The 127,827-nt window shown below is 34.0% G+C and overlaps 6 protein-coding genes, 1 long non-coding RNA gene and 2 pseudogenes across 10 annotated transcripts; 3 read left to right on the top strand and 6 right to left on the bottom strand.

Annotated features, from left to right (window-relative positions):
- Nucleotides 1–6,570: 6,570 nt before the first annotated feature.
- Nucleotides 6,571–7,855, bottom strand: LOC132049868 (24-methylenesterol C-methyltransferase 2-like). The gene has a single exon (XM_059440832.1). The coding sequence runs from the start codon at nucleotides 7,801–7,803 to the stop codon at nucleotides 6,730–6,732; it is 1,074 nt and encodes a 357-aa protein (XP_059296815.1). The 5' UTR covers nucleotides 7,804–7,855; the 3' UTR covers nucleotides 6,571–6,729.
- A 2,939-nt stretch (nucleotides 7,856–10,794) lies between these two features.
- On the bottom strand, nucleotides 10,795–17,302 carry LOC132049867 (uncharacterized). 3 transcript variants are annotated; one of them, XM_059440829.1, is made up of 5 exons: nucleotides 16,953–17,301; nucleotides 13,513–13,735; nucleotides 13,108–13,251; nucleotides 11,987–12,730; nucleotides 10,795–11,276 (listed from the first exon to the last, which is right to left on the bottom strand). In XM_059440829.1, exons 1-5 carry the CDS (start codon nucleotides 17,018–17,020, stop codon nucleotides 11,154–11,156), a joined length of 1,302 nt encoding a protein of 433 aa, XP_059296812.1. In that variant the 5' UTR covers nucleotides 17,021–17,301; the 3' UTR covers nucleotides 10,795–11,153. The 3 variants fall into 3 exon arrangements, with proteins under 3 accessions (XP_059296812.1, XP_059296811.1, XP_059296813.1); XM_059440828.1 differs by having other exon boundaries at nucleotides 13,513–13,764; nucleotides 16,953–17,300; XM_059440830.1 differs by lacking the exon at nucleotides 13,108–13,251 and having other exon boundaries at nucleotides 13,513–13,764; nucleotides 16,953–17,302.
- A 5,122-nt stretch (nucleotides 17,303–22,424) lies between these two features.
- LOC132049866 (pentatricopeptide repeat-containing protein At2g17033) lies at nucleotides 22,425–25,157 on the top strand. Its single transcript, XM_059440827.1, has 2 exons — nucleotides 22,425–22,750; nucleotides 23,347–25,157. Exons 1-2 carry the CDS (start codon nucleotides 22,487–22,489, stop codon nucleotides 24,439–24,441), a joined length of 1,359 nt encoding a protein of 452 aa, XP_059296810.1. The 5' UTR covers nucleotides 22,425–22,486; the 3' UTR covers nucleotides 24,442–25,157.
- A 726-nt stretch (nucleotides 25,158–25,883) lies between these two features.
- Nucleotides 25,884–31,044, bottom strand: LOC132049865 (mechanosensitive ion channel protein 6-like). Its single transcript, XM_059440826.1, has 5 exons — nucleotides 28,827–31,044; nucleotides 27,888–28,011; nucleotides 27,230–27,523; nucleotides 26,655–26,857; nucleotides 25,884–26,518 (listed from the first exon to the last, which is right to left on the bottom strand). Exons 1-5 carry the CDS (start codon nucleotides 30,863–30,865, stop codon nucleotides 26,230–26,232), a joined length of 2,949 nt encoding a protein of 982 aa, XP_059296809.1. The 5' UTR covers nucleotides 30,866–31,044; the 3' UTR covers nucleotides 25,884–26,229.
- Nucleotides 31,045–35,938: 4,894 nt separating this feature from the next.
- LOC132049864 (serine/threonine-protein kinase STY46-like) lies at nucleotides 35,939–46,933 on the bottom strand. Its single transcript, XM_059440825.1, has 16 exons — nucleotides 46,426–46,933; nucleotides 45,743–45,857; nucleotides 45,271–45,344; nucleotides 45,006–45,125; nucleotides 44,633–44,687; nucleotides 43,960–44,070; nucleotides 43,380–43,433; nucleotides 41,285–41,457; nucleotides 41,089–41,196; nucleotides 40,338–40,411; nucleotides 40,040–40,215; nucleotides 38,378–38,473; nucleotides 37,238–37,318; nucleotides 37,092–37,145; nucleotides 36,831–36,965; nucleotides 35,939–36,392 (listed from the first exon to the last, which is right to left on the bottom strand). The coding sequence occupies exons 1-16, from the start codon at nucleotides 46,617–46,619 to the stop codon at nucleotides 36,306–36,308; spliced, it is 1,707 nt and encodes a 568-aa protein (XP_059296808.1). The 5' UTR covers nucleotides 46,620–46,933; the 3' UTR covers nucleotides 35,939–36,305.
- Nucleotides 46,934–70,057: 23,124 nt separating this feature from the next.
- LOC132051271 (U4 spliceosomal RNA) lies at nucleotides 70,058–70,199 on the bottom strand (annotated as a pseudogene).
- A 2,254-nt stretch (nucleotides 70,200–72,453) lies between these two features.
- LOC132050978 (uncharacterized) lies at nucleotides 72,454–74,080 on the top strand (annotated as a pseudogene).
- Nucleotides 74,081–103,809: 29,729 nt separating this feature from the next.
- Nucleotides 103,810–111,030, bottom strand: LOC132049862 (lysine histidine transporter-like 8). Of its 2 annotated transcripts, none has more exons than XM_059440822.1 (5): nucleotides 110,648–111,030; nucleotides 107,079–107,212; nucleotides 104,913–105,352; nucleotides 104,681–104,812; nucleotides 103,810–104,368 (listed from the first exon to the last, which is right to left on the bottom strand). In XM_059440822.1, exons 1-5 carry the CDS (start codon nucleotides 110,905–110,907, stop codon nucleotides 103,886–103,888), a joined length of 1,449 nt encoding a protein of 482 aa, XP_059296805.1. In that variant the 5' UTR covers nucleotides 110,908–111,030; the 3' UTR covers nucleotides 103,810–103,885. The 2 variants fall into 2 exon arrangements, with proteins under 2 accessions (XP_059296805.1, XP_059296806.1); XM_059440823.1 differs by having other exon boundaries at nucleotides 104,913–105,097.
- LOC132049863 (uncharacterized) lies at nucleotides 105,359–106,795 on the top strand. Its single transcript, XR_009413164.1, has 2 exons — nucleotides 105,359–105,661; nucleotides 105,718–106,795. It is a non-coding gene; the product is annotated as an uncharacterized LOC132049863 (long non-coding RNA).
- Nucleotides 111,031–127,827: the final 16,797 nt, after the last annotated feature.

Genomic DNA, 127,827 nt, shown 5'->3' with positions numbered 1-127,827 from the left:
AAAAACATACTTATCATATGCCATACAATCACCTACGAGCATGTCGAGGAAATCCGAGCCTTTTTGTGAAAGATACGGACGTTCGTAGTTACGGAATTTTTTTAAAAACCAAACTTTTTATGCAAAAGTTGAACATCAAATATTTCAAGGGCATAAAGGCCAATATTTCCTCAAATCAACATACGAATTTCCAAGAACGAATAAAAGTCATAAACATGCTCGGATTAGAATAGAATTTTCTCGAGGCTCGTGTCATAGCCTATTTGTAACTAAGGCATGCCAAAAGAAGGAAGGGTTGCGCTTTACATACCTCGTACGCACTCAACGCTAATCCAAACTCAAGCTAAAGCCAATCTACGCCTCGGGCTCTCCAAGGTCTACAAACAAGTCATAATATGCCAACATTAGCTATAGGCATTTTGGGCATTTAATTCCAATTTCGCCCTTAATTCTACGAAATTTAAGCATTTTCCCTGTAAATAGGCCACCTCGAGAATTTAACTCGGTCAAAATCAACAACAACAACAACAACCACCACCCTAGCAATATTAATAATCAATCCGAAAAGCAATATAACACTAATAACTCTCTTTTACATTATTCAACAACTTTCAACATATTCGATTCAACGACTGAGGAAGGGGGGAAATTAATAAAAAATGAGGGGAAATTAAAGATGTGGCACGTGGGCGATGTGCGCGTGTGGACAACCGTAAATAATTTGAGGTTGTCATATTGATCGCCACATCAAGAAAAAAAAGGGCATTTTAATATTGAAAAAAATTGTCCAAGGGGTAATAGGACAAAGCAAAGGTGTGCCAGTAACAGATTTTGGTCAAACGTTGGGGAGTATTTTGACTATTATCTCTAATAATGCTTCTAACAATCATATCTTAAGTTCAAATTAAAATAACACAAATAAGACAAACATATATCTTATACGTATTAAAATAACACAAATAAAAAATAACAATTAAGATATATAAGACAAATAAATATTCTACATCTACTAGAAATATACAATTATGAGTTAGAAAAAATACCTTAATTTAGATAGCAATAAAAGATAAGGATGAACAAGTTACTCAAAAATTAGATCAGAATCGCAAGGTTTTAAAAGAAAATAAATGGAGGAGAAGGAAAAGCGAGAAGGAGATCAAAATTCTCGTAAGTCAAGATAGAGAAGAGCGGAAGGAGGCGGAAGAGAAAGATGATATTATTTAGGGCAACACCGAATGAAAGTCGGGGAGGGGTCCGCGTTATACAAATATATATTTGTAAAACGTGGATCCCTCCACGTTTTACGTAAAATTTTTTTTTTTTTTCGGCTTCAACATTCTGACAATTAAAAAAAAAAAAGTTGGGGTATAACGTGGATCAGCCCACGTTATACCCCTTTTGGTATGTAAATTTTTGGCCGCCCTCTTTTAGTTTATACCGTGTATTTTTATACCCTTTTGGCTCCGGACTCCAAAAATACCCCTCTACTTTGAGAAAAGGGCTAAAAATATCCTTCAAACTTATTTTGGGTCAAAAATACCCCTCTCATCCTTAAAGTTTTCAAATATACTCCTGTCTTGAAGGAAATTATCCCCCAAAATAACTCGAATTCATTTTATAAACCCGCTCCATCATTTAAACCCGACTCAACTAAACAATAACCCATAAGATCCCCTTATTCCCCCAATTCCCTCAAACTTCAAACCTACGTATTGGTAATAAATGAAGCAACAGGTAGTAGTAAAAACGGAGAATGAGATACTATGTGAATACTAAATAATACTACTAAATAAGAAGAAGATGACAAGAGGATACTAAATAAATATGTAAGGAGAATCCGTCCCAATTTAATAATACATTTATTATTAAATAAATATGTAAGGAGAATCCGTCCCAATTTAATAATACATTTATTATTAAATAAATATGTAGTTTAACGTAAGACACTTAAATTGTTTCTTTAGAAAGCTTGCATCATAACAAAATAAAAGGTCTCTGTGGAACAAAAGTTCATGCCAAGTAAGGTCATAAACTAAGAAAATAAGGTTATCTAGTAAGTGACTAGAGGTGAAGACGCTTACAATAGACTATGACTTATTCCTTTATTTTAGAAAAAAAGGTCAAATTTACTCTTTTACTTGAAAATATTAGTCACATTCATCCTTCGTTATACGTAGCCAAATTTACCCCACCATTAACAAAATTTTCAAAATTGCCCTCAAACTTAACGTATTCCTCCAATTCTCAATTTAATTACTCAATTCACTTCATTTATCAGTAACCATAACCTATTTAACCCAATTCTCAATTTAATTACACAATTTCACTTCAACCCGTAATCCATAACCTATTTAAATGGATTGTGGGTTACGAGTTTATGAATTAATAAAGTGAAATCTAATAAGTAAATTGAGAAATGGTTACAACTCTATTGCATTCTCTTTCCTTAAAGATAAAAAGATTAAAAAAACAAATAAAGTGGCCAATGGCGAGAACATTGACCAAAAGATTGGAGGAAAAGTTGAATTGAGAAATAATATCTCACATGGTCACTCAATTATGACTTATGAGTAGTTCTCTCATAAAAAAGAAAATTTAACATGAATAGTAATCAAACTACTCTTTAATATAATCCTCTCTACACAAGTTAGTAAGATAGAGTACCTTTATAAAAAAGTTCAGTAATGAAAACATTATTTTAAAAATCTTTGGTGCAATAAAATGGTTGGTGGGAATAATCATAAAAAATATCTACCAACTTATGGGTCTTCTTTTACAAAATATAAACTCGCTTGGGCATAATCTTAGCCAAGTTTTATATTTAAAAATGTTAAAACATCAGAGTTGAAACCCCAAATCACGCTTTTGGATGATTTGGGATTTAAACCAACGTGGTTTTAAAATCATGAGTTTTATATTTGAAATGCATGTTCAAATGCTGATTTCATCTCATGATTTCAAACCATAATTTCAAATTGCATGTCCAAATACTTACTAAGAGAACTACTCATAATTAAGTGATCATCTAAGATATTATCTTGTTGAATTGAGATCCCCACGCCTAAAGTAGCAGCACATAGATCACATGTAGTGCCTCTGATGGACCACTTCGAAACTATAGGACAGCTTTAATGTGATGGCAGAACTTTAGAGATCTTCTGAATATGAATTGGCTGTATCCTTTAGACATCAGATTTATGGCTAAAAGTCCACGTTAAATTAGCTTCGGACCCTCGATTTATCCAACCTGTTATACACAACACAACGTCTTTAAATGCGGTCCCTTCTCACCAAGACCTTTAAACTTTTAGAGAATCACAGATTCATGTGCATCTCTCTCTCTCATACGAAATCTTTGATGAATTAATGAGGTGTCATGCCCAAGTTCATGACACGTATTGTACGTTTTAGGCCTAGGCTTATATGAATTAGTTATCCGGGCTATGCCACGTCGAGCCCTAAAAACACACGTGTCATGTGAACTTGGTTCATGTCTTTTAAAACTCTTTACTTTCATTTCTTATTCTGATGTGATTCGAGTAAGGTGTCAGCGCACACCATGTTTAGAAACTTAGCCTAGAAGTCTGTCAGTCCTACTTGACTCGCCCTCATCAACCCGCCCTCCATCAGGGCGTCACATGAGGTCAGCCACAAAGCAATGTATTAGACGAGTCTTTCTATTGAAACTACTGATTTAAAAGCTACGAATTTGACTAAAAAAATATTTGAACTTGAGTCACGTTTTATAAAACTCTTTACTTTCTTCTTCCATTCCAATGGGATTTGCGCTAACGCGCACACACATGTTTAAGTTTCTTGCTTAGAAGTCTCCGTCGACCTCGCTTGACTCACCCTCATCAATCCGCCCCCCCCCCCCCCCCCCCCCCCCCTCCCTTTGTCAGGGCGTCACATGAGGTCAGCCACAAAGAAAATACTTTTAGTATTAGACAAGTCTTTCTATTGAAACTATACTGATTTAAAAGCTACGAATTTGACTAAAAAAATATTTAAATTGCCACAAACTAGAGGAAACATGAAAAGATCTGATTTTTAAGTCAATAGTTTAGTCTCCAGATCAAAAGAATCTCGTGCGTGCTACCCTAGTGGGAAAAGCACATGTACGACAAGACAACAAACCCTGCTACATTCTTACACAACCATTTCGAATAAACAACTGCATTAAATATTTGAGTGTCAGCAGATTGACAGTTCATTTGCGTTTTGATAACAAGTTCTTGAGAAGTTGTGCTGCATACTGCATATAAGCAGAGTATATACCAGGCAAGAAGGGATCTCTTTTGTCATGTAAAGTAAGTACTTTTTATGTTGCTCGAAGACAACATCAGCATCACCAAAGTGACATGCCCCCATCATGTATACTTTCTAGAATGTGTATCAGAAGAATCTGAGGCCTAATGAGGTATATACCAAAGTGACATGCCCCCATCATGTATACTTTCTTATTTCTGAGGCATAACAGTTCATGTGCTGCTAGGTGTCAATGCATTTCTAGAGTGCTGATTATGCATCGCCTGAATATGCACATGCCCCTCTGTTAGTTTATCTGTGAAAGGTATTCATCAGTAAAAATAATGATGCTGGAGGAACTAATTTACTTGATTAATTAAATGCACGCCTAACTGGATGGACTTGACCTATATGTCCAACAAAAACTAAGGGGCCGGCCCTCTGGTTTGAAATCGGGATATCCCAAGATTAAAGTTTTGAGATACAAATCAGGATTATAACCTGGATAATTTACCTTACCATTCAAATTATAGTCTCCTAATTTTAATATAGATTTTAATTAATACTTCAATCAAACATGAAATAAATTTAATTCCAAATTCTAAACTAGAATAACTCATCTAATCCCTTCGACCAAACATCAGTAACTCCATCCAGATCTGCAAAGACTAAGTTATTCCACAGATACAAAAGCACAGGGCACATGCCATGCACCCTTTATTGTGGTATATCTCGTTGCGACCAATATTTTAGTACTATATAATTACTTGTTCAAAGTGTGGTAAGCAATGATAATTCCATTACATAATTAAAAAATTGTTATACTAAGCATTACTAACGCACTTACCATACAAATACAAAGCCGTGAGACAGGCCTCTGCAAAAACAGATTAAAGAAGATAACAAAAAACCAACACGCATTCTATCGTTTTTTGCTGTCAACAAAGATTATTTAACCAACCACGGTCTCTTCAGGATCCTACATTTTTACCAAGTAGTACTATTTTCAAGGCAAACTAATTAATATTGTAAAAATCAAATTCTCCCAATTAACCTAGTATATCCCCTCCGACCACTCTCGATCCCATAATCTGCTTTTGATATTTAGTAGGCGTTTGGCCATAGAAACCAAAAAAAAATTTCACCTTTTTTGGAATTTTGGAGTTGGAGTTGTGTTTGGCCATAGTTTTTGAAATTGTATTTTTTTTGTTGAAAGTAGTTTTGGATGTGAAAAAGTGAAAATTTTGAAAAACAAGTTTTTCTTGTTTTTTGCAATTCCAGAATACAACTTCAAGTTGTATTTGGAATTCTTAGGGCCAAACACTGATTCCAGAAAAAAGTGAAATAAAATTTCCGAAAAAAAGTGAATAATTCTTGTGGCCAAACGGGCCCTAATTAGATAAAAAAAGAATATGTACTTCAATTCCATGTAAAATTTTCTGTCGTCGTAATATTTTTAAAAGACCCAAATGCGCTGTTAGTTGACTTACAAAATGCCTAATCTTTCTCAATTTTCATTGAATTGAAGGTGAGAACTGGCAAGGACAGCCAGTTTGCGATATTGTGCCAATTCCCGTTTTGAACTACCACTAACTGATTTCACAATTTTAACAAGACTGATAGATAAACTGTGCTAATAGCAGGAAAGGTAACCAACTTCTACTCCACTTAGATAGTAGCAATATCAGAATATGTGACTTTACCTTCTAAAGGGTATTTGGGGCATCAAAAGAGCAACCAAATCACTCAGCTAAAGAAAATCACGTGCAAATGTACTTACTACTACTAATGCAACAGTTCTAAAGCATCATAGAAAGAGCCAAAACCAGCATCAACCAAAAAAATCTCAGCCTCAAAACTGATCCGCCAGCTTAGCTGGCCAACACAAGATCCAAAAATTACTAGGAATACTAATCAAACAAGAGATCTTGCACATAAAAAATATCTAAACTACCCACAAAATAGTAAATATCACTGGAAACAGATTATCCATCCACTTGACATTCAATGCTGCATTGGCATCAAAGTTTCAATTTTTTGCCGAAAGTGTGCCATCAAAGTTTCAAAGATTCTTCATCCCCCCCCCCCCCGGCCCCAAAAAAACCACCTCCCCACACACACACAAAAAAAAAAAACAAATTAAAAACAATTTGACAGCAGAAATTAGTATCATCACCAAAAAACTGAGATTTCAAATAGAAGGTATACAGAATCAGCAGCATTTCGACCACAAACTTCAATTTGATTTACTAAAGATTGATTTTTACTACTTTAGTTAGGCCTTGAAATACTAACAATAAGTAACAAATAACCAAAGCTATATCTCCTACTACATCAGAAGCAAATATATTAATCTAGAAATTACAGAAAGAAACAGTCAAAGAGAAAAAATGCCATTAAATTAAATCCAATAAGCCCAAGAAAAAACCATAGGTAATCCAATAATTCCACATTAAATTAAAACACCTAATCTGACGATGCCTAATGTTCTTCAGGCTTTCTGCAAAGAATCATATGCATAGGACTAAAAATCTCTTTCTCACCACCTTTAGCCAAATAATCAGCTGTCACAAACAACATTTTGTGCACATCAACTGTACCCTTAGGTGCAATTCCAAGCCAAGAAAGCACTGTAACAACAATATGGTTCCTCCAATAAGCAATTCTCCCCATTTGCAACCTTGTCCACCATGGGTTTGCTGGTGGCTTTGCCAAATCTTTTTCGTCCACAACTTCAAACCCGACCTTCTTAGCAACCTTAGCAATGTCGCTGTAACTTCTCAGACCGGGTAACGCATCACCCCTTTCGATACCATGAATAATCTCAACATGTTCAGGATCATCAGCATTGTATAATTCAGTTGTAACCCATTCGTACGAAACGTACATCGATCCGGGTTTCAAGACCCGATAAATTTCTTGGTATACTTCTTCCAGTTTTGGTGCATGACATGTTGCTTCAATCGAATACGCTCCATCAAAACTGTTGTCACTAAAAGGCATTTCTAGGAAATTCCCACATACCACTTCACATAAGGAGTCAAGGCCTGCTTTCTTGTTATGGGCCTGGGCCCGTTTTACTTGGTACTCGTTGATAGTAATGCCAACAACATTAGCCTTTGAATGGGCCGCGATGGCCCGCATAGGCCCTCCAACCCCGCAGCCCGCATCAAGAATGCGGGCTCCAGGCTTTACGCCCAACAGATCCACAGCCCTCTCTTCGTGAATGCGCGTGCAATCACGGTGAGATTTTCCAGGGATAGAAGGGGAAAAGTGAAAAGACTGACCCCAACCCCATTCGTAAATATCCGTTACGAGATTATAAAAAGTGTCGACAAAAGCAGGGACATTTTCGGTAGTTTCGATTTCTTTAGGGCGACGAAAGAAAGACCAGTACTGTTTGTACTTGTCTTGAACTTTCTCTTTGGCAATAGAACCACCAGAAAGTTGAACGGCAGTTTTACCCTTCTGCTCGGCAGAACCAAGGATGCAAACGAACCAATAAAGGCCGCCCGCGACAAGGGAAAAGGTTGCCAAGAGAGTGAGAGAATCCATTGAGAAAAAGAGAAGAGAAAAGTGAGAACGAATTAGACAAGTGCAAGAAAAGGGGCAGCCTTTTTATTGTTTTCTTTTTAACAAAGGAAAAAGTGGTTTGGACTGATTGCACGATGTGGTTCGTGACAGTCACGTAACGACGCGTCCACATCATCTATTGCGTGTCAGAGGTACAGGTGGACACAAAAGAGTTACTTCCACTGTTTGAACTTATTTCTTTTTTAATCGTGTTAAAATTAATGACCTCTTTCCTAATTTGAAAATAAATTCACTTTATGAAATAATTTACAGTCACATAAATATTCAAGACTTATTTTAAACCATAAATTTCAAAAGTCTTTCCCTCTTTCTTAAATGTCGTGTCCAATCAAATGAGTTCACATAAATTGAAACAGAGGGAGTACTATAGGTTATTGGAAAGACTTATAAGTTACTTCCTCTGTCCCAAAAAGATTGTCCTCTTTTGATTTGGCACAAAGTTTAAGAAATAAAGGAAGACTTTTGAAATGTGTGGTCCAAAATAAGCGTTAGATATTTGTGTAGCTGTAAATCATCTCATAAAATTAAATTATTTATAAATATATAAAGGGGGTAATTTTTTTGAAACAGACTAAAAAGGAAAGGAGGATAATCTTTTTGGAACAAAGGGAGTATAAGTAATTGGACTATATTTGAGTTTGAATTTAAAAATTGAAATAAATTCTTGAACTTATCGTGAAAGTGTTTGTGAAAACTGAAAATTAAAAGCCACTATGAAACAAATATTTAAGGAATATTAGAATATTCCCCATTTTCCCTTTAAAAATTAAATAAACTTAATACTTTATCCTTCTATTAAGGTGTTGATTGAATACGAAATTTAAGAATTAGAAAAAGCTTTAATTTTTTTTTTTTCTGTTAGTAAGATAATGAACCTTTCTATCAAGTAGGTTCAAATAAATTATATTTTCAAAATGAAATTGAATGCTAATCTGAAAAGATAATTAGACAAACGAATACGGAAAATCTGTCCCGGAGAAAGTATTTAATATTTGAAATTAAAACATGATGTGAAGTTCAAATAGTAAACTGCAAAATTTATTTTTTAAGTGTACATAGAACAGATTTGCAAGCAAAATAGTAGAGATCGTTTTTTTTTTTTTTTTTGAGATTTCACTTCATAACACTAATCTCCCCTATAGTTTAAAATAGTAGAGATCATTTCCCCAGACTTATTTGCTTTGGCTTATTGCATTTTTGGAAGAATTATAGTTATGTCACTTGGTGCAAATAATAAAATAATTCAAATAAGGTAAGATCTTAATTAGATTTAAAGTCCTAACTGTTGAAACTTCCTACATAGTCCTAAATGTTAAAACTTCCTACATACTCCCTCCGTCTCATAATAAGTATCACCTTAGCCAAAAATACGCATATTAAGAAACCAATGATGAAGTGTAAAGTTTACCAAATTACCTTTATGTAAAAAAAAAATTCCTCTTGATGATTAAAGCACGCACAAGTAGTTCATCTTTTGACATTGGGAATCCAAACATAATTATTTAGAGTACAACTACTTCTTTTGCCTCTTACTAATCCTCTCTTCCATTGGCCAAAACTTTCATCGACATTGTGAATCCAACTTTTGGCCTTGAATAAAGAAACTTGTAATTTTTTGTCCAAGGGTAAAGATGGAAAAAACTAGTCAATATATGCATTGATATCCTAAGGTGACACTTATTATGAGACGGAGGGAGGAGTTCATAAAAAGAAATTATATTATAAGCAAAATTTTGGTTGATCTCAGCGAACTAAATATTACTCTCTTAGTTTCAAATTAGTTATCGTGTTTCGCTTTTCGAGAGTCAAACTATTTGAACTTTGACCAATATTTTAATATGCATTTTTCATCATATTGAAATGAGAAAAATTACAACTATAGTACTTCTCGTATACAGTGGTGGATCCAGGATTTTCACTCAGGGTGTTCGGAAAAAAAAAAAGCTAAATATACACTGTAATTTTTACCGAGGGTATTCAAAAGTTCATATATGCACATAAACACAGAAAATTTACCCTATATATACACTGTAATTTTTTGCCGACGGTGTTCGGGTGAACACCACAGCCCCGACGTAGATCCGCCCACCTTTCGTATAGTTTCGAAAATTTAATTTTTAATTGCAAATTATTGAGTTGATCTAATCCAGCTTAGCTTCATAAATTAGTCAAATTTACTTTTGAGAAGCCAAACATAACAACTAATTTGAGAGAGGGAATAGAAAATACTGATTAAATGACAAGTTTACTCAAGGTGAAATTTTAAAGGCTAAAAGAAATCAATCACCATTTAGCATAGAGATCTCGTGTTTTGCTAATGGTAATTACAGTTTTGAATGACGCTGGTATGAGATAAATTACTCAAGAGAAATTAAATAGAGGAACACGATTATTAAAGATTCATATAGCCGATCCCAACTTGTTTTTGATATGGAGTGTAGTTATTATAATTTGTCTTAGATTTCTTAACATCTCGTGGACAGCTGGTTGTGGCCATAATTAATTCACTGAAACCATCAAAGTATAGTGTATATATCTTCATACACACACACGCTGCAAATACACATAATGACATACGTATATACGTACTCACACACGTATATGTGTGTTATATACACGTTTGTGTTTACGCTTAATCGTGAAAAAAAAGATGGAAAGAATAGAAGCAAAGGACAACATGTTTGATCATGGTATCGCTGACGACTTTGGGAAATCTTGTAACTGGACTACTAGTTTGGAAAGAAAATTCCTACACCTCCATTTTAATGGATAATAATACTCAATTTACTTCAGCATGCAATAGACCTCCAAGTGAAAGATATGTTATAAGGGAAAGAAGTAACAATCTGAACTCGATAAATACTAATCTAATACGTAGTCAACAAGTATATGACGAGGATATTTTGTTTGTACTTTGTATGCATTTACGTTGCTGAATCCTCGTACAAGCTATTTTTGTCGCTTTAACTTTTTAAGTCGAACTGCATTTCACAAGCTCGATTTTTCTGTCATTTCGTTGATATTGTCAAAAACTATTTACAGCAAGTGCAGGAGGCTCACCCACCAAATATGTATACAAAACACCTACAGCCTCCCAAAGATCTAGCCAGCTATATACAGAATGTACACGCTATCTTACACCAAAAGTATTATAGAAGCAAAAGCCAACTCTGGACTCTCTGCTCCAACAAAAGTTCTCCTAATTCTTTCCATCCACAAAGCCCAAACAGCAGAAGTGGTGCCATCTTCCATAACTTAGTTTCCTTCATTTCAACTGCACTAAAGCTGTACTATAGTGTCAAGACATACGGTCAATTACCTTCCCAGTTTCTGAAGTTAAATTCTCTAACATCCAAGGGTTGGGAGAAAAAATACCACATCTCGTCCCAAGGAGAAGGAATTCGGCACCGTGGGTCGCTTAATTTAGGTCTCCGCTGGAAACAGAGAGTGCAAAATGGTCAGCATAGTTAAATGACATCATCATTTTCAATCAAACTAAGTAACTAACATCATCCTCTTTTAATCCGAGGGTCTATCGGAATCAGACTCTCTACCTCACACAAGGTAGGGGTAAGGTCGGCGTACACCCCACCCTCCCCAGACCCCACTTGTGGGATCACACAGGGTATGTTGCTGTTGCTCCTTATATTCCCCCGAGCATTTATGAATCTTTCACATCTACTATAGATAGATCATATGTGCTTCAACTTGCACAAAAACAATCAAGACTATGATAGTGCTACTATTTCTGGATATCTATTGAGTAAATAGGTCTCTACAAGAAAGCAAAAGCTACCAAGATGCAAATTTGAACTCATTTTGTCTCTGATTTTTGAATGGTTAATCCATCAGGTCAGCCGAAATCCGACTAAAAGCTTGTCCAATTATTAGTTGCACTTTATAAGCATGTTATCAGGATTCATTGGCAACGAGATTAAAAAAAAAAAAAAAAAAAAGAACATGCTGAGGTATGAATTAGTAAGCCCTTGGGTTATATAGGGAAAAAGACAAGAACATCAATGATATAAGACCAAATGATAAAATTTTGAGCTATTTAGAATTACTTCCATTTGGATGAACAAGCGAAAAGACCAACAACGAATAAGCTTGTACTATATGAAGAATGTTTTAGAATAACACATACCTTATTAATATTCGTAGGTAAAACAGCTCTATTTATGGCTTTTGGGGTCCATATCTTTATGTCAGACTCCATTCCACTGCTAGCAAGTACTGCGGTATGAGGATGAGATTCAACACAGTTTACTTCGCCTTTATCTGCTTCCATAACACGAACAACCTCTCCACTCTTTTTATTCCATATGTAAATTCGACCACAATCAGACCAACCCGCGATATATTCACATCTGGGCCCAAAAAAGGTAACACCTTTTAATTCTTCACGAAATTTGTGACCTATGTAGACTTGTGGACCAAATTTCATGCCAGCATCCAGGGGTGGAGATGCACCAGACTGATCATATGGGTCAATTTCCTCTCCACAACTGTCATACGATACTGGGGAACTGGGGGATGGATCAAGTCCCAGCCCCATATCTTTTGTAAAAAGATATATAATCTCCTCATAGTATGAAACAAGAAGCTCGCTGTGGTCGGAGAAAGCCAAACCTGTTATTCCCTCATGCTCGATACCAACTAAATGTTGAGGACAGAAATAGTCAACAGGCTGACCAAAATCAGCAGATCCATCCCACCTATATTTGCGGATATCAAAAATTCTTGCAAATTCATCTGCTCCAGCAACAGCAAAGAAATTGAGATTTCTTGGATCTACTGCAACTTCACTTAGACGTAAAGACGTATAATTTCTAGGCCAAAAAGGTCGGCAAGTAAAAAGCTGTGTAGCTGTGTCTGTTCTCAGATCTATCTGTAAGAACACATAGAATCATAGCATCAGCCATATAAAAGATAAGGAGGAAGGAAGAAGCCATTGGAAATATCAAGAGGTTTAGAGAATATAAAATAGGAAAAAGAGCACATTCTTCCTTTTGTCTGTGAGTTTTCAACACTTCATAAATACCATCAAATGGTTTCCATATTAATTCAGCCTCTTTGATAAAAAACAATAAGCTTTTTACTCTACATACTCTTTTATGACCATGTACACCACACATGCCGCCAGTGCTACTAAAAATGTACCATTTCAAAGAGGTGTAGTCGATGAGGATCATCAAAAATTGTTCGTTTACCATCCATAGCTTAACATAAAACTGGAACCAAGTTCAGAAATTAAGCATAACTCACGTGCTGAACTAATCCATCATCTCCACATGTGTAAAAGATATTGGGGCTTCCTGGTTCAATTGCCAGTTTGAGAGCTAGTCCTTGATGCTTTGCTAGCAACTTGGTCGCCACATATCCACGTTCTAGAATTTGCGCGTGTCTCACCTACAATGAGTAGTTTCATTTGCAACTTCTACGAATAGAATTACAGCCTTTCTTAGTGGGTGTTCTAACAGAGCTATTTAATCTATTCATAGCTTTCAAAAAGAATCTAAGAATCCTAAGAGGAAAAATATATCCCCTCCTTTTAGGAAGATTAAGGAAAGACAGTAATATGTAAGATGAAGAATCAGACAGTTTATAGGAAGGATATCATCGACATGCCAACATAGTCAAGAAGGTAAAGCAAAACTCTCAAGTAGTTACCTGCCCATCAGCAGCACAAGTAACAATGCTTCGGTTGTTAGTGTGGGGCATGATCTTTGCTACAAAAACATAGTCATCGTGACCTGAATGAAATGGGAGTAAAGTTTTCCCAGTTTCCCAGTCCCAGAGAATGACCTTCCTGTCATTAGAGCTCGATACGAGAATGTCGCCATCAGCACTAAAACTAACTGTATTCACCCAGCCTCTGTGTTTCTTCAGTTTCCTGAAGATATCAAGACGCAGCACCAAGTCCTGTTATAAAAACATTGTAATTATATGGAGGCTCCAGAATTTACAATTTTGACTTCAAGTTCAAAGTATAAGCTTGATCAACAAATTAACAGGTATATAACTTAAGCACAATCTACTGTTTCTATCTGTTCAGTGTCTTGAAAGAATACACAGAAGCCCTAGATATTTTTTGGCACTAAGAATATGCTTGTTATTCATAATCCCATATACAATATAGACGTTTGTTAACCAAAAGAAGAATGTAAGCAATAGCACAAAATGCAAGAGAGAACACATTAATGTCCTTTTTAAAGGATAAGAAATACACATAACAAATAAGCTAGCTTGAATTCGTAAAATTAACTACTACTGGGAACCAAAGTATTTACTACTATTCAACAAATCCACCGAGGAAAGAGCGCTAAATTTTCCATCTAGTTGAACACAACCAAAAACTGACAGTTCTCAGAATCGGACATTCCTAGTGATAGATAGCTGGACACACAATCCATTCTATATACTAGTTAGTACAGTATGTTAAGATTTGGAAAAGTACTTCTGAGCCGATTATCCCAAAAAAAGAAAGAAAAAACAAGGGTTCACCAAGCTTAGTTTAACACCTTTCATGGATCCTAGACACATCTGATAAACCAATGGAACGGTCATGACAAACTTTTCCATAAATGTACAGCTTACCATATTATATTGTAACCATTTAAATTTGGTCGAATTTAAATGCATAAGAAATTTGAACTTTGTCTTAAACCAAATGAACAATCTAAATAATAGCACAAAATGCAAGAGAAAACACATTAAAATCCTTTTTATAGGATGAGAAATACACATAACAAAAAAAGCTATCTTGATTTTGGCAAATTGAACTACTATGAGGAACCAAAGTATTGACTACTATTCAACAAATCCAATGAGGAATGAGCGCTAAATTTTCCATCTAAACTTGTCAATTCTTAGCAAACCACTGTTTCCTTAGAATAGTTACACGCTGAACACAACAAAAAACCGACAGTTTTCAGAATAGGACACTCCTAGTGATAGATAGCTGGACATACAATCCATTCTATTATTCTATATACTGGTTAATATAGAATGTTAAGGTTTGATAAAGTACTCCTGAGCCCTTACCCCAAAAAAAGAAGGGTTCAACAAGTTTAGTTTAACACCTTTCATGGATCCCTAAACACATCTGATAACCACTGCAACAGTCATGATGAACTTTTCCATAAACGTACAGCTGACTGTATCATAATGGAAAATTTTAAATTTGATAGAATTAAAATGCATAAGAAATTTGGATTATGTCTTAAATTCAATACATATTATTCCAAATCAATATTATGGGTTAATATAGTCTATCTAGTTGAGCTTCAATGATAAGCCTATTTATTAGCCCAAGGTCCAGTTGATCTCATCTCATCCTAGAGACCCAAATCCATGCCGCATCGCACACCATGTCAAATTATGTAGCCAATAACATCATGCCACATGTCAAATACTGTGGCATGCCAAGTCAAATTGATGGGCCAATAGGAACATGCTAAGCGTACAAGTGACATGTTATGGCCAATTAAATGTAGTTTTGTCACTGCTTCAGTAAGATTAGACGGTGGCTCAAGTAAACTAATCAGATCGAAGCAAAGGAGTTTCACCATAAGCCAAAGAACCATCCAAAATCACAATTAGAAGCAAGAGAAACCTTTGAAGATCAAGAACTTCAAAAATTGCTCTACAAGCAGCAAACATTCAAGCATTTCAATACAAGTTTCAAGCATTCGGAAAAATGAAGAACGAAGGAAAATCAAGAGTCAAGGTGTTCAAGATCAAGATTACTTGTTCGTGACATTTGATTCAAAGCCATTGTTTGTGCCGACAACTAAAGTGTTTATGACATATCCATCAAAATCAAGAACAAGCAATCAATCCTTGAGTCAACATTTAAAGAGAAAAACTAGAGATTCTTTTTTTGAACTTAGAGAAACTCTAGAGATAGTAACGCTCATTGTAATTGGAAACTAAGTACTACAATTCATTACAGAGGCGTATGTAGCATTATAGTTATGGGTTCAATTGAATCCCTAACTTTCAACGCGGAGCATAAATTTATGTGTAAAAGTTTACTAAAATTGCAATAATTAGTAGATATGAGCCCATAACTTTACAAAATATAATGGGTTCTATGCTAATAATCTTAAAAAATTGAACCCATTGAGTTTAAATCCTGGATCTGCCTCTGATGCCTCTGATTCATTACAGCATTTTCTAGTTTAATTCATGGACTAAATTTGTTCCACACATACCATTACAGCGGGAAAAAACAAGACAGACTTTCATACATTATTCATAGGAGATCAACTAAGAGGCCTAAAAATGCTCCATCTAGCCCACTTCATAATGTTTGGCATCATTCCACCAATAATGGTACGATATTCATATGGAAAAAAGCAACACGATTTTAAAAGCTTTAAAACTTAAACTATTTTAGATATTCGAATTTCGAACTATGTTTTACTCCCTCCGTCCCACTTTATGTGACACTTTTCGCTTATGGAGATTCAATTTGTCTAATCTTTGAAGCTAAATTATAGTACTTCAAGTCTTCAACTCAATATCTTATAAGTAATTAAAATTTAGATATTCAATAACTATATAAAAGTACTATAAGTTTCAATTCTTCTCACGTGAATACGATGAAAAAATACAATTTAAAATGTCAATCAAAGTTCACATAGTTTGAATATCGAGAACCAAATTATATTTATCAAACAAACTTTTCAACTGATACATCATCATTTTCCACCAGGATCACTAATGCAATACATAAGTCAAGCTAACATCTTAAGCCCGTGTACACAGGGACGGATTTAGAGGCTGCCCAGGGTATTCACCCGAACACCGTCGGCAAAAAATTACAGTGTATGTATAGGATAGATTTTTTGTGTTTATGTAAATATATTAAACAAATGGAAAAGGTTAGCTCAAGTGGTTCAAGGTGTTCAGAACTGAATCTAGCATCCTAGGTTCGATTCCCATTAACAACATTATTTTTTATATTTAGCTTTTGTTATTTTTTCCAAACTCCTAAGTCAAAATCCTGGACTCGCCACTGCGTGTACAGAGGAAGAATAGAGTTGTAAATACGTAAACAAGAGGGACAAAAAGTGATGACCCATAAAGTAAAGAGAGAGAGTAACCTTAGAGGCAGCGAGGGAGTGTGAAAAGTTTCTGGTAGAGATTTCTCCGACCTCTCGTTTACATACATTAAAAATAGCTGAATCCAGGCTAGTTCTCGCCCTTTTTCTCATACTCATGCTCAAAGCCCACTTAATTGAACAAGGTTGTATGTTGCCTTTGTTGTTAAAATTGGGAATAAAGCTGAATGTTGATTTGTGGCTTGTTTCTGTGTTTGTTTATCTGCGTCAAAATAGGCAGAGTGGGTTTTTGAAGTTGGAAGAAAAGAACGCATGGTTTGACGGGTGGCAGTGGGCAAAGAGAGGAGACACTGATGTAAGAAAGTTGTGGGTTCCACCCGTCTTACCATCACAAGTCACAACATTGTATGACAATCAAATACATAACTACCCCTTAAAGTTACTACTTATCAATTTTAATTCACTTGGATACCTGAAGTAAGACTTATAGCCTCTTTGGTTAAGCTTATTTTTTTCAATAAGTGTTTATTTTAAAAACAAGTGAGCTATTTGGTTAAATTTTTGGGAGAAAATAAGTACTATTGGAGAGTAGAAAAAATTATTTTTCAGAAGCTTTAAAAAAATTATTTTTGTCCAAAAGCACTTTTTTGAAAAATACTTTTGATTTAAAAAAAACACTTAGAAGCACTTTTTAAAAGTTTAACCAAACACTAATTGTTGCTTAAAAGTGGTTTTAAATTAATTGGCCAAACACAAACTGTTTTTCGATAAAAGTAATTTTTTGAAAAGTACTTTTGGAAAAGAAAAAAAAAACACAAAATAAGCTAATTTTAAAAGTTTGGCCAAACAAGCTATCATTTATGTTAGATTATGTCAATGATTTAAAGTTTGGGATACTGGAGTTAAATGTTTGAAGTTTGAACTTGGCAAGTAAATTTCAAATACATATCTTTTGTAAGTTTGATCTTGACAAGTCAAATTTCAGGCGTATATGTCGGAAGTTTTGGCTTTGGAAAGCTAAATTTCAGACGCATATGTTGGAAGTTTGGCCTTGACAGATAGGAGTGTTCTCGGACGGTTTGGTTGGATATTTGCATTTAACGGCCCGGCTTATTGGTTATCGATTTTAAAATATACTAATCCGCTAACCTAAGCAATAAGATATCGGTTGGTTTTGTTTGTACTTAATGGGTATCATTTGGCTTATTAATGAACAAGTCAATTAAGAGAAAAGGCAAAACCCAAAAAGCTCATCGTTGAATCTAGTTATGTGAATGTTACACCTCATACTTTTGTACATCAAGTTTTGTCATAAATTGATTGACGTAGACTTCGAGAATGAGGTTATCCTTAAGGTTATAAGTACTTAAGCGGTGTTTAATAAGTGTTAGGTAAGGATCGTAAAGGTTAGAGGTTAATCGAATCGGAGAGAATACGTTTCGTTGAAGTTCGGTGTGTTGAGGGATGGTTCTGATGCCTCGCAGATGAAGGCCGCATTTGAGCTGAGAAATTTTGCCTGGAAATGCGATAGGATCTGCGTCTGTAGATAGCTATCTGCGACGTAGACTCGAACGCAAATCTAGGTCGGTTTAAGTTGCTCTTGTTGTATATAATCTATGGCCCTTCCTTGTTATGTCATTTTCATCCTAACACAACTCGTATAAGCTCTCAAACCCTTTCCCCTAGTCCTCATACCAAATTAGAGAAAATCTAAAGTGAATCGAGGGGATTAACACACCAAGAAGCTAAGGAACCTTGTTGATGTTGAGTTGTTCTACTTGTGTTGAAGATTGAAGCTTTCTTTGTGGTGAAGTAATCTGAAGTTGGTGTTGTTCTTGCTTGTTTGAGGTAAGATTTCATCCTTTCTAGATGTACTTGAGCTTGTGTAACCTTTAGCCAACTTGTTTGATAAGAAAGCAGGAAAGATATACTATATTGCATTCTTGTTATTGTTAGAGTGTGGATTGTTCTTGATAGCTATCCAATGTTGTTGAAATGGTTGGATTAACAAGAGAAATAGGTGCAAATAGTTGTTGTTGTTGTTGTTGTTGATGATGATGATGTTGTTATACTCCATGGATATGAGAAGAAAACATGTATAGAAATGTAGTATATAAGTGTCTATTGGGTTGTTTAGTGTATACTCAGGTGTTGTGATTTGGATCTAAGGGAAGGTGAAAGAAGGTTGTAGTTGATGTTGTTGGTTGAGTTGTGAACTCTTATTAATTAGGGGAAATCTTTGCCTCGATTCTTTATCAAACGAGTTAACATTTGATATAAAGCGTATACTAGTATTCACTGAGTTAGCGAGCGTATTATCATTATTATAGGTTGAAGTGCTATTCGACGAGTTTCATTATGTAATGGCATTCCCTTTTTCCTTCATTGGTATGATCCCATGATTAGATGAGTTAGATGAATCATATGAGAGGAACACATATCGTAGATATCTTGTCTTTAGTGATGTTACAGCTTTTCGTGTGTTTACACTGTATCTTCTCGAGGGATTCCTATCTGCTCCATATCTTTCCTTGATGTTAGAAAGAGATAAAGGGATACTTCAGTGTCTTCATGCATTCTGTTATACACATGATATACACCATCATATACATATACTTTCTGTAGCCTGGCCACTTGGTCAGTGAGATATTGTTGTTGCCTGGCCTCAGGGTCGGTGAAAGATGTTATTGCCTGGCCACTTGGTCAGTGAGATGATACTATTGTCCGGCTCATGGTCGTGGAGAGTTTATACTTATCCGGCCTTCATCGGGAGATTTTACGTTGCCTAACCTCGTCGCCGAGAGATACACCGAGTGCTATATGTGGCAAGCTAGCTATGATATTACCATATTGCATTGTGTTGATTCAGCACAGGTGAGCATACCTCAGAGTATTCTTTGGCTTCCATATTACTATGTTTTTCAGTTCAGTTTTAGCTTTCAGTTATTCTATTGCCTTACATACTCGGTACATTATTTCGTACTGATGTTCTTTTTGCCGGGGGCGCTGCATTCATGCCTGCAGGTCCTGATAGACAACCGGATAGACCTCCCTAGTAGACAGAGCCAGACATCAGCTGATTGGTAAGCTTCACTCATCCGGAGTTGTCAGGCCTAGGCCTTGGAGTCCTTTTTGTGTATATAGACATGATGGGTAGGCCGGGGCCCTGTCCCGACCATGATACAGTTCTATGATCTCTAGAGGCTTGTAAACTAGTCCTGTATGTTTTGCATGTCAGTCTTTTGACCTTGCCGACCCTTTGTACATATTCATTTTGGTACTGTTGGTTGTAGACATTCATGGCGGCCTCGTCAACCAGCACAGTTATGTATATATGTTTTGGGTGTGTGTGCCCTTCAGATGTGATAGTTATTACTTACAGATGATTTAGGATACGATTTTGTCGGTGTTGGTTGGTATTGTCTGTTTGCAGATAGGTCTCGTCGGCCTAGGTTGAGGGTTATCTCCGGGGTAACAGTTACAGAGTGGTACGCTCGAGCCGAGTATGGCACCGGATGCGCCCACGCCTCTCCAGATTTGGAGCGTGACAGTGAAGAAATAGGGCCAAAGCATGACTTTCAAATTCGGTATTTTCTATGCCAGATAAGTACCAACATTATAATGTATGATCGAAAGGAAACAAACTAGTAACATACATAACTATACTCTCCAATCAAGCACACAACAATATTACTAAAGCACCATAACTAAAATACACACTTCAGAGAAAAGCTAAACATAAGATCAAAGAAGAGGCTTTTAAAGTGTTTCATGTTTTAAGGGTATAAATTTATATAAGCTTAATGGGTATAAATGTAACTTTAAATATTCTTAAAGTGTTAACAGTTTATCCAATAAGGAAATTGAGTAATTCGTATCCCGTACTGTTAAGTCATTAATTATAAATTTCAATCTGTTCACCAACAGTTAATCTGTTAACTCGATATCAATAACTCAATAAACCTATTTTGCGGTTGGGTTATCGATTATGGTTTGGTTTTGAATAACCGATTGACAGATATATCAGAAGTTTACTTGCACAAGTAATATACTTTCTCTGTCTCAAATTATTTGTCACTTTTTTGTTTTACACGCCCCTCAAGAAATACTCCCTCCGAATAAAAAAGAGTGTCCACTTAGCCATTTGCACACCCCTTAAGAAAATAATAACTCCTACAAAAACTAGGTAAGTTGACTAAACTACCCTTAATTAAATAGGTATTGAGATTTGATCACATAGCACTTATTAGGGGCAAATATGAAAAAATAAGGTTAATTATTGCTTGATTTGATAAGTGGACACTCTTTTTGACCCAAGAAAAAAAGGCTAAGTGGACACTCATTTTGATCCGGAGGGGATATTAATTAGAAGGGATGTTTGACTAACTTCACCCTTATTTATGTCTAAGTAATAATCTATCTCCATTAAATGTTTACTCTATTTATGTGTCATCTTCATTAATGACAAAATATTATCAAGGGTAAAATGAAAAAAAATAATTAATTGTGCATTAAACTTTTAAAATGATAAATAATTTGAGATAACTATTTTTAATAACTACTACCGATAATTTTGAGACGAAGAAGGTATCAAACTTCAAGTAAAAATTGTAACTTCGGAAGCGAAATTTTACAAAGTCAATCAATCGCCTATATTGAAACTTGTTTCCAAAGTAGCTAAATTTATTTTTAAAAAACTCCTTAATGTTGCGATTTGACCAGGTATAACCCCATTAAAAGAAATGTTAGCATATATATTCATGCCGTACATAAATTTTCAAATACACTCTTTTCGCTGATGAAATTTAGAAAAAAATCATTTAGTTTATTTTTAATTGAAAAAATGTCACATGATTTTTAAAAAATAAGTCTATTCATTTTTTTTACTAGACTTATTTTTTAAAGTCAGATGATTCTTTTTCCTGATGGGTTGAGTCTAGTTCATTTATAAAATGGGTAGATTTTTTTCCTTGAAGTAAAGGAGATATTTTTTAAAGCAAACCAGACCAAACCACTAGAAAAAAATTACCACGTACGCCTTATAAAAATAAGTCTACTATAAAATGGTACACTTTTTTTTTTAAGTCATGTGACATTTTTTAATTAAGAAATAGGCTATTTTTTAAAAAAATCTGTCAGCGAAAAAAATATATTTACACATTTTCAGTATATACACACCATTTTTTTTTAACGAGAGCAAGATGTTTTCTAAATAGGAAGAGTATATTTGCACCTTTATTTGCACCTTTGTCAATTTTTTTTAATAAATTTCGTCTATGAAATCGGCTATATGTCCACCTCTCCTCACTGATTCGAATTGGCAGGTACACCTTACTAAAAAAGAAATTCCTATCTGCAAGGATTTTTTCACTCCTAGTTAATTCGAATTCAAGACCTCATCAAGGACAGCAGACATATAAATAAAGATTTATATTAAGCGGCACTTCATGATTTTTTTTATTTTTTTTTTGGTTAAAAGCATGAAAATAAAAAAAGGAAAAATGCGTACAGGTGGATTCAATCCATTTTACAGATAGTCTCTATCACACAATAAATTCGATTATTCCTCGACGACGATGATCGGAAGTATGCTGTTAAGTCACCGGATAAGCCTATTTAACCGCCATCCACGGCCGCCAGTTCCTCGGTGCTCACTTAGCAAACAAGGCCAGCGCTTTATCTCCACCGTTATTGCTACCGACTCCGATAATATCTCCGCTACTCACCGCTTGCTCCGCAAATTCGTAGCTTCATCTTCCAAACACGTGGCTCTCAGTACTCTATCGCACCTTCTGTCTCCGAATAACTTGAACCATCGCCTCTCTTCTCTTGCCCTCCCCGTACGTCTCTCTCAGTTGTTAAATGAGTTATTGCCCAATTGTGTTAAATACTGAGAACATTTCTTATTTAGCGATAGTTCCGCCCCTAATTATGAAACACACTAATAGTTTGTATTCGCACGCAAGCGAAATACCTGTATCCACGTGCATAACGCGTACAATATCTCTGCCTAACTGAAATCACGTGGATACAAAATTACATACACTTTAATACACCTAACAATCATCCCCCAAAAACATCACACATACAAGTTATACAACTTGTGCATGCAACATACACTATGAAGTTAATTTTTTTAAGGTATCACTATTTCAGATAATTATATTAGAGTGACTTAGTTTGCTAAGTAACGTAATAATTGGTTATAATCCATTGATTCACAGTTTGTGCTTTTCACTGTGAAGCAGAATGTTTAGTTGCAGTTGTATAATTGTGTATTTCTGTTTGTCCTACAGCCTACTTATAGATCACCGCTAAGTATGACTTAATGCTAACCAGATTGTTTGTTTCCAGCTGTATTATTATGTCTTAATTTTTTATTTTTTTTTGGTTAATGATAAGTCTGATTAAATGCAAGGCAAAATGCTATTTGCAGTTGTATTTGGAAATCAGTGAAGCGTCATGGTTTGATTGGAACTCGAAACTAGTGGCGGATTTGGTTGCATTGCTTTACAAGCTAGAGAGATTTGATGAAGCTGAAATCCTAGTTACTGAAACAGTATCTAAATTGGGAAGCCGAGAACGAGATTTGTGTAGTTTCTACTGTCAATTAGTCCATTCACAATCTAAGCACAATTCGGAGAGAGGAGTTTTGGATTTTTGTACGAAATTGAAGCTGGTTCTCTTGTGTTCGTCGTCTGTTTATTTGAAGCAACGAGGGTATGCCTCAATGGTTGATGCATTTTGTTCTATTGGATTACCGCGTGAAGCTGAGGCATTGATGGAAGAGATGAAGGAATTAGGATTGAAATTGTCGAAGTTTGAATTTAGGGCTCTAGTTTATTCATATGGACAATCAGGATACTTTGGAGATATGAAAAGGATTGTAGTTGAAATGGAGAGTATGGGATTTCAATTAGATACAGTTAGCTCAAATATGGTGCTTAATTCATTTGGATCTCACAACGAGCTTTCAGAAGTGGTTTCTTGGCTCCAAAAAATTGAAGCTTCAGGTGTTCCATTTTCAATTAGGACTTACAATTCGGTGTTGAATTCGTGCCCCACGATTAGTTTAATGCTGCAAGATCCGAAGAGTGTCCCTCTTTCTCTGGAAGAGTTAATGGGCAATCTGGATGAGAATGAAGCAGCTTTGGTGAAGATATTGGTTGGATCATCGGTTTTGGAGGAGACAATGCAGTGGAAGCCTTCGGAGTTGAAGCTGGACTTGCATGGGATGCATTTGAGCTCTGCTTATGTGATAATATTACAATGGTTTCATCAGCTTCAATGCAAGCTTCTTGCTGAAAATCGTGTTATTCCAGCTGAAATCACAGTGGTGTGTGGAGCAGGAAAACACAGCGTTGTTAGAGGAGAATCCCCTGTGAAAGGGTTGATCAAGGAAATACTGCTGCGGGCTGGATGTCCACTCAGGATTGATAGGAAGAACGTTGGATGTTTCATTGCTAAGGGAAAAGGTTTCATGGAGTGGTTAGCAAATTATAATGCCACTATACATGAAAGGATATCCTGACAGCCACAAGTCTAGACGATTAATCAATGTTTAATGAAGAAAGATGATATCACGAGAGAGTACAAGAAGAAGCAGAAGATGTTGAATTGGATTGATCCCTGTCAATCCAGTTGATTATGATTGACAGTAGAAACATGATCATCGGGTATCCTCAAACATGCATTTTTCTGTTAGAATCAGTGAGAACGCTGATAAGAGAAAGGTAAATCTTCATTAATTGTTGAAGCATGCTGCTTTCTATTGAACAATCATCCTCAGCTATTGAAGCATCTAAAATTTTGCTGAATATCGTGAGCTGTTCTAGCATTTAATATTTGGTTATTGGCCTAATTAGCTGTGTTTCACAATTGCAAAACTCATGCATAGAAGTCCAACATACAAATCGAGCTGCATAAGCAGTTCAATGCAGCATAGAAGTAGGCAATAGCAGCGATTTGCACCCAAAATGGAGAACCAATTGTTGCAAGATATCCTGTGTAAGCAATATATGAAGTCATTACTCTTGCAGGCTTTATGAGCAAATTCTTAAAGATCAAGGTCCTTGTTTGGGTGATTATTCATAATAGTGGAAGACAAACATGAGGCAAAACTTATTTGCAGCATAGATTGCTCTACCTAACCAATCACATTACAATGTCTACTGCTCTGTGGAGAACATTGGGTAGCAAAAACATTGTCATTCTGTCTCGTAATGGTATTCAAAAAACTGTCAATAAAATGCAACATCCACCTTTCTGCAAAATTTGCTAGACCATCGGTGGACTAAGGAGTATTTACAAGTTCTTTGGGTCAAGAAGTAGGAACCTCTCCAACAAGTATAGTCAACGAGCTTTCCCTTCCACCTCAAGAGGCAATGATGTGTAGCTACAACACGAACAACAATCCTGTGCAATTGTGCTTCAAAATTTCTGATGTCCAGCCAGACTTTAGCAAGGTCAGCACAGAAGTTAGGCCCATTATTTTATCCGTGGTATATAAATGTTAGATCAATGATCAGTAGGTGGAAAGAATCCCTGTACTAAAAGATTCAGGCAACTGAATGCAATTCACTCAACTAACCACTTCCTTCTTGCGAAGACGATACTCATTGCAAGAAGAGGATTTGCTGGTTTACTATTACTTAAAAGAATCTCACTTCAAAGTAGCTTAGCAAAAGCCGCCTCCTATTAAATTTATCATTTACAAGAAATGTTGCACTTTATGGGCTCGTCTATAGGTGAATCCTCCAATATTACAATCCTACTTGATCCCAATCGATCCCGAATTGCTCATTGTTGTAATCCATTTTCATGCCACATTATAAAAAGGAAATTTTATAACCTTGTTTTCTCCTCTTGATCAATATATTCATCATTAGTAGGCAGGGATAGATGTGTATCTTCGTAGCCGGTATAATTGGCATGGATAGATGTGCTTCCTTGATAGCATATAGAGACACACTCATTACTTTTGCTTCAAACTATTTTATATAATTGCATGCTTTAAAACAAAAAATATTAGTAATATGTATTTATACTAGTTTTACTACCATTGTCACTATGTGGATGAAGTAGTGGTACTTTGTACCCCAAATCCTGAATCTGCCTATGTTAGAAGGGAAAAAATGCTAATTATTGGAACCTTATCTACTTTCAAAAGTGGAAAACAACGTATGCCGAGACCATCAAGGGTAAGACACCAAAAACCCCATGGCTTGATGTTCTATGCTAATAAATGAACACCAAAAATATAACTCTCGCCTCTGGAAATTGGAGCATCTGCGAGCCAATCCCTATTAGATTTTCTTGCTTAATTCCCAGCAGTAGGCCAAGTTGAGGGAAACCTGTTAGAGGTGATGGGAGGCATACCACGAATATTGATGTCAATGGGATACAGTCGGTACTCAATGTCGAGCTCTTTGAAAATTTTAACCATCTCCTCAACCAATTGAGCTCGTCTGAGCCATCTCTCTCCCATGTCCTGATGGTTGATTCTATGTCTGATCCATACGGACAGTTTCAACCTGTTTAGATCTTCTAGGTTCATCAATACAACCAAAGGAGAGGGATACCAGTGGTCCTTCTTGCTCTCAATATAACTGCAATAGCAAGCCACAAATATTATATTCAGTCATAACTCATACTTGTTTAAATCTTCCAGGTTCTACGTACTTGCTGCAAAGTACTCATAATGGTGATAAAGGATTATATTGGATAACAAGAAAAAATATATACCTGGTTATTCTTTGTTTCATGGCAGCAATTTTCTCTGCTGGTGTAGCAATGTGGACCGTAAAATCAACCGTGTCTCCCATATCAGGACTACGGTAATAATTGCCAATAGGTCGTGTTGAAAGAGTACTATTTGGATATATTATCTTTTGGTTGTCAAATCTCAGAAAGACAGTAGTTAAAATATTCATCTCTTCAACAATCATCTGAAAATCGAAATGTATAAATCAGGCCTTACTAAACACATGAATACACTAAAAAATAATATCCCACTCTATTCCATTTTATATAACACACAAGTCTGATCTAAGAAGAACGACACCATTTTATATTTGAAAAGTTTTTTATGTTAAACTTCCCCTTTTACCCTTAATGACATGCTTTATAACCATAGAATTGTCATGACATGGTTAAGACCACAAGCTCTAACAATGCTTTTGGTATGTGTCAAAAAGTCCATCTTTCTTAACTTATGTGACCTGCCAAAAACCGTCATATAAAATGAAAAGGACAGAGTATTACTATGGTTGAATAGACATAATAAAATAGAAAAAAGATTAAGAAAGTATGCTATATACCTGAACTCCATCCACCTCACATCGGTCGCCCACATCAAAGGGATGCATCACAAATAAGAAAATGATAGATTCAAATACGGTTTTGCATGTGTTGCCAAATACAAATGCCACCACAACGACTTGAGAGCTGACGAAGAGCAAGAACTTGCTGGTTGCGATCCCCAAAATCACAAGGCAGATGAGCAGAATGATGACGCTGACTAAAACATTCACCATCTGATGAAGTTTGTTCACTGCTGTTTTTGTATCATTTAGCGTCAAAGCAAGAGCTCTTCGTTCTCTAAATGCGTTCACCTGCAAAAATTAAGGATAGCTATTTGATACTCCTATTTGCTTCTGCAGTCTGGCATTTGAAGAGCACCCACCATCTTGGACATAGAGAATTATTTGATAAGACCACAAAAGTATGTGCCTCAACTTTATCAAGAACTAATGAGCGAAAAGGTAAAGTTAAACTCCTTGCGGATATATGTTGTATCCACTACCAGTTTATACAATCAGTGCAATTTAACTTCTTGTTGAAGGGTCCTTGTCTTATTTTCAGGTTATATTAGTTCCACTGATTGTGGGTAATTTCCTTTTAAGTGATTTGACAATGTATAAATTTTTATACTAGTGTGTAGAAGTTAAATTCAGTGCATCTATGTTCATTTCTTACCACCCAGTTCTTGAGTGATGCTCTACTGATCCTTTCTCTGTCCGGTGATCCTTCCACTAGGTTCATAGTCTTCAAAGCTTCTTCTTCTCGCAAGAAGCAACTTAAGTCCTTCAGATAGATGAACCTGTTAGAAGAACAAAGTTTGGGACTAAATTTACTGAAGCGATATGACCGGTTGACTGCTTTATAAGTATACGATCTCGTCTGACATACCAAATAGGTGTATCACAAGATAGAATAAAGGGCTCTCTTTTTAGCAAAACATATGGAAAGGTGTTTAACTGATCAAAACATTAAGAATTAAGATTAATAAAAGTCTCACTGCACCAGGTGGCTGGCTAAGACAAAGCTATATATCAGTATGCACTAAAAAAAAAAAAAAGGGCAGCCCGGTGCACTAAGCTCCCACTATGCATGGGGTCTAGGGAAGGGCCGGGCCACATGGGTCTATTGTAGTAGTCTATATCAGTATGCAGTAGTTATTTCAAAATTAGAAATGATTCAGGACTATGAAATGGTTCTCTCCATAAATTCGGTACTATTATTTTACAGGAATCAAACATGAAAGGATCACGAACTAATGAAAATTACAGATAAGTATCTCTTTTCTTTTATGTTATTTGTATTAGCATAATAGGGGGAAGAAGCAGGAGAACCTAGGAAACTTGATGATTATGGGATGCTGCAAATGATCTGTTTGTTTTACCTTTTTCTCTTCTTTTCTGTTATATTTCTCGTCATATTCATTTATCTTTCTTCAGCTTAAAAAAATTACTTATCACATCCTCACAGGAAAATAAACGAAGGTTTCGCCCTTGAAAATCTTCAAAAGCTAGTAAAATAATGTGCTCCCTGGTCCTCTGACCTTAATCTGGTTTTAGAAAAATGATTTGAATTAATTAGATGTTTGACAGACTGAGAGTTCATGAAATTACTTACTTGGACCTAGGCTTGGCAACATTTCTGAATATCTTCCTGGCAGCAACTTTGGCCTCATATTCACTTCTAATCTGTGTAGTAGAGTCGTCTTCTGTTTTGGTATCCAGTATTTGCTCATCCAACGTAGATATTACCCCATACCTTACTATTTTAATCAATCTCTTCATATTCCAAGCTGAAATATTCTTTGGATTCAACTTATGCAAATGATCAATGGATATCCCTTGGTTCTGTTCATCTGGATTCTTTGACAAGGGACCAGAAATACCAGAAATCGCAATACTTACTGTTCTTGATGGTTTTGGTGTCGGTGTTTGTCCACCATTAACACTTGCACCCTTACTACTGTATTGAGGAGCAACAGGGGGCCTAAGTTCTGGTGGCAACTGTGCCCCTGCAATATTCTGTAGCTTCCAAACTTCAGCCATTGTTCTGTCCTCTTCTTCTTGAGATCGATGAATCTCCAGCAGAGGCGGACCTGATAATGTCTCAATCACATACTGATTGAACAACGACTCTTGAATTCGATCGAAGAAAGTACTAACATGAAATGAAGATGCTAGGACTTTAACCATGAGAGTTTTCACCAACCATAACATTGTCCCAATTAACATACATATCATCAGTTTATTGACGTAGTCCAAAAACTTATTACCCTTGTCAACTTTCTGATCAAACATGAAATGCCAAGCAATTAAAACCAAGCCTAACCAAAGACAATTCTGAACAGCCTTTCTAACACCATATACGAAATAAAGTACCCTTTTCCGCAAGAGAAAATTCTTCTCAATAAAGAACACAACTAACCGAATCACCCATCCTGATAACAATCTCCCACATATTAAAACAAGAATCAAAACTTCCCATTTCCACAAATGAAGTCCTTTGTATACTTCTCTCTTCAATAAAGGGATAGTCAGTGTGCAGATTAAAGCTGTAACAATAAGAATAAGACTTATCCATTGTAACAGCGTCCAGCAATCAAGTTTGTCCTTTTTATATTCATCTGGAAGATCTTCATCGAATAATGGATCATCGTCTTCCTCCTCCATTGGCTTTAGCATCCCGGAAGCTCTTCCTAACAGTCCAGATCTTATCTGACCTGATTTCCCAATTTTTCCTGATTTCCTCTCAGGTATCTCGGGCGGGTCAATTAGTCTTGATTTTGTCTTTACTCTCCCTAACACGCTCGCTCTTCTTTGAAAGGAAGTGCACCTAAGCACCTGATCAGTATCACCAGCACCGTTTTTAGGAGTGTAATAAGTATTGTTGCTGTTATTAGTATCATCTGGAGGAGAATTATTCATGTTTATGGTCCTTCTTCGGCTAAGATACTTTTGCTCATCGGGTGTTGATTCGCTAGTTTCACCATCATCCTCTTCATCGGTCGAGCAATACTCATTTTCATTATTATAAGGTTGGTCAGGCTCGATGTCAACCACATTACTAGGTGGTGACGGAGCCTGAAATGAAACTCTAAGATCTTTTGATGTCGTATAATGATGATTATGTTCGTAATCAGGAGGAAACATTATGGGGCTGGATCCAGCAGCGCTATGATCATTTTCAGGTTTTGGATGATTCCTCAGCTCGTCCATTTCCAGGTCCATGTCCAATGTCATTTCACATCCAACAGCTCTTTGTTTATTCAAGAACTGTCCAATTAATCTTGAGGGGGGATCCTCAGGCATGTCCTTGCCACGTTGGAATGTCGGTGTCGGGCCACTGCTTTGGGGCCCGCTATTCGTATCTCCTCTCCAGAATTCGTAACTTGGCTCGTGCCATAACATGTTGCGTTCGTTTCCATTGGTTTTGTCTCCACCGTCGATCTTGACAATGACTTCCCGGCGGTCATTAAGATCAACAGAGGATCCTGTCGTCAACGAGGACGAGTTGACGGAGGAAGAAACAGACGGGGCTTCGGGGCTTTGGTGAGCGAGGATGGGTTGGTTTTCGATATCGTGGGCAACGGAAACCTTTTTCTTATAGGAACCATGAGGTACGAATGATTTCTTGAGAGATGAAGAAAGTTGATCCATGATTATGCCAGATGATTTCTATTCCTATGTTCTTGAGGTTTAATTTCCTCTATCCTTCAGCTTGAGAAACATGTTTGTGGATGAATGCTTCGGTTATGGGATATGCTGCAAATGGAAAACGTTATATTTTATGAAATTCCCATATGGAAGGAGTATAATTGTATGTGTGTGTGTGTGTGTTGAGAGATGCTAAAAATAAATTAAAGAGATGTAAAAACTTTGTTTTCTTGCAATCAATTAATTTTGGTAATTGCATGGAAGAAAAAAGGAACAGAATCACCGATGGGATATGTGACGATAAATGAGGAGGTATTAATATGGAGGGGTTTGCGGTAGTGTAGGTTTAGACTTTGTATTAGCCAAGTTTTTCATTCTTTACCATGAGATAGGTTTGCTTTTTTGGTTGCAGCACATGAAATTCTTGTTCAAGGTTTTCTAGATCACGTTCAATCTTAACCTAAAAGTTATGACATTAATGCACCGGATAGGTGGTACTTACTAGGGATTTCAATGGTTTTTCAAAAACAGACTGAACCGATCAAATCGATTTTCAGATTTTTTTTCCAAATGTATAACCTTACTCAATAATTAGGTTAGGTTTTTTTTATTTTTTAAAAAATATCGAACCGAATAATTTATTTTCTAAAAATATCAAAAACTGAACCGAAGAATTATACTTGTAGAAATTGAAGAATTATACTTGTAGAAATTATGTTGTATCTATCATGTTTATTATACATTACATACATTAAATTTAGAGAAAATTGCAATGTTTGTTAACTGGGACAATAATGCTACCAAAATTGACCCATTTTTTTAATTCTTACAAAAAATGACTCAAACTTTTCTCTCTCTCTGCCTTCTTATATATTTGTATATGTTGGTATAAGTGTCTGTATATGTTTGTATATTTTGGGCTATATTTTGTAATGTAAGTTTTGGGTTATTTTTTTGCACTGTAAGTGACCAACTTGTATATTTTTGAAAATTTCCCAATTTTTATTGACATTGGGCCTTGCCTTGGAATGAAGTTTAATGGAGAGGACTATAGTGCCTGTTTGGATGTAAAAAAAATAACTTATCCCCAACTTATTTTTTTTTGCTTATGTTCGTTTTATTTTTATAATTTCGTTTTTTTTTAGACAAAATTTGCCCAAAACGGCTCAATTATTTTTTTGAGCTTATTTTAAGCATAAAATGACTTTAAATTGGCCAGCCAAACACTCAAAAAAGCTGAAAACAGCTTATAAGCTGTTTTCAGCAACTTATAAGCCAATCTAAACGGGCTCTATAATACCTAAACCAATTCTACCTTCTTAAAACAAAATAAATAAAGTTAACATTGCTACACTTAACAAGGCAAATTGAAAATATCAACTGCTGCAGAAGGAGAAGTAAAAGGTTTGTTTGCTTCTCTTCTCCTTTTTCCTCCTCTACGTAAGCAGATTAAGAAAATTGCATAAGGTGAAACATAATTTGCTGCAAATTACTTCTCTCAAAATCTATAAAATATGAGTCTTGGGGCCTAAGAGTACTTGAAGCTGTCCAAACTTTATTGAGAATACTCATAGACCGGCATTCTTACTTGCCCTTCAATTAACGTCCCAAGATTCTACATGACAATTTAATTAGAACAATATATGAAGTTCTTTTATTGTAATTTTAAGGAGCTTTCATGACAGCTACTTTATTAACAGAGTCCAAAATCACCTTGCAAAGTATGAACTGGTGATTAAAAATGTACTTTTTAGTTCAAGTGAACACATAGAAAGAGATCAACTCAATATACAAATACGATTGATAATGTCTAAAACAATCTATGGTGTATAAAATCCTCAAAAGTAAAAACTACTATTGAATATCGTTTTTTTCTTTTTCCCCTTAAATAGACATGTTCATATATAAATAATAATCCGGTTCAGTACATATTAAAGTAGGATTCTTCTTGTGGAGACAAATCCTAAAGTCCAAACCAGAGGGGATTATTGTAAAAGATAGTGAAATATTGAAACAAATAGAGATCCCTTCGATCGTTTAAAAAGAAAAAACAACTAGCACAGTCTGACTGTAGCAAAAGACCAGTATACCTTCATTATTTTTTGGTACTAAGTAATAACCCGTGTATTAGACGTAAGTATTTATTTCATAGTGTAGTGTGCTCGTTATAAGAGAAAAAACACAACTAGCAAAGTCTGATTGTAGCAAAAGATCAGTACACCTTCTTTATATTTTGGTACTAAGGAATAACCTGGGTATTAGATGTAAGTATTTATTTCATAGTGTAGTGTATTCCTTATATCGTTAAATTTGTGAAGGTCATCAATAATATGCATTTTATTTATACATTTTTTTGTATTGCATTAGGCAATCTTTTTAAATATCAAAAATTAACCGAATCGTACCGAAACCGAAGCAAAACCGATTTGATTGGGATGGTTCAAAAAGTTTGATTTTGATTAGATATAGTAGATTAACCAAAAAATCGGTATGGTGTAAATTTTTCTAAATAACCGGCTGAACCGACACCCCTACGAGTACTACTATAGAGTAATATAGTAATTACCTAAATAAGTAGAATACTTTAAAATCCTTTAATTTCAGTATATATTACTGTCCTTAAAGCTATTTACAAAAAAAATTACATAAAAAGATGAACTGTGAAAATAGAATAGGGAGAAATCATAAAAGTTTTGGTCAATTCAAAGGTGTTTATAAGCTAGTATGAAACTATAAGTTTGGAATGATCAACTTATGGTTCTTAGCTAATTTTGACTTATAAGCACTTTGATATTTACCAAACGTGCAGATAAGTAAAAAAAATACTTAACTAATTACCAGTTTAAAAGCTTGGCTAAGCACCCTCTAAGTTATCTATTACAAGTTTAATACAAAGACTCGCGATGTCATTATTAGATACGTTATTGTTCTAACTATAGTCCATACAAGAAGAAACTATTGAGAAGTTTTCATGAGATTGATTTACGAATATTTTGACACAATGGACTATTTTGTTTCTCTTAATTTTATATTTAACCCCTTGAGGCACTCTTAGGCAATCAAAGGTACCAATTAGAAAAAGAGTAAAGATGATTTTTATGAATTAATTTACCGATGTTAAAATAAACATGACAGTTGTTTCCTTCTTTTTAAAGTGGGTTTGGTCCTCCATTACCCTAAACACCACTCCCCCCCCCCCCCCCCCCCCCCCCCCCCGGCAAAAAAAAAAAACCCCGGGTATTTTGAGATGTTAGTTAAACTGAATCAAACACATTTAACATTTTAAATTTTTTTACCATTTTTATTTAATTCTCTTTATAATTCAAACACATCTTTTAAATATTATTATATTATTTTCTAAAAAAAAATTTAATCATAAATACGGTGTGCACGCGCAATGTGCATACCCATACCTTATAGGAATATCTCCTTCTCAATTTCTCTTTAGAGATATATATCTTTAAATCATATTATTAGCTCAAATAGGATTTGTATTAATAATATACAGTCAAACCTCTCTATAACAGCATGGTTGGATCCGAAATTTTTTAAATTTGTTATAGAGAATGGTCATATACACCTATAACGAAAAGATTGATATTTAAATAATACTTACATTGTTATAGGCAAAAAAGATGCATAAAATCTAATTTTTATTTTTAATTGTCAAATTCTAAGCTTAATCACACTTTGTATAACGAAGGAAAATCGTTTAATGATGAAAATATATATATTCATATGATATTTTTTGACATAAATAGTGTATTAAATGATCAAATATTTGGTCAAAATTTCTACTCTTATTATTGGTAATCATAGATATTCTATTTTTATAAAGATAGTTAATTATTATATTACCAAAAAAGAAGATAGCTGTTATATGGGGGGTAATTTTACAAAGAGCGAACTGCTATAAAGTTGGTTGTTCTTTGTTATAGGTGAAATGTTGTTATAGAGAAGTAAAATATAACATAAAAAATCGGTTCCAAAAAATCTTGTTGTATATAGAGAGGTCTTCATTATATGCGGGTCTTAAGTTATAGAGAATCCTGATTTTGTATAAGATTTTACTATCATATGCGAATTTAAGTGGTTGATTTCAAATATCCTGTCAATCATTAACATGTTTTTAAAATCTCAAGAGTCAAGACGACTCTTTCATTGCTTTCCCTCTGATATATGTCTTTTCTTTTTTTCCCAGACAAACGCGCCCGGCCACGGAACATACTAAATTTAGTAATTGATGAATGTTGGTTAATCTTTCAGTCTCGGCAATAGGATCTCCAAATCCTTCACATACTGCATTTCATTTCGTTTAACATTCTGCAAAGTTCGTTTGGTTGAAACATCAATCATGGTGAACAAAAAGTATGGCAATCAAGATAGACATGGTTGAAAATTGGACATGCCCATTTTTAAGAACATGATGTGTTTTAACCGAATAAAATCAATACGAGCACACCATGGAAACTTCGTTTATATTCAGTAGACTAAAATCTTTATACATTTACACTTCTTGTCATCTTGAAGAAAACTGCGAAGGTTACTTGGGACGTTGCTTGTGAAGATATTTCTAACACGTCTTCATATCTAGATCATGTTGTGTTTGTATATATTCCTAGAAGGTTTAATGTTGTTGCTCATAACTTAGCTAAGCTTTCAATTTCATTGTTGCATGGATTTTTTTGGGAAAGAATATTCCCGAATTGGATCATCCATGATGTTGTACACTCCTTTGGACATATCATGTTCTTAATATATTAATAGATAGGTATGTACAAATAACGATAATACATGTTTACAGAGTATGTTTTACTCAATACGGTTCAATTAATTTTTGATATTTAAAAAGATTGCCTATTGCAATACAAAAAAAAGTATAAATAAAATATTAAACAGCCAGGCCTGTTAATGATGAACCATTAGTGCTAGGGTAGACACACTTAAGCCATGCCAGCCGGTGACAAAGCTAATTGCTAGGTAAGACCAACAGAGTAAATGGAACATAAAAATGCTTAGACTTCCATTTTCGCGACCCTAACACAAAGAGAACAGAAAACAAAAGACATACGACTGACAGAAAACTAGAAAAAGATTTGCTTATTGAGATATAAAAAGCAGAAAGTTCTTGTACAATCACCAAACATCATAGACCAAGGAAAATCTGGAGTGAACCGAACCATTATCCCTGGTAAACTTTGCTCGAGTCTACAAGCTCCACGCAAAACCCAAAAGCTTCTAGGTTAGCTTCTTGAACACAAGGAGGAAAATGATGAAAGAAAGAAGGGTGTCCATGTCCTCATCTCAAAAGAATTAGCAAAAAATTTCCATTGAAAATGACGACAACATTGATCAGGAAAAAATCTGTACAACGTGGATAAAGAAGCTAGAAGCGTGTTATAAGATTATAATTTTTATCAATATTCTCTATAAGTTTATCTACTTAGTTGTGTCCACGTCTGAGGACTGAAAAGAATCCTCCAGATGACTTCTTCTCCTCTTTGCGACGATCATCTTCCTCATCTGCAACCTGTCCCACAGAAAGTGTTAACAGAATGTTAATGTTTAACAAGTCTTCACATGAGGAGAAGTTGGGGGCTTTTGAAGTATTAAAAGCAAAAACAAAAGCAAAGCAGTAATAAATACTGCTATATGACAATTGCACAATTGTAACAACAAAGAAAAGAAAGAAAGTGATTCTGGAATTTGGATGCTGAAGATTGGATGAGAATAATCCCAACTTAATCACTCATTACAAATTCACATTATGGGTGTCAAACTTCGTGAAAAGTGACCATTCTTTTTGCAAACTTGTTGGAGCTTGACAAAAAGATGTATGTTTTCACTAGGCGAATCGATCCATGTCTACTCAATCAATCATTCGTGTTGTATGTATACGCATTAAATTTTTCATTGGAGCAACAGTAAAGACAGGATTGATCGAGTAATGTACAAGAAATAACTATACCTCTTTTGCTACTTGCTGCAATATCTCTATTATTTCAGGAAAATCAGGTCTTGAGGTTGGATCTCGTTGCCAGCATTTCTCAAGTAACTCAGCAAGTTTTGGATGAGTATGTTTGGGAATAGATGGTCGCAACCCCTGAAATCCATTAGAAAAGACGGTTACCATCATATATGCAGTTCTTAATTATGTCTCTGCATGCTTGTGTAGGCACAAGAAATATGCAAATCAATCATCATGGTCGCATTTGATAATATACCATACCTTCTGGACCACTCCAATTGCAGCTTGTAGTGGGGTCAAGTACTCATATGGAAGCTGATAGTCAAATAAAGAGATCAATACAACCAAACACAAACAACAAAAGGTAACTAAATACAAAAAGTTAACAACCACAGATAAATAAATACCTTTCCAGTCATCAATTCCCATAACAGAACTCCAAAACTGAAAACATCTGCTTTGTGATCATATGGCTTGTGTTCTATAACCTTCAAGAACAAAGAGCTGCTATAAGCAAATGCAGGTAAAGTAACTATTAAATGAGGGCAAACAAAATCTTCAGACTAGGAAAATAATAAAAGTAAATCACAAATTGCAATGAACATACAAAAGTCAACATAAAAGAGTTAAGTCGTCTTCTCCCTCCAATTTTATGCCTTCAGCATATTTTGGAACCCAAAATGGGGCTTAAATAGACAGATATGTTGGCCTCTGCTCTGAGATATGAAAGTCTCACCTCCCCATACAAGGCATCTAATTAATCCTTATCCAGAGCTCCAAAGAATAAACCTACATCTACTAAAGTATGGAGATTCTTTGGAAAAAGCTGTTCTGCCTTTACCCAGTATCTGTGCTTGTGGGAGGTAGCAAGAACTACGTGGACCTAGTCAAGGCGCGCGCAAACTAGACTGGACACCACAGTTATTAAAAACAAGCTATTCTGCATTAGAAGTCTATAGGCTGATAGAAGATACAGTATCGTATTTGATCTACTTCTCAAACAGATGTCATGCAGGGCATTTGGTACGACCCACTTTTGGCCTACTCGAACAAAAAGCTCATGCACGTACTTTCTTTTGGGTAGGATAAAGAAAATTACAAATTGCATGATAAAAATTCAGCGAAGCCGTAGTTAATGCTAAAACTAGAAGTCTAATTTGCAGCTCCCTTAAGAATCTGACCTTTCCCTTTTTCAGAGACTGAGAATCTGATCCTCTCCTTAGAAGCAAGTACCAGCCTAAAGCTAGACTAGAGGTGTTCGGTCATAATCCAACACACTATAGCTTCACCGTCGGCTTTTCAACCAAGTACAACGACCAATTGTGTGAACAAATAGTTCCTCTCTCTCGCTCTCTCCCTCCCTCCCTTTCCGCCTCTCTTCTTCTCAAATCACCTTTGGGTGTTGGATCTAATATGCACACTGTTAAATTAAAGAGCTGCATCAAAATCTGCCTTCTCACAGCTCACTTCTTACTGGCTCAGTGCTAGCTTAAGTAGTTGTAAGACCAAATAAACTGTGGGCATTAATGTTGACAACCAAAGCATACCTCAGGGGACATCCATCTATAAGTCCCAGTCTCCGCCGTCATGACGCCAGTCTGTGCCTTCACTCTAGCAACACCAAAGTCAGCCACTTTAACAACCTGAAATAATAGAGAATGGGTAAAAGTTGATATGAAACAGAATATGTTGTATTAGCATAGCGGCTTAGATGAAACTACAAGAAAAGAAAGAAAGAACTGATAATTTATGAAAGGACATTAGAAAATGAAAGCTGAAGAGAAGATTGATAGTTTGCTATTACATGGCTTTGGCAAGCTCATTTAGGTCCTTGAAGTGGGAAAAGGGACACGAGGCATAAAATTTCCAAGAAATTTAAAAAATTAAAGCAGATCTTTTTATGCTATAAGTAGGAGAATGGAAACAGACTGTCGAGTGCAAAACAACTGAAAATCTAACTTTTATGCTCAAAATTTACCGACTGATTTCAAAAGATTGAGAGGATGAACTAATTAAAAATCCAAGAAAAGGTACTAATGCTACAACCAACCAAGTCATGCCAAAAACATAGTATGTAGTTAGTCCAAGCAAATTCACCAAAGGGTTTAACTCTAATCGAACTGTACTCATAAAATTTGATGAAAACTCAAAATTTAGGAAATGAAAGGAGAATTAACACCCTGAATCCATTTCACACTTTCATCCACAGTCTAAGACTAGGACTCTATAGAAAGGTAGAGCTGTTGTACTTTCTCAGACAAAGAGATAGTTGAAAGTAAACATCACATCATAGCAAAGTAACTTCTTTGAACCTTCCAAAAAATTTTACTAAAGGAGGCTATCAGACAGTAATGATTTTGATTGCTTCGTCACAATCAGCTTTTCCATGTGTTGTATAGAGTATAGTATATTATGAGTTAGTAATTATCAGCCTTGAAGCATAAGTTCCTCTCCTTGTCTCATTTCAACTTAGGGAACCTGCTTATAGCTTACCTGCTAAATTCATAGGAAAATCAAGAGAAAAACGTATTTTCCCCTATCCGCCGAAGTGTTGGGAAGAGTTTAGGCCCTCCCCCTTGTCTTTCCCTTCCCATTCTTAAACAAGTTATAGCCTTAATATTTAACATGCAGGTCTGTTTCCGGCTATCCCGTCAAACTTGAAATTCATGATAATGCTCAAATTAAAGATGATTTTCTTGCTAAGTTTTCATATCTTATGTTTACAATGAAAGCATGAAATTTCCATGAAAACCCCAAAACCCAAACATGGTTATCTTTGTAGTATCTCTATTTTGGACACGTCCAGAGTTAGAGAAGTTCATCAATAAGATGAACATAACTTCACTTAGCAAAAGAGTAGAAAAGAAAACATATTAATAAAGCATAAGTAGAGATACTTTTCCCCTAAAAGTCTAATTAATCCTAGGATGACATATCCAATGGCTATCCGATATGCAATTGAAGAACTAATCCTTTGGACTATGAGGTTGTCTCCATGATACTAAGCAGTTGAATATAAGTTGCACAGAATAGAACTTACTAAAGCAAGATTCACTCTCATATTCACTTAGTCATGACAGAAATTGGACTGGTGCAGATTATGAGATTAATCAATCTTAATATACAACATTGACAGCTGAAAACATCTAGCAATACCATAGACAAGAAACATTTACTAAATTATTGTGCTTAATGAGATAGTATCTTACTTCATTTTCATCCATCAGTAGATTGGCAGCCTTCAAGTCTCTGTGTATGATGTTATTCTGATGCAGGTAATTCATTCCTTTTGATACATCAATTGCTACTTTGAGCAAAGTAGGAAATTTAAAACTGCCCTTTTGTTTGTGTAAATAGTCATATACGCTTCCTCCAGACATAAACTCTACAGTTAAGGGAAAAAAAGTAAAATCATAAGCAAGAAATTCATGTGGAGAAGACAACCACACCTTCAAACAAAATATGCTGTCTGAAGCTCAAGTGTCCCTGACTAAGCTATTCATATACCTGTCACTATACACAGGTTTGGAGGTTTAGTGCATGCCCCTATGAATTGCACAACATTCTTGTGACGAACTTTTCTACAAGCACAGACAAAATAAAGTGTCAGAGAAATTAAATCTTGATATTACATATAGTCCTGCCTACCCAACACACCTAGTTGCATCCAAGAATGGAAAATAGAATGAAGTGTTAGAGGAATTAAATCTTGAAATTATATATAGTCCTTGGCTACCCAACACACCCAATTGCATCCAAGAATGGAAAATAGAACAAATGGATAGAAAAGGAGAGAATATTGGCTGATTAATTAGGGATGATAGCAATGGCAATGTAAAGTATTATTGAAACACAGTGAATCATCCGATATGAGCAATTTTTGTTATTCCTTTAAGCTACTCTTTCCTAACGCAAAAGAAGGTAACATATACGACCTTTCTTAAAATATCAGCAAGGTGGGAACATATGCACGTCAGCATGTACACATGCAGCAGTAAAAGCAGTAGGAAACAATGGGTGCCTACTCTAGCCCAATATAGAAATAAAAGCAGTTCTCCCACAATTATTGCAATAACACAAATGTTGCTCCTTCACAAGATACAAAAGTAATCTCAGGACATAATAGAACTAGAGACGGAAAGGATATTGGCCACTAAGAATGAAGATGTCGGATCATAATAAGCTAAGCACAGAGAAAGAAGTCGAGGTTTATATAAAACAGCCATAACCTCCACAGGTACTATGCTACCCAACAAACCTCATGATATAAACTTCTTGGGCAAACTCCTTTTGCAATTCTGTGTTCAAGCGCTCAGATTTGAGGATCTTGATAGCTACTTCCTGACTACAGTATGTACCTTTGTATCTGAAAAAATCAGATAACTAAATAAGTTGCTTTGAAACCAAAAATGAATCATGAATCATGAATATGATTTAGTGCATGACAAACTTACAAGTCACCATATGAACCAGAAGCAATCTTGTTTCCGAACTTCAGAAGCTGATGATCAATTTCCCAGACATCAATACCATCACAAGGTATTGTCACGGGATCAAGTTCACATTTGACCACTGTTTTGGTCTCCTTTCTAAAAGATTCTGATGGACTTTGACTTGGTGAAGATTTCTGCATTGCACTACTCTGGTTAAACAATAATTAAATAAAACCAAGCAAAATAACTGGTGAAACTTATATTTCTTTTATTTGATAACCGTGGTGTCAGGGCCAGCTTGCGCGCACCTCGACTACTTCCACGGGGTGCCTGCTACCTCCCACTGGCATAGGCACCGGGTCGCTCTGTCCACCAAGGATTGGACAGATGGGAAGAAATCACCTAGTGTTTTTGCCTCCGCTGGGGTCTGAACCAGGACCTCATGGTTCTCAACCAACTTCATTGACCACTAGGCCACACACCGGTGAAACTTATATTTCTCAAAAAGTGGAAACATGTAAGCAAAATATACCTCTTAGTAACTGCAGAGTTTCATGTAGAGTAAAAACGAACAAATCCATTCATTTCGCAGGCAAGTGTTTCTATTGTAATTTCAGTTTCTCCAGGCATGTAAATTTATGCTTGGAAATTTTGGTGTTTCGGGAAATGGGTACCATATTTCAGAATTTTCATTTTAATAACGAAACCCAACAGCTACCATCGGACGAAATTAAATACAGATAGCAAAACAATGAGTCCTGAGAATGTGTGCAATATAGATACCCTAAAGTAGAGATCTGCAGGTTACAGAAGCATAACTGCACGGTGAAACATGATTCCTAGCAAACAACTGAACAAGAAGAGATTCCTCGCAAACAACTGAACGAGAGATAGCTAATAATTGTTAAGAAAATGGACCTTACCCTAACTAACCGCATGAGCTAGCTCAAGATATGAGGATTTCCTAAGACCATATGAGAACAACTCATACCCGCGAACAATGTGAGATACTTAATACCCCAGCACGCCGAGCCCTGGACAACTCAACCGTGGATAACATAACATGAGGGCTTAACATTTGAATAGGGATGCTCTAATATTTTGTTAAGAAAATGGATTTTGGGCCTAAGTCAACCCAAAAGCTAGCTCATGAGGCAAGAATTTACAAAAAGTAGATAAGGAGACAACAACCCACTCCTCAACCAATGTGGGACAATCTAAAGTTAAGAGCTGGTTTCCCCATTGACAAGATCTCAAGGGGCCACCCAGGAACTGAGAACTTGGACACAAACATAACAAACGTGAGGACACCATACGACACCAAACCATTTCAATTACTCAACGTTTTTTAAGTAGAAATCTCTTCAAAGATCAGTGGCATATCTAATAAATGAAATAGTATTATGTTCCAATCTTATCAACTCCAAATAGAGATAAGGGATTATAACTACTAACAAAAACAAGGAGAAGGGTGAGAAGCATGTATAGCAGCATCCAAGAATTTATCATGGATCCAAATGCAAATCAATTGTGGCTCTATGTTGAGGTTACATCTTTTGTCTAACCAAACCAGAATATGGAGGGAAGGGGAACAAATCTTCAGAGGATTACTTGTGTGAGGTATGTTGGAACCAAACTTACTGGCAACTATTATATGGACATTCAAAGAAGCTACACCTCAAGATGTATTAACAAAATATACAAGTGGATCCATGAGGAGCTTCATGTCAATGAATGGGAAGGGAAACCAATTTATTAGTTTATAGTATTTCCTACTGATGCAGGTGTCAACTTAAAAATATGAGCACATAAATTAGCATAGGACTTCAAAAACTTGTCCCAACAAAAGGACTGACAACAATAGAAGGCCACAGTAGCATGATATGCATAAATCAGCAGAAGTGGACCATACAGATAGAATCCATCGAGATTTCTGACCACCATTAGGAACAAATTTGACCATAGACTAAAAAAGAACCCCATTGAATTGTTAAATCTAGAAATTTGATGAAATCATTCCGATTGTCATATACATATTTTAGTTTTGAGACATTAGCACTAAGGATTTTCCTGAAAATTGGTAGGCTTAACTTGGGTAGGAAAAACTAGGAGATACCTCAATCATAATAAGAATTTCCCTTTTCAGTGCCATGCGAAGCTGCTCAATTTCCTGACAAGAAACCACCAGAAATGAGACCACAGGAAAAGAAGCATCCCTCAGCATCCTTACCTTTAATTGAGTGATAGAGTTGTCATCTTAAATAAGCATTAACCCCACTTATCCAAGAAAGGTAACAGTGGCCACTTATTCACTCTTTCTCAAGAGATAGGTACTAAATTATGCACACACATGGAAATACGACACTGAATATTTACTTAGTAAGCAACTACAGAAAGTGCCCCGTTCCATGAGCCAATGAAAAGCACTTTGTGAACCAGTACTTTCTTCTCCCTAGTTTAGAGATTGAAGATGAAAAGTTATCAAAAATCGTTTTTCCAAATAATAACATGAAACAACTGCATAACTTCTGTTAGAGAGTGGTATATTTACTACATACCCAAGAAAGGACAGAAGAAAAAGCTAAATAGAGGTAAAAGATGTTACATTATCTACCAGTTCTTCGTATTAGGTGAAAAGATGTAATAGGAGATATTGCAACAGTATAAAAGCAATGAGGTAATGGCTGAAAATATACCTCATAGGGCCAACCATCAACAACGAAAACATCTAGGGAGTAGCCATCAACAGAGGAAAATACATGTGCTTCCTGGATATTCAGCCCGAGCTCAGCAAGTAATGAAGTTAACTGTCACACATTGAACGGATTCGTTAATGCTTCACAGTTTTTTTAATCATATGTGAATTAATATAAGCTGCAAAATTTGTAGTTCGGAAAATACAGTCCTTCTAATAGTACCACATCACAATCCAAAAAGAACAGGCAGGCTTTTATGAATTATTGTGTCACCAAAAACAAGTTTGCTGTCATAAAACCACAATAGTCCGTACCTTCAGGTATGTTGGTCAAATAACTATCCATCCGCCACCCCACCCCACAACCCCCAACACCCGAAAAGGAACCATTAAGATTCAGACATAACAAAAACTATACGTGTGTTGGTAGACCACTAGACATTGGTTTTAATATTAGAAACATGAGCTGTCTTAACTGTCAAATCAAAGCTCAGTTTTGCTCCCACCTCTACACCAGCAAGGGTGTACATTTCTATCAAGCATAATAGTATATCAAACAATAAAGCACATCTGTACTTCTGTCCAGCTCTTTCTTGAAGTTGCCCCCCTCCTCACATCAATAATATTCTTTCAGTTACCTATCAAAAAATAACAATAAAAGCACATCCAACTACCTGGCTGAGGAGCTTTGGCTTGTCAACAGTTGAAAATGTAATTTCATGCATGGGCCTGTCATAATTATGTACCATGTTAGTAATGGTGCCAAAATATATGTAGAAATGGCATGCAGAAAAAGGGAACAGAGTTGAAATGCTTTCCACCTTGATGAAATTAATGTAATCACAATTTTCAAATGAGTGATGGTCATGCGTACGCATTATAGCGATGAGTTAAAAACACAAATTTCAGCATAACAATGAGAATGATTACAGCAACAAACTGGGGGACAGTTTATTCCAAGCTTTTTTCAGGCGTCATCATGTTAAAGGGATAGAGGAGTACAAAACATAAATTAAGATAACAAATTAAAATATCAAGATTGTATACCGTAACAAATTTCCACAAGTAACAGTAGCACTGTCCTCATCGTGAACTTCAGATTTGCTAGCTTCAAGAGCAAGTGCTTCGAGATTAGGGGAAGAACCAAAGGCAGGTAGAGGAAGGACACTGCACATTAAGATGGAGGGAACACTTTAGAATAATCAAATGACGGAAGTCATACTGATGGAATACTTTACAGATGCGACAAAGCACCAAAAAACAGTACCCAATGACAGTAAGATGTCCTATGGAGAAAAGTTTTTTAAGGTACCTTCGGCTAATTTCCTTCGTTGCAGAATTAAATGGAACAATATCTATTGAGTTTCCATCAGAAACTGGAGCAACCTGCATAATGCCACGTTTGATTCAACACGCAAGTACAAGTAGCTTGAGTCAGATAGAAGATAAAAAATGCATGCAATTAGCATTGTCATGAAGGATCCAGTTAAAATGAATGAAATGGAAATGAAATTACAGAAACTTGAGACGTCATTGGATGCAGATGAAACATAAATTGAAGGGGTTGAGGTGAAGGAAGCTGATGAAATCTAATTCAATGAAATGCGTCGTAAAGTATAACCTTTACAGATGCACATGTTTTACCTTACAAACTGAATTCCTTACCTATTCCAACACATCATGCATGCACTTATGATATTAATATGCCAATAGCTGAGCTACTAGTATTCCATTAGTCTAGAAACATGAACATTTTAGTGTTCTATCCTGCAAAAGTAACTAACCTGCACCAGCCGGACATCAAAGGCAGGTCTATTAGCTGGATCATGTGCGAGATATAGTAACCGCTTGTGCGTGAGTACATCTTCTGCACTCTCAACATTCACATCTAACGCGTACCTTAAATGCAGAAACAACTTAATCAGTAAATCAATTTGAAAAAACGCAGCAGCTTAATTCACTAAGGTTCGGCAATTTGCAACTTCCTGCATCCAAAGCACATATATTTAACACATCTATAAATGTACAAATTATCAACAAAAGCAACGATCTGAAACTTTTCACATTCACCAGTTGAAGGAAACGAGAATAAATAATATAAACTGTATAACGATGATAAGACTATTAAACGTGTAATATATTAAAACTGGAAAAAACGCAGCAGTTTATTTGAGAAGATATTGATAATTTGCAACTTCCTGCATCCAAAGCATTATATTAACACATCTATAAATGTATCTGCAATCCAGACGAATTACCAACAAAAGCAAATTGACATGCTTCATTTAACTCTTATTTCGATCTGAAACTTTTCACACTAGCAAAAGGAAACGAGTATATACAACCTAAAAACATTAACTGCGATAAGACAATGAAAGTGTCAAAAATAAAAAGGAACAAATCTAGGCATAATCAACCCAATTCGTCTATACATTAAGCAATCATATAAAATCTTAGTGAGAGTTACCTAGTAGGAAGGCGATTAAAGTGAGACCAAAGCTCATCATCAAAACCAGGCTGTTGAGCCTCAGTATTATCAGATTGTTTAAGTCTACGAAGAACCTCATTATAAACCTCCAACTTTTTCCTCTGTTGCCTGCTGTTCGTCGGTGCAGAATCCACTATTCTACTACCACAACTCTCGTTATCCTCCATTACCATTTCAATTCTCTCACTCTTCTACAGTCTTCTAGAATCTTAAGATGTATTAACAAACAATGTGCTGAGGTCTAAAAGCAGAAATAAGATATTTGCTTAGGGATTAGGTGTAAATATACAGAAGGAAAGAAGGAAATAAAGGCGGTTTTGAGGGAGCAATTCATTTGCTTTCCTCTCTCTCTCTCACGTTGTTTGTGTTGATTTCAATTTTCTTCGTGTTTAGATTACTGTACTTAATTAGCTTTCGCTTTCCTTTTAGCCTTTGGGTTTTATAGTTATATAAGTTTAGGTGGCTTAACTCGTGAGACATGACTGGATAAAACTAATCATTTAAAATTAGTAGAGTAAAAGAAAGAAGAAGATTTATGGATAATCTCGAGGAATTGGTAGCAGTGCTGAAGAGAAAGCGGATCAAGCTGCCGCATCACAAAAAGGTCACACCCCTTCAGTAATTGGCGCTTCTTATTTTCCACAAAACGGCCCCTTAGTTAGATTTACCAAAATACGACTACTCCTCGTTATTACTAGTGCTATCTATGTCCAGATCAATCTAAACAAATATATGTGACCTTATTTATCATTTGATTAATATATATTTTTATCACAATTTATAACTTTATTATACAGTAAAATTTTTCTATAATTACCATTCATTATAACAACATTTCACTATAACAGCCTGATTTTCTCCGAAACCGATTTTTATGTTATATTTTACTTCTCTATAACAACATTCTGCCTATAATAAAGAATGACATTCATTATAAATTATACACTCTTTGTAAAATTAACTCTCTATAACAGTCATACTCAAATAGCGTGTAATAATATTTTGTAAGAAATATATGATGTGACAATAAAAGTGTCGATGAAGAGCGCTCAAAAATGCTATCGTTACTTGGAGATAAGAAGATCAATCGTTAAGACTTAGACAACCTTTAAGGAAAGTTTATTGAATTTCCTTTTGTTGAAAGTTTGGACAAAATTCTTCGTCAGTTCAAGCGTTATATTATCATTAAGAGACTAGAATTTACGAAACAACCTACAATTGTAGAGTTCTTACGTCAAACTTGAAATATTTAAATTGTCAATTAATTTAAAATGCATATGTTTCATAAATTTTAATTTTCTATCTGTGTGGTACAACTAGTTATGGATTTAGTAGTAAATTAGTCTTTTAAATTTTTAGTTTATGAGATGTGAAAATCAATTGTGATTTTTAAATTTACAAGTATATTGTTTTCGTTTATAATATAAAACGTACAAAAAGTTAATTATTTGCGTACTTTTTATTTATAACAAATTTAAATGAGATTTAAATATCGAATATCAGTATACATGCATAACAACACCTCACTATAGCAGCCATGAAATTTTCGGACAAACGCTGCCACTATAGAGAGGTTTGACTGTAATACTATGTATAACTTAATTATAATAAATAGTAGTAATAGTTGATCCAAGCATCAAATGTGAATAATTTTGCCAATTGAATCCAAAATCCTTCGTCGGTTTAGGTCCAATAGATCCTCATTAGGGGCATATATTTAAATAGGATGATATGGATTAACGTGTACCTATAATCCACCTCTATAGACCATGCGGTCATGTGGTTCTCGGATTAAGTTATTTTGGGATTATAATCCTGAAATTTGAATATAATAAATTTAATATTTTAAAAAATTATTATAGTTAATAATAAGGGTAAATTGGAAACGAATAGACTGTTTGGCCAGGCTCCTAAAATCAACTTATTTTGAAAAATGCTTTTTCTAAAAGTGTTTTTCAAAAAAAGTATTTTTTGTAAGAAGCAGTTTGTGTTTGACCAATTAATTTAAAAAACAGTAACTAGTGTTTGGTCAAGCTTTTAAAAGGTGCTTTTAAGTGTATTATCTAATATGTGCTTTTCCTCTAAAAGCTTCTTTTTTATCTTCTGGAAAATAGTTTTTGTTGATCCCCATGAGCACTTATTTTGTCGATCACCATAAGCACTTATTTTGTCGCTTGGCCAAACACTTTACTTTTTAAAAATAAGCACATTTCGGAAAAAATACGTACTTTTGGCCTCCCAAAAGCTTGGCCAAACAAGCTATAAGTGATAAATTCTGTCTTGATTTTTTAAACTGAATAAATAAAAATGGATATCGATTTTTAATATAATAGACAGTAAAAATGGACGGATGGAGTAATCTGAATAGTGATACTTTGCTTGTTTTTTATCAAAAGTATTGGAGTAATTTCTTGCATCTTTGTAATTATTTCAGCTTTTCTGGAAAAATTGCATCGTTGCTTGGTAGCTAGCACGTCTAAATGAAGTTAGCAGGAGAGATGTGAAGTGCAGATATGAGTGTGTTTAGTTTCTGAGGTGGAGAAATTAACAGTGAATTTCATTCCCATATTTAAGTGTAAGTGTATGAAAAAGTAGAGAAACTATGTGGATATCATCACACTGCAAGGAAACCACATCTTTTTCTATGCCAAAAGGATTCTCTTGGGCTGTTTACTTGACATTTTTATTTCCTGTTGCATCAAGGTAATATTCTCAAGTCTCAACCCACACAAAAATCTTGTTTTCCTATAAAATTGGACAAGAATGCTGGTCAAAGACGTATTCAAAAATTTTAATTTATGAGTTTTGAATTATAATTTTTTTTTCATATTGGATGAACTATATGTACATATAATTTTAAACTATATGTACATATAATTTTAACACAAATACTAGTTTAGTGTCACAACTACTAATTCTGTCCAACCTATAAGTATAACGGTGGCTCCAACTCTGATGGTAACAAGTATTTTTAAAAACCTACTCGAAGACATTTTCTTTCAAAACGTGAAAGTCACAATTAAGATGTCAAATATAAAGGTAATTAATTAGGTTATCACAAAACACTTCAATATATATATATATATATATATATATATATATATATATATGAGCTAGAGAGCGACACTTTATATATATATATATATATATATATATATATATATATGAGCTAGAGAGCGACACTTTAATTTGACCCTTTGTTATTGTATTCACATTTGAATTTAAACTAATTAAGTTGATTAAATTGTAACTGAGGTCTCTTATAGTATTGATAAATTCTATTTTTTGTCTTCATAATATTTGACTAAACAAATTCATTTTTCTTATTTTCCATTCGGTGTCCGGTACTCGTATTAGAGCCTGACTAAAATTGGATTCGCGCTAGAAAGTCTCACATTGGGGGCCAAAACGCTCCCTATCAAAGGCGATTACGTACCCAAGAGTACTCGAATTCGAGGCTCTGATTAAGGATGAAGAAGTAATTACCACTCCATCTCAACCAACACAATTAATCTTAAATGATAAAATATGTGCTGCGTCAAAAAAAAAAACGATTGTCAATGATATGTATGTGTTTATACATATTTCATGTACTAAGGTACATGTACTTACGAACTCCTTCTTTTAAACATCAACTCAAGGCCTCCTTTTCTTACGTTGATGCCATTTAGGTATGCAAATAGCAATTAATACATAGGGGCTTTCTATAGTTTCTTTTCACTTTGAATATTTTTCAATGAAGGAAGAAATCTAAGCCAATCATTCAATAAAGAAAATAAGTAAAAAAAAAAAAAAAAAAAAAAAAAAAGGTGATGAGAATAAGCTCTCAACCCATGTGGTCTCTTTTTTTTTTTTTAAATTATTGCTCCTATCTACCGTTGGTGTTAATGGGTCTAGAGCCAACCCTAACAATAAATATTTTAAATTTCTTAAATATGTATAAATCTTTATGCATATAAATAACTGTGAAATCCTTCTCTATACAAGTTCTCGGACGAGGTTTTTGAAACTTTTAAAATATTACTAATCTACATGCGTATATAATTTAATTCCTATATCGCCTCGCTTTGAATATTTTGCCAATGACAAATCTAAGAATTCTAAACCAGCTTTTAGAAATGAAAATACTCAAAGAATAATATAAGCACAAGTGGAAGACTCAACAATGATTATATAAACAAATTTATCAAATTAGAGAGAAAATGTAAGACTTTCTTAATAACTCAAAATCCACGCTACAAATGATGAGAATATTGAGATCCCATTTGAAAATTCTAAAAAAATTATATTCGATTAATATGACTAGACAAATAAATCCTAACTAGATATGAATTAAATAAATAAAATAGCCAATCCTAAATAATTTTGGATTAGTAAGGAACATTAATTTAAGCTAAACCAAAAAACTTGACCATGAGAATCTCCTTAGTTTACGAACAACTTTTATTCCTCCAAAAACCATCACCAACTTGTTCTTCAATCTTGCAATGATCAACAAATCTCTCCTTATCTTGAACCAAAAAATGAAGTGATATTTAATGTATGTGTTTGTTGCATTTCCATTAAAAGATGGATTCTTTGTTAAAGTTGCTATCACAAAATTCTTTTGTAGGACTATCTTCTCGTATTGAAGAAATCCAAGCATCCTTCTCAACCATAATGCTGTGTAAAGACTACTTGTTGCAGCCATGTCCTCTCTGAACTATTGACAAAGCAACAACTTGTTGCTTTTTTGAAGACCAAGAAAATACACCAAACCCCAAATAAAATGCATATCCAAAAGTACTTTTTCTTTGCATCATATCACCAACCCAATCAATCCTATAAATCCAACAAGACTACTATCATTAGTCTTTGAATAAAATATGCCATTAGATTGCGTACCTTGAATATATCTCAAAATTGTCTTAGTTGATAGCAAGAGGGATTGACGAGGCGACTCCATAAATTTGTTAATTAATCCAACTCCATAAGTAATGTCAGGTATTGTAGAAGTTAAATACCTTAGACTCCCACCAATTTTCTAAAATGAGCATCAACAAAATTGCGGGGTGTTGTCTTTATTCTTTCTTCAATGTGATTCAAAGTTAATTTGACTTGCTCCATGTTAAACACCTTCAAAATATCATAAGCATAAAATAGGTGGTAGAGTATTATTTTCTATAATGGCTCAAAACTTTTTATATCCATATAATCAATTTTAATCCGGTTAGTAATTATTTTTGCTTCAATTTTGGGTAGATCATAAAACTTGCTTTTGATTAACTATTTTTGCTTATTTCAAAAAATCTTCAATACCTTAGCAATTTTTCTTGTGTGATAATGATATAAACTTCTATTCCTTTTCCAATACATTTAGACCAATCATGTCTATTACATATTTAAAACACTAAAGCCACATAGCATCGGTCCCAATCAAATTATAGCCTATAATAATATTTTAATGTTCTAATCAAACTATCCTTTTAGGTATCCCGAATAGTAAAAATAAATCATTGATAAATCAATTTGAACATTATTGAATTGCATTTGCAATCAAATACATCTATACCACAACAAAAATTACCTCTACCTTATCTTTTTTTTTCTCCAAAATTCCGAATTTCTTCATTTATTTCTGTGTGTACTTCTTTATCTTTTGGTTATCCTTTGTGGCAATGCCTCATCCACTGTGTTTTTACGATTCAATGACATCTTATATTATTCATCTTCTAGATCATTATACATATTAAGATCATGCCTTATAGTACGTTTTCTTAATGTGAATTTCTAATATATAAATATCTTTTCAACAACTTTAACTTTTGAAAAACTTCTCCATTGATTTTCATATCATTAACAAGGTCAATTCTTACAAAAAATTCTTTAACAAATTACGTTGGTTTAAGGTTGACAACTAAATTGTCTCCAAATTTTAAGTTTCTCTCTTGTGTAATGTATATGATTTCACCAAAATTGTCCAGATTATTGATGCATGCAAATATTTATAAAGATACATGACTAAATATAATGCCTTATAATTCAATCTTATATCATTCTAATTTTATCTTTTTAGGATGTGCACAAATTAAATGACTTAATCAAATATTAACAAATTTTTTAGGACTCAAAATTATTTTTTCCATCAAACACTAAAATGACAATATAAACTATTTAATATTCATATTCCTTTATATATGTGATCTAAGGCTTTGATTTATCTTGTGATACATTTGAAAAATAAAAATTAAATGATAAAAACTATTAACAATGACTATATATAAAAAGATTTATCAAATTGTATCTTTAGGTAAGAGACTTTACTTAATAACTCAAAATTTAAATACATTACACAAAATTTAAAATATTTATAATACTAGAAACCAACATTATGTGAAAACCATTTATGAGACAAATAAATCCTAAAGATTAGAATTAAATAATACCAAATACCAATCCTAATTTTTTGGATTAGTAGATTTTTCAAAATTCCAACATAAAAAATACTATGTTTTATTTTTTTCATTAATACTCCTGTTTGTGATAATGTGGTCTAAAGTTAGTCTAACAATAAATATTTTAAATTTCTTAAATATGTATAAATCTTTGTGCATATAAATGACTTGAGCCAAAGATAAGCACCTACAATTGTATCTTCGATATAATTTCATCCTGGTGCACTCTTTCTTCCCCCTATCTAACTTTTGCGTTTGGATATATTACCCTTTTAATTTTTGCATCCATAAAAAATGTAAGACTTTCAACCTGCACAAAATTCACGCTATCAAATTGGATGAGAATATTGAGTTTTGAAAAGTCAAAACTAATATCTAATATATATATATGGAATAATATTTGTACTATTCAAATTACTTATTGATTTTGTACCATAAACTATATCTAGTAACTTTATCCAATATTTTTTAAACATGGACATTAAAATATTATTTAATATTTATTAAATTTTGTTTAATTCTGACACATTTATTTTTAACTTATTTATTTTTACTTTTCAATGTTAAAGTTTAGTATAAAGTATATACATGACTAAATCATAAATTTATTTCCTATACTTTTATGTTCACTTTTGACTTTTTAAGTTCTTTAAGAATTAATAAATCCACAGATATATTATAAACGAATATTTACAGTATACCGTAAGCACTTCAATTTTAATTCTAGACACATATTTATTTAATCCGTGCACCTTTACTTGTTCATTAAAATATTATAATATAATATTTATTTTCTTATCATGTATACATAGAAAATTTTAATTATCGTGACAAGTTAGGGGGGACTTTTTACGTTCTTTAAGAAATAATAAATCGCGGGGATATAGGGGGTGTCAGAGAATAGGGTGTGCACTTCAATTTTAATTCTCCGACACATATTTAGCACCTGGGGACTTTTGACTTTTCGTAGTGGGGCTGGGAATATTTACAGTATAGTGTGTATGCATTTCAAATTTAATTATCCGACACATATTCAAAAACTGTTCACTTTTGACTTTTCACGTTATTTAAGAATTAATAAATGAAGTATTCCTCCGTCCCATATTTCTTAGCCACATTACTTGACTTTTCGAGTTCTTTAAGAATTAATAAATGAAGAATCTCTATGTCCCATATTACTTCGACTCACATTACTATCTCATTTTTTTCTTAAGAATAATTTGATTCACTTTTTGATCTTTTAGCCACATTACTAAAAAAAAAATATATGTCTATTTTTCTATTCTATATTTTTCTTCTTCTTCTTTTTCTTATATATAACCGAGTGGAAAACACAACAACAATAAGTTGTACAAAAAGCAAGAAATACTCAAGTAGTTGTATATATTTTAGAAGTTGAACATTAACGTATGTGTTTTTTTAAGACGCAGTCCGTCGTGTCTTAATTAATCATTTTCATAATTTCAATTTATATCTCTTCTTTTTGGTGACTTGTTAATAAAAAAAGTAACAATTTCATGTTTACATTGACAAATACTTCTTTGTGTTTACTTTTTTAAACCATTTTTTAATTAATATTCTGTAATTAAATTATTCGTGAACGTTTGACTACGTGGAGTTTAAGAAATAAAGATAAACTTTCAAATCTTGTTGGTTCTAAATTAAAAATGTGTATAATATAGTAAAATATCCTTTAAATTTTGTGATTATAAATTTGACATGTAGGATATTTGAATTTTAAAGAAATATAAAAAGTGAAGAATTTAACCAAAATAAGATAATTTTTTTAAAAATTTTTAAACAAAGGCACAGGAACACAACAATAATAAGTTGTACAAAAAACAACTAAAATTGTACTTGCAAGAATATATACTCAATTGGTAGGACATTTCGAAGTTTAACATTAATACCTCTCGTATTGTTTACTTTTTAAGTTATTTTAGTTATATATTGTTTTTATATGAGGTCATTTGGCATATAATCACTCTGTCTGGATTTAAGTGTACGTTTTCGGAGTTTAAGAAATAAAGAAATTACTTGTTCCTACTAAATTAAAAATGTGTATAATATAATAAAATATCATTTGAATCTTGTGATTATTTGTTATAGAATAACTTAATATAGACATAACTAAAATAAGATAAATTTTAACAACAATTGAGAAATTAAGGGGAAAAATAAGACGAAAAGAAAAAAAAATAGGAAACTAATGATTCTCAATCGTATAAAGGAATTAAATTGACTAAAATCAAAAAGTGGTTGTACAAACATGGTTTGCTAGTTCGATTAGGTATGCAAAGACACTTGAACCAAAACGTGAAAGTCACAATTAAAATAGCCCAAGTAGTAACATTAATTTAAGCTACCAAAAACTTCATGGGAAATTAGTTTTATTTTACTCCCCCAAACACGATTCGTGTCTTGCAAATTATTCCCAAGTGGAACCAAAAACCATTGACCCTTTGGCTTTTAGCATTTCGTTTTCAAGGGATGAGATGGACCTGTTAAGTTGACAGAATTGTAACCTAGATCTCTTAGACTAATTGACATATTCTATCACACTTGTGATATTTTAACCCAAAGAAAAAAAAAGGAGAATCAAGTAGTTGGTACGTACTACGTAGTACTAGACATTTATAATCAACTCATAATTTCTTCTTTCTTTTGGTGACTTGTTAATGTAACAATTTCTTACATTGACAAATACAAGTATAAACCATTTTTTAAAATATTCTGTAATTAAATTATTCGTGAACATGTTGCTAAAGTTCTTTTCTTGTTGGAGTGCGCTGACACTTTTTCCCCCATGACAACTTGCTGATATTCCCAATAAAGAAAGAAAACAGTGAAGAATTTTAGGAATTAAAGATCTAAATTAAACAAGGCACAGGGAAGGTGCATCAAAGCAAAATTGCAGGAATATATACTCAATTGGTGGGAGATTCCGATTTATAATCCGTTACAAATGTTATTTTAGTTATAGAATCTTTTTATATGAGGTCAATATCAAATAACACCGGAGATCATTTCCTCCTCAAAATTACTATTCCTGCTACTAATTATAGTTGTTTAGCAGGACAATTTATTTGTTAAGAATAAAATATAGGCTGTGAGGTATAATTTTTACTTTTTCCAGGAAACTAATGATTCTTAATCAAGAATTAAGATCTTGCCTAAAATAAAAGTGGTTGTATAAACATGGCTCTTTGTTTTTTAACTAAAAATTGACACTTGTGTAGGTATTTAAGGTATAGACAAAACTGTGAAAATGATTGCCATAACGGCCAGAATCACGTGTATTCCCTTCCCTTTCGTCTTGGATCAATTATATTCAAATATTTTTCTGCAGTCCTGATTCATGGGAATTTAGAAAACAATATATATACTATAGAAAAAGGAATTAGGTAGTAATTGATTGTCAATGGGACTGCAACGAAGACTGCTTTTCACGTGGCATGGCTACAAGGTTAATAAGGTTGACCGAGTTAGGTCAAACTTGCAATACGCATGACAAATGAAACTAAATCGGGTGATTTACAAAAATGACTTTCGAGGTATTAAATTTTTTTTTTAAACCAAAAATCATGGACAAAACTTAAAGATTGTTTCTTATTTTAAGTATGAACCTTCTTTTTGTGGTGTTTGAAAAATTTAAATAGCTCATTATAACAATCTCAATCTTAGGGAAAGAGAGATGTTGCATGATGCACCATTACTTTATTTGATGTCCTTTTTCATCACATGGGCTAATGCTTCTCATGACCGGTTGTTCACCAAAATTAGTGAATCATTCAGCCTCCGCTTTCAAAGGAGAACATTGTTTAATTAATACTAAGCTTTTTACTTTTGAATTGACTAAAACGATTTTCTAAAAATTTCTTCTGCCTCATTTTTAGCCTTTTTAAGTGTAAAAATAAAAATCATTTATTAAATGATTTAATTATTATTTTTGTAATGGAATACAAAACAAATTAATAGTAAAAAAAAAAAAAAAAAAGAAGAAGAAGGAGAACGAGGAGGAGGTGGAATGGTGTTATTGACGTGGAAAGTGCCCACTGCCCATTTTTGGGCTCTATATTTGAGAACTAATCATTGTTATGGAGTTTTAAATTTCATAGGTGAAACTTCATTATAATATTTTGAAATTTTATTTGTGAAACTTAAAATTTTATGACAATAACTATTTTTTAGTTATAGGATCTGAAAAATGACTGACTATTCGTGGGAAATGAATTTATTGATTTAGTGTTGTTTACCTTTTTGGTTAACATTATTATATTGCGAGTAAATAAAGACATCTAAAGTAATATTAAAAAAAAAAAAAATCTTAACTACATCAGCCATCGTCTTATTTCACGTAGCAACAAAGTCTTAATCACGAATTAAAGTAATATTTGAAATGATCAGTTGAAAAATAAATAGACCTGTGAACTAAAAATGATCAAACAGAATTTAAATTGAAAAAGTGGAATTTCGACAAGGCTTTGCTTAATCACATATTAGACCTGATCTACCAAATCGTCAGGAGATAATACGAGATTAGATGATGAGGTTAGGGCTAATTTACGTTCAAATTAAAAGATAGATAAGCAGATATCTAGATGAGGTGGCAAATACGTGGCAAAAATGGCCTTTCGTAATACCCCAAAGGTCACCCTTAGCAAACAACAAGGCCATGTTTATGGCCGTGGACTTGTGGTTATGGTACGGATAAACAAAAAATTATTTAAGAAATGGAGCTGTTAGGAAAAATTAACGGTTATCGAGAATTAATGGTTTTTTATAATTAAAAAAATGAAATTATGCAATACTAGGGGCGTAAGCGGCGATTGGTTGCCGGTGACTGGAATATTCTAGGGAATATGTCCTGTCTGAGCTTTCCCTGGTTCACTCCTCCCTAAAATACCACCAGTAAATTATTCATTATTGTATATTCTTTTAATCCTTGTATCCTTAAAAGAATATTATCTTTGTGTCCTTCCTCGTTCCATGTGTGGTACTAGATTCTTGTATTAATATTACCACCATGTAAGGCATCTCTAGAGTGTAGGTCAATGATTAAATTTATTTGTTATTATATGTACTATATGAATCGGTATAATGCTAGTTAGTAGACTTGTAGGTTTTTCCATAGCGGAGGCGGATTTGCAGCATTCACGACTCGTGTCACCGGTCGTCGGAATTCTCACAAAGCTGGATGAACTCCCTTTGTCCCATAACCTAGATATCCTTTAGGATGCAAAGTTGGATCATCTATTTTCTTACACGTGTATTTAAACATTATAGGTAAAGTTTAGGAGGAAGAAAAGTTAATGAACGAATGCACTAATTAACACCCCTTATGGATGGATCGACTCAATAACACTTTCCAACAATATGATTATTTAGTATTTAATACTTACTGATCTGACCAGTTAATTCAGATTCACCTTATATAGAATTCATAAAAAGGAGAAATATTTTTTATGAGAAATTTCTCTATGCTTATGACTTAATCGAAATCTCCGATTAAGGAGAATAAATCTCACTATACACCCTCGATGGAAAATTTTCAAAATATGGGCAGCAACTCACAAGAAGGAGAGATCTAGGCTGCTGGTATTGGATGGCTGTCTATCAAGTCTTGTTGTACAGAATGAGCTGGCTGTCAAATACTCGACAATATGGCCACATGTTAGATAGTTTCTAATATAAGAGGTCTTAAATTGCATAGACACATTTATTATTGAAAATGCATGATTATTTGAAAAGTCATCTCCCAAACTCCATAAATAGAAGGATACTCTTGAAGTAGCACATAAAAAAAATCTGCATGTATAATTTAAGCTTTGTTGTATCCTGAAGGGAATTGCTTATATTTTTCCCCAATGTATATACGGGCAATATCTCTTTAAAGAAAGTCGATTTATCCATGCTTCAAAGCCATTATCTTCTTCGTTTATATTTACCTATTTTTCTAACAATCTTAAAGAGATATTGTATTACGAAAAAGACACTGTGTAATCAAACCAATGAATTCAAAGCATTTACTTGAAGCAGCGGCTCACTGTATTTTGCTGTTACTGGAAATTAAGGCCGGACAAATTTCTTACAATTCATTAGGGTGATCATACGTCCCTCACTGGAAACGGAACGAAACAATATGTGGCATGTGCATGATGCATTTGAGAATGTAGTACGTTGTCTTTCTTTGAGAAAATGAAGTCACAAAAAAAAAAAAGGCATGAGAAAGAAAAGTAACATGATGGAAATTTTATCATCACCATTGATTAGTCAATTAACAGAATGATACAGGTGGATAATGAGTCAATGGCCTAGAATATTGATGGCTTGCACTTAGAGTTTGCGGATCAGTGGGTTAATAAGATTTATTCTTCGCCATAAGTAATTCCGAACGAAATTCTGAAGGACAACAAATTCTCACACAGAATGGTTTTGGTTGTGGGATCGTGAAAGTTCTTTTTTGCACTGGGGCAATAAACACTATAGTGAAACAGCCAAAGAGAATTTAAAGGTCATTCATATGACAAAGATGATCCATTAAAGCAATAAATCAGGAAGAAAGCGGCGAATATCGGGTTCTGCCTTCTTAACTTCTCTTATTATTTTATGAATTTCTACCCTTTATGATTTTTGTGAACTTTATTTTCACAAATATTAGGGTAGATGACCCACTCGTGATGATCATGAAATGCATTCTAAGTAAGTTTAAGAAAAACATATTTGATATGCTTATTATAAAGTTGTTATTCTGCACAAAGAATATTATCATGACATAACTATGTTGCATAAAGATCATATGAATTTTACTTTCAAGTTATTGGATGATATATATGAATTCCTTTATTTTGATGGATAATATTTATACTTGAAAGTTGTTAGAATAATTTAAAATATAGAGAAAAGGTACTTTATTTGTAGATCATTTTGGGTATACTAATGGTTGAAACGTTTTTGTAACAGTAACGTCTTCTCATTATAAAAAAATGAGTTTACAACGTTGAAATTGGCACCAAAATGATTTAAGAAGTAATTCTCTTTCATTTGGGTTGTGAAAAGGGTAATTAAAAGACATTTTATGTGAATTTGATGTCTTAGGACAAAATATTGATACTTTGTGCATTACCATTGACAACAAAATTGCCTAGAATATGTCATTTGAAATATTTAAAATGTGGGGGTGTTTGACTTATGATTAAAAGTCAATATTGGACTTAGTGTCTGTTACAATTTTGAAGAAACTTGAGATAGTTCTTCAACTCCCACAAAATCCTTGGTGGATATTGACATATGGCAGTGAATGAATTCATAATTTGGTCAGTTTTGGTGTCGACTAGTGGATCAAACAACTAATTTGAAAATTTGAATATGGTTGGACATATGTTTTTTCAGAAAAAAAAAATATTCTTTTATGAAAGGGTGTTACTTGAAATGTTATGTTCTCTTGTGTAAATATGTCACTTGAGAGGTTATGACTTTCATAGTAAAATTTCAAGTATTTAGTATTGTTTGGAAAGGACACTTAAAATGTTTAAAGTGTGGGGGTGCTTGGCTTATGATTGTTAGCCAATATTATTTAAAGAAGTTTAAGATAGAAAATTATTTTTTCAACTCCCACAAAATATGGTAGTTAGTGAATTTACAACTTCACAATTATGGTGATGATTAGTTGATGGAACTACCAATTTGATGGTTAGGTTATGAACCTTCCTATAGATGTTATGTTCTTTCATGAAATAGTGTCGCTTAAACAGTTGTGATTTCTTATGAAAATATGTGTATGTTAGACAACTCTTTGTATATAGAGATATGATGTTCATGAACAGAGGCCTCTTTTGGTCTATAAATTTAAGAATCATTTGATCAAATGATAAGAAGAAAAAGTCCACTTTAAGATGGATTTGTACCTTGAATGGAGGTACATTTTGTGCGTGAAGCCAAACTTTTGTTCCACAATATATGAAATATTGAGCATGTACATTTGCTAGAAAGAAGAGAAGTGATTAGGAAACGCATTTGTTATTAAGAGTTGTGGCAACAACTGGTGCAATCATTCTCTTATGTAATTTTATGTAATGAAGCTACGTTAAGAGTAGCCAATAATTGGATATGCAATGAAAAGTTTAGGCATACATGTCCCCGGCATGCCTATGTAAAAGATTTCTTTTCAGGTTGTCATGAAAATAATTTATGTTGATCTTGCAAGATTTATAAAGAAGAAATGCAGTACAAATAAATTGTCAAGGAATAAGGCTAAAATCCTTAAATTATAACATAAGTGATGGGAACCCAACTTTGAGTTAGTATACACTCTAACAATACAAGTTCAACGGGTAATAACAAGTCACTTGTGTTGCTAAAGCACAAGTCTCCTCGTTTTGAGCCTTGAATCCAATGTACTGCATACTGTTATATGAGGAGTTAAAGAATTGTTAAATGTCTGAAACAACAGGGGCATAGCGACAAACTCCATGGTGCAAACTGTTACGAGAAGAGGTTGAATTTATTCTTAGTGAAATTAGTAAATGTCTGCAGTAACAGGGACATAGTAGCTAAATTTCACCTATATGAATATCGAAGTGGTGCCGCTTCACGCAAGACTTAGAGGATTGGTCTTGTAAGTATTCATGGAATCAGGATGAGCACATGGCCATAAACATGCTAAAGCAAAATACGGGGTTTTCTAAGCTACTAAATAATATTATGTGTGTGATATTTTCGGTTTGGCATATGAAGTTGTGGTTCAAATCTTTAATGATACCAATAACTTCGTCAGAACTTTTAAAGTATTTACACTAACGGAAAGTTCAAATCTATTATAAGATACTCTCCAGTATACATAATATTATAAGAAATATTACAAACTAGTGGGGGATTGTTAGATAGTTTATAATATAAGAGGTCTTAAATTGAATAGACACATCTATTCATGAAAGGACATGACCATTTGAAAAGTCATCTCCCAAACTCTGTAAATAGAAGGACACTCTTGACGTAACACATAAAAAAATCTGCATGTATAATTCAGGCTTTGTTGTATCCTGAAAGAAATTGCTTGTATTTTTTCCCAATGTGTATATGGACAATATCTCTTTAAGGAAAATCGATTTATCCACACCTCAAAGCCATTATCTTCTTCGTTTATATTTACCTATTTTTCTAACACCACAATATTACCTATTTACTATTAACGTACTGTATAGTTAACGCAAAGCACCGACAAATATGTGTGTGCTGTGAAAAATAACATCGTCTAGTTTAATCATTTAACAACAACAAAACAAGTAGGACCATTTACTAGTAAATAAGTGGTCCTAGTTGTTTCAACGTGAGAGGCAACATATATATTTTTTCATTTTTCTTTCTCTAATTTCATACTGTTGAAAACTATAGAAGTTTGTAGATGATGAAGCAAATATAATAAAATGAAAAAAAAATACTATCTAATATAAATCTCCAATGTATACATGCATGGTAGAATTAAAGAAACCGCGTTAATCGTCAAAAATATTAATGACTCAAATTTATGTTGGAACAAGTTTTGTGATATACCAGAGAGTGAAATGATTTTTAAATGTAGGGTACAAGTACAACAAAGCGGATCGTTAGGAAATTTAATTTTGACAAAGTGACGGAGGTGGAGGACAGAGGGTCGTTGTCAATTTGTCAAATGTCTTTCCTAATATTGAAAGTTTACTAGGTAAAAAGACACGTTTTTTTTTTTTTTTTTTTTTTGTGGTAAAAACATATTGATGAATGACAACAAAGTTACATAATGCATTTCGTTTATTATAGACCAAAGGATTGTTTTTAGGTCTATCCACTCTCCAAACATGTGGGGAGCAGTGACTGTCTCACGGAAATTATCCTCACAATAAAAAATATATTTGGCGACTAAATAATTTTTTTTTATTCCCTCAAACTTCAAACCTATTATTGGGGGAATAAGGGGAAAGTATTTTTGGGCAACAAAAAAATTATTGCATAGACTTTTCCCCGTTTAATAGACCAAAGGATTGTTTTTAAGTCTATCCACTCTCCAAACATGTGGGGGAGTAGTGAACACTGAAAAAAATAACAATTTTTTTTTTTGTTGTTGCAACAAAAAAAAAAAACTTTTCCCAACTTTTGCAACAACAATAATCAATATTATGGCAACATAATTAAATTCTTTGGCAACAAAAAAGTTCATTTGCCAACAATAAAACTAAGTTTTGCCAAATATTAAATTTTTTATTGTCATTTCTATACTTTCTTGTAGTGCCTGCTACTAGTCTTCGTTGTTAAGGGGCCCTACTTCACGGGGTCTCAACAGAGTCAGAAATTAAACTTTACAATGAGTTCTAAATGTAGCGTTGTATTTAGCCAAAATTACTAAATAGTTAGGAGACTTACAGATTTTTCTTAGCGAAATCGAATCTGCAGCAATCATAACTTTACCGTACCGGCTGTTCAGAAATTCGAGAATCCTTACATTATTAATTAAAAAGACTCAATAAAGGTTCAACAATATCATTCAAAATAGTGAAACATCATTTTATGAACAAATCGATATACTTTTACTGAGCCATTTCCATATTGCTGCTTTGTTTTACATTTTTATTGGGTTCAGAACTGTTAGCTATATATGAGAGTACAATCAATCAATTAGAAGGAATGTTTAGAAATGGTCTAATCTAGTGCTCACAAGATAGGTAATCTAACTATCATTCATGACACCTATTGATTGAAAGAGATCAACTTTTATGTAATGTTGATTTTTAATTTAGTATAAATTACACTAACATGAAGCCAAGCTCTACTCTTTGCTAAGCTCCGCAAAGGCTAGCCACGCCAAGTCACTTTAAGCCCCGCGCTTTTAAGCTGCACTAAGCCTAGCCACGCCAACCCACTTTAAGCCCCGCTGCTAAGCTGTGCTAAGCCTAGCCACTCCAAGCAAGCCCCGTGTTGCTAAGCTGCGCTAAGCCTAGCCACTCCAAGCCCCGCCAAGCCATTTTAAGCACCCCTAAGCACTGCTAAGCCCATCTAAGCCTAGCCACTCCAAGCTTCGCTAAGCCCTGCTAAGCCATTTTAAGCTCCGATAAGCCTAGCCACGCCAAGCCACTTTAAGCCCCGCTAAGCCTAGCCATTGGTGTTTCTTGTTTCCACAGCCTAAAAGTCCTCTCTTGAAAGATGTAGAGAATTTTCTCTTTGTAAATCTAGCTGTTATATTAATATGAAAAAATCTATTTTGCCAACACCTCATAGTGGTGTGTTTATATGTGTACAGACGTAGGATTTAGGATGAGAACAAATTATGGGTTCATAGGCTAGTTAACATCTCTTATAGGTGGACTCGACCAAATAGCTATTTCCAACAATTAGTATAGTGATATTAGGTGTTAATAATTGAGCTCTCAATTTAATTTTGTACATATTTAGTGTTATAAATACATCGTTTGAACTAAAGTTACTGAGTTTGACATCACCCGTTGCTAATCTTCTCGCTCCTCCCCTGGTTCTAGATCTCTTTATTTTATCTTTAATTTGCCTTCAAGAAGTGAAGTTCCTTCTTATTCTTGGTTTGTAGTTCTGCAGGCCTCCTTATTTTCATTAGGCATTTTTTCCCCAACTTTTGAAGAGGCTTTGGTCCATTCATTGTTTTATGTATTTGCAAGGTCTGTAACAAATACAAAATGCGAGGGTAAATCATAAATGTCAGCGAGTGCAAACACTTTCACTGCCTTCTAATATGCGGTTGTAAATTGACATATGTTATCATGATAAGAAATTAGTCAGTACTATGACATTCATATCCATTGATTTATAATCTTGAATTTATCTCTACTTACACATCAAAGCACATATAATAATGCAGCTCCTATCAGAATAAGATGTGCTGCTTTATGAGAAATAATGTCAGTTATCGATAAAATTTAGGACCACCATAAACTCTTACCATATTGGTGGATAAATATAGAGGACCGTGATTGCTATAGACAGAACCAACTCAAAAGCATATAGGTTCACACATTAATATTATCTTGCTCTTATACAAAGACAAATCTTTTCATAAGTAACTAACGTTGTAGCCAGCTTGTATCGTGGTAACTAGTTGAGTACTTCCTCCTCATATTTGGTTTCATATGTGTTGCCCCTTCGGAAAAGCAGAATAGGAGTAACTTTTTTTGAAAACGAATCAACTTATGAAAAAAGAAAAGTTTGTAAATGAATTTAGCTTCATTGTACATGTCTCTTTTAATTGTATTGAATATTCTTCATGGGGTCCCATCATTTAAAGATATTCCGTTTCTCTGTAGCTTAAACTCCTAGGGGCGAAAATTACTCGCACTTATATTTTTTTTTTTTTTTATTCTTTATAATAGATTTCATCATAGGCCAACTCGCACTTATTCGTTTCACAAAACCAAGCTAATTTTAACTTTCTTAAAAGGAGCATCACACATCTAAGTGAGAATGGATATATATATATATATATATATATATATATATATATATATACACACACACATACACGATCTACCCATGGTTATTTATAAAAGAATATATGCAAAATGCAATCGTCAAGCATTTATTGATTGTACAAATACCTACTAGACACAAAATTTCCCACTCTCGATGTATTATATACCCTCTTTTTAGTGTTGTGATCAAAATCTAACTTGACTTATTTCTTGATCCATTTTATCGCTTAAGAAGATGTAATCTCATCTATGAACTCAACTTTTCTTGATCCATAGAGAAAAAGAAAAACCAAAGAGAACATATACTATAATTGTTATAAAACGACAATATATACAGTGGCGGACCTAGGATTTTTATCAATTGGGTTCAATATATAAGAAATATATAAATAACACTGCATATACATATATATTTTTTAAAAACAGATTAAATATACATGTATATAAAGTTTTATTTTTCAACGAAGTGGGTTCATATGAACCCACTTGAAACCACATAGGACCGCCCTTGAATATATATGTAAAATTCCAGTATTATCTTACTGATAATGTAAGAAAATGAGTAGTCCAAATAATTAAAAGATGTAGCATGCTAGAATGAAAATATATGGCAACAAGCCAACAACGTACAGCCATTACTAGTGCATGTTAATATGTTATCCCCACTGGCCACGAGACATGAACATTAAACTATACCAAGAAAAATGAATTTGATTATTTGAGTATAAATCACAAAACCTGGACAAGTTTTTTTCATTGATATTGGACGGAGCCGACTCTCTAGAGAAGTACTATTTGCATTTACATACTTTCATTAATTTAATTCAATACTATGATGACTGCATGTAAATAGAAATTTTAAACGTTGTGTTTTAAAATTGAGAAAAAATTAAATAAAAGGTCAACACAAAATCTCAGCGTGATAAGTAGAAATCTAAGTTACGTTCATAAAAATTTAAAATGAAGAGGTCAACGCAAAATCTTAAGTTTGATACGCACACTGCACACATTTATCGTCACAAAAATGAAAAGAAATCCAAAAAACGTAAGAGGTCCACCTGAGTGTTCACGAATTAGAAGGAAACAAATAAAAGGAAGAAAAAGAAGAAACAACAGCATGTGGAATGTGGATGTTTTGACATTTGACATATTAATACTGAAGTATACATCTTTGTGCTGAAGTTTTTTCTCTTTATTTTCTCAAAGCAGGTAATTAGTAGTCAGTAGTCACTTTTAGTTCACACGAAATCAAAAGTACTGTTGCTTATTAAAATAAAATAGTTAATAATAATATTAAGACGTACGTAATATGTACACTTCCCTTCTTAAAGAATATGTTAAATCCCTAGAGCAAGAAAATATTATGACGAGGAGTACAGTAAGGAAATAAACCACTGAGTGAAAGTAAAAAGTCTTTTGAACAATATTGAGACAAGAAAGACAAGGAGATAAGACCAAGAACGATGATACATGATGTGGACTAAAGATATTCTTGAGATATTTGTTTATCAATTTTTCCAAGTTATAAATTAAGCTAACTAAACAACACGTTGATTTGAAAACATTTAAAAAAATAAAATAAAAAAATAAAATAAAGTAAACAAGTGTGATGGTGATTGCTTTAATCAATATCGCTGGGCCGTCTCTTTTTCTTTTCCTTTTTGGAAAATATAGTCTTTCATTAGGACCATTACACAGAATGAAACAAAATGTCTCCTAGTGGGAAAGAAGAACAAACTTTCAGAATGATTTTCTGTTTAATGTTTATTTGGTGAATGAGGAAAAATAATTTTATTTTCATGTTCCATTTATTGGAGGATACTAACAGCGGATGCCAAATGTCGAAAGTAAATAAAGAAGTTTACTACAGAAAACTTAAACTACTAAATTAGTTACCCCATATAATCATTTATATTGATTTTTCATAAATAAGTTAGTTACCCCAAAAGAAGGATCCAACCTAAATACTTCAATTTAATCCTCTGTTATACTTTTGTACTCATTCATGCCCTTGTCAATTATCCTCGTTGTTACTTTTGTAGACTTATCTAGAGCCGTTAATACAGGCTTGACCTATTGGACATGCCCAACCAAGCTTGTGATTTAGTAGGGGGTTATATGCACGATTGTCCTTCAAAGGCACTAGTCCTTAATTTTTGTCCTTCGTTAAAAATTTCTTGATTTTAGGTTTGAACATCTGCTCAGTAAAAAATTAAAAAAAATCGTAAGATAGAGTTTGGATTCGTAACTCTATTCGTAAGGCAGAGTTTCATACTCTTCCTTTGAAGGACAATCCGTACAAAAAAATGTGGGCAATTCTTCTTTTGGGTGGTCTTTAAATTTTGCCCTTATATTTGAAATCTTTAAATTTTGCCCTTCGGCTAAAACCCATAGGTTCCGGGTTCGAACCCCGCTCGATTAAAAATTTTAAAAAAATTCGCAAGGCGACAGAGTTTAAATTTCGCTATGCCATTAAGCGTACATACATTAAGGAATTACCAAAGTTATCTTTTGGACCCGACATACTTATGCCTTATGGGCGGACTTGGCATAAGTATGCGGGTCCCACTATAACTTTGGTAATTCCCAGTCTTTTTTATGGGCAAACTTTTAATGGGCAAACTTTTAGTTAAGCCTTAACTAAAAGTCTTTTACGGATATGCCTTATGGGGCGGACTTTTAGTTAAAAAACTAAAAAGTATGCCGAGGCGCATAACTTTTCCTTAAGATATAGACTTTGTCTTATAAGGCAAATTTTTAGTTATGCGTAAGAGGAAAAGTTCCGCCTTATGGGGCATACTTTTTGTAGTTGTGCCTTAACCAAAAGTCCGCTCCATAAGGCATATTAGAAAAGACTTTTTTAGATTACACTTTCTTAAAGCCGCCCATTAAAAGTTTTGCCACGAGTATGTCGACCCGACATGCGCTTAAGGAGAATTGCAAAGTTATCTCGGTTTGCATACTTATGCCAAGTCCGACCATAAAGGCAGAGATGTCGGTCCGACATAACTTTAGTAATTCTAACAAGTGCCGGTCCGGCAGATACACGCGACCCAAACCTTACCTTGCAATTTTTTTTTTTAATTTATGCTTGGGCAGGGGTTCGAACCCAAAACCTCATGATTTCTGCGTGAACGCTTAGGGTTGCAACGCGAAGGGCAAAAATTAAAGATCAGCAATATAAGGGGCATAATTTAAAGACCACAAATATGAGGGACAAAATTTAAAGACCACCCCAAAAGAAGGGCAATCCGCGCAAAAAAATGGTAAAATGTTTAGTGGGGCTAGGCTAACTAATATGTTTGGAGCCCATTTAAGAATTGATAGTTCGGCCCAAATAAGCTCACCTGTCTATAAGGAAGTTGGAACTAAAATAACAAGAAGAAGAGCTCAAACTCAAAATCTACTTAGCCCATCATATTACAAAGCCTAAAGATTGAAGAGTTAAAATTTAAACACAAAGTTATGTTGAATAAAAACAAGCATATAACAGAATTCTAATTTCCTAACCCCAAAAAGAAAGAGCCGCTCTTTCCTCTCTGGCCCTCGTTTCTATTTTTTTATTATTGGGATAATTTAACTTGAGACTTGTAATAACATTATGTAATATTGTCTTTCTAAATAATAATGGTTTTACATTAGAAGTTATATTTTTAGTTTTTTAAATTATGACAAATATTTTTAAGATAGTGGGCTGGCCCAGCCACCGGCCCATTTAAATTTGGGTCGGGTTGAACATTTTAAGGGAGTTATTTGCACTTTTGTTCCTATTTCGTGCTGGTCTTTAATTTTTTTTTCCCTTCGAATGGGCTGGTCTTTAATTTTGTCCTTCAAAATCGAACTTATGTCTAGAGGTGCATAAATTACGCATTATAATATCTACAAGTTATGCCAGCGTCCTTAAAGAGCTTATGCCTCGTTAGGCATAAGTTCGATTTTGAAGTACAAAAGTTAAAGACCAGCCCATTTGAAAGGCAAACCCTGCAATTAATCCATCTTAAAAAGAAGTCTTGTAATGGATATTCTAGCTTGAGCCAAAGGAGGTTCTAGGATAAAACTAGTGGATCACTGTTATTCAAAACTCTTGAATTACCTTAAGTGTCCATAAATTTTAAATAAATGAGCCGTTCATAATAAAGTGTAGAAGTTGGTGAGCGAGTTTATGGCACGTTTGGAATCCATATCTATATTTGTTTATGTCCTTTAGTCATAGATCTATATAAGGAGATTTTTCTAAATAAATATGTCAACCCAATAAATGAAAATAGAGGAATGGAGCAGAGAGATTATTGTGGGAATTGAGTATCTTATACTACCTGTTACGCCTCTTCATTCTTTCGCTTCCAGTAACTTCATTTATAACCCAAACTACTTACACAATATTTTAGTAGAAGTTTAAAGCGCCCCTTTTTCCCGAAATGGTACTTTACACTATAACGAAATGCCTTTTAAGCTATTTTTGGGATCATACATCATACCAAAGTTCCCATATAATATCAATTCAGGTGCAAATACTTGCATTTCCATGGTTCAATATTATAAGAGCAATTACTATACATTAGAGCAATTTTTGGTTCTTTACATTTTGTACAATTCTTTATATAAAACTCAAACTCATTTGCCCGGCTTAAAAAACATTAAAAGTTTGCTACTTCAAGACAAAAAGTAAAATCATCACAAATATTGAACTAAGAATTGTAGGGCTTTACCCTTGGCAAGGGAGCCCTTCCAGAAATTCTCGACGGCCAAGGCAGAACCAAGGCCGAAGAGGGGGTTTGGAAATAGTTTTCAACCAGCAATTGACGCGCCTCGGTTAGTACCTCACTAGCTGCGTCATTGCCCCAAGCGCAAAGATACTTTGTATTGGCTATTGGCCTTGGCTTATATAGCCTTCACTCCAGCCACTTTCTTATACAATGCCGATATGGGACAAATAATGAGCAGTTTTAAAATCCAAATCACTTGCTAAATGGAGATTTAGCTAGTTGCAAAGGAAATTAAGTACGTACTACGACATATATTATTATCCTTTTCTAGTTTCTTAAGCAATTGCCAGCATTTCTATTCTTTGTCTTCAAGTTTTTGATTAACATCAATGTTCAACAACTAAAAGATCATCTGCCTGGATACCCACTAGCCGCTCATTGTCCCAAGCAAGGTATGTCATATGCATAGGTTGGCGTCAATAGTTTCGAAGTATTTCCTTAGCATCTTGAAGCTATATCAAACACTATCTTGTTAAATTATTCATAAGTACTTTTACCGAATCGGCGAAATTTGTATGTATTGTTTAATTGCTCACAAGTTTCGCTGGATTAACAAGAATTGATACTATCTTCACTCTACTTATCTTGAAATTTTTTATAAGTTTTGACGGATTTAAAAGTCTTGAATGTGTTAATTCAGTTAAATTAGTTCCTCAAAAAAAAAAAAATGTTTCCTCAAACGCAATGTTTCAAGTGGTGGTAGTTTCGGTTCTTGGCACATGTGAATTTCTTTAAAGCATGTATAGAGTCGTCATCATATCTCCTCGGCAGTGATGACACAATCAATATTCTGAGGCTTCACGCATCTCTTTGTTCTTTTTAAATCTTTCCTTTGTGACTTTTTTTTTTTTTGAAGGTGCATGCTAAGTTATGACAACATCTAGCATGGCGACGGTTTTAACCCAATTTCTTGTAAAAGCCAAACGTTTGCCTTGATTTTTGATTGTTAAAAGAAACAATCTGGAGAAGGAGGAGGAGGATGAGGGTAAAACTTGTCTGCGTTTTAGTAATTGTTTTTAAGGTTTGCAAGAATGGCAAGATTTTTCACTATCTTAATATATTTATCCTGTTAAATTGTTTAGAAATTTTACTGGATGAGCAAGTCTTGCTTGTGCTAGTAAGTTCAATAATAATTTCTGGCCGAAATGGATTCGTCATCTCAAAGTTCCATATTAAAGGTACTGTTGGTGCAATTGGTTCTCCGAACAAGTGAATTTCTATAAAAATATGTATAGAGTTGTCATTAGGTCTCCTTGATGACTACGACAAAGTCAATATTTGAGGCTCCACAAATCTCTGTGGTCTCTTTATACTTTTATGTGTGGCACCTAGATTGTGACGGGGCACCCAATGAATCACAACTCATTAGGCGGCCAACCCTCTAAGCTAGATCATGTGTATGACAAGGATCATAAGTGCTGCCTTATTATAGATGAAAACTGCGAAAATGTATAGAGAATAGAATCTACCCTAACAATCCAAAATGAGACTAAGACACGACACTACTGAATTTCAGTACAAGATACGAACAACAACTAGAAATAGGAAAAATGTTGAAGTCTACTAAATAGAAAAAGTTGCATTCATGGTCTAATGGTGGCTCCCCAATACTACGTATGATCGATCTGAAGCTGGAATCACTATATATGTATCTTTCATATAGCACTTATGTATCTGATTATAGTTTGTCGTCAACAAGATCAGCAAAGATTAAAAAAGGATTATAGAAATATCATTTGTATCTCTTGTGTATTTGCGTATATCTGTGTATACATGTGAGATCTATGTGACACAAAAAAAATTTCAAATCGATTTCAGCGACAAATTTTAACTCCAAACAAGTTCAAATCACTTCTAATCTTTCTTAAATTCTGTATATTGCCTCACCTATGTGTTTTCAACTAATTCTAACAATATCGAAAAATGCTTTTTTATCGTATATCATTAGTAACTATTTTTTTTTTTTAACCATAAATGACAAACGACCTTCCATGACTAATAAGTGACTGTAAACTTCTTATATTGTGATATATTCGCCTAAATTTCTCATTTTACAAAATAGATGACAGTAATAGGAAAGATCTGAGAAATCATGTAATTATAATGAGATTTGTACACTGTATAACCACCCACAAAAATAATAGCATGCAAATGTATATTCTGTGTATATTAATTATAATAATGTATATTTTTTATATATTAACTATGCAGCTGTAATTAATTTGGGCCGAACGACCAAATTTGCAAAAGCCCAATTATTATAATAATATTTGGCCCAAATCATCCGCATAACTTCCCAAAGGTAATTCCAAATACTGGAAAGCCCACATAGAAACGATTACCGGCGAACGGAGATTGATCAGAATTAACTCAATTGGTAAAAAAAATGCCGAAGAAAATGGGAGTAAGCAGTAAAGCCGAGGCAGCTAGGGCTCACAAAAGCACCGCAGAATTAGAACGCAAAGAACGAGAAAAAGAAGAACAATACTGGCGTGAAGCCAAAGGAGCCAAATCACCCGCCGCAAAGAAACGCGAAGAAGCGAGCCGAAGCAGCAGCGAAGAAAGCCGAGGCGCGTCGGCTTGCTGAGCTGGAAGAAAAAGAACTCGAAAAGTCAATGAAGAAACCTGACAAGAAAGCTAACAGAGTATCCATTCCTGTACCCAAGGTAACTGATAATTGAATATCGTAGGGTTAAGTAACTAACCGAGAATTCAATGAATTGAAATTAGAGGTGGCAATTAGAGAATTCTAACTAACTCTTGCTGACGTGGGACTAACTAATCCTAACTAACTCTTGCTGACGTGGCATCGACTACTAAAAATTCAACTACTAACTGGAACTATGTGTATCAGGTAACGGAGGTGGAGCTAAGGCGGAGGAAGGAGGAGGAGCAAGCGACGTTGGTAAAGAAGGCGGAGGAGGAGAAGCGAAGACAAAGCCGTATGGCGGCAGAGGATGAGTATGAAAAATTGGTGCTTGTGACGAATACGAATTGTGATGATTCAATTGTGGCTAGTACTGTGGAGGATGCTATTGCTTCATTGGTTGTTTATGATAATTTGCCTGTTGATAAGCATCCTGAGTAGAGACTCAAGGCATCATTTAAGGTGTTCTTCAATACATTTGCGGAATTTAGGTCTAATGATTGTTGAGGACTCTGCAAAATGCTAACTGAAGTTTATGTTGTGCCTAATCCCCCCCAAAAGAAAAACTATCCTCTTGTTTTGCATATGATGGGCTCGAATGTCGAATATACCGGAATCATCATAGAGGATTCATCTAACGGGTTCCGATTTGTTTAGGATTGAGGCATATTATTTGTTGATATTGATTGAATGATTGTTTTACTAGAGGCTGATTATAGTAGTTTCCAAGTAGGAGTTCGACTCTTAGTTATTGGAGATTATCTACTTAAAAGACCAACTTGCTATTCCCCTTGCGGTTTGTACTAGCATATGTTAATAATGTAGCACACTTACATTTTCGTTTGGTGATTGTTGTGGTACTTGTAGGCTTTTGAGGAAGCTGAGCTACGTAGGCTGAAGGAGGAGAAGCCAGGTTTGACACACTCAGTACAAGGACTTGATTTGGAAGCTATGGAAGAAATCTCGGGATAATCCTCTTAACCAGGTGCTTTGTGTTTAATGAAGTCTGACTAAATGGATAAGAGATGTGGTCTTTAATGTTGGAAAGTCTTTCTATTACTTCTATACGTCTAGAATCCTGAATGGTGTTTAAGCTCAATGTCCTCCGTATGTCTCGTGAGTACATGAGTTGTGCAATGTTTCTGTAATGAACAACTCTTGATGAATTATGTGATCCCATATTTTGCTTGCTAGATTACACATTCAGGAGGTCGGTGAATGTTAATATTAGGGAAAGAAAATCACGCGCTGTAGGATATTATATAGATGTGCTTTATTGCTTTTTCCAATGCAACATCAGTATTCATACTCGTTCCTCTCATTCCCTTTGTTGGTTCTATATTGTGTTTAAGTTCTCTGTACTTTGTGCTCGCCTATCCTGCTTTATATTTGTTTTGTAGGTTGCAATTGTCGTTAGGCCTATTATATATTCAGGGAGAAGCCCCGTTAAAGCCCGTCATAGAGGTGTAATTATTAGTTGTTGCCTCGACGATGATTTCCTTAGAAAGATGAACTTCGCAAGTAGGCAGGAGCGGAACATAATCTTTCAGACCTCTCTTACTATTTCTGATGTAAATTTAAATGTTTGCTGGTGAATATGGTGTTTTCCTTATTAAAAAAGACGTTTGCTAGTGAATGAAAACAGATCTTGTACCTGGTAAAAGTCGGTGTGTATATGGAGAAGTCTCAGGTATCTGGTAAGTAATTATGATCTACAACTACAGACCGAAATTTAGAAGAGGCATTTTAAGTATACATTTCTAGAGGTAGGTCATGTATATTTTTTTATTTTAATTTTGTCTTTTGATAATGATCGTTGTAACTTTTTAAATTTGTTTGAAGAAACAAGAAATCTTGACCGTAGGCGTTTACGCCTTTTGAGAAGGCGGGGACCGCAAGTTAACTTTCGTTTTGTCGAGTGTTCAAACTTTGTCGATCTTGACACTCAATTTAGTTTTTCTGCCTTGTTGAAGTGGTTGTGTTGGGGCTTAATAAGGCCATGCTAGGTGAATGTGGTCGGAGGCCTATTAGGTTCAAGTAACTAATGTTACTGTACAACTTAGGATTGTTAATAATTTAATAAAAATCATCATGCTCAATTTCCAATGTCTATCGCCAGAAGACTTTGTCAACATCAACCTAGGTCAAATGACGAATCACCAACATACTCCTCAAGCGAGACACTTGCATACCTATACACAGAAATGATCTTATGGTTTGTGTCCGCACGGAAGAATTGGTCAAGTTAGCTACCATAGGTAACAATTAGAAGAAGCAACGCATGAAGTTGAAACAAACGGAAGTTGAACTTGAGAAAATCCGACTCCTTAGACAATTAATGAATCCATAGCTCCCACTCCTTACATAGTCATACATACATTGCTTGCCGTTCCGACCATGATCACAAAATATTCATATTTTAGCAAAGCTCTTACGTATCCCTACAAGCATCTAAACCATACAAGCGCTTCTTGTAAAGACGAAGGCGACCAATTGCGGGGAAATAGAAGCCATGTTAAAAGAAGAAAGTGCTCAACTTGAGTCTTCTTTGAAAATACAGCTTCCCTATTGGTTTTCAAATATGAGAAGAAATAATAAAGACATTTCCATCTCCCAAAGATTTCTTTAGGAAACCAAAAGTGAGTTTAGGGGCACCATAGCCCTCAAACTTCTGAGTCAATGAGCCTTCAACTAAGTACCGTCTGAAGCATTACCCCCCTTGAACTTCTAAAGTTTGTTTTAGAGCCCATTTCACTAATTCAATTAGTCAATTAAGAGACAAACTAAAAGGAAAGAGTTAACCACTTCCCCTGGCAACTTGCCACATCTTATTCTTCTCAAATGGCACATTCATGAGGTGAATAAACTAGAAACATCTATGGTAACAAGTATCAACTTGGCCATTGTATATTTTTGTGCAATGATAAACTGGAAAGAGGAAACATAATCGTTATATATGCATATTTGGAGTATCTACATGAATCAACTATGGCGAGGATAAATCAAAGAGTAGAACTTTACTTTTAAAAGATCTTTTCTTTAAAAGGCCCCTTGTAAGAAAAATAAAAATAAACAAGCAAGTTGGTGTGAAAACAAAGAACACACCCAAGGCCGCATCGAGAAGTGCTCGCATCACTTGAAGTCATATTAAATTATTAACAATCCTAAGTTCTACAGTAACATTAGTTACTTGAACCTAATAGGCCTCCAACCACATTCACCTAGCATGGCCTTATTAAGCCCCAACACAACCACTTCAACAAGGCAGAAAAACTAAATTGAGTGTCAACAGAGACTGACAAAGTTTGAACACTCCTGACAAAGACGAAAGTTAACTTGCAGTGTCCCCACCTTCTCAAAAGACAGTAAACTGCCTACAGTCAAGATTTCTTGTTTCTTCAAACAAATTTAAAAAGTTACATTGATCATTATCAAAAGACAAAATTAAAATAAAAAAATATACATGACCTACCTCTAGAAATGTATACTTAAAATGCCTCTTCTAAATTTCGGTCTGTAGTTGTAGATCATAATTACTCACCAGTTACCTGAGACTTCTCCATATACACATCGACTTTTACCAGATACAAGATCTGCTTTCATTCACCAGCAAACATCTTTTTTAATAAGGAAAACACCATATTCACCAGCAAACATTTAAATTTACATCAGAAATTGTCAGAGAGGTCTGAAAGATTATGTTCTGTTCCTGCCTACTTGCGAAGTTCATCTTTCTAAGGAAATCGTCATCGAGGCAACAACTAATAATTACACATCTATGACAGGCTTTAACGGGGCTTCTCCCTGAATATATAATAGGCCTAAAGACAATTGCAACCTACAAAACAAATATAAAGCAGGATAGGCGAGCACATACAAAGTACAGAGAACTTAAACCCAATATAGAACCAACAAAGGGAATGAGAGGAACGAGTATGAATACTGATGTTGCATTGGAAAAATATCAAATAATTTTTTATTTTTTATTTGATATGTTATACATAGCCATAATAAAGAAAAATAATTATTTTATAAGATACTAGAAAATTACTCCCTCTGCCCCAATTTATGCTACACCATTTAATTAAGCACGGGGCTTAAAAAAAGAAAGAAAGTGTGAAATTTGTGAAACGATTCTTAGATATTTGTGTGATCGTAAGATGACATTCGAACAAAGTAAAAAGGAAGATGTACACATAAATTGGAAGAGGGAGTATAAAAGAACAAATAAAACCCACCCATTTGGCACCTCTAATTTCAATTCATTGAATTCTCGGTTAGTTACTTAACCATGCATATTCAGCTATCAGTTTTACCTTGGGTACTAGAATGGATACTCTGTTAGCTTTCTTATCGGGCTTATTCATTGACTTTTCCAGTTCTTTTTCTTCCAGCTCAGCAAACCGACGCGCCTCGGCTTTCTTCGCTGCTGCTTCTCGGCTTCTTCTTCGCGTTTCTTTGCGGCGCGTGATTTGGCTCCTTTGGCTTCACGGCAGTATTGTTCTTCCTTCTCTCGATTTTCACGTTCTGATTATGCGGTGCTATTGCGAGCCCTAGCTGCCTCGGCTTTACTGTTTACTCCCATTTGCTTGGGCATTTTTTTGCCAATTTTGAGTTGATTCCGATCAATCTACTCCGTTGCCGATAATCTCCCCGTTTCTATGTGGGCTTTGGAGTATTACCTTTGGGAAGTTATGTGGGTAATTCGCAGGAATGCCTTATTTTTTTGAGGTGGGCTTTAATTTTCGTCACTCAAATTTGAAATCTTTAACTTTTGGTTTTGGATTCGAACTCCCGTTCAAATCAAAAATTAAAAAAAAAAATCACAAGATAGAATTTGGATTCGCGGGCAAAGATTGCCTTAAAGGCGAGTTTTGCAAAACTCTATCTGCAGGCTTTGCTCTAAACCTCTGCCTTGCGATTTTTTTATTTCTTTAAATTTTGCCTGAACAGGGGTTCGAACCCATAACTTGGGATATTAGGTGAAGGGGAAAAGTTAAAGACCACCAATTTTAAAGGGCAAAAATTAAAGACCAGTGCGTTTGAAGGGCAATCCGTGTAAAAAAAAAAGGTCGCGTTGTTGGCATGACGCTCTAACAAACTGAGCTAATGGGCCTTGTTGCTTCATTCTCCATTATGACATTAAAGAAAGTTTACACAATCTTCTAACTTTACAGAGACATGTTCTGAAGCTCATCTCTCTGATTTTCTTTCCAATAAATCCTAGCTAGTTTTACCTTCTTTAGTCTACCATTGTTGTAGTGTTAATATTCATGTCATTAAAACAATTAAGCACTAGCCGAGTGGTAATTATATTTGTTAGTTCACCTTTCATTGCAATGTTGTTATTGATAATCAAGATTAAGGTATAATACGAAGGTGTTAGTCAAAATTCAAGTTTCTCTCATGATTAAGGTACTGTCACTAAAATTTCTTACTATAATAGTAAAGTTAATAGTATTACTATCTTCAGAATAACTGAACTACGTATGAATTGTACATAAATTAAATACAATACTGTAACGTCAAATTTCTCGTACTAGGTTATGACACTGTAAATTTCACGTCCAAAAAGCAAAAAATATCAATGTAAAAACTTTTGCTACCCGTAATGTTAAAAAATTACCTCATTCCAAACATAATTAATTTCTTTTTCCAAGTTATTGAGTCCAAGAATGTCTAAATAAAGCAAAGGCAGCGCCTACTCAGTACAGTCTAAATAAAGCAATATACATGGCGAGACCCCCTCCTTTTGTGAGATAATATCTCAGATGGTCACTCAACTATGGGTGTTTCAGTCAGAAAGTCACATAACTTTATTTTCTAACCAAAAAGTCACTCAACTATGAGCGTTTTACTAAAAAAACTCTCTTTGTTAAGAATGTAAATATAGTAATGCATGTTATGCTCTAACTACGAATGGAAACCACAATGTCCTACCTGACCTATATTGTTTGAAGATGTATGATACTACTGTTTTGGAAGAACAAGAGTTCCCACGGCATGCTTCAGTATGATGTACTAATGGTTTTGCTTTTTAACTAGGCGTATTGTATAATAATTGTGTTTTCTCCACAAAAAGAAAATCCAAGCATGTCTAGGCAGTATTCAGGAATGGTGATCCTCAGGAAGTTCTCGTGTTGCATCATGCTTTTCTTTTTCTTTTTGTCTTTTTATATTTATTTAATCCTCTTGAAAAATAATTTAAAGCTTGTGGCAAAAGAGATCCCCAAAAGAACAATAGAGCATGAGGTGACTCCCAAGTCCCAATTGTGACACTTTAGCATTCTTCGAATCCAATTCCGTATTTCGACCTACTTCGCCCATGACTAATGATTGTAATGAAGATGCAATAATAATGCATGTGATGTTCCTGTTTGGTTCCAAATTCCAATGATTGTAATGAAGGGATAATGCTTCTTAGAGGTAGAGGCAGACTAGAATTTAAAGTTTGTGGTGTGGGATTCTAATTTTTGTTTTAATTTTTTTTTTACGTTATTGAGTTCTAAATTAATAATTCACACATATTCAATAAATTTCTCAAGATAAATACATAACTTGAACCAAATTTATGAGTTTTTGCCAAATCCATAATGCGCACATTAGCTTTGCAGTTGATGCCCCCAATGCTGATATTGGCTTGAGCACATATACAGTCAAATCTTTTTATAATTGTCAATCATTATAACAACATTTCATGATAACATCTTGATTTTCTCTAGAATCATTTTTCATGTTATATTTTGCTTTTCTATAACAACATTCTATCTACAATTGCAGTGATATTCATTATAGCGGTACCTTCTTTGCAAAATTATCTCTCTATAACAGTCATAATCAAATATTGTGTAAAAATCTTTTGTAAGAAATAGTTAATATATAAAATAAAATATTAATATATTTATGGTAATCATCATTAATGTCATGCACATAGTAAATTTCAAGTATTGTCAACTGTTAAGCTTTTTGACTATCTTCAAGGGAAAGCTATTGAATTCCTTTTTGCTGAAAGTTTGGACAAAAATCTTCGCCAATTCCGGCGTTATATTATCACTAAGAGACTAAAATTTACGAAACAACATACATTTATTGAATTCTTATGTCAAACTTGAAATATTTAAATTCATATGTTCCTTAGATTTTAATTCTTTATTGGTATGGTACCACTAGTTATGGATTTATTAGTAATTTAGTAGTCTTTTGAATTTTTAATTAATGAAATATGAAAATCAATTGAAATTTTAAAATTGACAAGTATTTTATTTTCGTTCATAACATAAAACATACAGAGAAATAATTTTTTTGCCTACTTTCGTTTATAAAATTTTTTGCCTACTTTCGTTTATAAACAACTAAGGACCCGTTTGGCCATAAGAATTATTCACTTTTTTCCGATTTTTTTTTCACTTTTTTCCGGAATCAGCGTTTGGCCATTAAAATTCCAAATACAACTTGAAGTTGTATTTGAAATTTGAAAAACAACCAAAAACTTATTTTCACATTTTTCACTTTTTGGACCCTTACTTTTCTCTTTCATTTTTCATATTTTACCCTAGAAGTTTTTATTTTATAAAAAGCACCCCTATTCATTTTAGCCAACAACCAGGGTAAATAACCCAACTACTGTATTTGTCAACCTCCCCTCATAAAATCTCTTATCTTCAACAGAGAACTCACCATGTACTGCTTTTTATGCTTTCTCAATTCTTTTATGCTTCTTCGGGAAAATTGTGGGTCTTCAAGCAGAACCAACAATAGCAACGACCTTCTTTGACGGTAATTGTTAAAATTTATCACTATTATTTACATCTATGTAGATATTTGAGAATTGTTGTTTTCTATCTTGGGTGATACTGCTAGTTTTAAAAATTGGGGGGTATAAATCATGTTTCATGTTTATTGAAAAAAGTGCATTCAAAAAAGCAAATACTATTTGCAAAAACTATAACCAAACACAACTTCAACTTCAAAAATTCCAACTAAAGTGAAAAAAATATTTGGTTTCTATGGTCAAACGCCTACTAAATGAGATTTAAACATCAAATGTCGGTATACATACATAATAACACCTTACTGTAGCAGCTATGAAATTTTCACATAAATCTTTGCCGTTATAGAGAGGTTTGACTGCATGTAGATGCAACTATGTAATATAATGAAATGGTGGGAAGCTTAATACTTCGTATAAAAAGAATACAAGTACCCTAATGTAAGTTTTCCACTTGTAGTTCGAGATATAAGAATGTTCCATGTACATGACTGGTAGTCTGGTACGGAGGAATTTGATCCAAAGTAGCATTTAAAGCAAAAAAAAAAAAAAGTAAGTTCTTTCATGTTTCACACAGTAATATTAATATTATTGTAGTCCAAGCAAATACAACCTGGCAGAAGTCAGCAGACATTATATTGATCTCTCCAGCAAACAGTGATGTCTCGATTCTCATTAGTCGGTCTGCTATATATCCGAAACAAACCTTTGTCCAAGTAATCTTGAATCAGATTCCTGAAATTTACACAACTTTTTGTAGAGTGAGTCCATATCTCGTGCCACTTACAATAATGTTTTCCTTTTCTTTCTTCTTTTTTAGCTATCTGGACAGGAGCTAAGGTTAAGCTAGTGAGATAAAAAGTTTTACTTTCATCTCCCATCTAATGTAGGTTAAAAAATTATTCCTACCGCACAGAAAATAGTAGTAATACAAATTAAGGTGTCTAACCTTATTATTAAATACAAGTTTGTACTCCATGTATCTTAAAGACTTCCCATTTATGATGATTCTCCTTTATCAACCCACACTATAATTTCTATATATTCCTTCTATCATCTGAAGGGCATATATATTGTTAATTGCGAGACATTTACATATTGTCGCTAAACGATTATTTTTAAAAGACTGCCATATTTTAGGATTATTAGTGTCGTTATTTAACTTTGACCAGTTTTAAAAAATTGTGCAAAAATAAGCTCTCTATTAGAAGTTGGAGTCAATTCCTAGCAGATTGCCATAAGACATGCTTTATCAAAGTTCATGGTTGATCACAAAAATTTAATATAAAATATCCCGGAGACCACCGGGAATTCTTATGGATGGGCTTGCCATACGTTCTTGCGAATTAATAGAATTTTAGTGTAAATAATATTGTCGTAACTTTGGAATAAATTGTTCATAAATTCTAGTAGATAACCAGGATTTCCTAAATAATGGGCTTCAGATCAGACAAGTCTTTTTAAGAATATTAAGATAACAAAACCACGATTAAACATGATATTATGGCACAAAAATAATTTATATTATCAAGGATAGTTGTAATAATTGTTGTATTTCTATTTTACCTGGGCCGAAGGACTATCGAAAATAGTCTCTGTACCTGTCAAGGTAGGATAAGATCCGCTTACACTCTATCCTCTCCAGACTTCACTTGTAAAATTACACTGTGTTTGTTGTTGTTGCATCAAGGATAGTGGCTTACATTTTGGTCATACCGCATATTTAAAATGGACTATGTTATGCTTTCTATTGCCATTTCACAAGATGACAACATTGATAGGAGTAATTGCGATAGTGCATTTATATGGCTAGGGAGGGGACATAACTGCCCTTAATGAAACCTCCATGGACCTTCTCATTACAAGCCTCATCAGGTTAAGCCTACACTTAGCCACAATAAACCAACCAATTGCATGAAGTATACGAACTGTTCCAATTATTACACTTCTAATTGGGTTCATGTTAACGAACCCAAAACATATAATCCCTCTGTTTCAATTTATGTGAACCTATTATTATTTGGGGAGTCTACAAGGTAGTTCTTTGACCATGTTTTCCTTACATTTTTTGTAAATTATTTGAATTATAAATTATCATGATTTATAGTACTTTTTATGTAGGTTCTAAATATATAAAATTTTATGTTTACAAACTTGAAAAATCTATGTCAAAATTTAAGTTATAAAGTTTCATGTTAACGTTAACATAAATTGAAACGGAGGGATAATGTATAAAGAAAATATTTAAATAATATAGTTCTATCTTTCTTACTTAGCAATCACTGGGGTTTTAGTACAAATTTTGTCATAATTATGAAATAAATTATTCACAAATCATGGCGGATCATCAAAACTTTCTAAGAATTTTCATCAACAAATATTTGCTTCAAAATTGATCCAAAAATCTACTCCAAATTCGATATCCAACATTCTAATATTAATCCCAGGAACTCCCAACGGTTAGATTGAATGCAAACATTTGATAACCAATAGACCGCCTTTGTTTTTCTCAACTATCAAGCTCGACGAAGCCCAATAATGATGTCTTTCAGAAAATTTTGATCAAACCAATCACAAATAAATAACAGGTATTCAATTTTTATAAAACATATGAAGAAGACGAAGAATGAGGAAGAAGGAACACAAATTCTAGTGGTTATCTACATTTGCACTAATTTCTTTTAAGGGAAAAGGTGCAAATATTACCCCTCAACTTTGCGATTTAGAGCAGATGTATCCCTCGTTACAAAAGTGGTGTATATATACCTCTACCGTTACAACATGGTGCAAACATACGCTTGTTGTTACAAAATGGTGCAAATATACCCTTTTCGCTGACGATTTTTTTAAATATCATTTAGGTTATATTTTAATTAAAAAAAAATCCATGTGACTTAAAAAAAATTTAAAAAAGGGTTTACCTATGTTTTTAGTACACATATTTTCTACAGCCACATGATATTTAGTTTCTAGTGTGTCGAGTCTGGTTCGTTTAAAGAAATATCTCCGTGACTTTAAAAAAATAAATCTACCCATTTTTTTAAAAGAACCAGACCCGACACACCATAAAAAAATTACCGTGTGGCTGTAGAAAAATGTCTGCTAAAACAATAGGTAGACCTTTTTTAAGTCACGTGGCATTTTTTTAATTAAAAATAACCTAAATGGTTTCTTTATAAAAATTCCGCCAGCGAAAAGGGTATGTTTGCACCATTTTGTAACGGCAGGGGTATATTTGCACCATTTGCAACGACAGGGATATGTATTGTACACCACTTTTGTAACGAGGGGTATATCTACTCTAAATCGCGAAGTTGAGGGGTATATTTGCACCTTTGCCCTTCTTTTAATAGAGACTTAAGTTAAACACCGATTCTCGAGGAGGACAGCCAACGGTTTTCTTTTTGATTTAACCATTTGACATCACTGGCCCGGCTACCCTAAATTCGTGCAATGCAAAGCTCATTTTAGAGCGAAGGAGTCTATTATGAACTAGCGTACTCGTTCGCTCTTCGCGCGGTCATAAAAAAACTAAAATACAGTTGAATTCTAATGCTATTAGTTACTTTTATAAAAGGGAACCAATTTATATTAAACGCACATATTTCATAAATTTCATAAAAGAGAATCCATGAAAAATGTTTTAGGTTAAATATGAAACAACTTAAATAGGAATACAATATATATGAACTTGAAAAAGTAAAATATTAAAAAAAGAAAAAGAAAAAAAAGATGGTAATATTAAAATGTGGAATGTAAACTTGAGATTGATCGCTTTTTTCTTCTTCCACTGATGCCCTTTTCTTAATTATATTTTTTTAGTATGATTTCTCGACACTTATGCTTTCAAAGATTCACATTTTTTTTTATTTCTCTAAATAAAATAAAAAATAGACTAAAAGAAGGAAATAAAGTTAAATGTTGAAAAAAAATCAATTTAATATACCCATCTTTTGTGAACAAGTTGTGCATATAAGATGCATCCTCTCTAATTTGAGTTGCTTAGTTTTTCACATTATATTTTTTGGTTCCCGCTTCTTCCTCCTATTCGCTAATTTCACAATTTACTTTCTCGTTTTCTTCTATTCACCAATCTAAACGGTTGTCATATCAAGATCACCAAAAAGGAAATAAAATAATAATTAAAGTACGGAAACAAAAGACGCTAATCAATAAATGCATTTAAAAATAAAAATAAAAAGAGAGAAAATAGCTACAAGAGAAAGGATAGAAAGGGAAGGAGGTAATTAAACTTACAAAAACATTAAAGCGTACTTTCACATTCCAAATGAATTACTACATTAAATGTTCATAAAATTAAAAAAAAAAAAAAAAAAAGGAGTAAAATTAATTAAGAGGATACATCCCAAAACCAACCTCATGGGGTCAAAAATAGGCACAAAAGATCCATCTAGATTATATCTCAACGATTGTGTGAGGAAACTTGTGGCAATCCAGTTGAACCTTTACATTTTTCATCTATTATAACTCTTATTGCCTTCACAACTTCTCATTGGCTAATACCTATAAAATAATTGAAGACAAATAAACCAATCTATAAACAACTACGTATACTTTACCATACACAAAACACAATATCGAGAGAGAGAGAGAGAGATGTGAAAATTAGACTTTTAGGCATAAGTTGTAACTGAAGTATGTATCATATGACATATGAATGGACAATTTGAGTAGAATCAACGAATCTATATATATTATAAAGCTAAGCAAAAGAATAGTGATGTGGAACCTCTCTTTGACCAAGGATACTATTTATCATTTTTCTCATTTTTTTGACAATTTTTCCTACTTCTCTATTATATCTCTTATTGTACAAGAATAAATGTATTGATTTACTCCTCTATTTATTCATATCCTTAATGTAATAATTTAATGGTCTTTATTCCCATTACTCCCACAATTTTTCATTGCCATAACCCCTAAATAATCAATAGCCATGTTCATGGCATCTTTTGATATTCCATATTATGGTCCTATAAATTGAGACATTGTAAGACTTTAATTTGTTGCAAAAAGAAATGCTTACAATATATATTTGGTTGTTGCTAATTGCTTAGCTTATTCCTTTTTGTATGTTATTACAGCTACTATTCTATTTCATGTTTTGCCTCAATGCTAGACATTTGAGGGAAGGCATTATATAAGGTTCATGTTATTATGTATTTATGTTCAACGTAAACTAACCAAAAGGGATTAAACTATTTTACATGAAGATGAATGAAGACAAGAAGACTATCGTAGTTGTCATGGATCTGCTTGTACCAATGTTTGGCCTTTTGAATCTGCTGGCTTGCTGGAAGACACGGTGATGGTTCCGTGGGTATCTCCGTGCAATGTGCTCCTCTGATTTGAGACAAAGAGTGTGGCTCAATGTATATGGCTTGGGACCATGAGAATCCTCGGAGAAGAAGACTCCAAGTATTATAATATGTTTGCAGAAAACAAACACCTTTTTTTTTTTTTGGTGTTTGTGAGCTGATCTTATGTTGCCAATATGTAAAGTTTTGTATATAAGATGTCTTTATTATATAAACTTTTCATTTAGAAGGATGATTGTTTTGTCCTTTATTTCCATTTCCTATTAAATATTTGTTTTGTATATTAGAAATTTAGAATGTTTATGGTCTAATTTTATTTAATTTTTATTGTTATTCAAGTATTGTGGAAATCTTTTTTCGTGAAGCATGAACAATTTTGACACTTTTGCTTTAGCCGTTTTGATATTGTACTGTCGTGACTACATTCTTTTTATATTTACTTTCAGTTTTGTTTTTGAAATACGTATTACAAAATACCTTATCATTTGAGTTTTAAACTTGTTTGTTTAGATTATTTTTTGAAGAAAATTAGTAGTTTTAGTTGTTGCTAAAGTTATTTTGGTTATTTTTAATATTCAAATATTAAAAACATTTCATGAATGATATTGTAATAACCCGATATTTTTCGAGCGAACTTTAGAGTAAACCCCCATATTATGGCTTACTTAATTTTAACAATTCACCTACTGAAGTAGGTAGGTATATGTGTGTGTGTAAAGTTTAGATATTTATAGGTATAATAAGGTATGAGATGAATTAATATATTTTCTGTTTTATAATCAGTGAGTTAAAGAATTACTAGTTAGTTAGGTGCAATTGTTTAATTTAATTAATAAATAAATGGCATGAGTAGCGGGTCAAGACCATTATCCCCCTATTCACGTAAATTCCCTAGAAGTTAGATTGACATTTGACATTTTTTAGCATTACGGGTAGCAAAAGTTTTTACATGGACATTTTTTGCTTTTTGGACGTGAAATTTACAATGTCATAACCCAATACGAGAAATTTAACGTTACAGTATTGTATTTAATTTATGTACAATTCATACGTAGTTCAGTTATTTTGAAGATAGTAATACTATTAACTTTACTATTATAGTAAGAAATTTTAGTGACAGTACCTTAATCATGAGAGAAACTTGAATTTTGACTAAAACCTTCGTACTATACCTTAATCTTGATTATCAATAACAACATTGCAATGAAAGGTAAACTAACAAATGTAATTACCACTCGGCTAGTGCTTAATTGTTTTAATGAAATGAATATTAACACTACAACAATGGTAGACTAAAGAAGGTAAAACTAGCTAGGATTTATTGGAAAGAAAATCAGAGAGCTGAGCTTCAGAGCATGTCTCTGTAAAGTTAGAAGATTGTGTAAACTTTCTTTAATGTCATAATAGAGGATGAAGCAACCAGGCCCATTAGCTCAGTTGGTTAGAGCGTTGTGCTAGTAACGCGACTTTTTTTTTCCACGGATTGCCCTTCCAACGCACTGGTCTTTAATTTTTTTCCCTTTAAATTGGTGGTCTTTAACTTTTACCCTTCACCTAATATCCCAAGTTATGGGTTCGAACCCCTGCTCAGGCGAAACTTAAAAAAAAAAATTCGCAAGGCAGATGTTTAGAGCAAAGCCTGCAGGTAGAGTTTTGCAAAACTCTGCCTTAAGGCAATTCTGCCCGCGAATCCAAACTCTATCTTGTGATTTTTTAAAATTTTTTTGACTGAACGGGAGTTCGAATCCAAAGCCAAAAGTTAAAGATTTCAAATTTGAGTGACGAAAATTAAAGCCCACCTCAAAAAAATAAGGCATTCCTGCGAATTGCCCACATGACTTCCCAAATGTAATACTCCAAAGCCCACATAGAAACGGGGAGATTATCGGCAACGGAGTAGATTGATCGGAATCAACTCAAAATTGGCAAAAAAATGCCCAAGCAAATGGGAGTAAACAGTAAAGCTGAGGCAGCTACGGCTCGCAAAAGCACCACATAATCAGAACGTGAAAATCGAGAGAAAGAAGAACAATACTAGCGTGAAGCCGAAGGAGCCAAATCACGCGCCGCAAAGAAACACGAAGAAGAAGCCGAGAAGCAGCAACGAAGAAAGCCGAGGCGCATCGGTTTGCTGAGCTGAAAGAAAAAGAACTTGAGAAGTGAATGAAGAAACTTGACAAGAAAGCGAATAGCGTATCCATTCCTGTACCCAAGGTAACTGATAACTGAATATCGCAGGTTTAAGTGACTAATCGAGAATTCAATGAATTGAAATTAGAGGTGCCAAATGGGTGGTTTTATTTGTTCCTTTATACTCCCTCTTCCAATTTATGTGTACATCTTCCTTTTTACTTTGTTCGAATGTCATCTTACGATCACACAAATATCTAAGAATCGTTTTCACAAATTTCACAATTTCTTTCTTTTTTTAAGCCCCGCGCTTAATTAAATGGTGTAGCATAAATTGGGACAGAGGGAGTAATTTTCTAGTATCTTATAAAATAATTATTTTTCTTTATTATGGCTATGTATAACATATCAAATAAAAAAAATATTTTATTTGATATTTTTCCAATGCAACATCAGTATTCATACTCGTTCCTCTCATTCCCTTTGTTGGTTCTATATTGGGTTTAAGTTCTCTGTACTTTGTATGTGCTTGCCTATCCTGCTTTATATTTGTTTTGTAGGTTGCAATTGTCTTTAGGCCTATTATATATTCAGGGAGAAGCCCCGTTAAAGCCCGTCATAGATGTGTAATTATTAGTTGTTGCCTCGATGACGATTTCCTTAGAAAGATGAACTTCGCAAGTAGGCAGGAACGGAACATAATCTTTTAGACCTCTCTGACAATTTCTGATGTAAATTTAAATGTTTGCTGGTGAATATGGTTTTTTCCTTATTAAAAAAGATGTTTCTTTGGTGAATGAAAGCAGATCTTATATCTGGTAAAAGTCGGTGTATATATAGAGAAATCTCAGGTAACTGGTAAGTAATTATGATCTACAACTACAGACTGAAATTTAGAAGAGGCATTTTAAGTATACATTTCTAGAGGTAGGTCATGTATATTTTTTTATAAACAGGAAATCTTGACTGTAGGCAGTTTACTGTCTTTTGAGAAGGTGGGGACAGTGCAATTTAACTTTCGTCTTTGTCAGGAGTGTTCAAACCTTGTCAGTCTCTGTTGACACTCAATTTAGTTTTTCTGCCTTGTTGAAGTGGTTGTGTTGGGGCTTAATAAGGCCATGCTAGGTGAATGTGGTCGGAGGCCTATTAGGTTCAAGTGACTAATGTTACTGTACAATTTAGGATTGTTAATAATTTAATATAGGCTGGGAAAAATGGTAAATTTTTGGTCTTCAAGTGATGCGAGCACTTCTCGATGCAACCTTGGGTGTGTTCTTTGTTTTCACACCAATTTGCTTGTTTATTTTTTATTTTTCTTACAAGGGGCCTTTTAAAGAAAAAGATCTTTTAAAAGTACAGTTCTACTCTTTGATTTATCCTCACCATAGTTGATTCATATAGATCCTCCGCATATGCATATATAACTTGTATGTTTTCGTATTTCCAATTTATCATTACACAAAAATATACAATGGCCAAGTTGATACTTGTTACCATAGATGTTTCTAGTTTATTCACCTCATGAATGTGCCATTTGAGAAGAATAAGATGTGGCAAGTTTCCAGGGGAAGTGGTTAACTCTTTCCTTTTAGTTTTTTTTCTTAATTGACTAATTGAATTAGTGAAATGGGCTCTAAAACAAACTTTAGAAGTTCAAGAGGGGTAACGCTTCAGACAGTACTTAGCTGAAGGCTCATTGACTCAGAAGTTTGAGGGGCTATGGTGCTCCTAAGCTCACTTTTGGTTTCCTAAAGAAATGCTGGGAGATGGAAATGTCTTTATGCTGGTTGATTTCTTGCTGCATATTTGAAAACCTGTAGGGAACTGTAGGGGTTTTCAAAGAAGACTCAAGTTGAGAACTTTCTTCTTTTAACATTGCTTCTTTTTCCCCGCAATTGGCTGCCTTCGTCTTTACAAGAAGCGCTTGTATGGTTTAGATACTTGTAGGGATACTGCAAGAGCTTTGCTAAAATATGAATATTTTGTGATCATGGTCGGAACAACAAGCAATGTATGTATGACTATGTAAGGAGTGGGAGCTATGGATTCATTAATTGTCTAAGGAGTCGGATTTTTCTCAAGTTCAACTTCCTTTTGTTTCAACTTCATGCAGATTGCTTCTTCTAGTTGTTACCTATGGTAGCTAACTTGATTGTAATTCTTCTGTGCAGATCGCAGACAAACCATAAGATCATTTCCTGTATAGGTATGCAAGTGTCTGCTTGAGGAGTATGTTGGTGATTCGTCATTTGACCTGGGTTGATGTTGACAAAGTCTTCTGGCGACACCATGCTTACCTATGCCAAAAAGCAGATCCACAATCTTCCAAAGACAAAGAAACCATAGATGCTACTACTACAATATCTAAAGACGATGGGTGACACACCGTAAGCTACAACAAGAAATCATAAACCCATACCCAACCACAATCTGATCATACTAAACAACCAAACCAAACTACATCATCTAAGCACCCAACCCGGCCCCCACGCAAGCACCCAACCCAGCCCCCACACAAGCACGAACCACCCCAAGCACCAATGAATTGATCAGAACTGAAATTCTATGAATAACTCAAATAACACCTGAAATTGCAAATAGAAACATACTCATATGAACTAATCACAAAACAATTAAAAAAATACTAACCTAATGCTTCTTGTTCTTAGCTTTTTCATCTTCATCTCTCCCTTTGCCTCTCCCTCTCCCTCTCCCTCTCCCTCTTCGTCTTCGTCTTTCTTCTTCTTCTTCTTCTTCTTCTTCTTCTTCTTCTTCTTCTTCTTCTTCTTCTTCTTCTTCTTCTTCTTCTTCTTCTTCTTCTTCTTCTTCTTCCTCTTCTTCTTCCTCTTCTTCTTCCTCTTCTTCTTCTTCTTCTTCTTCTTCCCCCTCACGCGTGTATCAAGTAGTTCCTATTAGAAATTAAAATTTATTTTCAAAACAAAAAATTAACTCCCTTACCCTTTCGCCACGATGCAACCTCCTGCGATTATCAAGTAGTGCCTGTTCAACCTTGGCTAGGGAAAATTTATTGTAACGCCCTATGCACCAAGATTGGTGCCTTGCTAGTCCATGCGAGCTTGAAAAACCTTGCCCACACTTACATGCGTGGGTAAATTCCGGGTAAAATCTCTCTGTGTGCTTCTGAAGCCTCTTTCTTGTGACCATATTTAACTGACGATTGAGACACTCATATGCATACACAAGACAATTTGCTACATGTATGACCAGAGGCGGAGCTAGGATTTGAGGTCTGTGGGTTCGGAATTTTAAGACAGGATACCGACCTCAAGTTAATGTATAAGTACCATGGGAGTCTCAATAAAATAATGGCCTAAAGCCAAATTTTAATCTGAGACCTTAAATATATACACATACATAAAAATAATAATAATAAAAAAAAAAAATCTAGTCTTGCCTTATTTTATTTTTATTTTTTATAATAGTTGCATTTACATTACATAGTAACATTATTATTAATTTTTATAATAGTGAGGATTAATTAAAGTTAATAAGATGTTAGTCTTGTGTTTTAAATACATTACCTTAGATGTTGTTGTAAAAAATTTATTTAATACTATGAAGATTTTGAGTAATTTAGTTCAAAGTTCTAAAATATTTCTCTTAAAAAGTAGATAGTTTTTTCCCTTCTTTTATTATATAAATTTTGTACTTCTTTTTACAATCTTCAATATTGTCTAAGAAAAAAAAATCATAAAATTCATCCGTAAAAGTTTTGGGGCCTCAAAAGTTTTGGGGGGATAAAGGAAAGATTTTACTAGCTTTATCCTTGAGCTACCCCTGATAACAACCATCAAACTAATGAACAAGTATCAGTATTTAATATATTTTGAAAATCTAATTTTGGGTTTGGCTCTGTGAAAGAAAATGATGAAAAAGAATGGTAACAACAAGTATCGGGAGAATTCGATTTGCTTTTTGCTTATTGATTTGTCAAATTTATATTTTATTTTTAAGTGTTAAAAAGAATTTCTGTATAATATTATGTATGATAGCAAAAAGGGAAAAAGTTACGCCCAAAGGAAAAGAATTGCACAAGTTCAATTTATACGTTCTAATTTTAAAAAGTGAATTAAAAGAGAATCTTGCTTATTACAAAAAAAAAAAAAAAAAAACATAGGCACTGGTGGAGTTTCAAACCCACATCTTTGGAAAGAGAGAGCTTCTCTAGCCTCTCAGATTACCACTGAACCGTCCATTTATTTATGTATGTGGGTTCACAAGTAATAATATTTACCTTTACTATTTTTCTATAGTAAAAATATAGGGTCTGCGCAAAAGCTACTGGGTTCGCCCGAACCCCCCTTTAACACTGTAGTTCCGTCCCTGCCTGTATTCTTATTACCCTTCCTCGGCATCATTCTGAAAGAGTAAAATGTCACCATTGTAAGAGTAAAAGCGTTTTGTGAAGTGATAAATTTTTTCTTTTGTGAAGGATGAATTGGATTTGGAGGTACTTGCTTATAAGAAGCTGAGAAGTAATATCTTAGTGGACCCACTAGAATATTCCTTTACGTGGACTGCCCTTCTTTTGGGGTGGTTTGTAATTTTCCCCCCTCAAATTGTTGGTATTTAATTTTTTGTCCTTCGCCTATAATATTCTGAGGTGCTAAGTTTGAATCCCAGTTCGATTAAAAAAATAAAATTTACAAGGCATAATTTAGGAGCAAAATATGCCTATTTGGGCAAAAGTCTGCCTTGCAAAGTTAAAAAAAATGCCTTAAGGCAAAGTCGTCCCCCTCCGGCAGACTTTTGCATTAAGGCTAACCTCTGCCTTATAAGACAGAGTTTTGCCCGAATAGGCATACTTTTGCTACCAAACTCTGCCTTGCGATTTTTTTTAAAATTTTTGGTTGAGCAGGGTTTGAACCCGGAACCCATGAATTTTAGGTGAAGGAAAAAAAATTAAAAACCACCAATATAAGGGGAAAAAATTAAAGACCACCCCCAGCGTAGGGAAATCCTGCAAATTGCCCCTTTATTAATTTGTCCGCTCCTTTTTCTTTTGTGTTTGCTTGTCAACAACACTAAATTGTTCTTCTCATGCAAATTATGGAGTAAGTAGAAAATAATTAAATTAATTAAAAGAGTTATTTTTTGCTCTAACACAAGCGCCTTCTTATAGTAATTTTTACATAATTTCTAAATGTGTAAATTTTATTTTAAAAATTAAAATACTTTATGTTTAAACACAAGGTCAAAATTAAAAAATTTGACTCTCGAAAAGCGAAAGACGTCAAACAAATTGGGACGGAGAAGTATATATCACTACCATGTAAATATCAGTCACTATCATGTTTCCATTTTTAGTAGTTATTTTTGTCACTTTTATACCTAAAATTTGATTCGAGTTTTAGCCAAATTGAAATTATTATCACTTTAAGTGCCGTTATTGTAAACATGCTCAGAATCATGTACTCTCAATACTTGCCATGTTTCCTTTTTAAAAGTCAATTTAACTAATTTTCAAAGCTAAATTTAATTAGATTAAGTCAATATTTTACATTTAAAATTTAGATATTCGAAAAGAATATGAAATTATTATAAATTGCAATTCGCACGTAGCATGTTTAAGACCACAAAATTAAACAACCACTCTTCTTGCTCGATTACCAAAATAAAAATAATGGTCGTTAATTAGTACTCCCCCCGTCCCACAATAAGTGTCACCTTAGCCAATTTTTTTGTCCCATAATAAGTGTCACCTTAGGAAACCAATACACATATTGAAAAGTTTTTTGCAACTTTGTGTAACGACCCTTCCGTTCGTTATGGAAAATGTAGGATTACCCCACCAAATAGAACCTTCCCAAGGGTAGAAGGAGCTAATAGAAACTCGGTTGTATAAGTCTAAGAACTGAAAACTTGACTTGTTTGTGAATTTTGTGTAATTGTGTTGAACCATCGAGGGTGACGTAGGGAATTAGAAATCTGTTGGAAATTCCGAGGCCATGGGTGGATTCACATGATGTTTTTATGTCTATATGCATGTTTTGTTTGTGTTTGAATTGCCTCGGATGAAATGTTGGGTGATAGAGTGGAAAACTGAAAAAAATTCGAGATTACTGCTCAAATATGACCGCTGCGGAGGCACCGCTATGGCAGTGAGACCATCGCCGAGCGCGGTCAACCCTGAATGATGTGTTTGCCATGGCGGGCAATGGCCCGCTATGGCGATGCCATTGTAGCGGGAGGTAGTCCACCATGGCGGAGGTTGGACTTCTTTTTGTCCGCTATAGTGGGCACTTGACCGCTATAGCGAGAGCGTTGCGGCGGTTTAAATACTTAGTTCCGAATTTTTTATTCATAAAACTCCAACAGAGTTTCCCACAATCAATAGGGCGAAATTCTAAGCTAGGGCAAGAATATTCTTTAGAGGCAAGTCTCATCCATCCCTTTCAATCATTCCGTATCATTTTCATGATTATCATCCCTTTTATGGGTCTTTAATGGTGAAATTAGTAGTAGTAACCCTAGAACTTAGTAAACCTTCTTTACTTGATGGGTTATGATTGTTATCACTTATTTATCATCAAATGGCTTGGGTTAATCATGAATTGAACCTTTTGAAGAAAATAGCAACCGAAACAGATCGTTCTTTGTATTTTCGGTATTAAAACTCACTGATTACAATCTGATACAAGGAGGGATATATATACAACCAAAGTTGGAGTCATTAGGGAGTCCTACTGCTGGTAACGTATGTTATCCTAGCAGATGACAACTCTACCACTTAAGAGTTCTATAGGCTATAAGATTAATGAAGATTAAATCCTAATGGCTAAGCATGTTAGCTGTAGAGTCCTAATTCCAATCGAGTTGTCTTAATTTGGTGGGGTGTGCCACAACTTAGCTTGGTAATTGAAACCTGGAACTTGGACAACGGCTTGGTGAAAATATCGGCAATTTGAAGGAACAAATTTGGTTATTCGGGACGACCTTTTCTCGCACGAAATGACAATCAGCTAACATGCTTCGTGCGAGCATGTAACACCGGATTGGCCGCTAGATGAATTGCACTAATATTATAGCAAAGGTCTCAGGCGCAGAGAGATACCAATGTCCTTCAACAAGTATGTAATCCAAGTGAGGTCAGCAACCAATGAAGCCAAAATACTAATTATTGATCGAGCGACCGTAGAGTATACGGTTAGAGCCAAGAAAAACGCAAATGCTAGATGTGGAGCGCCTTGTAATTGGGCAACCAGCCCAATCGGCATCAGAAAATCCAACCAAATTGAGAGAGGACTGAGCGGTGATTCGCAGGCCAAAATGGACGGTACTAGCGATGTAGCGAAGCACGCGTTTGATGCCAGACCAGTGAACTGTGGTTGGACTCTGCATGAACTGGCATAAGAGATTCATAGCATGTTGGACGAGTTAGCATCAAATATTGCAATGCACCAACTAAGCCGTGATACCTAAAATTCGGAGGTGGTGCTTCGGGGAAAGTGGTGTTGGATGAGCTCGGGCGGCTAACATATTAGTGCGTTTAAGGATAGCGTAGCATACTTGTTCTGGCTAAGAAACAAACCATCTTTGCGGCGATGAACCTCTATGCCAAGAAAATAATGAAGAGGTCCTAATTCTTTGTAGCAAAATGAGATTGTAGCTTGCATATAAGCTTGGAAAAAATGGAAGAATGACTTCCTGTTAGGATAATATCATCAACATATAGCAGGAGCAATATGGTACGAAGAGTGGAGAAGTATAATCCGCTACATGAAAAACCAAGATGAAGAAGATATGAGCTAAACTTGTGGAACCATACTTTTGGAGCTTGTTTGAGGCCATAGAGTGCCTTTTTTAACGGACAAACATGATTTGGGAAGAGAGGATCTAGAAATCTGTGTGGTTGTTCCATGAAACCTCTTGAGATCGCCATGTAAGAAAGCGTTTTTGACATCTAGTTGCTTGATTTCCCAATTCAATGTGATGGCAATAGATAAAACGGTCCAAATGGTAGCAGCCTTGACAACGGGACTAAATGTATCCTCAAAATCAACACCCTCAATTTGATTATAGCCTTTAGCAACTAAGCGAGCTTTGAATCGTTCAACAGAGCCATCAGTATGGAACTTTGTTTTAAACACCCAACAGGAACCAACGACATTCATGGTAGGCTGCCGGGGAACCAATAGGTATCATTCGATCTCAAAGCTTGTAGTTCATTGCATTAAATAGCCAATGTGGCTTGGAAAGTGGTTTTAATGGTTTTAGGTTCAACTATGTTTGAGTACAAGTAGCAAGGGACATGGAAAAATTTGGGTTCGTAATGGAAGCTTGAGAGCATATGGTGTGTATTTTCAGAGGGTGGAGAAGGTGGCTGTGGGAGAGCGGGCAGAGGTGGTAGGTGAATAAATATATCAATACCTTGTATATCGGATATGCTATGGCTTGGCAAATTAGTTGACGAGGATGAGAGCTCAACGCCTGGAGAGGAGCAAGTGTCCGTTTGTCAGTGTACTTTGCGTGGGGGATCGGATGGAACATGATCATAAGTAGCGCGTTTCAGAGTACAAAATTAGTGTCGGCTTGTTCTTTGCTCTCCAAAGAAGCAAATGTCTCAGAGGGACCAATATTATCATTAGGTGTTGCTGCAAACGTCTCAAGGGGTAGAATATTATTATCATCAGCTGCTGCTTCTATAATATCATCTTTGTGAACTACCGTCTCATTTCCTTGTGGTTGTCTTTGAAAGAATTCTTGGAATGTAGTGAGCTGCGTGTTATTTGATTCTGTAGGAACAACAACACTACAAGATACATAAGGCAATTTGAGTTCATCAAAAATAACATGCCGTGAGATAAACACCTTTCTTGACGGAGGATGATAACATCTAAAGCCTTTGTGAAGAAGGCTATAGCCGATGAATACACAAGGATATGTTTTTGGTTGGAATTTATTTTTATTTTGGCCTTTGAGATAAGGAAAACAACGGCATCCAAAAACTTTCAAGCTATTGTAGTCGGGGTTTTGTCCATGTAACTTGAAAAATGGGGAGTGCATATTCAACATAGACGTAGGCATCCGGTTGATAAGAAACGCAGCAGTCATGAATGCTTCAACCCAAAGAAACATTGGCAAGTTCGCATTAAAGAGCAAGGTTAGACCCGTTTCAACAATGTGTCTATGCTTTCTTTCGCTTACTCCATTTTGCTCAGGGGTATGTGGACAAGAAATTTGTCATTTGATACCATTTTCAGCCAAGTAATTGATGAATTCTAAACTATTAAATTCTCCTCCTCCATCACACTGAAACATTTTAAGTTTCCTTGAAAATTGATTTTCTACCAATTTTTGAAAGACTCAAAAAGTAGGAAGAAATTCAGACTTTCTCTTTAGAGGATAAACCAGGTAAATCGTGTACAATCATCAACAAATATGACATAGTATTTTATTCCTTGAGAAGATGCAACGAGGGCAGGTCCCCATAAATCACTGTGCACTTTTGCTAATGGCTCAATTTCTTTTTTATTTGACACCTGAAAGGGTAACTTACAGCTTTTTCCCATTTGACAACTAGTACAAACAGAAAAGTCCTTATTCCATCTTTTGACATCAATCAATTTATTGCTATGTAAAAAATTAAGAATTCTTGAATGGGGGTGTCCTAATCTTTGATGCCATATTGTGTCTGAGTTCTTCTCTACTTTCGTAGTTGTCAAAGCCGTATGTAGATTTCCTTCCAAAGTGTAAAGGTCGTGCCTTCTATTCCCCCTTGCCAAAATTGCTCTTGTTCTCTTGTCCTTAACAACAAAACCCCCGTCAGTAAACTTAAGAGAGCAAGGGTTATCTGTAACAAGTTTACTAATAGAAATAAGGTTTTTCTTGAGTCGAGGCACTACGTAGACATCCTTTAAACATAGGTTTTTCCCAATATTTTTATCTCCTATGTGTGTGATGGGCAATTATCACCATTTCCAACCATAACAAGATCAGTTCCTTAAACGAAGAAGAATTCATAAGAATACCGGAGATTGCACCATATGATTAGTAGCACCCGAGTCTCACGAGAGATGATTGTCATGTTGATCGCTGTCGACATAGCTGCTAAAGCTTGTGTACATCTTGTTGTGCTCGATAGAGTAATCCCATCCGTAAAAACAAGAGAGGGCATGTGGTTGCTCCTTCCACAAATTTGACAAGGATTATTTTTTGAAATCTCCTTGTGTGACTTTCTCCGAGTTGTAGCAAAATTGCCTTTGATTAAAACCTCCTCTATTGCCTCTTCCTCTTTGATTTCTCGTCCTCTAAAACGAGTTACCACGACCTCTTCCTTGACTTTTCTGCCATAAAGGCCATGGTTGAGTCAATGCTAGTTTGTGCTACTTGCTCCTCTCCATCTTCCCTCATTTCAAAGTGGGCATTCACAAACGAGCAAAGGTGGGACGGTGGTTTTCCCCAACATTACGCACGAAGGGTCTTGTATTTGCTTCCAAGACCCTAGCAAAATTGATTACTTTGCTATCTTCGTCCAATGGTTTGCGAAATAAGACTATCACAAATCCCTTTAAACTCCTTTATATATTCATCAATAGACTTTGATTTTTTATTCATAAACTCCTTATCTTTGCCTTGAGGGTAGGTATCCTCAAGACAAGCTTCCACATCTCTTTTGCACAATCACCTATGATGAGGAACATTGATTCTTCGTCATTGTTCCTAGGGCAACAAGAACATCATGTTCTTCCCATTTAGTAAACTTTGGGTTTGGATTGGTTTTTGCCTCTCGTCTTCATCCAGCGTCCTCCCGACTTTGTCAATTTTCATTACATTATGAAGGATTTGTTTCTCCAAACAAGGTAATTAGATGGATTATGGGACAAATTGCAATAAATTGGTTGTAGAAGGTGAAAGAGCTAGGGTTGTGCTTTTACGCCATGGTTTTGAGAGAAAGAGAGCTTCGTGATGTAGCTTTTAATTGAGTAAGCCCGATACCATGAAGAAATAGCAACCGAATCGTTCTTTGTATTTTTAGTAAACCTTCTTTACTTGATACAAGGAGGGATATATATATGATTGTCATTATCACTAACGTATTATCCTATGACAACTCTACCACTTAAGAGTTCTATAGGCTATAAGATTAATGAAGATTAAATCCTAATGGCTAATCATGAGTCCTAATTCTAATCAAGTTGTCTTACACCTTTAGAATCATGAACTAAATGAATTGAGACTTAGGGTTTTATAAAAAATGGTAGCTTGACCATGGAAACCGCTTGAAATTGGAGTATTGATTAAATATTGTTTGGTATACTTGTGCACGGGTGTTTTTTATGCCCTTCATTAATCCCCTTATACTCGCCTGATAACTCCACCAAAGCTAGTGTCTGTCGCAACAACCTCGAATATCAAGAGATTAACGGGATTGGGAGTGGTTCCTTAGCTGAGCAAATGATTTTGGTGCAGAATCTGAAATAATGGCTCAGTTCACTACATTAAGTTAGCTAACTACAGGCCAAATATATTGCAATCCCCCAAAACTTTCGCAACAGTTCTCCATAAGCATGCAACTAGTGTTTTATAGCAATCTCACACAAGAGGGACACACCAAAAAATAAGAGTAGAAAAGGAAAAGGTGGACAACAAGAAAGATCTGTGGTCCAAACATATGAGTCACCGTTAAGAATAGAACTTCCTCCATCTTTGTATTTAAGTCTGTCCAATATCATTTTTTTTTATATTCAGTACTAGTTAACTTATCCCCTTCGCGCGCGGTTATACAAAATATATATAGTGAATTTAGAAATACTATTCTTATAATTTTAGTCAAGATAAAAAGAGATAAAATTTTACGACCTCTATACATATAAAATTAACTATATATAATAATACACATGTATATAATTATTTTAATTAGAATTAGAACATAGATGAACTATTATTAGGATACAACTGAATATTGAAGTTTTATTTTAACCTTTGTTAATTGCAAGATTTCTTTGTTGCATTGGGCTTGACAAATAGTTTTGTTAATCCATCCTATATCAAAACTAATTCACCCATTGAAAAATGATAATAGTAACAAACTATAGTTCATTTTACCTTTTTAAAAAAAATAAAATTAGGATCCATCTGCATAGATTAATTTAGACTAAATTCAGAAATGTCTTAACGCTTACTTTTGCTAATGCCCATAACGCTACCTAAGATTTCTATACGTGGGTAAGTGTCATGTATTGTCCAATTTAGTCCAACAGACGTCACGAAGTCATGGATTTATCTCTTGAGTAACGCTCTCATCGAGCTACAAGTGTGAATAAAAAAATGTGCACTTCTTCTTCAAAAACTTACTGGCTAGAAGTCTATTAGTCCTTCTCTTTTATCCACCTTCCGTCACTAGCATCACAATAAGCTAGAAGAATATTTTGATGCAAACTAATCAAATCTTGTATTTCCAGCGACGGTTAATCTTGCAAATACCTTAATTTGGTGATTTACATAGTCCGACAAAACAAACAGAAGGAGACTACAAAAGTAATGTGTTTATTATACTTACTCATGACCTCCACCAGTAACATCACGCACAACTGAAAATCACACCTATTTTCTATATGCACTTCTTTCCTTCCTAATCACGATCTTGTGATGATTCGTTGTTCCTCCCATGCTTTTGATTAGTCTTAATTGGTCATACAAACTCAATGAAGATTATCCATCGAAATTGAGTTAAGCCGAGAACTTCACCACTACAACAAATATGATATTTAGCTACGAAATTATTAGCTACGACACAAAATTCATCACTAGTTGTTCATTTTTGGTGACAAAAATTACATTTCGTAAGCAGAGGATGAGGACCAGAATATAACCAACCACCCCCATTTCATTCCTAATACTACTGCTGATAAAACTCGATTATACCAACCTTGGGCCTCTTCCATTATCATTAAACTAATTGGTAAACATATGGGGTATAATCAGCTTAGAAATAGAGTCCAAACGCTATGGGGAACTAACCTCAACCTTAATCTAGTGGACTTAGGGAATGATTTTTACCTAATTCGCCTACCACTGCTAGAAAAGCTTGAATTACATGGGGATTTCTACGGATTTTTTTTCATAGATAATTTCTACGGATTTTCATGCGAAAATCTAAAAATTCCTAAATTGTAGAGTATTTACCTACGGATATGATTTCCCTATGTAAATCGACAGGTAATTTTGGTGCAATTTAGCGCCAAAAATTTAACTGGGGATTTATTGGAGGAAAACAATCCCCATGTATGAGTTTCGTAGGTAATTCCGCAGGTAACCGATAAAAATATGAATTTTTTTTTTCTTTGCCTATTGATAGGAATTTACCCAGGTAACGGTACTGTTAGGGTTTTGCCCTGATTTTCTTACCATATTTGAGTTTTATGTTTCTTTTCAAGGAAAGTCAAAGTATTACCATAATTGCTTTACTTTTTCTGAAAGAAAAATATAATTCTCTTCCATATTTGGCTAGTCCTTTTCTTAGAGAAAAAGATTTTGGACCTCTATAAATTCAAGAATCCCTCTCATACAACATAACATACAATAGCATCCACAATGTAGCCCTCAAATGAAGTTTTGTTTATGGGGGAGATTTTTCTCTCAATAGTTTTTGTGATTTTCTTTTATATTAGTTTTCCATATGTAGGTCAATTGACCAACCCATATCATATTATCAAAGTCGTTTTTATAGTTTTTTAATTGTTGTTTGATTTATCGTCATTCAGGGTTTGCAATGATTAGATTCCGCATGACGCTTTGTTATTTCGATCCCAATAAGTGGTATCAGCGCCAATGGTTCAACGAGGTTGAAGACAGGTACAAGGTGGATTAGTACAAGATTTTTGTCTAAAAACAAAAATATATATCTGGAGCACTATTTGTGGAGGCAATTTTCAATCATATTTTCAACAATTCGGCTGCTGCATATTTTTTTTTAAAACAAAAACAACTTTTAACTCATGCTTACTTTAACGCATGAGCTCTAATTTTCAACTCATGCTTACTTTTAACGTATGAGCTCAAATTTTTAACCCTTCTTCATAATAAGCAAAGAAGGATGAAGATTATGTAAACGCTTCAAGGCTAAAAGGGAGATTTAATTTCAACCCATATTCACTTTTAACGGATGGGCTCCACTTTCAACCCGTGCTCATTTTTAACGCACAAGGCTCAAATTTTTAACCCATATCTACTTTTAACCATAATATTATCAAAGCGTTTTTATAGTTTTTTAATTGTTGTTTGATTTATGATGAAGATTATGTAAAGAAGACGGATCAATTTTTGTGAAGAAAATCTTGGCCAAAAGGGGAGATTTATAGGGTTTTTCCCTGATTTTCTTACCATATTTGAGTTTTATGTTTCTTTTGAAGGAAAGTCAAAGTAATAGCATAATTGCTTTATTTTTTCTGTTCTCTTCCATATTTGGCTAGTCCTTTTCTTGAAGGAAAAGATTTTGGACTTCTATAAATTCAAAAATCCCTCTCATACAACATAACATAAAGCAGTATCCACAATGTAGCCCTCAAATGAAGTCTTGTTTAGGGGGAGATTTTTCTCTCAATAGTTTTTATGAGTTTCTTTTATATTAGTTTTTCATATGTAGGTCAATTGACCAACCCATATCATATTATCAAAGTCGTTTTTATAGTTTTTTAATTGTTGTTTGATTTATTGTCATTCAAGATTTGCCATTATTAGCTTCCGCATGATGCCCTGTTATTTCGATCCCAAAAGGTACTTGCGGATTTATCTAGGGATTATTTCTTGAGGATTTACTTGAGGGTTATATACGTAAGAATTTACCTGGGAATTTACTTATTGCAATTTTACTTGGGGATTATTTCGTGGGAATTTACCTGGGGATTATATTTCCTAGGGAGTTACCTAAGGATTGTGTTGCTGCGATTTTACCTAGGGATAATTTCTTGGAGATTTACCTGGAAATTATATTACCTAGGGAATGAATGGAAACGATTTAAAACAACAATTTAGACATAATTATTAATAACATCATCATATTTGGTTAATTTATTTAGGGTGAAAATCTTTTATACCCCCAACTTTGCTTTAAAAGTCAAGTTTCTCCTTCAACTTTGAACTATAAACATTCTCCTCCTCACATGTCAATTAATTTTTTTTAATCCTTATTCTATAAAGTATCAACCTTAGTTTTTTTTTTCTTTTACTTCTTTAAAATCATGATTTTGTTTCTAAATCTATATAATCAAATTTACCTATAGAAAAAATAAACAATATTTTCTAGATGACAAAAGTGATTGGTTATAAGTTTATGATGTTCTGTAATGAAACAAATAAGCCAAATAAGAAAATTTTGTTTTATTAATAATATTCAAAGTTCTAATATCTATTTGGACAAGTGAAAATAACAAAGAGTGATAACTTTATAAAAATATTTCAATGCAGTACAAAAAATTATTAATAAAAATAAAGGTATATTCATAATAATTCCTAAAATATTATCTATTTATATAGTAAATAAATTTTGGATTATAATTTAGAAAATATTTCATTTATAACAATCAATATTCATTTATCCATATAAACTTTAGATAATAAGAGAGAAGTGAAACAGAAATATACACACACACATGCACGCACATAAATACAATACATAGACACATATTTAAAGCATGTTATATAAAAATAACAATAAATAAAAGTAGTGTTAGATTTTGTAACAATTCATAAAAGGATTATTCTATTTAATGTTAATGATTGGATGACCCAATAGTATAAAAAGTTACACTGATGATTTATATAACTTAAACTCAAGTTTTTTATACTAGTACGTTAAATCTCACTTATTGTGTCATAATTTCATTACACAGTCAGTGGATATAAGTTAGCAGTATTAAATCAAATCAACTAAGGACTAAAAAAATTGGCATCTAATTTATCAACCACCAGATTCCACAATGCACCAGCAACTTGCACAACACTGATCAATATGCCCAAACACCCAAGAAACATGTTGAGGCAATACATTAAGCTGTTTCTTTGAGGTTTCTTGATTGAAATCCACATGAAGCAAGGGTAAACCAGAGACAAAGGCAATGCTATACCACCCACAAAGGCAGCTAAACCTCCCAAGAATGGGAAAGCAACTGATATGTAATATGTCAATCCACCGAAGAAGAGCTTGATGCATGATCGGAGCCACCTTGGGCATGCCTTGTGCTGCCTGCTTACGTATATTCTTTCCAAGTTGTCGAATACAGGCATGGCGTAGATTTGGAATGCGCATATGCATTGGATCACTACCATCATGTATATTGTGCCTGTTAACCACTTTGGTGTGCTCGCTTGGTGGTACTTGGCAATTGCAGCCATAATTCCATTTGCAGGCATCTGCCAACATTTATAATATTGTTAGTCCATGAATCAGAGTAGTCCACTATTACGACAACAAGTTAGATATGCTATATGAATCCTTATTAACCATGTCATTCTATTTAACTCACTAAAGTAGTTCAGTCATTGAAATAAATTACATACGTTGTAACTACACAAAATGCATGTACTCTCAACTCAAGTCATAATATTTTTTTTGTTGTTTAGAATTGTTTGAAAAGATCATTATTGAAATGATACTGTTTATTCTGAAAATTGTGAGTGTGTGTCACCTATAATGTAAAACAGCTGAAAAAAATAGTTAATTACCAAATTTCCATAAGCCCAATATCCTCCAATTGCCAGGGGAAATATACACACTGCGACAAAAGAGTACGATGCTATCACTCCTCTCCACATACTAGTCCTTGTAGGATGTTTTGGATTTGTCGGTAATGTCCCCTGCATAAAATTCAATACAGAAACAAAACGAAAAAAAGCTTTAGAAGCATGCAATTTTTTCAAGAATGCAATAATGATAAAGTTAGACATTTAACATTACCTGTATCTCGAGAACAACATTGTGTCCTCTGAAAGCAATAGCAATGATAGCAACACCATTTAGTACAGCACGAAATCGGGCCATTGTGGTTGTTACATTATCAGCTGGGCTGTGAGAGACTCCACTAGGCCTTCCTTTGCCAATGGAGAGTGCCCAAAGCAGAGTGAAATAGGCCACACCCAAGACTGAACCAATAAAGGACACCCAAGCTAAGGAGTGCAAATTGGGAAAGAATTGGGCAATTAAGATGGCAAGGCATACAAACAACAAGAACCATTGTGCTCCACTCAAAGATTTGTCTAGACATTTGTGATCATTCCCACACATGGCATTGTAGAAAAGTTGTAGGGTGCCTCCCCCTACTATAATAGACATGACACAAGTGCCCACTGATAGGTACATTATTGGGAATAAAGAAAGACATTTACCCAATTTTTCTCCTGAAAATGAACGGTAAACAGTTAAACATTCCATTAGTTGAAGTATCAGGACAAAAAAAAAAAAAAAACAGTGGGGGTCGATTGACAATGCACTTCAACAAGTGGTAAAGTCAATTTGTAGATATCGACTGAGAATGAACTTATAAAGTGGAAATGTCAATTCGTTTATCTTCCTATTTGTGTCGCCAAGTTTCTACTTACTCAAAGGCAATATATAAAGATCTTATGGAATTTTTTTACATTATCTCTGTTTTTGTTTTTAAATCTGACCAGAATATTTTCAGACAATAAAAAGTAATGAAACTGTAGGTTTAACCAGAATATTTTCTTAAATTTTCAGACAACAAAAAGTAATGAAACTGTAGGTTTCGGGAAAAAACGATTAATAGAAATGTTCTCCAAAAACATTCTCAAAAGATGATCAACACACACTTCTCCCAATATTGTTTTACAGTACAGCCTAATTTCAAAAAATTTCAGTAAAAAAGAATCAAATGCTGCCTTAAACTATAAATTAAGACACATAAATCTATAAATATTTCTAGAAGAAATGCTTAAGGCTCTAATCCTATATATAAGATTTAATTAATTAAGGAGCTTGAACCTGTTTGGTTATTTTCTTCAGTGAAACAAATTAAAAAAAAAAAAAGATATGAGACACTGATAGAAAGTTACTGTTGTTTAGGAGTTCAGATTTATTTTATAGTACTAAATAAAATTATATTATATCAGAATTATCAAGGACGGCTGCAGTTAGCTTCCAAGTTGATGAGAAAACGTGTTCTACATTTATACTTTTGTCCAGTTACTTGAAACATAACACAATTAAAGTTTAGTTTAACCAACCTCAAAAGAATAGAGAAACCTAACAACTCTTCCATGTCTAATGTGCTTAATTTTTTAATTTAACTTTGACATAACTGTGAAAAGAGAAAGATTAGCCGCGTTCATAACCTTAGTTGACCCCACGCTGTTAGTCTCCCATCAGTTAAAGTAAAAAAGAAAAAAAGAAAAAAAATCTAAATCAGAATTATGTGAAAGCCAGCTAAATAACCCCTATAGACAATATTCTACCAGCTAATTGACACAATTGGTAAAGAACAACTGAATTGGAAAAACAAGAAGTGACAAAGTTACAGAATCTGCTTTTACTTTTTGAATTAAAGAGTTAAATTCGGATTCTTCAGTAAGCAAGAAAAAAAGTTAGCTACTTCGTCCCCGAAATAAATAAATAAATAAATAATAAAGCAATTTTTTCTCGATCGATAGATATTTTTGTGGAATTTACCGTATTAGATCTAGGCTATAATATAAAGAGAATTGAGATTTTCTCATTTCTCCCAAAATTGACCCATAGAGGTTTTAGTCTATTAACCCCCTATGTTTTCTGCACTTTGTTCTTTGTTTAATAAGAAAGTCATCTTTCTATTCTAATTTTTTTTTTTTTTTTAAAAGAAACATAAAGAGAGGGTGAGTGAATTATATACTTCCTCTGTTCTAGTTTTATGTTACACTATTCTTTTTAGGTCAGTTTAAAAAAGAAACATCTTTTTATATTTGAAAATAATTTTACTTTAAACTTCTTATTTTTATCTTTAATGACATAATTTTATAACCACACAAATATCATGGACGCATATTACATTTAGGAATACAAGTCGCATTTTTCTTTTACACATATTTTAAAATTATATATCCAATCGAAGGAGTATTCATTTGAACTAACCGAAAGCTGCAATAGAGAGTTGCAGGTATCTGCTATAACGAGTTCCATTTACCGATTCGTGAAGATGAATTAAGAGCCACATGGTGTAGAGACGCCATGCAAATATCACCGTAAGAACCACTATCCCCCATGTCCTGCAAGAATTAACAAACATGTAATATTATAATGAATTGGATGATTGCATAAACCCTATTTATATTATCTACTTACAGTTTTGTTTTATCACACAACATCTATGATCTAGACGTTTATTATATAGAAAATAAGACATTTTTTAAAACAAATAAAGATGATATAAGAAGGCATTAATTAGTAGTAGTATTATATTTTAACATGTAGGAATGCCCTCCCCCAGCTAGCACATAATAGCCATTGATTGTGCGTATATTTCTCATTAATTAAAGAAGGGATGATGCAAGGCATATAGTATAATTCATGAGATTATAATGATAATAGAATCAAAGCCCAAACTTTAAGTATGTTTAGTCCTAAAATATTCTTCATGTCGTAAAAGTTTATTCGCACATATATAGTGTTTACATCAAATCTTTTTTTTTTTCAATTACAATTTGATTAAAAAAAAAGATGCAAATATTTTTGAGCATGTGTTCCTTTAGTTAATATTAAATATATTTTAGGAATTATATACATAATATATCGAGTTTAGTCGGATGATCATGTGTTCACGTGACCCCTTTTTTACACCTGGATTCGCCCCTGTTTATATGGTATGTTATTTGTACGTAATGGCTTACATAATTATTGCCTTCTACCTAGGGATGGGCATGGTACGGTATATACCGATTACCATATCAAAATCGAAATTTTTTATACTATGGTTTTGGTATTATGGTATTTGGTATGATATTTGCTATGCGTTTTTAAAAATTTTGGTATTGGTATTCGGATTTATAAAAAATATACCGAAATACCGAATACCATACTGAAGTATATAGTTACATATACAATTCATATATATTAATATTAAAATGCTAACAACCATATAATCTAGTATTAGCACAAAATTAATTGTTTAGATGTTAGAATTTTGACTAATTAAAACTTGATTGAAATGCTCATTTTGTCTAATTGATTTACGAAAGGGATTGCTTGTGTTTTCTTTTGAATATTTTTACATGTATTTTTACGATATTATTTTAAATGTTAGTACGTAATGGCATTTTTAATATAAATTATTGCAAAATCATAATTTTCTATTATATGAGTATATATAAGCCGAAATCGAAAAAACTATGGTTACCGATTTACTATATCGTAAAATATCAAAACCGAACTTCAAAATACCTAACTAATTTGGTACGGTAATAATATAATATTTTTAAAAATTGAAAATCAAAATTACTATTTTAAATTTTTTAATATCGTACCAGGGCTCTCCTTCCACGAAAGCATTAATAAGGAGAAGCGAGAAAACAAAAGCAAAATCTAAAGAAATGTGAAAAACATAAATAAAAAGGACGACGAAGAAATTTACAGAAGAGGACAACTCGATAAAAAGAAAGAATTAAAAGTCTAGTCACGCCACCTGATGTCAGAGATGGTGTGTAATTGTTTAAGATCATATTTTTTTTAAATTTTAAGTTGATTTAAATTATGTCACCTAAATTAGAATTGACAGAGTATATATACTCTCTCTGTTTCAATTTATGTGAAACTATTTCCTTATTAGTTCGTGTAAAAAAAATGATCTCTTTCCATATTTAGAAGCACTTTACCTTCATGCAATGATTTATAGCCACACAAAATATCTGTGAGTCATTTAGGATCACAAGTTTAAAAGTCATCTCTTCTTTCTTAAACTCTATACCCAATCAAATAAATTCATATAAATTAAAATACAGGAAATAGAGGGAGTATATATATTAGCGTGCCTTTTTGAGTATTCTATTTGGGACCTTTTGTCTTTATTTTGCAGAAAAATCTCGTCGAGGAAAAAACGAGTTTCAGTAGACCCTGCAAGACATAGAGCTTTTACTATTCACTTCTACGTAGGTTCCTCCACAGCCTGAATGGCTTCTTCTTTAAACATCACATCAAAAACATGAAAACATGAAAAAAGGGAAGATCTCTGCATACAGAAAAGTTGCAATTTCTTTAAAGTTTAAACAGACGCGCTACTATATACGGTCAATATATTTAATTATTATTGATCTGCATAAACATAATCTTGGATTACTTTTCCTTTAAGCGATGTTAAATCTATTAATTTTTCATCTAATAATAACCATGCATTAGCCCTAATAAAAACTTCCTCCATTCACATACATTTTCACTTTTAGTATATCAAGAAAAAACATTTATTTTTTTTCATATTTTACTCTTCGCATTTATTACTTATTCCTTGTATCATTTCCCAAGACTTAAGACTAAACATCTAATCGTCTTAAGTAGAGACAATTCAGAGCGAGGTATTTTGCAGAGGCACAGAAAAAATGGCGGACAAGGCAGTGACAATTAGATTAAGGAAATTCATGCCTAATCATCTTCTTGCAAGGAAACAATTCATTATCGATGTTTTGCATCCTGGAAGGGCTTATGCTTCTAAGGCTGAGTTGAAAGAGAAATTGGCAAGGATGTATGAGGTGAAAGATCCCGATGCAATCTTTGTATTCAAGTTCAGGACCCACTTTGGAGGAGGCAGGAAGCAGATGGTTTTGGAAAAATTGATCAAGATTCTGTAGAAAATGCAAAGAAATGCGAGCCAAAATATCTGCCAGTAACAGTTCCTTTAAGCCAAATGCAGAAAACGTTTTGCTCATTATTTATGTTTTTACTGGACGCTTATGAAGTATCTTTTCAATTTTGGTTGATTCACGCAACCATTTAGGGAATTAACTCGATTTATCGAAGAAAAAAAAAACTAAAACATCTGAGTATTGTAGTAAAATACCCATATCAATTATTGTTTCTTAGAAGATGTACAATCAAACTTGACAATTAAAACTTAAAGTGAACATAAGGAGTAGTAATAAGGGTCGTCTCAATAACATTGGAGGCCTAAAGTCAAACTTTACATAAAGGCTCTTTTTTTTTTTTTTTTTTAAGGAAAGATAGTCATATATATTTTTATTTAACGTCTAATTTTTTAGCTTTTTCAAATGCAAAGTCATTAATTACTATTTTATAGTCGATTTGTTCCAACAATTCCTTTTCAATTGATAATATATCTAATCCATTCAATCTCTCTGGAGACATTACTGATCTTAGATAAGATTTTATTAATTTAATTTTGAAAAACTTATTCCGGTTGAGGCAAAAATATTTATATAAAATACATTTTTAAGAAAAAAACTGGGGCTCAAGCGATTGCTTTATTGACCTTATAGTCTAGCCACTCCTGGTAGTAATAATTTCGGCTATTGAGATGAATTTTTCAACACGTAACGTAGGGGTAACTGAATACCAGATCTGCAAGTACTAAAAATCGCATGGTATTCAATAATAATATAATAACAACTTAACAGAAGATAGTACTAGACTACTAGTCAGTAGTAATAAATGTAAGTTTTTTCAAGAAAGAGGGATATTAAAGAGGTTTAATTAGTTACCATCCTAAGGACGTGAAAGCAAATGGGAGAACAAGTGCTGGAGTTCCAATACCAGAACACAGTACATGAAACGTTGCCGTATAAGCATTCCCTTTTCGTGATTCCGTTATGGGCAGCCACGTGTCTACTTCTTCTAGAACATTCGTATCATTCTTCTCCTCGCCACCATCAACCGCCATATGCGACTGAGTATCGTCAAATTGATCATTATAATCATCAAGTGGTATCACTTTTAATGAAGAAAAAGATGGCGACGACATCCTGATTTTCTGCTAGATTTAAACAGAACGAAATTAAGCTATGAAAAAATCAGTAAGAGACAATGTGTTTTTGTTTTTGTTTCAGTTTGTGAACTGATATATAATGTGTTGAAGACAATTGAATGAATGGTGTTGTGTATATATAGAGGTGTTATCACGTTAGTTTTGACGTATTTGATGACGGCAGTATGTGACGTAGACTAAGAATGGTAATCACTTCCCTGCTCACATTTCTAAATGACTTCCCTGCTTACGTTTCTATTCTCTTTTGGAAATTAAATTAAAGACGACGCCTTTGTTTACTGATTTGGACACCAGATACTATTAGAATAGTCAACATGTTTTCACGTCTTATTAATCTACTAATCCTATTAGTTTAAAAGAAGAAGAAAAAGTTAGAAACATTAATCATTTACACTTTTTGGGTCTTGCATCACTAGTTTACTTCTCCCCAATAAGATACCTACGTAGGAGTAGCTTGTAGTATAAAGAATAAAGAATAATGCTTGAACTACTGCTTACAATCATGTTTGTATGAAATGATTAAAAAGAATAAAGAATAATGTTTGAATTATTAAAAATTAAATTGAGAAATGTGTAGATCCTAAAGACAAGAAATTATTTAGTAATGGTAACAATGTTAAAAGGAAATTAAAGGGGTGTATATGTTGCAACATGTGAAAGTTCATGTTGGACTAAAACTTAAAAAATTAAAGTAAGAACACATTCTTGTTATTTAACTTAGTAGTGATTACGAGATTAAAAAAAATTATATGAAAGAAATATCTCTAGCTAGCTTTCACTAATTTGGTGTAAATATTAAACACAAATAAGTTTTCCAAAGCCTATATATTATCAAAAACAAAATGTAAAATGAGGTATACTCGAATTCATTCCCCACCAACTTTTTCGTCTTCTGATACAAAAAACAAATGACCTTAAATTATATTTGATGGCCTTAGAGTGCGGATTGATTAAGGGCCAACAAGAAATATTTTGGAAGATTTACTTCTCCTAGAATTTCATAAATTAGTCAATAATTTGTTCATTTTAAATGAAAGAAAAAGAAATAGCAATACCTAATACTCCCTCTGTTTCTATTTATGTGAACTTATTTTTTTTTTAGTCCGTGTCAAAATGAATGACTTCTTTCCTAATTTGGAAACAAATTCACTTTATGAAATGATTTACAACCACACAAATATTCAAGACTTATTTTGAATCACAAGTTTTAAAATTTTTCATTCTTTCTTAAATGTCGTGTCCAATCAAATGGATTCACATAAATTAAAACGGAGGGAGTACAATACTTGACGAACACTTCTCTTTCCTCATAAGCCAAGCAACTCATCCTCACATGCGTCAGCGACTTATTGACTACCTTTTCCCCTAATAGCCAGTTATGAGAAATTTCAATATGTAATTGTGAATCATTACGCTTTTCTCCCACTTTTTTTTTTGTTTTTTAATTTTCTTTGCGGATACATTTTAAGAACTCTGAATTTAGAGTATTAACTCAAAAAAGAAAACTCTGAATACAAAAGTACTTCTCTTATAATTGATGGTGTCTGAACCAGCTTGCACGCACCTTAATTAATTTTACGTGACACTAGCTACTTCCTACCAAGATAGGTACTGTCATAGATACTCTTGTTGGAAAACTTTATACAGTCCATACAGAATCAGAAGTAAATCAATAGGCAGCGATATAAATTTAGGAGAATAGTATGGACACTTACCTTTGATACATTGTAAGAATCAATTGAAGGGAGTCATGATTTTCTAAGTCTTGTTACTTTCTTTGTGACACTTCCTTTAATGGGGCAGAGAGGAAAAGAATTAGTAACAGACTTAGGGACAACAACCAATATATAATAGCGAGACACCTCTTCGGAAGAGACATAACTCTTCAAAGGCAACCTTTCAGAAGAGGCGTGACTCTTCAGTTATAAACCCATTAATTATAACTGAAAAGTTCATTAGGTTTCTACGAATATAAAATCCATACCTTATAACATAAGATTTATATATAGCACATAAAAATAATACTTTATTAGATCAGAAAAATGAACGTCTTTAATTGATAGCATATCTATGTACAATTATATTAAATATGTGAGTCCACTAAATAGAGAATTTCTAATAATCTTCCACTTGGACCACATATATTTCTGAAAAATTGTACATAACCAAAAAAAATTATAGTGCGCACAATTTGCTATCTCTAAGCAATTTGGTCCATTAATCATACTAATAAAGGATCAGAGCGGTTTTCGTAACATATATTCGTCACTAAACCCATCAATGGTCACAATATTAATAAAATCAATGACATAGATCAAGTATGGATGCATAACATGGAAATTGCATGTAAAATTGATCTCAGACATGCCTATTTTCAATTGGTCCTACTTTATGACTTAAATAGTCAATAAACCACTTTCTTACACTTTATGCAAAATCGCGGTAGAAAATCCATATCTTTATTTTCAGAGTTTTCAATAAACACATGAAATTCATAAATTTTATGAATTTCATAAAACTTTATTATGTAATGAGAATATTCTTGAACATGTCAAAAGCATAGATAAAACAACAAACTCCCGCTGAAGTGGCTCATCACGAAGTCCAACGACATCCATATAAGCTCAACAAAACAACAACAACAACATACCAAGTTAGATCCCACAACGTGAACATCCATATAAGCTCTTCAAATGTTGACAAAATATCATTTCAAAAGAATTAAATGTATTTGATGTGTCTTTATGCATGGAAGACCTTGCCACTTGTTAACTTTGAAGCCTAGTGGACTAATGACTATAGACAAGTGGCGAAGGACCCTCACCACTTGTCACACTTATAGACGCTACCATTGGCTATGAGTAGCTTGATGATTAGCCATCCACCTTACTCAATTTTCAGCCGAGAAGTCTCTACCACCATTTCTTCTTCATAGCTAAGCTAATCACTACTTTCTTCTACGATTATTATCTATACTAGATCACGCGTATGCCCGTCTTTGGCCGCATACGCGTACCAACACTTTAGATTATAGTGCATCTATGTGTATATAGTTGTCTTTGAATAGTGATTATATATATATATATATATATATATGTGTGTGTGTGTGTTCAAAACACGATTAATATAACATTGTAGTTTGTGCTCCGTATCTAAAACTTTATTATATTAATGTTGCTACGAATACAAAATCGCAAATTTATTAATATTTTTTAAAAGAGAAGACTTGTTTAAAAAGAAACTATTTTCTCTCTTTGAGATAAAACAATAAAGAATAATGTTTAAGCATCGCTTGATACTTTCAATTTTAATTCGATTAATTTATCGGTGTGTAAAATACTTATTATTTTTTATCAAATTTTGATTTAGATAATTCTAATTCAAATTATTAAATTAATTTTACATGTTTAAAACGAAACAAAGTAGAAATTGATTTTTTTCCTTATTCTAAAGAGTCCATTGTTATTGATTTAATTGTTTGATTTTCTAAGCATTTGTTTTTTAACATTGTTTGTTTTATTAATGTGGGATTCACATTTTTTTTTTAATGTTGCTTGATTCTGTTAATATGGGGTCTACTTTTTTTTTTTTAAAGTAGTTTGGATGTGGTGAGTTTCACTTTTTTTTCTTCCTTTTTTTATATTGCTTGGTGTTATTTAGTATGGAGCCCACCCTTTTTTTTAAGAGACAACGGACGATGAAGCATGGGTCTAAACCCATGCTTTATATAGTTTCTTTTTTATTTTTTTTTATTTTTTATATTGCTTGGTGTCGTTTAGTATGGGGCCCACCCTTTTGGACATTATTAGTTTGCATTATTTTTATGTATATAATATATATATATATATATATATATATATACTATGTTCAAAACACGATTGATATAACATTGTAATTTATGCTCCGTATCTAAAATTTTACTATATTAGTGTTTGCTAAGAATACAAAGTCTGCACTTTTTTTTGACATTATTTATTTTTTTAATATGGGATTCACTTTTTTTTTTTATATACATTGCTTGATTTTGTCAATATGGGATACTATGTTCAAAACACGATTAATATAATATTATAGTTTGTACTCCGTATTTAAAACTTTATTCTATTAGTGTTTGCTACAAATATGCATGGTGTTTAATATGGAGCCCACAATTATTTTCACATTTATTAGAGTAAGGAAAAAATGAAAAAGTAATTAAATTCTATCTTATTTTAATATATAAGTATTTTAAGTATGCATCGTACAATAATTTCATTTGCTCCCACTAATGGATTGATACGCACGCGTAACGAATCCATCATTATTGACTTAATGAGAGATACTTTGGAAATTATATGAATATTGTTTGATTTTTTTAATATGGGGTGCATTTTTTTTTTTTTTTTTGGACATTAGTGTTTACTACAAATATAAAGTCTTTTTTTTGACATTGTTTATTTTCTTAATATGGGATTCACTTTTTTTTATTTTTTTTATTTTTTTATATATTGCTTGCACAATTATTTTCACATTTATTAGAGTAAGGAAAAAATGAAAAAGTAATTAAATTCTATCTTATTTTAATATATAAGTATTTTAAGTATGTTACTGTACAATAATTTCATTTGCTCCCACTAATGGATTGATTCGCACGCGGTAATGAATCCATCATTATTGACTTAATGAGATACTTTGGAAATTATATGAATATTGTTTGATTTTTTAATATGGGATGCACTTTTTTTTTTTTTTTGACATTAGTGTTTACTACGAATACAAAGTCTTTTTTGACATTATTTTTTTTAATATGGGGTTCACTTTTTTTTTTTGATATTGCTTGATTTTGTTAATATGGGGTCCACTTTTTTTACCGTGAGTTTGAAGATGGTGGGTTTCTCTTTATTTTTTATTTTTTATATATTGCTTGATGTTGTTTAGTATGGGGTCAATATATATAGGGCCCACAATTTTTTTTTATGGGTTCGTTTTAATATGAGGCCCAAATTATTATATACTATGTTCTTAAAACACGATTGATATAACATTGTAATTTGTCCGTATTTAAAACTTTATTATATTAGTGTTACTTAATACAAAGTCCGCACTTTTTTTTTTTTTTTACATGGGATTCATTTTTTTTTTATATATATTGCTGATTTTGTCAATATACGGATACTATGTTCAATACACGATTAATATAACATTGCTTTTGTGCTTTCCGCATTTAAAACTTCATTATATTAGTGTTTGCTACGAATACGCATCGTGTTTAATATAGGCCCACATTTTTTTTTTAAAGTGTTTGTTTTTTAAATACGGATTCACTTTTTTTTTCAATATTGCTTGATTTTGTTAATATGGGGTCTACTTTTTTTTCCCATGAGTTTGGATGTGGTGGGTTCCACTTTTTTTTAATACTCGATGTTGTTTAATATGGGGCCCACAATTTTTAATACTCGATGTTGTTTAATATGGGGACAACATTTTTTTTTTTACAATTTTTTTTTTTTTAGGGCTTGATTAATATGGAGCCCAAATTTTTTTTTATTTTTTATGGGGGGTCCACAACGGACGATGAAAAAGCACCCCAACCGGTTAATTATTATATACTATGTTCAAAACACGATTGATATAACATTGTAATTTGTGCTCCGTATTTAAAACTTTATTATATTAAATAACATAAGAATACAAAGTTCGTACTTTTTTTTTTTTTTACATGGGATTCATTTTTTTTTTTTTATATATATTGCTTGATTTTGTCAATATGGGATACTATGTTCAAAACACGATTAATATAACATTGCAGTTTGTGCTCCGCATTTAAAACTTTGTCATATTAGTGTTTGCTACGAATACGCATCGTGTTTAATATAGGGCCCACATTTTTTTAATGTTGTTTGTTTTTAAATATGGGATTCACTTTTTTTTTTTCAATATTGCTTGATTGTTAATATGGGGTCTCACTTTTTTTCCCATGAGTTTGGATGTGGTGGGTTCCACTTTTTTTAATACTCGATGTTGTTTAATATGGGGCCCACAATTTTTAATACTCGATGTTGTTTAATATGGGGACAACACTTTTTTTTTTTTTAGGGCTTGATTAATATGGAGCCCAATTTTTTTATTTTATGGGGGGTCCACAACGGACGACGAAAAAGCACCCCAACCGGTGCTTCTAATATAGTAGAAATTGTAAATTCCTTCTTTCCATTTTGTTTTATTTTCAAACTTACTGGCATCATTAAATTTGCAGATTCCTGTATTCCCTAATTAATTTAGAGATGGACTTGTTTAATTCTGAAAAACATTTAATATTGTTGAAATAGTTTCTTTGGATTGTACCTAGCACGATTCAAGTCAATTTGTGTATTTTACTAAAAATATTATCATATTAATATTATATTTTCGGTACTATTATTTTGTATATTTTTTAGAAAGGCCTTCTAGTAACGTATTAATTTTGTTATGAACTATGACTTGCTCATTTGGTAAGATTGTAAAAGAATTGAGAATGTTTTGATAGTTTTCACAACTTGTTTTTTCTATGCATATAAAATACAATCCAAGATATCAAATTACATGTTCAAACACAGTTTCAAATCATGGCTTGAAATCATGATTTCAAATCATGTCCAAACGGCTCTTAAGAATAACTTTCCAATAAAAATATGTCAATAATCATTTGTTATTCAAGGTCAGTGAGATTTCGAAGTTTCCATTCTACTTATGTCATTCTGCTTATGTCATTCTGCATACGTCGTTTAGCCCCTTGTCACCACAGATAGACGCACCATCAATTATGTCATCTATTTATTTGAACTTTAGTATTTTTAACGTACAAACATTTATGTGTAGATACATTAAATTTGTAATGTACTACTCCCTCCGTTTCAATTTATATTATATAATTTAATTAAATATAGAGATTAAGAAAAAAATGAAGACTTTTGAAACTTGTGGTCTAAAACAAGTCATAGATATTTGTGTGGTTATAAATCATTTCATTAATGGTAAAAGAGAAAGTTTTAATTTAAATTATTTTTAAATATAGAAATGTATCATTCTTTTTTAGACAATCTATAAAGGAAAGTGTACCATATAAATTGGGACAAAAAAAGTAATTTTTAAAATATAATAAATTTAATGTTAAAGACCTTAAAATTTAATATGGAAATCGTTCCTATATACATATCACTGTGTGTTGTAGAATTTTAATCCAATTCGGCGCGCACCTCTGCAGACCTAACATGACCACGCATCAGACCAGACTTTGAGACATTAAGGAAAAAGAAAAAAGCTAATCACCGACTACCCGTTTGCTGATTTTCTAATTTGACTCTAGTTCTATTGATAGCTCCATGGGCAAGGATGGCGCTATAGAAGCCCAAAGACGATCGTCGTCAAGGTCACAAGCTAAGGAGATGCAAGCCAAGGTTGCTAGGCTTCAATTGGAAATCAAAAAGATGCGATCGTGGAAAAAAAGACCAAGAACGAGTCCAAGAATTATGCGGAAAGAATGGGCTAAATACTACACATATTTCATGATCCAAGTCCAAGCTCAAGAGGAGGAAGATTGGGCCCGCATGGGCCCAAAAGAGCTTAAATTCAAGCTCACATGGGGTCAAGCTTCGCAGAAAGGAATTAAATCCAACCCAAATTGGGTTGGAGAAAGTCCACGTACAAAGTGACTTTTTGGGCAACCTTCTCCTTATTCTATTAGGGAAGAAGTTTGCCAATTATTTTACATGATTTCCTAGTTTAATCCTAATTAGATTTTAGTATTTAATTATTTCCATAAAAGTAGATTCTAATCCCATTCTATTTGGGATAAGTTTCCCCTATATATAGGGGTGGATTTTGTTATTTTCATTAGACAAATATTATTATTGAGAGTTTCTCTACTTTACGCCTTTGTGTGTGGCTACTTTGGATTTATCTTGCAACCTATAAGAACGATTCTTTTAAGAGGTAGGATTAATTCGTGCTTGATATCTTTGGTTCTTATTCGTAAATTAAAGAAGGTAATTAGTCTTATACTAATTATTGTCTCTAATTTCTTCGAAATAGAGGTCTAGATCACCTTTTGATATAAGTTCTTGAATTGACTCTATTAGTATCTTAATTAGTCTTAATCCGCTAATTTTGAATACTAAGACCAATTAGGGTTCTTATCACTTAATCTTGAAATTTGGGGATTTTGTTCTTGAATTTCGCCTATCTTTATATTCTTGTCTTTAATCTTCATATTTTCGCTTCCGCATTATAATCTTGTTTTGTTCAAGTAACCCGATTCTTATCAAGTGGTATCAGAGCGGTGCTATCAAGGTTCCGTTCTTGATAATCTTGGGAGTTTCGTAAAAAAAAAAAAACGAAAATTTCTTTTTTTATTTTAATTGTAGTTGCTTAAAGGTAAGCTACATAGCAAGAAGGAAAAAAAAAACAAAAATTCTCTTTTTCTTTTAGTAGCTTAAAATAGTAAAGCTATATAGGAAAAAAAAAAATCTTGCAAATTAAGAAACTCAATAGTTATTGTGTTTCTTGTTTTTCTAACATCAAGAAGGAAAAGCCAAGAAGAGGGGAAATTTGGGATTTTTTTTTCATACAAATTAGTCTTTTTCTTGTCTCGCCAAACGCAATCCGTCTGGGAGTTGGTAATTTTTTTTCTTTCTTCTACATCTTACTTCTAAAGGATTGTACTAGTAGGGTTTATGTCACACCCCGACCTTACTAGGGTGTGATGGGCACCCGACCCTCCTCAGAGTCGAGCGAACCCTTAACGTTCGCACTACTAAAACCTGCCATTGCAAAAATTTTAAAACAACATGAAACCTTTCAAAATAGAAATCACTGAACCTTTAGTCAATCACGTAAGTTTTATCAACCAACAACATCTGAAAATACACACCCTTTAACATCTATAACTGATTTGCGCTCCTCGACACTCTAGCCGCAGGACACTGTCTGCAAAGTCTCTAGGATGTACAAATACCATGACATAAATGCCCGACTCGGCAACACTCCGAACTGAAATGGAGCTCGCCAATCCCGCGGAAACAACTCTAGCAAAGTCTTCTCTTCATCGGGTGTACCGCGTGGCATGAAAACGCGGCCCCCGAAGAAGGAGGGACGTACGGGATATGTCGGGTATGTAAAGCGATTACAAATAACAACCATAGCTCAATTTGGAAGAAAAGAAATCACAATCAAGCTCATTACTGCGTGCCCTCGCGGAGGAAAATATAAACGTATACATGGGGTCCTAGAACAACCCTTAAGTAAATAATACAAATGAACACACATTCCTTAAGCAAAGGATGCAACCTAACCCGTGTGTCGCCTCCGACATACCAATGAAATAGTCCCTTCGGACGGCCGCTTCCGCGCAATAATAATGATGGCCCCTTCGGGCATCGCCGCTTCCGCATAATGATAATGATGATAATAATAATAGTAATAATAATAATAATAATAATAATAATAATAATAATAATAATAATAGTAATAATAATAATAATAATCCCCCGGTGTGCGGTCCGGCAGATACGTCTATCCGGCCCCATCGGACACGCCGGCCCCCGACGTAAAATGATGGCCCCTTCGGGCATGCCGGTCCGACATACGTCTATCCCGGCCCCATCGGACATGCCGGCCCCGGCATCCTAATTCGGGCATGCCACTCGGGACATACGGCTATCCCGGCCCCATCGGGCATGCCACCTCGTGACATAATACTAATCCTAGTTTCACACCTTCGGGCATAATGATAATAATAATGAGATATCGCACCCCCTTCGGAGTGGTTTTGAAAAGTTTAAATAATAAAATCTCACACCCCCATCGGAGTGGTTTTAGAAAAGCCTTAGAAAATAATATATCACACCCCCTTCGGAGTGGTTTTAAGAAAGCTTTAGAAAATAATATATCACACCCCCTTCGGAGTGGTTTTAGAAAAGTTTATAAAATATCACACTCCCTTCGGAGTGGTTTTTGAAAAGTTTATAAAATATCACTTAATGGAGCCATTTATGGTAGTTTCAAGACAATTCGATTACCTTCCTGCAAGTTACGGACGTTTGAGCATTTTTCCAACAAGATATAAGTATTCTAGTTCAATCGCACTGAATGAATAGTGCTCAATTTCATAATCGAATTTCGATGAAAGGAATAACCCCGAGGCTCAAATTCAAGCCTAGTATACCTAGGACATGCCAAAAGAAGGAGAGGATAGCTTCACATACCTTACGGACGTCTTATGCTCGCTTTATCTCCAATCCCGTTTCGCCTAGAATTCGCAAATGGTTACATTTACCAGTTACTATTCATGAGACTTTCAATCTTCAACCTTAGCTTCAATACTTGTCTACCGAAATTTCGTGACAAAGACTTCCCCTGTAAACACACCATCCCGAGAATATGGCTCGGCCCAAATATCAACAACAATACCAACAAGCACATCAACAATATAAACAACCGATCCAAAACACATTCCAACATAAGTAGTCTTCCTTACTACATAGTATGTCAACTTTCAATCCAATTGCGCACATTCGGACCAACATCAACGTTTATATATTCATCCACTAATTTGAGATCATTCAAACATAAACTAAGAGCATTTCAAGCTATATATCCAATATTCAACAATTTCATCAATTTCCATATTCCACCCAAAATTCTCATATATGAAACAAAACCATTCCAACACATTTTCTACTTACTATTTCATCACTAACAACCATAATCCACCCTTAACAACTTCATTATCTTAATGCTATAAAATCACATTAAGGTGACATAATTTTCCACATTCCATTTTCATGCAAACTTAACCCATATATCCTTCCTTTATATTGAAAAGATCACAACAACACAATTAGTATGTTAAACAAAATAAACCCATCATTAGTTCATCACCACACATCCCACGGCCAACATACAATTTTCCAACTTCATCCAATTTTCGTTCAACTTTCATTTCCAATACAATTGCCATAACGACCACACTATAATACAACATAATCTTCAACTCATCTTACCTACACAACAACATACCCACACGGCCATATACATGCATATATAAATACCATGCAAACATCCGTATTTCCATGAATTCTATTCGTTTCCACGTACTACAATCTCAACAAAGTCTTTATAACCTATAAAAAAGGATTAAATCATACCTTTTTCCCTCAACTTCTTCACTCCACCAATTTGCCCAAACGACGAAACGGACGACTTATCTTCCGAAATAATTATACCACGTTGAAGAGGACCCTTGAATTAGTAGGGATACATCAAGAAAATAATTTTTTGCAACAAAATTCCCAAGGGGTAAAATTTGGAGGGTGGCCGAATCCCCTCCTTCTTGCTCTTCTTCATCTTTTTTTTTTTTTTTTGCTCTTGTCTTGAAGTAGAAGATGAATATATATATATATATAAGCCTCCAAGCATGTGAGGGGCACATGCCCTTCTCTCAATTTCTCTAGATTTTTCTTTCTTTTTCTTGAAATTAAAAGATGACTCAATTGTCATCATTTTTCATTCATTTCTTTTTCCCATTTTTTTGTCACATGGCCAATATGGCCTCTTTGGAATTTTCATGAAACTTGGGTGAAATTCCCATTTTGCCCCTCGACTTTTCTTAATATTACCATTTTGTCCCTAACCTTCCGCATTATTTCCACGGCCCATTTTGCGAATTTCTCTTCTTGCCCTTAACCTTTCACAATATTTCCATACTAATAATAGTCATAATTAATATTTATAACAACTCGTTCATTAAGATAATTTCTGAAAATGGTCTCGCCCTTAACTTTCCACGACGACTTTGGAAATTTCCAAACGTACAATTTACGGGCTATAACATCCTCCCCCCCTTTAGAACATTCGTCCTCGAATGTTCAATTGACCTCACGGGGTCTTGTAGCACTTCGAGAGGGGTTCCTTCATAAACCAACAGTTCTTCCTTTCGACTCTGCGCGCAACATAGCAAAATTTCTTACCATAAGTTTTCTCTTCACTTTGGGACGTCGATGCCTTCATATATGGGATATCATACATGTTCATACACATAGGTACATATAATTAGTATCAACTAACCCATGAATACTTCCGCACACCATTCAAGCCTATCCAAATTTCGAACCGTGACATACTTTTCATTTCTTCTTTAATCGGGCCGTCGCATGCCGCATAGCCTTTTGTGGTCTCCAATCATCTCATAGTCCGACTTCACTTAGGCCATTCTGATTTCTCATTTGTCCTTTGCAACTAAATCTTTGGAATTTCTTGCTTCCTTCCCAGGGGGTCACCCATCCTGAAATTGCTCCCGCCTGAGCACGCTTAACCTCGAATCTTTGGTGGAGTTTAGTGCCTTAATGCTGATATAATCGCGTCCACTCTCTCATATGCCCTTTTACTACATAACGGAGCCACCAAAGTTTCACAAATTCTCGAGACATTTTCGTAACACGTCCTTTCTCTTGCAATTACCGTTTTGCCCTTTTCGATTCTTAATGTTCACCTTCACTTCCATTCTCCCGACTTACATTTCCATAATACTTCAATGTTCTTACCTCATCCAACGTGCCTCGTCCGCACCGTTGTTTACCATTGTACTTTGTAACGGTTGATGTCATAGGTCGCTTTCTTTTGTCGACGTCGTCCTTTAGCTGAAATAGAAGGTTAGTACAAGGGACTTCATGTCCTATGACTGGGCTCTATCGCACGATCTTAGATATGACAGAAGGTCAACAACCTAAATGCCCCGTAGCCTCTCGTTTATAAATGTGGCGCGCAACACACCATAAACAAGACTCTCCGGACACGACTTTGCGTACAACCCCTAGGACGGACCTCGCTCCGATACCACTTTGTCACACCCCGACCTTACTAGGGGTGTGATGGGCACCCGACCCTCCTCGCAGTCGAGCGAACCCTTAACGTTCGCACTACTAAAACTCGTCATTGCGAAAATTTTTAAAAAACATGAAACTTTTCAAACAACATTCATTTAGTCAAACGTAAGTTTTTTTAACATTTACAAATTATTCGAAAATACACTTCCTTTAACATCTATAATCCATTTGCGCTCCTCGACACAACGTCTCGCAAAGTCTCTAGATGTACAAATACCATGACATAAATCGGACTCGACCGGCAACACTCCGAACCGAGATGGAGCTCGCCAATCCCGCGGAAACAACTCCTAGCAAAGTCTTCTTTCATCCGGGTGTACCGCGCGTGGCATGAAAACGCAGCCCCCCCCCGAAGAAGGAGGGTCAAGACGGGATATGTACCGGTATGTAAAGCGATTACAAATAACAACCATAGCTCAATTTGGAAGAAAAGAAATCACAATCACGCTCATTACCTGACCCTCGATTAAGGAAAATATAAACGTATACACGGGGTCCTAGAACAACCCTTAAGTAAATAATACAAATGAACACACATAATAAGTAATATAATCTAGAACACCCTCCGAAATAGTAATGAAATACATCACACGCCGCTTCCGGCGCAATAATAATGATGGCCCCTTCGGCATTGCCGCTTCCGCATAATGATAATGATGATAATAATAATAGTAATAATAATAATAATAATAATAATAATAATAATAATAATAATAATAATAATAATAATAATAATAATAATAATAATAATAATAGTAATAATAATAATAATAGCCCCCCGGCATGCGCTTCCGGCATAATAATAAAGATAGCCCCTTCGGGCGCCGCCCCCGATAATAATAAAGATAGCCCCTTCGGGGCATGCCGGTCCGACATAATAACGTCTATCCCCGGCCCCCCGGCATAATAATAAAGATACCCCCTTCGGCATAATAGTAATAATAAATTTCACACCCCCCCCCGGAGTGGTTTTAAAAATTTTACTACTAATCCAGCACTCCTTCGGGGGTTAATGATAATAATAATAAGATATCGCACCCCTTCGGAGTGGTTTTGAAAAGTTTAAATAATAAAATCTCACACCCCCATCGGAGTGGTTTTTACGCAAAAATCGGAGTGGTTTTAGAAAAGCCTTAGAAAATAATATATCACAAACGGAGTTCTTTAAAAAGCTTTAGAAAATAATATATCACACCCCTTGCCGAAGTGGTTTTAGAAAAGTTTATAAAATATCAATTATATTAGGAACATTATAAAATATCACTTAACGGAGCCATTTATGGTACATCAAGACAATTCGATTACCTTCATGCAAGTTCTAACGGACGTTTGAGCATTTTTCCAACAAGATATAAGTATTTCTAGTTCAATCGCACCGAATGAATAGTGCTCAATTTCATAATCGAATTTCGATGAAAGGAATAACCCCCGAGGCTCAAATTCAAGCCTAGTATACCTAAGACATGCCAAAGAAGGAGAGGATAGCTTCACATACCTTTCGGACGTCTTATGCTCGCTTTATCTCCAATCCCGTTTCGCCTAGAATCCGCAAATGGTTACATTTACCAATTGTACTATTCATGAGACTTTCAATTTCAATCTTGCTTCAATACTTGTCTACCGAAATTTGAAAGCACTTCCCCCTGTAAACACACCATCCCGAGAATATGGCTCGGCCCAAATATCAACAACAATACCAACAAGCACATCAACAATATAAACAACCGATCCAAAACACATTCCAACATAAGTAGTCTTCCTTACTACATAGTATGTCAACTTTCAATCCAATTGCGCACATTCGGACCAACATCAACGTTTATATATTCATCCACTAATTTGAGATCATTCAAACATAAACTAAGAGCATTTCAAGCTATATATCCAATATTCAACAATTTCATCAATTTCCATATTCCACCCAAAATTCTCATATATGAAACAAAACCATTCCAACACATTTTCTACTTACTATTTCATCACTAACAACCATAATCCACCCTTAACAACTTCATTATCTTAATGCTATAAAATCACATTAAGGTGACATAATTTTTCACATTCCATTTTCATGCAAACTTAACCCATATATCCTTCCTTTATATTGAAAAGATCACAACAACACAATTAGTATGTTAAACAAAATAAACCCATCATTAGTTCATCACCACACATCCCACGGCCAACATACAATTTTCCAACTTCATCCAATTTTCGTTCAACTTTCATTTCCAATACAATTGCCATAACGACCACACTATAATACAACATAATCTTCAACTCATCTTACCTACACAACAACATACCCACACGGCCATATACATGCATATATAAATACCATGCAAACATCCGTATTTCCATGAATTCTATTCGTTTCCACGTACTACAATCTCAACAAAGTCTTTATAACCTATAAAAAAAGGATTAAATCATACCTTTTTCCCTCAACTTCTTCACTCCACCAATTTGCCCAAACGACGAAACGGACGACTTATCTTCCGAAATAATTATACCACGTTGAAGAGGACCCTTGAATTAGTAGGGATACATCAAGAAAATAATTTTTGCAACAAAATTCCCAAGGGGTAAAATTTGGAGGGGTGGCCGAATCCTCCTTCTTGCTCTTCTTCATCTTTTTTTTTTTTTTTTGCTCTTGTCTTGAAGTAGAAGATGAATATATATATATATAAGCCTCCAAGCATGTGAGGGGCACATGCCCTTCTCTCAATTTCTCTAGATTTTTCTTTCTTTTTCTTGAAATTAAAAGATGACTCAATTGTCATCATTTTTCATTCATTTCTTTTTCCCATTTTTTGTCACATGGCCAATATGGCCTCTTTGGAATTTTCATGAAACTTGGGTGAAATTCCCATTTTGCCCCTCGACTTTTCTTAATATTACCATTTTGTCCCTAACCTTCCGCATTATTTCCACGACCCATTTTGCGAATTTCTCTTCTTGCCCTTAACCTTTCACAATATTTCCATACTAATAATAGTCATAATTAATATTTATAACAACTCGTTCATTAAGATAATTTCTGAAAATGGTCTCGCCCTTAACTTTCCACGACGACTTTGGAAATTTCCAAACGTACAATTTACGGGCTATAACAGTTTATATATAAATCCTAAAGGAACCAGCCAAAGGTAGTAATTTGAGTGGAAAAGGGCAAGAGAGGGTGAGATCAATTGAGGGACAAAGTCGAATTGAGAGATATTTATTCCTTAATATTTTTTCGAGATTTCTCAAACGGGAAAGGAGAGTGAAGCGTGCACTCAAAACAACAACTTAGTCGAGATGCTCGAATGATTACCGCCCGACTTGAAGCGTTAGGGAGCCCAAAATCCACCTAATCCGTGAACATAGCCGATGTGCGGAGAATCCAACAACATCCGGTTCCTCGGGTTAGGAGACAAGGCGTTCGACCTCCTCAATTCCAACAAGGTGAGGATCAGTTTGGAGACAATGAGGACGAATTTGAGGAAGCTTACCAAAGGAGGAACGAAAGAAAGGCACCACGAGCTAGGGCTGAGGATGACAATCTTAGTAGCATTAAGATGAAGATCCCTACTTTTAAGGGGAACAAGAGATCCAGACTTGTACCTTGATTGGGAGAGAAAGGTGGATGCCATCTTTGACTGTCATAACTACTCTGAAGGTAAGAAGGTTAAACTTGCTGTGGTTGAATTTTCTGACTATGCTGCTAGTTGGTGGAAGAAATATAAAAGACTACGACTAGACAATGGAGAACCGCCCGTTGCGACATGGGACGAGATGAGGAGGGTTATGCGAAAGCGTTTTGTGCCATCACACTTTCAAAGAGATCTGCAACAATGCCTTCAAACTCTTAGGCAAGGTTCTAAGTCTGTGGATGATTATTTTAAAGCTATGGATATGGCTATGATCCAAGCAAATTGTAATAAAGAAGAAGTCACTATGGCTAGGTTTCTTAATGGGTTAAATGGAGAAATAGGCGATAGAGTAGAATTGCAAC

This window comes from Lycium ferocissimum, chromosome 3, assembly GCF_029784015.1.
Source record: "Lycium ferocissimum isolate CSIRO_LF1 chromosome 3, AGI_CSIRO_Lferr_CH_V1, whole genome shotgun sequence".
NCBI lineage: Eukaryota > Viridiplantae > Streptophyta > Magnoliopsida > Solanales > Solanaceae > Lycium > Lycium ferocissimum.
Note: the sequence above shows the minus strand (reverse complement) of the source record. Positions and strands in the feature narration are given on the sequence as shown.

What these genes read in the sequence shown, in the direction of transcription:
- LOC132049868 (XM_059440832.1), bottom strand. Translation starts at nt 7,803, where the DNA reads ATGGATTCTCTCACTCTCTTGGCAACCTTTTCCCTTGTCGCGGGCGGC.
- LOC132049867 (XM_059440828.1), bottom strand. Translation starts at nt 17,069, where the DNA reads ATGAGTATGAGAAAAAGGGCGAGAACTAGCCTGGATTCAGCTATTTTT. An exon ending in ATGATGGATTAGTTCAGCAC is followed by an intron (nt 12,731 to 13,107) that starts GTGAGTTATGCT and finishes GTGTTCTTACAG; the next exon opens with ATAGATCTGAGAACAGACAC. An exon ending in TACCTACGAATATTAATAAG is followed by an intron (nt 11,277 to 11,986) that starts GTATGTGTTATT and finishes CTCTGTTTCCAG; the next exon opens with CGGAGACCTAAATTAAGCGA.
- LOC132049866 (XM_059440827.1), top strand. Translation starts at nt 22,487, where the DNA reads ATGATCGGAAGTATGCTGTTAAGTCACCGGATAAGCCTATTTAACCGC. An exon ending in TCTCTTCTCTTGCCCTCCCC is followed by an intron (nt 22,751 to 23,346) that starts GTACGTCTCTCT and finishes TGCTATTTGCAG; the next exon opens with TTGTATTTGGAAATCAGTGA.
- LOC132049865 (XM_059440826.1), bottom strand. Translation starts at nt 30,865, where the DNA reads ATGGATCAACTTTCTTCATCTCTCAAGAAATCATTCGTACCTCATGGT. An exon ending in GTGAGGTGGATGGAGTTCAG is followed by an intron (nt 26,858 to 27,229) that starts GTATATAGCATA and finishes TTCGATTTTCAG; the next exon opens with ATGATTGTTGAAGAGATGAA. An exon ending in ATGAAACAAAGAATAACCAG is followed by an intron (nt 26,519 to 26,654) that starts GTATATATTTTT and finishes TTGCTATTGCAG; the next exon opens with TTATATTGAGAGCAAGAAGG.
- LOC132049862 (XM_059440822.1), bottom strand. Translation starts at nt 110,907, where the DNA reads ATGTCGTCGCCATCTTTTTCTTCATTAAAAGTGATACCACTTGATGAT. An exon ending in ACTCTCTATTGCAGCTTTCG is followed by an intron (nt 105,353 to 107,078) that starts GTTAGTTCAAAT and finishes GTTCATTTTCAG; the next exon opens with GAGAAAAATTGGGTAAATGT. An exon ending in ATTGGGCTTATGGAAATTTG is followed by an intron (nt 104,369 to 104,680) that starts GTAATTAACTAT and finishes AAATGTTGGCAG; the next exon opens with ATGCCTGCAAATGGAATTAT.
- LOC132049864 (XM_059440825.1), bottom strand. Translation starts at nt 46,619, where the DNA reads ATGGTAATGGAGGATAACGAGAGTTGTGGTAGTAGAATAGTGGATTCT. An exon ending in ATAGATGGATGTCCCCTGAG is followed by an intron (nt 37,319 to 38,377) that starts GTATGCTTTGGT and finishes TTGTTCTTGAAG; the next exon opens with GTTATAGAACACAAGCCATA. An exon ending in CAATTGGAGTGGTCCAGAAG is followed by an intron (nt 36,966 to 37,091) that starts GTATGGTATATT and finishes AATGGATTTCAG; the next exon opens with GGGTTGCGACCATCTATTCC.